The sequence below is a fragment of the Mustelus asterias genome, chromosome 14 (assembly GCF_964213995.1).
Source record: "Mustelus asterias chromosome 14, sMusAst1.hap1.1, whole genome shotgun sequence".
Classification (NCBI taxonomy): Eukaryota; Metazoa; Chordata; class Chondrichthyes; order Carcharhiniformes; family Triakidae; genus Mustelus; species Mustelus asterias.
Genome location: NC_135814.1, coordinates 5,279,365 through 5,423,543, shown reverse-complemented (window position 1 = coordinate 5,423,543; position 144,179 = coordinate 5,279,365). Strand labels below are relative to the sequence as shown.

General features: G+C 49.4%; 2 protein-coding genes across 4 annotated transcripts in view; both read right to left on the bottom strand.

The window, feature by feature from the left end:
- LOC144504113 (receptor-type tyrosine-protein phosphatase-like N) overlaps positions 1-21,034 on the bottom strand; it is a 270,541-nt gene extending 249,507 nt beyond the window's left edge. The window contains exon 1 of the mRNA XM_078229290.1: positions 20,789-21,034. Coding sequence (XP_078085416.1) covers positions 20,789-20,879 — 91 coding nt within the window. The 5' untranslated portion in view covers positions 20,880-21,034. The remainder of the gene's footprint in view (positions 1-20,788) is intronic.
- A 5,035-nt stretch (positions 21,035-26,069) lies between these two features.
- Positions 26,070-84,845, bottom strand: dnpep (aspartyl aminopeptidase). 3 transcript variants are annotated; one of them, XR_013499484.1, is made up of 16 exons: positions 84,767-84,815; positions 77,576-77,666; positions 69,049-69,137; positions 67,866-67,979; positions 63,504-63,629; positions 62,854-62,978; positions 60,570-60,654; positions 57,041-57,148; positions 53,806-53,883; positions 50,111-50,194; positions 47,949-48,109; positions 43,645-43,684; positions 37,824-37,925; positions 36,121-36,288; positions 31,374-32,107; positions 26,070-31,286 (listed from the first exon to the last, which is right to left on the bottom strand). XR_013499484.1 is itself a non-coding variant. In XM_078227811.1 (16 exons), exons 1-15 carry the CDS (start codon positions 84,770-84,772, stop codon positions 32,057-32,059), a joined length of 1,428 nt encoding a protein of 475 aa, XP_078083937.1. In that variant the 5' UTR covers positions 84,773-84,815; the 3' UTR covers positions 26,070-31,286; positions 32,034-32,056. The 3 variants fall into 3 exon arrangements, 2 of the variants coding, with proteins under 2 accessions (XP_078083937.1, XP_078083936.1); XM_078227811.1 differs by having other exon boundaries at positions 32,034-32,107; XM_078227810.1 differs by having other exon boundaries at positions 26,070-32,107; positions 84,767-84,845.
- Between the last annotated feature and the right edge of the window lie 59,334 nt (positions 84,846-144,179).

Genomic DNA, 144,179 nt, shown 5'->3' with positions numbered 1-144,179 from the left:
GAGAGAGGGCAAGAGGGCGAGAGGGTGAGAGTGAGAGCGAGAAAGTGAGATCGAGAGAGCGAGAGCGAGCGAGAGCGAGAGCGAGCGAGAGCGAGCGAGAGCGAGAGAGCGCGAGAGCGAGAGAGCGCGAGAGCGAGAGAGCGCGAGAGCGAGAGAGCGAGAGAGCGCGAGAGCGAGAGAGCGCGAGCGCGAGAGCAAGAGCGCGAGAGAGAGAGCGCGAGAGAGAGAGCGCGAGAGAGAGAGCGCGAGAGAGAGAGCGCGAGAGAGCGAGAGAGGGCGAGAGAGGGCGAGAGAGGGCGAGAGAGGGCGAGAGAGAGCGAGAGGGCGAGAGAGCGAGAGGGCGAGAGGGCGAGAGAGCGAGAGGGCGAGAGAGCGAGAGAGCGAGAGAGCGAGAGCACTAGAGAGCGAGAGAGCAAGAGAGCGAGAGAGGGAGAGAGGGAGAGAGGGAGAGAGGGAGAGATCGAGAGAGCGAGAGCGATAGAGCAAGAGAGAGAGAGAGAGCGAGCGAACGAGAGCGCTGGAGAGCGAGAGCGCTGGAGAGCGAGAGAGGGAGAGAGGGAGAGAGCAAGGGAGCGAGAGAGAGCGAGAGCACGAGAGAGAGAGCGAGAGCGCGAGAGAGGGAGCGAGAGCGCGAGAGAGGGAGCGAGAGCGCGAGAGAGGGAGCGAGAGCGCGAGAGAGGGAGCGAGAGAGGGAGCGAGAGCGCGAGAGAGGGAGCGAGAGCGCGAGAGGGGAGCGAGAGCGCGAGAGAGGGAGCGAGAGCGCGAGAGAGGGAGCGAGAGCGCGAGAGAGGGAGCGAGAGCGCGAGAGAGGGAGCGAGAGCGTGAGAGAGGGAGCGAGAGCGAGAGCGCCAGAGAGCGAGAGAGTGTGAGTGCGAGAGAGCGAGAGAAGGAGAGAGCGAGAGAGTGAGAGAGCGAGAGAGCGAGAGAGCGAGAGAGCGAGAGAGCACGAGAGCGCGAGAGAGAGAGAGAGAGTGTGAGCGCGAGAGAGTGTGAGTGCGAGAGAGCGAGAGCGTGAGAGCGAGAAAGAGAGTGCGAGAGAGCGAGAGCGAGAGAGCGAGAGAGCGCGAGAGCGAGAGAGCGAGAGAGCGAGAGCAAGAGAGCGAGAGCGAGAGCGAGAGAGCGAGAGAGCGAGAGCGAGAGAGCGAGAGAGCGAGAGAGCGAGAGTGTGAGCGCGAGAGAGTGTGAGTGCGAGAGAGCGAGAGCGTGAGAGCGAGAAAGAGAGTGCGAGAGAGCGAGAGCGAGAGAGCGCGAGAGCGAGAGAGCGAGAGAGCGAGAGAGCGAGAGCAAGAGAGCGAGAGCGAGAGAGCGAGAGAGCGAGAGAGCGAGAGCGAGAGAGCGAGAGCGAGAGAGCGAGAGAGCGAGAGTGTGAGAGTGTGAGAGTGTGAGAGAGCGAGAGCGCGAGAGCGAGAGCGCGAGAGCGCGAGAGCGAGAGCGAGAGAGCGAGAGAGCGAGCGCGAGAGAGCGAGCGCGAGAGAGCGAGCGCGAGAGAGCGAGAGCGCAAGAGAGAGAGCGTGAGAGAGAGAGCGTGAGAGAGAGAGCGCGAGAGAGAGAGCGCGAGAGAGAGAGCGCAAGAGAGAGAGAGCGAGAGACCGAGAGAGAGCGAGAGAGAGGGCGCGAGAGAGAGAGCGAGAGAGAGTGAGAGTGAGAGAGAGAGCAAGAGCGAGACAGCGAGAGAGTGAGAGCGAGAGAGCGAGAGAGCGAGAGAGCGAGAGAGCGAGAGAGAGCGAGAATGAGAGCGAGAATGAGAGCGAGAGAGAGAGCGAGAGAGCGAGAGCGAGAATGAGAGCGAGAGAGCGAGAGTGCGAGAGAGCGAGAGCGCGAGAGAGCGAGAGAGAGCGAGAATGAGAGCGAGAGAGAGAGCGAGAGAGCGAGAGAGAGCGAGAATGAGAGCGAGAGAGCGAGAATGAGAGCGAGAGAGCGAGAGTGCGAGAGAGCGAGAGCGCGAGAGAGCGAGAGAGTGAGAGCGCGAGAGAGAGTGCAAGAGAGAGAGTGCGAGAGAGAGAGCAAGAGCGAGAGAGAGAGAGAGAGTGCGAGAGAGAGAGCGAGAGAGAGAGCCAATCTGTCTGCAGTCCTCCAGAGGCCTGGGCCGCAGTCTGTGACTCATCTCCCCCGACCCAGAAGCTCAGTTCCTCGTCCCGCTCGTTACGATATTATTTCATTTTAAATTTCCAAAGTGAGAATTGGCGCAAAATTTTTGTAAAAAGATTTGTTGCCGTGACGTCGCCTTTGGTCAGGCAGAGCATTCTAAACAGCTGGAATTAAAATGACAAACTCTGCAGTGGTTAACTGGGTGAAGGCAGCCCAGTGAAATCTCGAGCAATGAGAATCAAACCTGTCCTGGTTATATTTGAGCTGATATTTTAATAATTGCCTATCAGCTTGCCCGACTCATCAGCTCCTAATGAATTCTCAGCCCACAGACTGAATTCTAAATGTTCGCATCGCATTAATTACCCTGAATCTCATTTCACACAAACAGCTTAACTGACCCATGCTCCACGCCAGCCTCCGCCCTCCCCATCTCCACCTGTACTGTCAACACAGTCTCCTCATTCAATCTGATTTGATTTATTATTGTCACATAAGTTTTACGTTCATTTATTAGTGTCACAAGTAGGCTTACATTAACACTGCAATGAAGTTACTGTGAAATACACACGTATTAACAAACAGTGAAAAATATTGTTTCTTGCGCGCTATACAGACAAAGCATACCATTCATAGAGTACATAGACCCCTCTGCGACTGGATCCTGAACTTCCTAACCCACAGAAAACAAACAGTAAGGATCGGCAACAACACCTCCTCCACAATCATCCTCAACACCGGTGTCCCACAAGGCTGTGTTCTCAGCCCCCTACTATATTCCTTATACACCTGTGACTGTGCGGCCAAATTCCCCTCCAATTCGATTTTCAAGTTTGTTGATGACACCAGCGTAGTGGCTCGGATCTCAAACAATGACGAGACAGAGTACAGGAATGAGATAGAGAATCTGGTGAACTGGTGCGGCAACAATAATCTCTCCCTCAATGTCAACAAAACGAAGGAGATTGTCATCGACTTCAGGAAGCGTAAAGGAGAACATGCCCCTGTCTACATCAACGGGGACAAAGTAGAAAGGGTCAGGAGCTTCAAGTTTTTAGGTGTCCAGATCACCAACAACCTGTCCTGGTCCCCCCATGCCGACACTATAGTTAAGAAAGCCCCACCAATGCCTCTACTTTCTCAGAAGACTCAGGAAATTTGGCATGTCAGCTACAACTCTCACCAACTTCTACAGATGCACCATCGAAAGCATTCTTTCTGGTTGATTCACAGCTTGGTATGGCTCCTGCTCTTCCCAAGACCGCAAGGATCTACAAAAGGCCGTGAATGTAGCCCAATCCATCACACAAACCAGCCTCCCATCCATTGACTCTGCCTACACTTCCCGCTGCCTCGGCAAAGCAGCCAGCATAATGAAGGACCCCGGACATTCTCTCTTCCACCTTCTTCCGTCGAGAAAAAGACACAAAAGTCTGAGGTCACGCACCGACCGACTCAAGAACAGCTTCTTCCCTGCTGCTGTCAGACGTTTGAATGGACCTACCTCGCATTAAGTTGATCTTTCTCTACACCCTGGCTATGACTGTAACACTACATTCTGCACTCTCTCCTTTCCTTCTCTATGAACGGTATGCTTTGTCTGTATAGCGCGCAGGAAACAATATTTTTCACAGTATGCTAATACATGTGACAATAATAAATCAAATCAATCATCAGGCTTCCCCTTCAGTGTATGGCCACTGTTAGCCTCACGTACCCCCCGTCATCGTGTCTTCCACATTCTCAGCATTCGCTGGATAAAGACATTGCTCCAAAATGCCTCACAGTGTGAGGCCATCAGCCCTTCTACCCTGCGCAAGCTCTCCGAGAGTTTTCCAGTTAACCACACTCTGCCCTTTTCCCCATCTCTTGCACATTCTCTCTCTCCCCCCAATCCTTGTCCACTTCTCTTTGAAAAGCTGTTGCATACTCCTTCCTTGCTCAGCCATTCCGTGTTGAGTCAAACCAAAACCATTCCCCTGCCCTCTGCCTTCACTCTCCCGCTGACTGATTTCAATCCATTCCCATTTATTACCGACCACTCATCAAACCACGATGGTTCTTTATTTCAACATTTAAAAAAAATTGCTTCAACTTCAACAGAGGGATAGAAACCACGTGTCGGCGCAGGCTTGGTGGGCCGAAGGGCCTGTTCCTGTGCTGTGTTGCTCTTTATTCTGTCTCACACTAAGAAACTTGCATTTATATAGCGCCTTTCCCAACCTCAATCTGTCTCAGAAGAATTTGACAGCCAATCAAGTACTTGTGAAGTTTAGTCACTGTCACAGTGTAACAGCCAATGGCACCAAACTCGCACAGAAAGCAAACACGCTAATGACCAGAAAACAGTCTTGCCAAGGTGGGCATGGAAAGGATGTTTCCTCGTGGGTGAGTCCAGAACTAGGGGGCACTGTTTAAAATTAGGGGTCACCCTTATAGGATAGAGATGAGGAGAATGTGTTTCTCTCAGAGGATGGTAGTGGAGGATTCATTTACCCTGCTAATCTCCCTGACACTAAGGGGCAATTTAGCATGGCCAATCCATCCAAACCGCACATTTTTCGGACTATGGGAGGAAACCGGAGCACCCGGAGGAAACCCACGCAGACACGGGGGAGAACGTGTAAACTCCACACAGACAGTGACCCAAGGCTGGAATTGAACCCTGCTCCCTGGTGCTGTGAGGCAGCAGTGCTAACCACTGTGCCACCGTGCCACACACAGTGTGTCAACACAGAGGGGACAGCATTCAAAGGGCTGAATGGTCTGTTCTCGCCCTTTATTTCTCAATTCTCGTTAGCTTCTATCCAGCTCTGTCGTAGCATAACACAAAATTATCAGCCACCAGGTGACACCAAGATTGGTGGCATAGTGGACAGTGAAGAAGGTTATCTCCAATTGCAGCAGGATCTTGATCAATTGGGCCAGTGGGCTGACGAATGGCAGATGGAGTTTAATTTAGATAAATGCGAGGTGATGCATTTTGATAGATTGAACCAGGGCAGGACTTACTCAGTTAATGGTAGGGCGTTGGGGAGAGTTACAGAACAAAGAGATCGAGGGGTACATGTTCATAGCGCATTGAAAGTGGAATCACAGGTGGACAGAGTGGTGAAGAAGGCATTCAGCATGCTTGGTTTCATCGGTAAGAACATTGAATACAGGAGTTGGGACGTCTTGTTGAAGTTGTACAAGACATTGGTAAGGCCACACTTGGAATACTGTGTACAGTTCTGGTCACCCTATTGTAGAAAGGATATTATTAAACTAGAAAGAGTGCAGAAAAGATTTACTAGGATGCTACCGGGACTTGATGGTTTGAGTTATAAAGAGAGGCTGGATAGACTGGGACTTTTTTCTCTGGAGCGTAGGAGGCTGAGGGGTGATCTTATAGAGGTCTATAAAATAATGAGAGGCACAGATCAGCTAGATAGTCAATATCTTTTCCCAAAGGTAGGGGAGTCTAAAACTGGAGGGCATAGGTTTAAGATGAGAGGGGAGTGATCCAAAAGTGTCCAGAGGGGCAATTTTTTCACGCAGAGGGTGGTGAGTGTCTGGAACAAGCTGCCAGAGGTAGTAGTAGAGGCGGGTACAATTTTGTCTTTTAAAAAGCATTTAGATAGTTACATGGGTACGATGGGTATAGAGGGATATGGGTCAAATGCGGGCAATTGGGACTAGCTTAGGGCTTTAAAAAAAGGGGCAGCATTGACAAGTTGGGCCGAAGGGCCTATTTCCATGCTGTAAACCTCTATGAGTCTATGACTCATGGCACTGGACAGCAGCCATTTTGTTAGTAATTGGCTTCAATTTAATTCGTCAGAAGATTGCAGATTTACATTTCTAAGTGCCCCTCTCTCTCTCGCTCTCATTAGCAGCTCACACTGACCCAAGAAGCCTTCAAATAGGACACTGATGTGAAATATATCACTCAGGTAGAAAGCTGCTTGGGCGAGATTGCAGACGACTTGTGCATTTCCCTTCTGCACTCTACCCTTTGACCCCTTGCCAGATCCATCCGACCTCCCAGCAAAGCGAGAGTCACTGCCCACCTCCGAATGGAACGCCATCTGCAACCTGGGTCCTGGTACCCATCACCAGGAGGGTCTCAATAGAGACTGAGCTGGTGACCCCTGAAGCAGATAGCTGCCAGACCTGGGCCTCGGGCAGGTAGTGAGGGACTGAGGGAACCAACAAGAGGGAAAAACCTATTGTCCTTGCTATAGAGGGACTGCAGCGAAGGTTTACCAGGCTGATTCCTGGGGTGGCAGGTCTGTCATATGAGGAGAGACGAAGTCAGTTAGGATTATGTTCACTGAAGTTTAGAAGAGTGAGGGGGGAACTCCTAGGAACATATAAAATTCTAACAGGGTTAGACAGGGTGGATTCAGAAAGAATGTTCCCAATGGTGGGGGAGCCCATAACTAGAGGTCATAGATTTTAAAGTTTAAAGTTTATTTATTAGTCACAAGTAGGCTTACATTAACACTTCAATGAGGTTAGAGGGAAAATCCTCTAGTCGCCACACTCCGGCGCCTGTTCGGGTACACTGAGGGAGAATTTAGCATGGCCAATGCGCTTAACCAGCACGTCTTTCAGACTATGGGAGGAAACCCACACAGACATGGGGAGAATGTGCAGACTCCACACAGACGGTGACCCAAGACGGTAATCGAACCCGGGTCTTTGGTGCTGTGAGGCAGCAGTGCTAACCACTGTGCCACCGTGCCGCCCCGGGTCCCTGGCACTGTGAGGCAGCAGTGCTAACCACTGTGCCACCGTGCCGCCCCGGGTCCCTGGCACTGTGAGGCAGCAGTGCTAACCACTGTGCCACCGTGCCGCCCCGGGTCCCTGGCACTGTGAGGCAGCAGTGCTAACCACTGTGCCACCGTGCCGCCCCGGGTCCCTGGCACTGTGAGGCAGCAGTGCTAACCACTGTGCCACCGTGCCGCCCCATGAGGATATGGAGTAAACCTTATCGGACTGAGGTGAAGTGAAATTTCTTCACCCAGAGAGTGGTAAATGTGTGGAATTCAGTAGTTGAGGCCAAAATGTTGTGTGATTTTAAGAAGGAATTAGATTTCGATCTTGGGGGTAAAGGGATCGAGGGATATGGGGGGTAAGGCAGGATCAGGCTATTGAATTTGATGATCAGCCACTTCATAATGAATGGCGGAGCAGCTCAAAGGGCCGAATGGCCTCCTCCTGCTTCTAGTTTCTATGTTTACTTGACCTTGTCTTCACCAACCTACCCATTGCAGATGTGTCTATCCAAGACAATATTTGTAGGAGTGACCACTACACAGTCGCTGCGAAGACAAAGTTCTATCTTCATGCTGGAATATCTTCCATCGGGTTAGGTCACACCACACTATTGCTCCTCTATCTTATGTTTGGTTTTAACCATCTATGTAAGAACATGTCATCGATCACATTGCTGTTTGTGGGAGCTTGCTGTGCACAAATCGGCTGCTAATTTTCCTACATTACAATGGAAAGTATTTCTTTAGACATAAAGCAACTTGGGGTATCACAAGGTCATGAAAGGTGTGATATAAAAGTTTTCCTGGTGTCTCGACATTCCCTGCAATAGCACGCAGATAAATGGTGTTTAGTTATCCTTTCATGGGATGTGGGCATCGCTGGCTAGGCCAGCATTTATTACCCATCCTTAATTGCCCCTTGAGAAGGTGGTGGTGAGCTGCCTTCCTGAGCCGCTGCAGTCCATGTGGTGTAGGTACACCCACAGTGCTGTTAGGGAGGGAGTTCCAGGATTTTGACCCAGCGACAGTGGAGGAACGGCCAATACATTTCCAAGCCAGGATGGTGAGTGGCTTGGAGGGGAACCTCCAGGTGGTGGTTTTCCCATGTATCTGCTGCCCTTGTCCTTGCGGATGGTCGAGGATGTGGATCTGGAAGGTGCTGTTAAAGGAGCCTTGGTGAATCGCTGCAGTGCATCTTGTAGATGATACACACAGCTGCCAATGTGGTGGAAGGAGTGAGTGTTGAAGATGGTAGATGAGGTGCCAATCAAGTTGTGGAATCTTCCTGTGTACATGACGGTGACTGTATTTGCCTACCCGGCAGTGCTGACTGCAGTGTCAGGGTGAATACATCGTGTGTGAGGTGATTGTAGTGAAACATTGGTTCCAATCCACGTCTTTCTCACCCCAATATGTGGGCTGAAAGGGTTAAATGATGAGTGTCATGGCCCTAGGCTTGTAATCGTTAAATGTGGAAGTCTGAGGGTTGATTTCATTGAGTTATTTAAGATGATTGACAGGGAAGTTGGATAAGAATCGCTTCCTTTGCTGGTGGGTAGATAACAAGGTAGAGAAGGAAACAGCACAGTAAAACGGGGAAATAAGAATGCTCGCCTGAACTGGCTTTTCCTTCTGGGGCAAAGCTTAAAATTAGAACCAGGGGTTTAGCAGTGATGTGAGAGTGGAAATCCGGAACTCTCCCGGGGGGCGGGGGGGGGGGGGGCAATTGGTTGGAGTTAAGATACAGCTATGATCTGCCTCGCAGTGCCAGGGACCCGGTTCGATTCCCGGTTTGGGTCACCGTCTGTGCGGAGTCTGCACGTTCTCCCCGTGTCTGACTGGGTTTCCTCCGGGTGCTCCGGTTTCCTTCCACAGTCTGAAAGACGTGCTGGTTAGGGCACATTGGCCGTGCTAAAATTCTCCCTCAGTGTTACCCGAACAGGTGCCAGAGTGTGGCGACGAAGGGATTTTGACAGTAACTTCATTGCAGTGTTAATGAAAAGCTGACCTGTGACTGATGAATAAAACTTCAACTATCTGGCTGAAAGGGTGGAACAGACCCGAGGGTTCGAATGGCCTCCTCCTGTCCTAAACTCTGCTCCAGCCAGCTGCGTGAAGCTGTGTTTTGCTGCCATTTCCCCCGCCAACCCCACACGAGACATTTTTAATTTGGATTTTTTGCCTGAAGCGAGATGGTATAAAATTAAATGACCTGTTTTTGGGGAAGGAAAGAATGGCTTTGTTACTGCAGGAAGAAAGACAAAATTCATGTCTACGGATCATTAAAACTTTGCAACTTGTCTCCAAATTATTAATGCGAAACATTCCAATCAGTTTCACTGTCGCGATTGGGATAGGTCAGATTCCCAAAAAACACACATGTGGAGTCGAAGACCCAGTCCCTCGAATATTGGTTTCAGGAAAGCAATGACACTAAAGATTGAGGCCAATGTTCAAACCTTGGAGCAACATTCGACTCCAGCAGATTGTTCCAATTTATTTACATAAAATTCACTTCCTCTTTCTTAAATCCTTCCACAACGTCATCAGTTGTTGATAATATTCAAGACGGATTGAATATTAATGGATTTTAATATGGATTTTATTCCCTTTTACTCTTCCACGGGATGTGGGTGTCGCTGGGCTGGGTCAGCATTTATTGCCCATCCCTAGTTGCCCCTGAACTGAGTGTCTCGCTCGGCCATTTCAGAGGGCAGTTAAGAGTCAACCACATTGCTGTGGCTCTGGAGTCTCATGTAGGCCAGACCGGGTAAGGACGGCGATTTCCGTCCCTAAAGGACATTAGTGAACCAGATGGGTTTTTTGAGGCTAGTTTTATAAAGATCAAAGAAAATTACAGCACAGGAACAGGCCCTTCGGCCCTCCAAGCCTGCACCGACCATGCTGCCCGACTTAACTAAAACCCCCTACCCTTCCGGGGACCATATCCCTCTATTCCCATCCTATTCATGTATTTGTCAAGACGCCCTTAAAACTCACTGTCATATCTGCTTCCACTACCTCCCCCGGCAGCGAGTTCCAGGCACCCACCACCCACTATGTAAAAAAACTTGCCTTGTACATCTCCTTTAAACCTTGCCCCTCGCACCTTAAACCTGTGCCCCCGAGTAATTGACTCTTCCACCCTGGGAAAAAGCTTCTGACTATCCACTCTGTCCATGCCTCTCATAATCTTGTAGACTTCTATCAGGTCGCCCCTCAAACTCTGTCATTCCACTGAGAACAAACCAAGTTTCTCCAACCTCTGCTCATAGCTGATGCCCTCCATACCAGGCAACATCCTGGTAAATCTTTTCTGTACCCTCTCCAAAGCCCCCACATCTTTCTGGTAGTGTGGCGACCAGAATTGAACACTATCTTCCAAGTGCAGCCTAACTATAAAGCTGCAACATGACTTGCCAATTTTTATACTCAATGCCCTGACCAATGAAGGCAAGCATGCCGTATGCCTTCTTGACTACCTTCCCCACCTGCGCTGCCACTTTCAGTGACCTGTGTACCTGTACACCCAGATCCCTCTGCCTATCAATACTCTTCAGGGTTCTGCCATTTACTGTATAGTGAATATATTCCAGATTTATTAATTACATTTAAATTGTACCAGCTGCCATAGTGGGATTTGAACCCATGTCCCCCGGGGCATTAGCCTAGGCCTCTGGATTGCTAGTCCAGTGACATTACCACTACATCACCATCTCCTTAAAGGGAACTGAAGGGCGAAAGACCCCAGAATAGATCAGAGGATGGGACAGATGGACACTGAGGCCAGAGGGCAAACAAAAAATAGATGAGGATGGATATTGAGCCAGGTCTGTGTCAATGAGGTGTTTTATTGAATGCTAACACTTAAAACACCAGCACATCCTTCGGTTGTAAGATTTAATTGAGTATTTCCCCCCAGTGTTAAATAATGCAGCTCTGAATCAAAGTCCCAACTGTAACTTGGTGGAAATTCTTATCGTATGGAATGTAGAAATCTCTAAACCACGCTTGGTTGTGGGTGAAGTTGATCCACTAAATCCAATCGTCCCAAAGTTTTGTCCCGTCCAATCATTCAGCTCCCATCATTCAGATAAATGATTTAACTTAATGGGCAGCACGGTGGCACAGTGGTTAGCACTGCTGCCTCACAGCCCCGGGGACCCAGATTTGATTCCCAGCTTGGGTCACTGTCTGTGCAGATTCTCCCCGTGTCTGCGTGGGTTTCCTCCGGGTGCTCCGGTTTCCTCCCACAGCCCAAAGATGTGCGGGTTAGGTGAATTGGCCGTGCTAAATTGCCCCTTAATAGGGAGATTAGCAGGGTAAATATATGGGGTTATGGAATGGGGGCTGGGTGGGGTTGTTGTCGGTGTGGACTTGATGGGCTGAATGGCCTCTTTCTGCACTGTTGGGATTCTATGGTTAACAATCTCAGGCCCTCCCACAGTGCAGCACTCCAGGAAGGCAATGGGGTTTCAGCCTGAATTCTGTGGAGATTGATACAGTGACGTTCTGACTCTTGGAGCAGTGTGTTACTCATCCATTCAGGCTCAGGAATCTCTGCAGTTTCCTATTTGGATTTCCTGCTACTTAGAGATCAGTATGTTTGACCTACTTTGGTTTCTGGACTAACAGAGCCCCAAATTTAAAATTCTTCTCTTCAAATCTGTGCATGACCTTACTTCCCCCCCCCCCAATCACCGTAACCTCCTCCAGAATCTCGGAGATCTTGGGGTTTCCCCAACTCCAGCCTGCAGTGTCCCCGATTTTTACCACACTGTCATGTGCCATGTTGCAGAGAGAAATACCCTCTTTAGCCTCTCTGCCTTTCTCACGCTCCTTAAAGATAATTTCTTTGACCCGATTACACTTCTGTGGAGCAACTTTGCAGATCACAGAATCCCTACAGTGCAGAAGGAGGCCATTCGGCCCATTGAACCTACACTGACAACAATCCCACCCAGCCCTCTACCCGTAACCCCACAGATTTACCCTGCTAATCCCTGATCCTGACACTAAGGGGCAATTTAGCACGGCCAACCCACCTAATCAGCCCGTCTTTCGGACTGTGGGAGGAAACTGGAGCACCCGGAGGAAACCCATGCAGACACGGGGAGAACGTGCAGACTCCACACAGTGACCCGAGCTGTAAATTGAACCTGGGTCCCTGGCGCTGTGAGGCAGCAGTGCTGACACTGCGCCACTGTGCCGCCCTTGGGATGCTTTACTACACTGAAGGTGCTATATGAATGCACATTGTTGCTATTTTATGTAAAATAAGATGAATATAAAGTGTGTCAGGTTGGAGTTGCACAGGATGGAATACACACTAACACAGCTCACACACCACCTATTCTCCCATCTCCACATCAAGCTGCATTTACCTGGCAACGGCCATTGTAACCAAGCAACCTCTGGAGATAAAGACACAGCAAGCACCAGGGATTAAAGAAAAAGCAAGGGTGGAGACTGTTTGTTAAATTGAGAAGCAAAGAGAAAGGACAGTGAATAAGGAGGGCATGAGGCCCAGAGTGGAGGATAGTGCCAGGCCGTGAGAGAGAGAGAGAGGGGCAGGGTCTTTTTTTAAAGTTTATTTTATTAGCGTCACAAGTAGGCTTACATTAACGCTGCAATGAAGTTACTGTGAAAATCCCCTCGTTGTCACACTCCGGCGCCTGTTCGGGTAACACTGAGGGAGCATTTAGCGTGGCCAATGCACCCTAACCAGCGCGTCTTTCAGGCTGTGGAAGGAAACTGGAGCACCCGGAGGAAATCCATGTAGTGGGCATCGGGCGGTGCCAAGGGGGTAGGGCCTTTTGGGACGGAGTCTATGGGGGGGGGTGATCGGTGGGTGGGAGGCCCCCCTCCCACACTGCACTTGGGATTAGTGGCAGAGGGAGGGAGCTGGCAATGACAGGTCGGCGCACGCGCAGTGGCGCACTCAGCGCTATGCTGCCGGCCTCTCCAGCGGAAATAGGCTCCACCCACAGATTTTCAGCGTGAATCTCCCTGAGGCACCCTGCAGTGCTCAGAGCGTGGGAGATTCATTCTGAAAATCCCACGGAAAAAAAACCAGCCGGAGTGACTCCCATTTTCACACGAATTTGGCACTTGGAATTTGTTTGGGAGAATCCCGGCCCTGGTGTTCTCAAGCTGATCCCCAGGCCGATGTACACCCAATCGAGGCTGACACACTCGCTGAGGGAATGCTGCACAGTCAGAGGTGTTGCACCTTGGGCGAGATGTTTACCTGGACTGTTTGGGCCACAGTTTAACGTAAAAGACACCCCCCCCGCGCCCCCCGCCCCCTCCCCAGCCCCCCTGCACCCCCTCCTCCCCAGCCCCGCCCCCCCCCTCCCCAGCCCAGCAACGAGGGTAGTTAGCATCACCCACATCCCGTGAGTGAACTTTGTCAGGCGAGTTCTCCTCTCCCCTCCCCTCCCTACCGCACTCCCCCTGCACACCCCCCCCCCCCCCCCCCGCCCCCACCCACACCAGCCCCTACCCCCAACCCTGGGGCCAACATTTATCCCTCAATCAACATCTATAAAACCAAACCAAAAGAGGAAAATCTCAGCCGGTCTGGCAGCATCTGCAAGGAGGGAAAAGAGCTGACGTTTCGAGTCCAGGTGACCCTTTGTCAAAGTTAAAATGGCCAGTTAACCTGTTTTTCTAAAAGCAATAATAGGTTAACTGGCCATGATCACATTGCTATTTGTGGGATCTTGCTGTGCGCACATTGGATGCCTTTTTTCCTACATTACAACAGTGAATTTCAAAGAGTAACTGACTGTCAGCACAGGCCCTCTTTCCCTAGGTTCACAACCAGGGTGGGGAGAGAGGTAACTGAGTACTGGACCTCTACCCAAATCCATCCAGCCAGTCTTCCCTCGGGAATTTAGTCAGTGGCCTCAAAGAGGGGAGGGGCGGCACAGGGTGGGGTGGGGGGTTGGTGCAGGCTGGGTGCCCCTGGATCGGCAGAAACCCCTGTGCCCTATCCCATCCTCACCAGACACAAACTTTATTTTCCCAGGGGAGTGATCACAGCAATTTCCAGGGGGCAATGTGAGGGAGCAGAGGACAAAGATCTCACAAACAGGGATGTTTGAATGAGCAGGCTGATTCCGGGGATGGCGGGACTGATGTACGAGGGGAGATTGACTCGGTTAGTATTGTTTTCGCTAGAGTTCAGACAAATGAGGGGGGGATCTCATAGAGACTTATAGAATTCTAGCAGGACTAGACAGGGTAGAGGCAGGGAGGATGTTCCCGATGGTGGCGGGAGTCCAGAACCAGGGGGCACAGTCTGAGGATTCTGGGGTAGACCATTTAGGACGGAGATGAGGAGACATTTCTTCAGCCAAACAGTGGTGAGCCTGTGGAATTCATCACCACAGGAAGTAGTTGATGCCAAAACATTGGATGTATTCAAGAGGTGGCTGGATACAGCACTTGTGACGAATCATAGAAATCATAGAAACCCTACAGTACAGAAAGAGGCCATTCGGCCCATCGAGTCTGCACCGACCACAATCCCACCCAGGCCCTACCCCCATATCCATACATATTTTACCCACTAATCCCTCTAATCTACGCATCCCAGGACACTAAGGGGCAATTTTAGCATGGCCAATCAACCTAACCCGCACATCTTTAGACTGTGGGAGGAAACCGGAGCACCCGGAGGAAACCCACGCAGACACGAGGAGAATGTGCAAACTCCACACAGTGACCCAAGCCGGGAATCGAACCCAGGTCCCTGGAGCTGTGAAGCAGCAGTGCTACCGTGCCGCCCAGTATGGATCCCAGAATGGGATCAAAGGTGATGGGGAGAAAGCAGGATGAGGCTATTGAGTTGGACGATCAGCCATGATGGTGATGAATGGCGGAGCAGGCTCGAAGGGCCGAATGGCCTCCTGCTGCTGCTATGTTTCTATGACCAGTTGTTGGTCGAGGGATAAACTTTGGCCAGGACATCATCTCCCACTGCACAAGGCAAAGGGAGGGGCCTCGGTTTAACATCTCATCTGAGAGGCACCACCATGCGACCGTGCAGCACTCCCTCAGTAATGCACTGGGCGTGTCGCCCGAGGCAACGGGCTCAGGGCTCAGGCAGAAGGCAAGACGTTACCAAGATACAGCCGGTGCAGATGCCCATATAAAAGCAGCTTCTACATTCATGAAGGGTTGTGTGACCATCACTGACATAATCACCCAGAAACACCGTCATCACATTCCGCTCAATCTATGACGAGATATTTTCTCTCTCCGCTGTGTGAGTCTTTTAAGAACCATTTTATTTTCTTCACATGACACATCCTTTTACAAAGCAACAGAATGTTTCTCAGATCCATTACCACGTTCTGTATTACCGTCAAGTCATTTCCCCAGACCAGACGAGACACGGTTCTCAAGGTCAGGCCGTCACTGAGGAGTAAACATGCTTTCTTTACAAAAATACGGTGCCTGATATTGGAAAGGAGGGAGATTGTAACTGACAGCGGGTTGGAGCTCAGTTATTTGCACAGGGCAATGAGACTCACACAGAAATAGGTCACAATTATTCTGCCCTTCTCAACACCCTCCTTTCTCCTCACACAGGCAGACAAATCCTGCTTCCCGATCAGTCATTCCTGCCACGTGTTCTCCCCCCCACACCCCCCCGCCATCCCCCCACCCCCCCATCCCCCCACCCCCCCGACCCCCACATCCCCCCATCCCCCCGACCCCCCCTATCCCCCCGACCCCCCCATCCCCCCGACCCCCCCATCCCCCCGATCCCCCCATCCCCCCGACCCCCACATCCCCCCATCCCCCCCATCCCCCCACCCCCCATCCCCCCCGCCCCCCATCCCCCCGACCCCCACATCCCCCCACCCCCCATCCCCCCGACCCCCACATCCCCCCATCCCCCCGACCCCCCCCATCCCCCCATCCCCCCGACCCCCCCCATCCCCCCGACCCCCGCCATCCCCCCACCCCCCCATCCCCCCACCCCCCCATCCCCCCGACCCCCCCATCCCCCCACCCCCCCATCCCCCCGACCCCCCCATCCCCCCACCCCCCCATCCCCCCGACCCCCACTCACACCAACATCCTGAAAAGTCTATTTTCCAAAAAACCCTCCATCACACAAATGTCAAAGTGAGGCTCCTCCCCCCCACCCCCCACCCCCCCCACCCCCCACCTCCCCCCCACTCTTGCTACATTCACCAGCACAGTCACTTAAACCACCATCCTCTAAACCCAGAGGTGCCTGTGATGACTTCAGCCAAGCTAATGAGGTTGGCTTGCTAGAGTATGAACTACTGATGAGTGGGTGGCACAGTGGTTAGCACTGCTGCCTCACAGCGCCAGGGTCCCGGGTTCGATTCCCGGCTTAGCTCACTGTCTTTGTGGAGTTTACACATTCTCCCTGTGTCTGCGTGGGTTTCCTCCGGGTGCTCCGGTTCCCTCCCACAGTCCAAAGATGCGCAGGTTAGGTGGATTGGCCGTGCTAAAATTGCCCCTTAGTGTCAGGGGGACTAGCTAGGGTAAATGCATGGGATTATGGGGATAGGAGCTGGGTGGGATTGTGATTGGTGCAGACTTGATGAGTTGAATGGCCTCCTTCTGCACTGTAGGATTCTAAGATCTTTACCTACACACAATTTAAAGGCACAAAAATAACTACCTGATGAGTCCTAATTGATGGTTAAATCAGGGCGCCTCATGCTCCCTATTTAAAGCAGGTGTGTCAGACTCCCAGCCTGCACTCAGCAGGGAGCAACTGGAGAGCTGGCTGTGTACAGATGTATGGTGTAAATAAAGTAACTTGGTGACGGGACTTTCACCTCCGTGGAGTTATTACGGTGCCACTTTTCCGAATGGATTTAGTGAGGACCAGATCACTGATACATCTTGAAGTGGCGAAATTGAATTTAACAAAGAGTCATCCAGACTCAAAACATTGGCTCTATTCTCTCGCCACAGATGCTGTCAGACCCGCTGAGATTATCTGCTTTTGTTTCAGATTCCAGCATCTGCAGACAATTCACTTCTTTGTTGTAATCGAATTTCTACTTGGTTTAATATTAAATTCTATTTTAATACAAACACTAACTCACCCTCCTCTTTCTGCCTGGCTAACTTCCCTCTGATGTGGAGATGCCGGCGCTGGACTGGGGTAAACACAGTAAGAAGTCTCACAACACCAGGTTAAAGTCCAACAGGTTTATTTGGTAGCACAAGCCACTAGCTTTCGAAGCACTCCGAAAGCTAGTGAAGGAGCAGCGCCCCGAAAGCTCGTGAAGGAGCGGCACCCCGAAAGCTAGTGAAGGAGCGGCGCTCCGAAAGCTGGTGAAGGAGCAGCGCTCCGAAAGCTGGTGAAGGAGCGGCGCCCCGAAAGCTCGTGCGGCACTCCGAAAGCTAGTGAAGGAGCAGCACTCCGAAAGCTCATGAAGGAGCGGCGCCCCGAAAGCTCGTGCGGCACCCCGAAAGCTGGTGAAGGAGCGGCGCTCCGAAAGCTAGTGAAGGAGCGGCACTCCGAAAGCTAGTGAAGGAGCGGCGCCCCGAAAGCTAGTGAAGGAGCGGCGCCCCGAAAGCTAGTGAAGGAGCGGCGCCCCGAAAGCTAGTGAAGGAGCGGCGCTCCGAAAGCTCGTGAAGGAGCGGCGCTCCGAAAGCTAGTGAAGGAGCAGCGCCCCGAAAGCTCGTGAAGGAGCGGCGCCCCGAAAGCTCGTGAAGGAGCGGCGCTCCGAAAGCTAGTGAAGGAGCGGCGCTCCGAAAGCTAGTGAAGGAGCGGCGCCCCGAAAGCTAGTGAAGGAGCGGCGCCCCGAAAGCTAGTGAAGGAGCGGCGCTCCGAAAGCTAGTGAAGGAGCAGCGCTCCGAAAGCTCGTGAAGGAGCGGCGCCCCGAAAGCTAGTGAAGGAGCGGCGCTCCGAAAGCTAGTGAAGGAGCGGCGCTCCGAAAGCTCGTGAAGGAGTGGCGCCCCGAAAGCTAGTGAAGGAGCGGCGCCCTGAAAGCTAGTGAAGGAGCAGCGCTCCGAAAGCTAGTGAAGGAGCGGCGCCCCGAAAGCTCGTGAAGGAGCGGCGCCCCGAAAGCTAGTGAAGGAGCGGCGCCCCGAAAGCTAGTGAAGGAGCGGCGCCCCGAAAGCTAGTGAAGGAGCGGCGCCCCGAAAGCTAGTGAAGGAGCGGCGCTCCGAAAGCTCGTGAAGGAGCGGCGCTCCGAAAGCTAGTGAAGGAGCAGCGCTCCGAAAGCTAGTGAAGGAGCAGCGCTCCGAAAGCTAGTGAAGGAGCGGCGCTCCGAAAGCTCGTGAAGGAGCGGCGCTCCGAAAGCTCGTGAAGGAGCGGCGCCCCGAAAGCTCGTGGCTTGTGCTACCAAATAAACCTGTTGGACTTTAACCTGGTGTTGTGAGGCTTCTTACTGTAGCTTCTATTTAAATGAACTTGTCCCATGGAGCGGGAGTTGTTTACTGAATACTGCGCCGGTCTCTAAACTGCAAAGGCATGCCCTGCTCCAGAACTGACTGACCCCAGGTGAAGCATTCACAGCACTCAAACATGGGTGCAAAATCCTTCCAACACTCCGCGCCACTCCCCAAGGATGAAGAGAGTACAGCAATGCACACAACATCATTATGTCTGCTCAATTATCCCCTCACCTCAGAATCTCTTTAAATGCAAACATTAGCCGCTCCTTTCTCTCTAGCTAGGCAGCGGAGAGTTAATGGTTCCATTTCTATCTCCTCTTGCCTTACACTTTCATCATTTAATCCCACTGCCATCCATTCCATTATAATCTGCTGTTTTTTCTCCCTTTCCTCACTAATGTGAGGGTAAATGGTTCTATTTAAATAGAATGGGAGCGTTGGAGATAACCAGTCAGAGGGAATGAAACACCAACTACTGGAGATGCTCACAGAACAGGCAGCTGTTCCTAATCCCGTCCCAGCTAACCCCCAATTCACAGAAAATCTAAGATGCAGAAAGAGGCCATTTGGCCCATTGAGTCTGTACCAACAATGATCCCACCCAAGCCCTATTCTCTGCAACCCCATATATTTACCCTGAATTCCTGCTACATCTTTAACATTTCCCAGATCCGATGAAAGATCATCGACCTGAACCATTAACTCTCTTCCTCTCTCCACAGATGCTGCCTGTCCTGTGAGCAGTTCCAGTTGTTGGTGTTTTATTCCCTCTGACTGGTTACCCCAACCCTCCCATTCTACTGAAATACAACCATTAATTCACCCCTTTGTCTTTGCCTGCCCATTCACCCTCTGACCATCCAATTCTATTGCAATCTAAACATTAACTAAGCTTTAAGGATTTGGACAAGACATACAGTAGGGGGAGGAGGGTGGGCGGTGTTGGTTGTGAGGAAGGTTTTGTGTTGGATACAGTGTAATAGCCTGGAACTCGCTGTCCATGCTGGTGGGGGAAGCAGCATCAGTCAACAGCAACTGGATTGGGTCCATGAGGGAAATGCACTGACAATGGGTACAGGCACAGCAGGACAATGAGACTGGCTGGGGAGAGCCAGCAGGCAACCAATGGGCCAAATAGTCTCTATGATCTCCTCACAGTTTGGCTGTACCCCCAATCCTGGCTCTACCTCCAATCCTGCCTAACCCCCAATTCACAGAATCACTACAGTGCAGAAGGAGGCCATTCAACCCATCGAATCTGCACTGATCCCACCCAGGCTCTATCCCTGTAGCCCCACATATTTACCCCACTAATCCCCCTGACACTAATGGGCAATTTCGCATGGCCAATCCACCTGACCCGCACATCTTTGGAGTGTGGGAAGAAACCGGAGCACCCGGAGGAAACCCACGCAGAGACGGGGAGAACGTGCAACTCCACACAGACAGTGACCCAAGCCGGGAACCGAACTCGGGTCCCTGGCGCTGTGAGACAGCAGTGCTAACCCACTGTGTCACCGTGCCACCCTAAATACAAAAAATACCTTAGCCCTCCTCACTGCCTGGTTATACCCCCATCCCGGCTATACCCCCAATCCTGTCTATACCCCCAATACCGGCTATACCCCCAATACCGGCTATAGCCCCAATCCCGGCTACACCCCCAATCCCGGATATACTCCCAATCCTGGCTCCAATCCTGGCTACACCCCAATCCCGGCTCCAATCCTGGCTACACCCCAATCCTGGCTATATCCCCCAATCCCGGCTATACTCCCAATCCCGGCTATAGCCCCAATCCCAGCTACACCCCCAATCCCGCTATACCCCAATCCCAGCTATACCCCCAATCCTGGCTCCAATCCCGGCTCTACCCCAATCCCGGCTATATCCCCCAATCCCAGTTATACCCCCCAATCCCAGTTATACCCCCCAATCCCGGCTATACCCCCAATCCCGGCTACACCCCCAATCCCGCTATACCCCCAATCCCCCTATACCCCAATACCGGCTATACCCCAATCCCAGATATACTCCCAATCCTGGCTCCAATCCTGGCTACACCCCAATCCCGGCTATATCCCCCAATCCCGGCTATACCCCCAATCCCGGCTATAGCCCCAATCCCAGCTACACCCCCAATCCCGCTATACCCCAATACCGGCTATACCCCAATCCCAGCTATACCCCCAATCCTGGCTCCAATCCCGGCTATACCCCAATCCTGGCTATAACCCCCAATCCTGGCTATACCCCCCAATCCCAGTTATACCCCCAATCCCGGCTATACCCCCCAATCCTGGCGATACCCCCCAATCCCGCTATACCCCCAATCCCGCTATACCCCAATACCGGCTATGCCCCCCAGTCCCGGCTATACCCCAATCCCGGCTATACCCCAATCCCAGCTGTACCCCCAATTCCCCCCATCCTATGTAAACACAGGCAGTAACCCAGCCCTGCTGAGTGTCTATCCCAATAGCTGCTGATGCCAGTGTGGAGCAGGCTGCAGCGGGGACACAGTTCCTTACCGTAGGTGTGGGGGCTGCAGCTTCCCTGTGGCAGCAGCAGCAGCAAGAGGTGGAGAGGCAGCGGGGAGCGGAGCTGCAGCGCCGGCTTCATCCTCGCAATCAGCCCCGGGCACAGTGGCAGGGAGGAGCTGGGTCACCTTGAGCCGCTTACATGGCCAGCGGGAGCCGGGTGGCGCTGAGCCGGAGCCGGGCAGCGCTGAGCCGGGCGGCGGGCGGGCGGACAGTTGCGCCGCTCACTGCGCCAACAGCTGATTCTGCCCAAGAAATGGATACATCGGGGCGCGTGCCCGCGGGGGCTGACGTCAACCGGGAGCGCGCATTACATCAAAGCCAAGATGTAGCTTGCAAACCCTCCCTAATGTTCATTCATTGCAAAGACTCACAGACAAGAAGTCCCTGCCAACACTACAGCCCAAACTGGCAGCGCATCCCTGTCTGCACACATCTCCAAAATACAAGAGACTTTGTGCATTTAAATGCTCTGTCCCATGTATGTTGTTATTGTGCAATGATATCTTTGATTTGATTTGATTTATTATTGTCACATGTATTAGTATACAGTAAAAAGTATTGTTTCTTGCGCACTATACAGACAAAGCATAGCGTAGAGAATGATGTGGAGATGCCGGCGTTGGACTGGGGTGGGCACAGTAAGGAATCCCACAACACCAGGTTAAATTCCAACAGGTTTATTTGGAATCACGAGCTTTCGGAGCGCTGCTCCTTCAATGGGTGAGTGGACCATAAAGTACATAGGATGGAAGGAGAGGGTGCAGAATGTAATGTTACAATCATAGCTAGGGTGTAGAGAAAGATCAACTTAATATAAGGTATCTACGGTGGCACAGTGGTTAGCCCTGCTGCTTCACAGTGCCAGGGACCCGGGTTTGATTCCGGCCTTGGGTGATTGTGCAGATTCTGCACATTCTCCCCTGTGTCTGTGTATGTTTCCTCCGGGTGCTCAGGTTTCGTCTCTCAGTCCAAAGGTGTGCAGGTTAGGTGGATTGGTCATGTTAAATTGCCCTTTAGTGTCAGGGGGACTTAGCAGGATAAATACATGGAGTTACGGGAATAGGGCCTGGGTGGGATTGTTGTTGGGCAGAGTTGATGGGCCGAATGGCCTCATTCTTCACTGTAGGGATTCTATGATGATTCCATTCTAAAGTCTGATGGCAGCAGGAAAGAAGCTGTTCTTGAGTCGGTTGGTATGTTGCTGGCTGCCTCGGAAAAGCAGCCAACATAATTAAGGACCCCAAAAACCCCGGACATTCTCTCTTCCCCCTTCTTCTGTCGGGAAAAAGATACAAAAGTTTGAGGTCACGTACCAACTGACTCAAGAACAGCTTCTTCCCTGCTGCCATCAGACTTTTGAGTGGACTTACCTTGCATTAAGTTGATCTTTCTCTACATCCTCGCTATGACTGTAACAATTTATTCTGCAATCGTTTCCTTCTCTATGAACGGTATGCTTTGTCTGTATAGCGCGCAAGAAACAATACTTTTCACTGTATAATACATGTGACAACAATAAATCAAATCAAATCAATGAAGTTACTGTGAAAATCCCCTATTCGCCACGTTCTGGCCTGTTTGGGTACACTGAGGGAGAATTTAGCATGGCCAAAGCACCCTAACCAGCATGTCTTTCAGACTGTGGGAGGAAACCGGAGCACCCGGAGGAAACCCACGCAGACATGGGGAGAACGTGCAGACTCCGCACAGACAGCGACCCAAGTCAGGAATCGAACCTGGGTCCCTGGTGCTGTGAGGCAGCAGTGCTGACCACTGTGCCACCATGCCACCCAACCTCCTGGTGTTCAACAAGTTGATGAAGGTTCACCCAGACTCCAAATGTTGGCTCTATTCTCTCTCCACAGATGCTGTCAGACTTGCTGAGATTTTCCAGCATTTTCTGTTTTTATTGTGGTTGAAAACATTTCAGAGTGTTGATACGAAGCAAAATGTCACCACAATATACATCGGAGGTCAGCTGCCGTAACCAATGTTAAAGGGGAAATGCAGACTTCGGAGGTAAATTAAAAGTTTGATGCTATTTTAATCGAGTGTGGGAATGGAGAGTTAAAGCAGTCAAGACAAAGAAATGTTGAAGGGGGAGTTGAAAACCTGGAGACTGGGTTAAGTGTTAAAAATGGAGTGGAAATTTTGTTTGAAAGAGTAATCTGAAAAACCTGGATTGGATTCATAATGCAACCATTGATGGAAAACATTGTTGTGAAAGGTTTTAAAGTCTGTTTTTTTTTTAAGGAGTGGGACTAGGTAGAATGTTCTTTCAGCAAGTCAGTACAGACTCAATGGGCCAAATGGCCTCCTTCCATTCTGGAAAGATCCTGTGATCCTGTAACCTGCCTTTGGGCAGATCCTCGATTGAACCTACTTAAAATAGGAGAAAGAGGTAGTGATGTATAGGGAAGGAATTCCAGAGCTTAGGACTCAGGCAGCTGAAGGCATGGCCATTAACAGAGGAACAATTAAAACTGGGGATGTACACAAGGTCAGAATTGGAGGAGCGCAGAGACCTTAGAGAATTGTGTGGCTTTATTATATTATAATTGTGTATTCAATGATATATTTATGGATTATAATTGTGTTTATATATTATAATTAATGCCACATAAATACATCATTTAACTACTCAACTTAAATAGAGCAAGGGAGAGAGAGAATACATTTTTAAAATTGCACACAGGAGAGTTGTAGAAATCAAATACAAATTGCATCCAAACCAAAATATTTACATTACTACATGAGTTAAGAGACTCAGCTGGTAACATTCTCAACACTAACTGAGAAGGTACCAAAAGAGAAAATGCTGGAAAATCTCAGCAGGTCCGGCAGCATCTGTAAGGAGAGGAAAGGGCTGATGTTTCGAGCCCAGATGACCCTTTGTCAAAGCTTTTCTTATACTAACTTAGAAGGTTCCTGGTTCAAATCCCACTCCAGTACTTGGAACATATAAGTCATAGCTGGGGCTCCAGTGGAGGACTGAGAGAATTCTGCACAGTTGGAGGCACAGTTTTCCAATCGAGGCCCATATTGGGAGAATGTGTAAAAACCCCTGGCCTCTATTCTGAAAAAGAGCACCCTCCCCACCTCCCGCAATTGTCCCAGACAAGACTTATCCTTCAATCCACGTCACAAAACGTGGCTTATCTGTCCGTTAGCACATTGCTGTTTGTGGGATCTTGCAGTGCACAAGTTGGTGATCACATTACCTACAATATAGTGGTGATTGCGCTTCACAAGTACCCCATTGGCTGTAAAGTGCTTTGGGATGTCTGGAGGTTGTGAAAGGTGCCATATCAATGCAAATCTTTCCTTTTTCTAAAGTTGATTCAGTCATTTTCATAATGTCCCCAATGTGACCATGGAAATAGTCATCCCTTTACAATAAGCAGAAAACAGGGGACAAAAAACTCAGCGGACCAGGTCACACTCATGCAGAGAATGCACAAGACATTTGGTTTTGGTTCATTTCCCAAAATAGAATCATAGAATCCCTACAGTGCAGAAAGAGGCCATTCGACTCATCGAGCCTGCACCAACCACAATCCCACCCAGGTCCGATCCCCATATATTTTACCCTAGTTAGTCCACCTGACACTAAGGGGTAATTTAGTTGGCCAATCCGCCTAACCTGCACATCTTTGGACTGTGGGAGAACATAAGAACATAAGAAATAGGAGCAGGAGTAGGCCATCTAGCCCCTCGAGCCTGCCCCGCCATTCAATAAGATCATGGCTGATCTGAAGTGAATCAGTTCCACTTACCCGCCTGCTCCCCATAACCCTTAATTCCCCTCCCGTTCAGGAATCCATCCATCCGTGACTTAAACATATTCAACGAGGTAGCCTCCACCACTTCAGTGGGCAGAGAATTCCAGAGATTCACCACCCTCTGAGAGAAGAAGTTCCTCCTCAACTCTGTCCTAAACTGGCCCCCCTTTATTTTGAGGCTGTGCCCTCTAGTTCTGGTTTCCTTTCAGAATCTCTCCACTTCTACCCTATCCAGCTCCTCCATTATCTTATATGCCTCTATAAGATCACCCCTCAGCCTTCTCAACTCCAACGAGTACAAACCTAATCTGCTCAATCTCTCCTCATAATCAACACCCCTCATCTCCGGTATCAACCTGGTGAACCTTCTCTGCACTCCCTCCAAGGTCAATATATCCTTTCGCAAGTAAGGGGACCAAAACTGCACACAGTATTCCAGCTGCGGCCTCACCAATGCCTTGTACAGATGCAGCAAGACTTCTCTGCTTTTATATTCTATCCCCCTCGCGATAAATGCCAACATCCCATTTGCCTTCTTGATCACCTGTTGTACTTGCAGACTGAGTTTTTGCGACTCATGCACAAGGACCCCCAGGTCCATTGCACAGTAGCATGTTGTAATTTTTTTCCATTTAAATAATAATCCAATTTGCTATTATTTCTTCCAAAGTGAATAACCTCGCATTTGCCAACATTAGACTCCATCTGCCAGATCCTCACCCACTCACTCAGCCTATTCAAATCTCTCTGCAGACCTTCCGCTTCCTCCACACAATTCACTTTCCCACTTATCTTTGTGTCGTCAGCAAACTTTGTTGTCAGCAAACTTTGGGAGGAAACCGGAGCACCCGGAAGAAACCCATGCAGACACAGGGAGAATGTACAAACTCCACACAGTGACCCAAGGCGGGAAACGAACCCGGGTCCCTGGCGCTGTGAGGCAGCAGTGCTATTACTGTGCCACCGTGCCGCCCCTGGGATCTGGGATACATTACGGAGGCACTGCATTTGAAAAGAGACAGAACTGGGGAGTGAGGAAAATATACACAAACACACAGGAAACAGCACGGGATGAGCTGAAAGGTGACTAGTCAGTCACTTCTCGACTAACATGTGAGTCCAAAGTTATCGGGGCTGGGTGGAACGTGACGTTGAGGTCACAATCAGATCAGCCATGATTTTACTGAATGACAGAGCAGACTCGAGGGGCTGTATATTTGCATGAGAAGTATTTACATGGAGATCAGGAGATGGTTATCTAACAAATAATATCACCAGGAAATAACAATGTAAAACATCAAGGCAATGTACCAGACAAGGAGTGTATGAACAGGTGAGTTAGGAATGCGGGAGTCAGGCGGTGTTAAGAACCCAACTGATGTTACCCGCGAGAGTGTCTCAAAGTCCTGAAGGATAACCTGAAACACTGGCTCTTAGTGCTGCAAATTTGCTTTGAATAAGTGAGGAACCAGTCCAGTCGTTGCCTAAACAATTTATAAAGAATATTTATTAAAGCAAAAGAAAAGGAAAACACACAAGAAAGACTAATATGCACCGTTCACACTTCAGGATATCAATAACAAAACACGTTATATCTGAAATTACTTCTTGTTTCCAAAATATACCCACATTCCCAGAACCCACCGAGACACCCCTTTTCCCAAACAGTGACACTTTAGTGACTTGATGAGTCAAATCCAGCTTATGGTTACCATCCAGTGCAGCGTAGATGACCAAGTCTGGGGAATGTCTTTTGCCTGTTCAGTGAAGGCACAAAACTGCGTCTTTCAGAGGAGAATATCTACAATCTGCCGTGACTCTAAATGTTAGATGGAAAAGGCCTCTCTCTGGCTGTTGATGGAAAACTAGCTCACTTCCCCAGTGAGGGTCTCAACAGCTATACTGTTCAGTTTCTTTGATCTTCCACCCTGTGGATTTGGCTGTCTGCATCTCTCAAATTCCTTGCCTTTCAGAGTTATCGTTTGTATCGGCCCATTGATCTCTGGTAAACAGTTTTTCTGAAATGGCAATTCGAACTTCAATTTATCTAGACACCTGCTAATCTTGTTACTGGGTAAATTCCAGTTTCAGGAGGTACATTAGTGTGGACATCTGCTTCAGTTCCCAGTAGAACAAAACGAGGTTCTTCTACTGGATTAACCGGTCATACTGAACCTCGCACGATTGGAGTAACGCTGGTGGTTGCTGCTGCATCATCCTGTTCTACATATATCATGTTAGTTTCATTTTTCCATATGGGGGATTCCTTACTTTTCTTCCTTGGAGGTCAACCAGATAGGACACGGGGCCTGTCTTTGTTATAATTTTCCCAGGGGTCCAGGCCATAAAGTTCTGGATGAATACAACATCATTCACTTCAAAGGAGCCATCACGTTTAACAGAATCGTGATGCTTTTTATGCACCGTTTCACCTCCACCTTCCCCACTAAATTGGGAAAGACGAGGTCAGGTCTCCTCCCGTGGCACCTTCCCACTATTAGCTCTGTGGAGGATGTTCCTGTAGGAATGTGTGCTGCTGTCCTGTGAGTGAGGAGGAATCCAGCAAGCTTCAACCGCACTGGCACGCCCAACTGTTTCCTCGTCACTGATTTAAATGTCTGGGCGGCAGTGGCAAGCACTGCTGCCTCAAAGCGCCAGGGACCCGGGTTCAATTCCAGCCTCGGGCGACTGTCTGTGTGGAGTTTGCATGTTCTCCCCGTGTCTGCATGGGTTTCCTCCCAAAGTCCAAAGATGTGCCATGATAAATTGACCCCAGTGTCGGGGATCAGCAGGGTAAATATGTGGGGTTATGGGAAAAGGGCCTGGGTGAGATTGTGGTCGGTGCAGACTCGATGGGCCGAATGGCCTCCTTCTGCACTGTAGGGATTCTATGATTCTTTCTGCTAAGCCACTCGAGGCTGGATGATCGGGGGCCGTACACACATTGTATTCTGTTATTTTGCACACAATGCTTCTGTAAAGGAAGTGCCACTATCAGATATCAAAATGTCTTGTCGTAGTTTCTTGCTCACTTGCGGAGGATGTTGTTCTCATTTCGTGAAAATCAAACCACTTGGATGGATATCAACATTAAAAACTTGGCACCCACAAAGGGACCAGCAAAATCCGTATGTAACCATGCCTGATGTTGGTCAGGTCAGTGCCATGGGCAGAAGTGAACCAAAGGAAGCAGTTTTGTGGTGATTGGCATTGATCACAACGCATGATGAGGTTTTCAATATCCTTATCAATGTCTGGCCACCAAACATAATCTGTTTCGAGCATCTTCATTGCGGTCAGCCCTGGGTGAGCATTGTGTAATTCCTGCAGCAGTGTCCCTCTTGCTGGGTCAGGGACCACGACTCTAGACTCCTCTCCCCTTGCAGTAACACTCTGTCCTCACAGCTCAGTGTGTTTTCCGTGGTGCGTTGTAAAATAGCACATGCTGCAGATACACCGAAAGGTAACAGCGTGTACCGAAAGTTCATAAAGTTTATTTATTAGTCACAAGTAGGCTTACATTAACACTGCAATGAAGTTACAGTGAAAGTCCCCCAGTCGCCACGATCCAGCGCCTGTTTAGGTCAATGCACCCCTAACCAGCACATCTTTCAGACTGAGAGAGGAAACCGGAGCACCCGGAGGAAACCCACGCAGACACGGGGAGAATGTGCAAACTCCACACAGTCACCCAAACTAGGAATCGAATCCAGGTCCCTGGCGCTGAGGCAGCTGTGCTAACCACTGTGTCACCTGAAAGAAGCCCTTGTGGTTGTTAATTGTTGCAAAATCTTCTTGAATCCTCATCCAACTCTGACTGTTGACAGGCGTGGCTCATGTCTAGTTTTGTATACACTCGGCCTCCCACTAGCTTTGCGTAAAGATCCTCAATTTCGAACTGAATACACGTCCAGCCTGGCTGCTTGATTGACAGCCAATTTGCAGTCCCCACAAACGCGCACGGCCCTGTCAGATTTCAGTACAGGTACAATGGGGGCAGCCCATTCAGGAAACTGGGAGAAGGTTTGTGACATCAAATTGGCAACTAAATTGGCAAGACATCTTCAGTATAACTGACAGCAGTTTACAAGAAGCTTTTAAAAAAAATACCCAAAGCCTTTCAGAGTCAATTAGGCAGAATTCAGGGTGCCAAGGCTAAAATCTACATCAATTTAGATGCGAACCCCAAATTTCATAGAGTTCGCCCAGTTCCACGTCCATCAAAAAGTTGAGGTATAACCTAAAACATTTCAAAAAATTAGAAGTCATAAGGCTTTTCTGAATGGACCGCCACATTGTACCTGTACTGAAATTGGACAGGGGTTATCATGACCCTGCATAATAATAAAGAAAATTAACACATGTAATAGTATAGAGTGAAAAGTATTGTTTCTTGCGCGCTATACAAAGCATACCATACATAGGGAAGGAAAGGAGTGCAGAATGCAGTGTTATAGTCATAGCTAGGGTGTAGAGAAAGATCAACTTAATGCGAGGTAGGTCCATTCGAAAGTCTGATGGCAGCAGGGGAGTTGTTCTTGAGTCGGTAGGTACGTAATCTCAGGCTTTTGTATCTTTTTCCCCGACAGAAGAAGGTGGGAGAGCGTATGTCTGGGGTCCGTGGGATCGTTGGTTATGCTGGCTGCTTTTCCGAGGCAGCGGGAAGTGTAGACAGTGTCAGCGGATGGGAGGCTGGTTTGCGCAATGGACTGGGCTTCATTCACGACCCTTTGTAGTTTCTTGCGGTCTTGGGCAGAGCAGGATCCATTACCAGAAATAATGCTTTCTGCTGTGCATCTGTAAAAGTTGACGAGAGTCGTAGTGGACAGGCCAAAGTAGAGGCGTTGGTGGGCTTTCTTAACTATAGCGTAACTTATCCATGTTACAAGCTGGTATCCAGAGCTTCTGGGGATGTTAAATTTCTAATAAGATTAAAAGTCTGGAGTCTGCTGTAAACAGAATTACCTTTTGCTTATCCTCTTCTGTAATCCCATCAGCGGTGAAGAAATTGCGAAGTTTTCAATATACTAAACCCAGTGTTTCAGCCTCTGGGTCAAAGGGATCGATTTTCCCTAAAAGCGGCATTTAAAAAAAAACTTATTGTTGCTGCAGAGATTTTTTTTTAAAAAACAAAAAAAGTTTGAAGGTAGACCTCCCCCCACCCCGATCCCAGGAGTTGGTGACTGTATCCTGATTTAGCTCGTCGCCAGTGTAATAATAGTCCTCCACTGCTACATGATCTCTGCCGTGCTACACCAGGGCCCAAAGCTTCGAGAACAACCCACTGCGCCACAAAACCTCCCTCATTAGGTGATGATCACTGATAAATCCAGGAGGGAATTCAGAAACTACCTCTTAAAGTTAATTTATTTATTAGTCACAAGTAGGCTTACATTAACACTGCAATGAAGTTACTGTGAAAATCCCCTAGTTGCCACACTCTGGTGCCTGTTCAGGTACACGGAGGGAGAATTTAGCACGGCCAATCCACCTAACCAGCACATCTTTCAGACTGTGGGAAACCAGTGCACCCGGAGGAAACCCACGCAGACATGGGGAGAACGCGCAGACTCCACACAGACAGTGACCCGAGCCGGGAATCGGAAATCAAAGCTGGGATCTTCTTAAGTTCTGGTCTGAAGGTTCCACACCAAAAGAATTTGTACCAAAAACAACACTGGCCTTTGAGGGGGAGGATGGGCCAGAGGGCCAGACTGTAAGAAACTGATTCGTATCATTGGAGGGAGAGGTTACTCAACATGAAAATTAGGGGTGAAATACTGCATTATAGGACAGGAATACTTTATTTACTCTTTGCTTCCTAACCGTCCTCTTGTCTCCGTGCTACCAACGTTCATTGCAGAATAGCCAAGTACTGAATGACTTCAGTCAAAACAGTTCTGGACAAATCCGCAATCAGGCCTCTGTATGTTGCTCCACGAAGACTGATCGCTCTTCCCTCCGAATCCAACTCCTGTCAGTCACTGCCGCTGACGGGAAATGGTGACAAGAGCCTCAGCACTGTTTTTACAACAACAACATGCATTTACACAGTGCCTTCAAGTCAGTAAAACATCCCACGGTGCTTTCAGGAGCATAGTGCATCACGGTGGGAATAAGGTCCACAGCCAACTTTCAATTCCAATGTTTGTTTATTTAAGAAGTGATCTATTTTAAAAGACATGCGTGAGGTTTCATAATTAGTAAAAGCGATTGGTTTCCCTCGCTCTGTCCCTGGGGTTGTCTTTGCATTTGAATAGAAACAGTGCGCAGGGGTTATGGGGAAAAAGGCAGGGCAATGGCATCAAGTCGTGACGCTCATTTGGAGAGCCGGTGCAGGCACGATGGGCTGAATGGCCTCCTTCTGCACTGTAACAATTCTGAGGTTTGGGCTCTTCCAACTGAAAAAAGTCTAGATATTTATTCCTGAGATTGAAGCCACAGAGTGGGAGGAGGCCACTTGGCCCATCGCTCCTGTACCCAGGGATAGCTCTTTATGTGCAACTAACTACCCCTATCCCATGCATCCTGCAGTAAACCCCTTGCCTTGCCCAGAGTCAGCGTTGAGAGTAACTTATTGATGTGCTGCTGTGCCCCTAATTCCCTTCACACCTCCAACCCTGCAGCTTCCTGCCATGATCTTCGAGAGTAAGTAGTCTCACAACACCAGGTTAAAGTCCATCAGGTTTATTTGGTAGCCCGAGCTTTCGGAGCGTCACTCCTTCATCAGGTGATGACGCACTCACCTGATGAAGGAATCACGCTCCGAAAGCTCGTGCTACCAAATAAACCTGTTGGACTTTAACCTGCTGTTGTGAGACTTCTTACTGTGCCCACCCCAGTCCAACGCCGGCAACTCCACATCATGATCCTGGAGATGTACCATGGCTGAGTTTTGAGAGATTAATGGAATCATTTTAACCACGCTGCTTGATCGGGAATCCTGTGGGGATCCGGAGGAACGCTGGCTTCATAACCGGCTGAATCTGCGCTCTGTTGGAAAGAGGTGCTGGTGGGTACAGGTCTGTCAACAAATGTGAGGCAGCAAATTAATTCTAACGCAGGAAGTACACTGCACGTCATGATGCGATATTCCTACAGTATCTGTTACCCACGAGCGAGGAAACCGCACTTCGCACAGCTTTCAAAGTAAGGGAGGGCCGAAGGGCCTGTTTCCTGTGCTGTACTGTTCTTTGTTCTTTATATGGAACTTGGATAAGACATGATTGCACTTCCCAGAATCCCAAGAACAAAAAAATCACCCAAATATTTCGCGTTGCGGAGCCTTAAGATATCATATTGTTGGAGGGAAATACTCAACAGCTTTGGTTAATCAAAAATTTGCATAATTAAAAACTGTCATCCTTCAGAGGTGGCTGTGGGGATTACGCCCAGTTGGGAGTCGAGTTGTCCAGTTCAGGGGCGTTGTCTGCTGCTGGACGTGGAGCCACTCGGAGCCATGAAGCTGCTGGTCTCAGTCAACAGTCACATTGCAGATCACGGATGGGAAGAGGTCGAAGAATCCCTACGAAAAAACAGAGATTAAATGGATCACTCCGGGGAAACGAGAGGTCACCCACCACCCCCCCCCCCCTCCACCAAATATCTGTTGCAAAGTACACCTGGGTTGACTATTGCTGGAAAGAGACATGTTGCTGAAGTTTTTCATCCTGCACCTATCAGGACAAATGCAAGTATGTCAAATTTCAAACAATGACAATTTATATTCCAGGGGAAAGAGTACTGATTGGCTGGCAAGCCGATTCAGATGGGCTGGCAAGCCGATTCTGATTGGTTGAGCTATTGCCATGGGGAACTATTGGCTCCCTAACATCCTAAAGGTGCAAGACTTGGACATATTCCTTTTGTTTGCCGAGAATGGGTATATTCAAATTTTTGAGATGCTTTGCTTTTCTAGATTAACTTGCTAATCAATCAGTTCCCTTTTATCCTGTAGTCTAAATTGTTGCAATCATTTGAAATTTGGCATTCATGTATTTGTCCTGAAGAGGTTTGAGGCAAGAAATGTCATCACTCCTTTCAGCAATGTTCAAGTTCTCTGCTACCAAACGGCTGCACTCATGGGCTGGTCCTGTTGAACACAAAGTGATTTCTTCTGAGATATTAGGGGGGAAGTGGGTGGAAACCATGGTGCCCTTAATCTGGGCTTCACTGTTGTTTAGTGACACCATTCCCACCACTGAGTCAGGAGGTCATGGGTTCAAGTCCCACTCTGGGCTGTGACTCCCTGCACAGTACTACGCAGCATTCCGAGAAGCTAAACCAAGTCTCCAGCTGCCCTGAGTGTGAACAATGCCATGGCTCTGTGTTGCAGCACACAGGAGAGCTCTCCCCAGTGTCCAGGCTAATAATTAACCTTCAACCAACACCACACAAATAACCGATATCTGGCCTTCACCACGTTGCTGTTTGTGGGATCTTGCTGTGCACAACCTGGCTGCTACATTTCCTGGATTACAACAGCGACTACGCTTCAAAAAAAGCACTTCATCGCCTTGTGAATAGCTGTGTTCAGATCTTGAAAGCTGCAATTTTGGGTGGCACGGTGGCTAGCACTGCTGCCTCACAGCGCCAGGGGCCCGGCTTGAGTCACTGTCTGTGTGGAGTCTGCACATTCTCCCCATGTCTGCGTGGGTTTCCTCCGGGTGCTCCGGTTTCCTCCCACAATCTGAAAGATGTGTAGGTTGGGTTGATTGGCCCGTGCTAAATTCTCCCTCAGTGTTACCCGAACAGGTGCCGGAGTCTGGCAACTAGGGGATTTTCACAGTAACTTCATTGCAGCGTTAATCTAAGCCTACTTGTGACACTGATAAATAAATAATCTCTTTTTTAGTTGTCCCCAATTTCTTGATCCCTCCCCCACCCCACCCCCCCACGCCCTCACCAGAGGAACTGTTCTCTCCAATATCTACCCCCTTAAACCATTTAATCGCCAGGTCACTGCTCTACCCACAGGGAAATGGGATGGGGGCCTGAGGGCACCCCTTGCTGGGGTAGCACTGCCCTGGGCACAGTGTGGAATGGGCTCCTTCTGTACTCTGAATGCAATGAATCTCAGAGAGTGTAAGATGGAGTGAGAGGGTGGGGCAGGAAGGGGTTGCCAACTGTGATTACATGTATTCCTGGAGGTTTCATCACATGACTCTCCCCAACCTCCAGCCATTAGTCGCCAACACGTCCATCCTTGTGACGAGCTGCCTTCCTAAAGCCAGTTGGATGATGCTCGACTGTCAAAGCCTTTCCACCCCCCAATTTTCTTTGAACCTTTCTCTTCATAAAAACAAAGAAAATGACAAAAAATCCCCTTGTTAACGTGCCGATGGGTTTTCTCCAGGGTCGCGCACAGCAGTGTCCTGGAGACTGGCCTTCAATCAATGGCTGGAGACTCCAGGCCAGTCCTGGAGGGTTGGTAATCTCTTTGAGGTCCACATCCCAGAGCAAATACCTCTCCAAACACAGCGCAGCAGTCTCCGCGGGTGACCCGGAGAGTGCCCACCATGTTTCAGTTTGCTGGCGGGGGGGGGGGGGGGTGTCGGGGAGACTGTTGTCTTGTCCTGAACCACAACCATCCTCTCAGTCAGAGGCTTTGTACTGACAATGGGAGAAAACACAATTCTCCTCAGCCTGAGCGATACTGCCACCACCTGGTGGGTCTCATGTTCGCACAATAAAACCAAAGATACAGCCCCACAGTCACAAAGAGCTCACTCAAGGCTGAGCAGAGCTAACGGAGCAAGGCCCTCGCACTCCTGAAATCGTTGCATCTACAATGCAGAAGGAGCCCATTCCACACTCAGTGCCTGAGGCAGTGCCACGCCATCAAGGGGTGCCCTCTGGCCCCCATCCCACTTCCCTGTATGCTGAGGAGTGACCTGACGGTTTTGTCTGTATTCTTTCATGGGACACGGGCGTCGCTGGCTGGGCCAGCGTTTATTGCCCATCCTTAGTTACTCGAGGGCAGTAGAGAGTCAACCACATTGCTGTGGCTCTGGAGTCACACGTAGGCCAGACCGGGTAAGGACGGCAGATTTCCTTCCCTAAAGGACATTCGTGAACCTGATGGGTTTTTCCATCAATCGACAATGGTTTCATGGTCATCAGTAGATTCTTAATTCCAGATATTTTAATTGAATTCAAATTCCACCATCTGCCGTGGTGGGATTCGATCCTGGGTCAGAACATTAGCTGAGTTTCTGGATTCATAGACGAGTGATAATACCACAAGGCCATTACCTCCCTCTAAATTAAATGGTTTGAGGAATAGACAATGGAGAGAACAGTTCCTCTGGTGGTCCGGGATTGGGGGGGGGGGGGGATTGAGAAAGTGGGGACCCTGGGGAGAACTCCCCTGTATCTTTTCAGAATTGTGCCATGGGATTTGATCCAGCTTGAGAGGGCAGATGGGATCTCTTGATTCGTCTGCAAGCAGCGCCTCTGACAAGGCAGCACTCTCTCAGCGCTCTCCTGCAGGCAGCAACCCGCAGGATTTGCTCAGATTTCCGGGGTGGCTTCAGTGACTCTGGAATCACAGATAACACCCAGAGGCATCTGGATGGGTCCATGAACAGGGAGGGAATAGAGGGATACAGACTGAGTAAGGCCAGAAGGTTTTCTTTAGTTCAGTTCGGGCATCATGATCAGCACAGGCCTGGAGGGCCGAAGGGTCTGTTCCTGTGCTGTACCTTTCTTTTTCTATCTAAATGAGTACAGGCACACCGTGTACCACTCTGTAACACAGATATAACAAATACCTGAGTTGTAATGGCGCAGACACCTCACGTACAACACTGGAACCCGGCTGTTAACATTGGGTTGGAAGGACGCGTCGTTGCCACGTGGCAACAAACAGAAGCTCATTGAATGCCGGGCAACGTGCCGTCGGAACTGGAGGTGAACATTCAGCCCCTCGAGCCAATTCCGCCATTCAATGAGATCACGGCCAACTCCATCTACTCACCTTGGATCCGTAAACCTTTACCAACTAAAATCCATCACTCTCAGATTTGACTATTTCAACTGACTCCCGGTCTCAACAGCTTTTTAGGAGAGAATGTTCCAGATTCCCAGTACTCTGTGGGAAGCTTTCCCGCGATCAGTCAATGGGCCCCCCCCCCCTGTTGATGGAGCCTCTGCATTTATTTGCTCACTGGGCCAAATAAGATCAGTGTGTCGGGGGAGACAAGGGCAGGTCTCACAGCAAGGCTGACAACAAACAGAGTCTACTTCAACAGAATCTCCACAAACTGCAGCAAACCCAAAGTCCACAGGTCTAAACTGAAACCGCACTGCATGAATGGAAGTCCTCCGATAAAAACTGGTGAATTCTACAGCAAAATGCAGAGTGGACAATAGTTAGAACATAAAACTTAGACCCCAAGTCAGTGCCAGTTGCTGCAACAAGTCTCCAGGTGGGACTGACGGAGAATTATCCAAACATCTCCCTACCGGCAGTGACCTGTCATTATCCACAGCCTAACTGAGGTGCCAAGGCGTGCCAGAGAGCGGCGTGTTATTTACCTTGAACAGTGTGACAGTCTGAAGGACACTTGAAGTACAACACATCTCACGGATGGAGTGCATGGCCAATTGCGGGGACCCAATGTCCAATACTTTCAGCCCGAGGCCAGAGGCGAGGATCGGGCCGATGGTAGTGCCACAGGGACTGTCGTTCCTCACCATGACATCCTGGAAAGAATTTGGTTTGGAAGTGTATTAGAATTCATTGAGATCACAGCGCATTGTATTGTGGAGAAGCTGGGAATGTTCGCCTTAAGATACGGAGAACAATCTCTGCAATTGAGTTGAATAGACATGTACAAGATTATGAAGGGGTTACATAGTAGATTTAAAAGAAAAACATATTTATTCATTCACAGGATGTGGGCGTCACTGGCTAGGCCAGCATTTATTACCCATTCTTAATTACCCTTGAGAAGGTGGTGGTGAGCTGCCTTCTTGAACTCACCTGCAGTCCATGTGGTGTAGGTACACCCACAGTGCTGTTAGGAAGAGAGTCCCAGGATTTTGACCCAGTGATAGTTACGGAATGGCCGATATATATCCAAGTCAGGATGATGAGTGACATGGAGGGAAACTTGCAGGTGGTGGCGCTCCCACGTGTCTATTTGGCCTTCTGGGCGCTAAAGGCTGCAGGTTTGGAAGATGCTGTTGAAGGAGTCTTGGCAAGTTGCTGCAGTGCATGTTGTAGGTGGTACACACGGCTGCCACTTTGCCTCGGTGGTGGAGGAAGTGGATGTGGAAGTTGGTGGATGGGGTGCCAATCAAGTGGGCTGCTGTGTCCTGGGTGCTGTCAAGCTTGAATGTTGTTGGAGCTGCATTCATCCAGGCAAGAGCAGAGCATTCCATCACACTCCTGACTTAACCATGCAGACGCTACGACAACGGATGAATGAACACCGCTCGTCAATCACCAGGCAAGACTGTTCTCTTCCTGTTGGGAACACTTCAGCGGTCATGGGCATTCAGCCTCTGATCTTCGGGTAAGCGTTCTCCAAGGCAGCCTTCACCACACACGACAGCGCAGAGTCGCTGAGCAGAAACTGATAGCCAAGTTCCGCACACATGAGGACGGCCTAAACCGGGATGTTGGGTTTATGTCACACTATCAGTAACCCCCACAGCTTGCCTCCTGGGCTTGCAGAATCTCACTGGCTGTCCTGTCTGGAGACAATACACATCTCTTTAACCTGTGCTTAATGCTCCCTCCACCCACATAGTCTGTATCTTTAAGACCTGGTTGGTTGTAGAGATTCGCATTCTAATCAGTATTCTGTAACTTGATTTTGTGTCTCTGTGCCCTGTTTGAGAGCAGATTTCCACTCCATCTGATGAAGGAGCAGCGCTCCGAAAGCTAATGGCATTTGCTACCAAATAAACCTGTTGGACTTTAACCTGGTGTTGTTAAAACTCTTACTTATGGGTGGGTGGACAGGCTTTGGGGAGTCAGGAGGTTAGTTATTGCTGCAGGACTCCTACCTTTGGCCTGCTCTTATAGCCAGTGTTTAAATGGCTGGTCCAGTTAAGGTTCTGGTCAGTGGTGATGTGCAGGATGTTGATTTGCTCCATCTCCTTTGACAGCCTTTACTAGATGAAAAATCCACTGTGCATCCATAGCCCTTTTGGACAGGGTCTAAATTTTCACTCCCCATCTCTAATGCTTTGCAACACCTCTTGTCTAAAATGGCAGGCCACAAGCTTACCTGGAGAGGGACCTGCACACGATTGGCAATCTCGCGGACAATGGCAGCAGTGACAGCATTTGAGGCGTATCGCTGATTACTGTTAAATTTAATCACCGGCCCCTGGATAGAAATAAGAAACAGCATCGTTAGCAAATTCTGCAGCAGCACAAGGCTGCAAGGTCAACCAGTGCTGTGTCCATAACCCAGAAACATTGCACATAATCACTTGACCAGATTCACTTCACTGTGGTCCATTGCTTTGCTTCCATTACTCGTGTCCTAACTTGCACCAAGTCCCGTTCACACATTATCCACTGTGCTCAGTGACCAACCTTGGCTCCCAGTCCGGCAACACCTCAAACATTTGCTTACGGGTTGTTAAATCTCCCCACGGCCTCCCTCGCTCCAACTCTCAGAGATCTGGCCTCTTGAGCATCCCCAAATTTTACCATTAAATTATTGGCGGCAGTTTTTCAGCTGTCAAGAGTCGAAGATTTACTCCCACTTGGGAATAAGTGGGCGTATTAGTGAGAGGCAACATGGATTTGTGAAGGGGAGGTCATGTCTCACTAACTTGATCGAGTTTTTCAAGGAAGTGACGAAGATGATTGATGAGGGTAGGGCAGTGAATGTTGTCTACATGGGCTTCAGTAAAGCCTTAGACAAGGTCCCTCATGGCAGACTGGTGCAGAAGGTGAAGTCGCATGGGATCAGAGGTGAGCTGGAAAGGTGGATACAAAACTGGCTCAGTCATAGAACAGTAAGAAGTTTAACAACACCAGGTTAAAGCCGGCATCTCCACATCAGTCATAGAAGACAGAGGGTAGCAGTGGAAGGGTGCGCTTCTAAATGGAGGGCTGTGACAAGTGGCATTCCTCAGGGATCAGTGCTGGGACCTTTGCTGTTCGTAATATATATTTGGAAGAAAATGTAACTGGATTGATTAGTAAGTTTGCGGATGACATAAAGGTTGGTGGATTTGCGGATAGTGATGAGGTCCATCAGAGGATACAGATCGGTTGGAGGCTTGGGCGGAGAGATGGCAGATGGAGTTTCATCCGGACAAACGCGAGGTAATGCATTTTGGAAGGTCTAATACAGATAGGAAATATACAGTAAATGGCAGAACCCTTAGGAGTATTGATAGGCAGAGGGATCTGGGTGCACAGGTACACAGGTCACTGAAAGTAGCAACGCAGATGGAGAAGGTAGTTTAGAAGGCATACAGCATGCTTGCCTTCATCGACCGGGGCATTGAGTTTAAAAATTGGCAAGTCATGTTGCAGCTTTATAGAACCTTAGTTGGGCCGCACTTGGAATATAGTGTTCAATCCTGATCGCCACACTACCAGAAGGATGTGGAGGCTTTGGAGAGGGTAAAGAAAAGATTTACCAGGATGTTGCCTGGCATGGAGGGCATTAGCTATGAGGAGAAGTTGGAGAAACTTGGTTTGTTCTCACTGGAATGACGGAGGTTGAGGGGCGACCTGATAGAAGTCTACAAGATTATGAGAGGCATGGACAGAGTGGATAGTCAGAAGCTTTTTCCCAGGGTGGAAGAGTCAATTACTAGGGGGCACAGGTTTAAGGTGCGAGGGGCAAGGTTTAAAGGAGATGTACGAGGCAGATTCTTTACACAGAGGGTGGTGGGTGCCTGGAACTTATTGCCGGGGGAGGGAGTGGAAGCGGATACGATAGTGAGTTTTAAGGGGCGTCTGGACAAATACATGAATAGGATAGGAATAGAGGGATACGGTCCCCGGAAGGGTAGGGGGTTTTAGTTCAGTCGGACAGCATGGTCGGTGCAGGCTTGGAGGGGCCGAAGGGCCTGTTCCTGTGCTGGAATTTTCTTTGTTCTCTGGAATTCTCTCCCTAAACCCCACCTCTCTGAGAGGCTCTTTAAATGCTCCATCTTTCACAAAGATTTTGCTTTTCTTCCCCAATATCTCCTCGTGTGGCTCAGGCATAGCTTTGTTGGTAAAAACATCGCTGTGAAGCCACCTCGAGGACATTTCATTTAAACATACCGCGTAAGTGAAAATTGTTGTTCGAGTAAACATCGCTGGATATATCTCCATGCATTTTACCAAAGTTTTGTGTTTAATACGCCAAGGGATGAAGTGGGAGGAGGGGCACTGAGTGGAATCGGAGGGGCAAAGTACTCTGATCCTGAAAGATCGGTGGTTAATGGGCTGGGGATGAGGAGTTTGACCCAGTGCATCTTTTCTGCTTTGGGCCCTATGAACAATGGGTAGCACGACTGCCTCACAGCACCAGGAACCTGGGTTCAATTCCCGGCTTGGGTCACTATCTGTATGGAGTCTGCACGTTCTCCCCATGTCCGCGTGGGTTTCCTCCGGGTGCTCTGGTGTCCTCCCGCAGTCCAAAGACATGTGGGTTAGCTTGATTGGCTGTGCTAAATTGACCCGAGTGCCAGGGGGATTATTAGTAGGATAAATGTGTGGGGTTACGAGAATAGGGCCTGGGTGGGATTGGGGTTGGTGCAGACCCGATGGGCCGAATGGCCTCCTTCTGCATTCTATGACTACAAACTCTCAATGCAGCTCTGAAGTCCCTCATAATGTGGAATTTTATTTATGTTGAGCCCAATGCAGACAGATTAATGCAACTGTTTAAAAACCAAACATCTTCACCCAGCCTGCAACGTGAAGCCCTGGGACTGAGTCCATCTGTTCAGTGGATGTTAAGGATCCCAAGGCACCACTTGGAGAAATGCGGAGCGTTCCCATGGTGTCCTGTCCAACACTGCTTCCTTGATGGTGGTTGCTGCAGCTAATGAACGCCCGTCCAAACCCCGCTGCCCGTCCAAACCCCGCCCCCCCGCTGCCCGTCCAAACCCCGCCCCCCGCTGCCCATCCAAACCCCGCCCCCCCGCTGCCTGTCCAAACCCCGCCCCCCCGCTGCCCGTCCAAACCCCGCCCCCCGCTGCCCGTCCAAACCCCGCCCCCCCGCTGCCCGTCCAAACCCCGCCCCCCGCCCAAACCCCGCCCCCCGCTGCCCGTCCAAACCCCGCCCCCCCGCTGCCTGTCCAAACCCCGCCACCTCGCTGCCCGTCCAAACCCCGCCCCCCCGCTGCCCGTCCAAACCCCGCCCCCCGCTGCCCGTCCAAACCCCGCCACCCGCTGCCCATCCAAACCCCGCCCCCGCTTCCCGTCCAAACCCCGCCCCCCGCTGCCCGTCCAAACCCCGCCCCCCGCTGCCCATCCAAACCCCGCCCCCGCTTCCCGTCCAAACCCCGCCCCTGCTGCCCGTCCAAACCCCGCCCCCCCGCTGCCCGTCCAAACCCCGCCCCCCGCTGCCCGTCCAAACAACGCCCCCCCGCTGCCCGTCCAAACCCCGCCCCCCCGCTGCCCGTCCAAACCCCGCCCCCCGCTGCCCGTCCAAACCCCGCCCCCCGCTGCCCGTCCAAACCCCGCCCCCCCGCTGCCCGTCCAAACCCCGCCCCCCGCTGCCCGTCCAAACCCCGCCCCCCGCTGCCCGTCCAAACCCCGCCCCCCCGCTGCCCGTCCAAACCCCGCCCCCCGCTGCCCGTCCAAACCCCGCCCCCCCGCTGCCCGTCCAAACCCCGCCCCCCGCTGCCCGTCCAAACCCCGCCCCCCGCTGCCCGTCCAAACCCCGCCCCCTCGCTGCCCGTCCAAACCCCGCCCCCTCGCTGCCCGTCCAAACCCCGCCCCCCCGCTGCCTGTCCAAACCCCGCTGCCCGTCCAAACCCCGCCCCCCGCTTCCCGTCCAAACCCCGCTGCCCGTCCAAACCTCGCCCCCCCCGCTGCCTGTCCAAACCCCGCCCCCCGCTTCCCGTCCAAACCCCGCTGCCCGTCCAAACCCCGCTGCCCGTCCAAACCCCGCTGCCCGTCCAAACCCCGCTGCCCGTCCAAACCCCGCCCCCTGCTGCCTGTCCAAACCCCGCTGCCCGTCCAAACCCCGCCCCCTGCTGCCTGTCCAAACCCCGCCCCCTGCTGCCTGTCCAAACCCCACCCCCTGCTGCCTGTCCAAACCCCACCCCCTGCTGCCTGTCCAAACCCCGCCCCCTGCTGCCTGTCCAAACCCCACCCCCTGCTGCCTGTCCAAACCCCGCCCCCTGCTGCCTGTCCAAACCCCGCCCCCTGCTGCCTGTCCAAACCCCGCCCCCTGCTGCCTGTTCATTCCAATTGGTTTGAAAGGACCCAGAAGCAAAGAATAATCACAAAACATGGGGCCCATCTCCACAGACACTGACCCACTGAATCCAACTCCAGGAGCTTTGGGATACCACAGTGTGGACAGGCAGCAGGGGGCTTGTGTGGCTTTTGCTACCAAATAAACCTGTTGGACTTTAACCTGGTGTTGTTAAACCTCTTACTATGTATACCACAGTACTACGGTTACATCATTGTTCCAGTAATTTAAAATCCGGAGAATGAGAGTTTAAATCCCACCGCTGTGAAATCAATTTAAAAAGATAAGTAAATAAACCTGGAAATAGCAAAGTGCAGTCAGTCAGAGTGAGAGAAACACAACTGGTTCACAGTTAGTGCTGAGACAAGGGGCTGGTCGGGAGGAAGCTGTAACACTGTTCCTGACGCTGTGTTTGGTCTGGTACAAACTCCCAGACCATCTGAAAGAACCAGGAGGTGATCGGGGGAAAAAGCAAATCACTGCAGACGCTGGAATCTGAAACCAAATGAGAAAATGCTGGAAAACCTCAGCAGGTCTGGCAGCATCTGTAAGGAGAGAAAAGGGCTGACGTTTCGAGTCCAGATGACCCTTTGTCACAGAGTCACCTGGACTCGAAACGTCAGCTCTTTTCTCTCCTTACAGATGCTGCCAGACCGGCTGAGATTTTCCAGCATTTCCTCTTTTGGAGATAGAGGGAAGATCTTTAAAGACAGCGATAGATAGGTTCTTGATCAATGAGGGGATCAAGTGTTACGGAGAGAAGGCAGGAGAATGGGGATGAGAATCATATCAGCCATGATTGAATAGCAGAGCAGACCTGATGGGCCGAATGGCCTAATTCTGCTCCTATATGATAATCAAATCCCTACAGTGCAGAAGGAGACCCATCGGGCCTGCAGCGACAACAATCCCACCCAGGCCCTATCCCCGTAACCCCGAGTATTTACCTTGCCAGTCCCCCTGACACTAAGGGTCAATCTCACACGGCCAATCCACCTAATGTACACATCTTTGGACTGTGGGAGGAAACCGGAGCACCCAGAAAAAACCCACGCAGACTTGGGGAGAACGTGCAAACTCCACACAGACAGACAGTCACCCGGAGCTGGAACTGAACCCTGGTCCCTGGAGCTGTGAGGCAGCAGTGCTAACCACCGTGCCACCTCTATATCTTATGGTCTAAGATAAAACCACACAATGCATTATGACCTGGAAGGGGTTGACTAAAGGGGTGGTGGCTGTCTTAAATGTGCACAATAACTTTCTGAAGGCAATTGGATAGACTTTTGCAGTGCTTGAGGGAATGAGCAAGGAAGTGGGGCTCATTGGTTATGACTTTTAAAGAGCCAACACAGGCACGATGGACAGAATGGCCTCCTGTGCTGTATCATTCTATGACTCTGTTTCATTACAGCTTTGTTTAAAGAGTAAATATTGGTCAGGCCCTGGACAGGAAGCCCTGGGATCCATGAATGCTGGTACAAGACTCGCTGGAACAGGGGAACAGGCAGAGGGAGACTTGTTTCACACACTGGGCAGCTTCAAGTGCATCAGGCAGCAGAAAGCAATACATTTTATTTTTAAAGAGGTGCAGTTTTGCAAAATGATTCGTGAGTCTCGTCCCAAAGCTTTGGAGAATTTAATAGACATGCATTAACCTCACCTTGTGCAGAGCCGGCCTGTGATTTTCTTCATGTTTATCTCTGCAAGAGTTGAAATTAGAGAGTAAATTTCACTGAGCTCTGGGATAATACCTCTCGCTTAAAGCAGGGGGTTCAAACCCTTTCTGCTTCTGAAATCCCCCCCCCCCCCCTCCTGGGTATAAATATTCCACAAATCCCGTGTCACGCAACATAGTTTTTAATGTTTAAAAACCAATAGTGAATTCACACACAGCAAGATCCCATAACCATATGGATCACCATTGCCAAGTTCCAGTTTCTTTTCCCACATAAAAATGGTCTCTCTTCATATGCCTGTCTGCACCTCAGGTGAGCGACGTCTCTGGGATTTGGCAAGTTCCTGGTGGCAGTGAGGATGCAACTGGAAGACAAGTTACACAGTTCCACTCAACTGAATGGTGAAACAAGTTAGAAATCATAGTATTAATCGAAACTCTACAGTGCAGAAGGAGGCCACTCAGCCCATCGAGTCTGCACTGACAACAATCCCTCCTAGGCCTTATCCCCGTAACCCCACATATTTATCCTGCTAATCCCTCTAACCTACACATCCCGGGACACTAAGGGGCAATTTAGCACGGCCAATGCACCTAACCCGCACATCTTTGGACTGAGGGAGGAAACTGGAGGAAACCCACGCAGACACGGGGAGAACATGCAAACTCCACACAGACAGTGACCCAAGCCGGGAATCAAACCCAGGTCCCTGGTGTTGTGAGGCAGCAGTGCTAGGCACTGTGATTGGAGGAAGGAGGCTGAAACAGGCGGTGCAAATGGAATCAAGGGCTGATGAGTTTCTGTAGAGAGCGGCAATTGAGGGATAGGTTGAAACGGTGGGCTAACTGGCAGGTTTTTAAAATTTCTTTCATGGGATGTGGGCATCATTGGCTAGTCCAGCATTTGTTGTTCTTGTTTCTCTTCCCGCGCCTATTGCTACACAAGGCGGACTGTTCCCACAGCGAGATTTCAAGATGGCACCGCAGCGTGGTGATTTCTTGCAAGCTGTGCCCAGCGTACCCTCAATTTCTATCTTTTACCCACATTCTATGCTTTTAAAACTCTTTCTATCTCTTTCACTACATTCGACACCCTCTCCTTTCATTCTCTATGAACAGTATGCTTTGTCTGTATAGCACGCAAGAAACAATACTTTTCACTGTATCCCAATACATGAGAGAATAATACATCAAATCAAAGTGAAGGTTTTTCCCGGAATAAGTCGCTAGTCTATCGCCAGAGGCTTACAGCTTGGGGGTGCCACACCGTATCGACTGTGGCTGACCAGGAGTCTCTCCCATTCTTACCACCTTCCACTGGTGTGTACTGGAAGGATTTTACAGGTTGACACTCAGTCTGTTTGACCACGGTATGAATGCACCTTCCTTGCCCATCAAGTCCTGGGGACTCAAACCCAGAGATTCTGGCTGAGGCAGGGATTCTATCCACTGTCCCACATGTATTGTCCATCCCTAATTGCCCTGAGAAGGTAGCGGCGAGCCACCTTTTTGAACCACTGCAGAACATGTGGTATAGGTACATCCACAGTGCTGTTAGGAAGGGAGTTCCAGGATTTTGATCCAATGATAGTGAAGGAACAGCAACATATTTCCAAGTCAGGATGGCGAGTGCCTTGGAGGGGAACTTCCAGGTGGTGGTGTTCCCACTCATCCGCTGCCCTTGTCTTTCAAGGTGGTAGAGGTCTAGGTTTGGAAGGTGAGTTCCTACAGTGCATCTTGTAGACAGTACAAGTAGTGGAGGGAGTAAATGTTTAAGTTGGTGAATGGGGTGCCAGTCAAGCGGGGTTGCTTTGTCCTGGATGATGTTGAGTTTCTTGAGTGCTGTTGGCGCTGCACTCATCCAGGCAAGTGGAGACTATTCCATCACACTCCTGACTTGTGCCGTGTGGATGGTGGACAGGCTTTGGGGAGTCAGGAGGGAAGTTACTTGCTGCAGAATTCTGAACCTCTGAGCTGCTCTTGTAGCCACAGTATTTCTCTCGCCGGTCATGTTCAGTTTCTGGCAATGATAACCCCCAGGATATTGAATGTGGGGGTTCGCGATAGTAATGTCACTGAACGTCAAGGGGAGATGGTTAGCTTCTCTCTCTTGCTGAGGATGGTCATGGCCCGGCACTTGTGTTGCGTGAATGTTATTTGCCAATTCAGACCAAGTCTGAATGATAGCCAGTTCTTGCTGCCATGCGATCATCAGCAAACATCTACATTTATCTTGGAGGGAAGATCATTCATGAAACAGCTGAAGACGGTTGAGCCGAGGACGTGACACTTGAGGAACTCCTGCTGCGATGACCTGAGACTGAGATGATTGACCTTCAACAAACATTTTCTTTTGTGCTAGGTGTGACTCCAAACAGTGGAAAGTAATTCCCCCCATATTCCCATCAACTCCAGATTTGATTTATTATTGTCACATGTATTAACATAGTGAAAAGTATTGTTTCTTGCGCGCTATACAAAGCATACCATTCATAGAGAAGGAAAGGAGAGAGTGCAGAATGTAGTGTTACAGTCATAGCTAGGGTGTAGAGAAAGATCAACTTAATGCAAGGTAAGACCATTCAAAAGTCTGACAGCAGCAGGGAAGAAGCTGTCCTTGAGTCGGTTGGTACGTGACCCACTTCTGTATCTTTTTCCTGGCAGAAGAAGGTGGAAGAGAGAATGTCTGGGGTGCGTGGGGTCCTTGATCATGCTGGCTGCTTTGCCGAGGCAGCGGGAAGTGTAGACAGAATCAATGGATGGGAGGCTGGTTTGTGTGATGGATTGGGCTACACTCACGACCTTTTGTAGATCTTTTTGTTAGGGCTCCTTGATGCCACACTTGGTCAAATGCTCCCTTGATGTCAAGGGCTGTCATTCTCCCCTCACCTCCGGACTTCAGCTCCTTTGTTCATGCCAATGTTGATATATATAAAGAAGGTTCAGACTTTTTTTATATTACAAGGAGCTTTATACCTTTCGTATTGTTAATTTTTTTTGATGAGGGCATCACTGGTAAGACCAATGTTTATGGGCCATTCCTAATTTTGTTTGAGAAGGTGGTGGTCATCCGCCTTCTTGAGCCGTTGCAGTCTACACTGTGACTCACATTGTTGTTAGAGAGGTATTTCAGGTTTTGGATTCAGGGTGAGGGTACCATCGCGGTAATATTACCAGATTAATAATCCAGAGATTTAGACCACGATCTGAAGGCATGAGTTCAAGCCTCACCACGGCAGCTGGGCATTTTAAATTCAATTAACAACACTGAAATAAGATGCTAATCTCATTAATAACGATCATGAAACTATCGGATTGACGTAGAAGGCAATCTGGATCACCCCATGTCCTGCGGGGAAGGAAATCTGCCATTCTTACTCAGTTTGGCCAAACTTATTCTTTTTGATCAATTCATAAAGATTAATGGTCAGTAGTTCAAATGACATGCAAATACAGATGCAAATTGTGAAGCTTTCCAGCATGCTAATGACATTCATGTCATTATCTGTCTTACTTTCCAGTGCTCCAGAGTCACAGATCCACCACAGTGTGGGTGACACCCAAATGCCCTCTGAAATGACCTAAAAAGGCCACTCAGTTACTTTGAACTCACAACACCAGGTTAAAGTCCAACAGGTTTATTTGGAATCACGAGCTTTCGGAGTGCTGCTTCTTCAGAGCCTTATTTTATTACTTATTTATTAGTCACAAGTAAGGATTACATTAACACTGCAATGAAGTTACTGTGAAATTCCCCTAGTTGCCACACTCCGGCACCTACCCAGCACGTCTTTTTCAGAATGTGGGAGGAAACCGGAGCACCCAGAGGTGCTGGACTTTAATAACCTGGTGTTGTGAGACCCAGGGCATTTTAAATTCAATTAATAACACTGAAATAAGATGCTAATCTCATTAATAACGATCATGAGACTATCGGATTGACGTAGAAGCCAATCTGGATCACCCCATGTCCTGCGGGGAAGGAAATCTGCCATTCTTACTCAGTTTGGCCAAACTTATTCTTTTTGATCAATTCACCCCAGTCCAACGCCGGCATCTCCACATCATTACTTTAAACTGCTACAGGAAAGTTATACTTGTTGGATAACACATGGCATTTAATTTTCAAAGACAGTAGTAACAGAGCCCAGTGAGCCCCTGCCTTGTAATCCAGCATTGCTTCTTGAGTAATTGTTAATCCAACAACATTACTATTCTAGACGATAGGGGAGGAATAATCTGGGCAGCAAGGGATGTCATCCTGTAAAAGTGAAACTTGAAACACTTACACGTAGTTGGGGTGGACGGCATGTGCCATATCTGAGCTGATCATGAACGACTTGGGAATGGCTTCCTCAAACGCTGTCAGGTTTTGGCTACTGGAAGACAGGCGCCGTAAAACTAACTCTGTTAGGGAGGACCCTGCGCCATGAGCACTCTCACTGCCAACCTTAAGAGCCGGGGGTGAAGGAGGGAGGAAAAAGAACAAGATTAGAACTTTGATGCAAAACACAATTGTACTGGAAGGATTCCAGCTTCTTAGGAACACGGGGACAGGAGCAGGCCAGTGTGTCCCACGGTTCAATGAAAGACTGGCTTAAGGTGCATTTTAAAGACCCAAAGACCTTGTTGCTTCTGGGAAGAGCAGAGAGATTTGGAACCTTTAGGACTCTGATGAGAGAAGGTGATTTTATAATTGACACGAAGTTCTGCTAGTCCAAAGCTAGTCCTCCCACAGTCCAAAGATGTGCAGGTTAGATGGACTGGCCATGTAAATTGCCCCTTAGTGTCAGGGGGACTAGCTAGGGAGGTAGAACCTGGGTGTGATTATGTTCAGTGCAGACCTAATGGGCCCAATGGCCTCCTTCTGCACTGTAGGGATTCTATGATTCTAGTCTGAAAGCTCCAGCTGGATGGTGGGTGTCCTGCAAATTCCGCCAGCAGTGAGAATCCCAGGATTGTCTGAAACTGCTGGGCCCTCTGACAAGGGTCAACCCCGGTTCAAGGGGTAGTTGCAGTGATCGCAGTCATGGATTCAACCCCCAGCCTGGAGACTTGAGCACAAAGTCTTGTCTGACACTTCCACTGTAATACTGAGGGTGTGCTGCACTGTCAGAGGTGCCATCTTTCAGATGAGGTGTCAAACTGATGTCCTTCCCGTCCTCTCAGGACTCAAAGAGCAGGTTGATTTTTCCTGGTATCCTGACTAAATAATTATTCCTCAACAAACATCACAATGACAGATTCTCTGGGCATTTATTTTGTTGCTAGTTTTGGGATCCTGTTGTTTGCAAACTGGCTGTTGCACTTGAGAAAGGTGTTATAAGTTTGCACATTCTCCTCGTGTCTGCGTGGGTTTCCTCCGGGTGCTCCGGTTTCCTCCCACAGTCCAAAGATGTGCGGGTTAGGTTGATTGGCCAGGTTAAAAATTGTCCCTGAGATGTGTAGTTAGAGGGATTAGCGGGTAAATATGTGGGGGTAGGGCCTGGGTGGGATTGTGGTCGGTGCAGACTCGATGGGCCGAATGGCCTCCTTCTGCACTGTAGGGTTTCTATGTTTCTATGTTCTGAGTTCATCCTTCTTTACTCAGGGCAGGCAAGGTGACGGCTAGGTGATCTGGTGTTGGTTGAGAAATAAATATTGGTCGGAACATTGGGGAGAACTCCCTTGTTTTGCTTCAAAAAGAGTACCATGGGATCTTTTAAATCCACCTTGGACAGCAGATAGCACCTTGCTATAAAGTTTCATCCTGAAAAAGGCACCTCGGGCAGTGCAGCACTCCCTAAGTACTGCATACCTAAGTTGAGCCCAGATTGTGGGATTTGAACCCACAACTTTCTAACTCAGAGGCGAGAGTGCTACTCACTGAACCACAGCTGACATCACTAGTACGTGGCACAGAATGATCCCATCAGCATGGGTTCAATCCCAGTATTGGCTGTAGTAGTTCATGGAGGTTTGTCTCCTCACCTTGCCCCAAGCTTGATTCCCCTCAAGCTACACAATTCAATGTCTCTCTCTAATGGAAAGAGATGTCTGCGGTGTTTCATGGACTATGGCTAACTACCTTAGCACAAGTGACCTCTGTGGGTCTTTGAAATTTATTAATTTTACATGGTCGCTACACACAGAAACAGGACAATCAGTCCGAATGCTCCATGCTGCTGTTACGCTCTATGCAAACCTTCTACCACCCCCTCTTCATCTCCGCCTATCCTTCTATTTCTTCTAGCCTCACGTGTTTATCTAGTGTCCCCTCAACTGTATCTCTGTAATTCACCTCAACCATTCTGTGTTGGTGAATCCACCTTCTCACCACTCTCCAGGTAAAGACATTCTTCCTGAATTCCTCATTGGGCTTATTAGTGACAATCCTGTATCGATGGCCACTGGTTCCAGCCTTACCCACAAGTTGGAACATCTCAATGCCTACTCTATGAAATCTTCTTACCTCCTCATTGTCAAACAGCGTAACCACTCGGATATTGAGGTCTTCTGCCAACGTCCCTTCGTCCTTGCATGATTCGATCAGACCCTGCGGAGGATACAGAAAGGGGTCTGACACTAAAGTCGGTGGAGTTGTGGACAGTGCGGAGGGAAGTGGCAGGTTACAGAGGGACATAGATAAGCTGCAGAGCTGGGCTGAGAGGTGGCAAATGGAGTTTAATGTGGAAAAGTGTGAAGTGATTCACTTTGGAAGGAGTAACAGGAATACAGAGTACTGGGCTAATGGTAAGATACTTGGTAGTGTGGATGAACAGAGGGATCTGGGTGTCCATGTGCATAGATCCCTGAAAGTTGGCACCCAGGTTGATAGGGTTGTTAAGAAGGCGTATGGTGTGTTAGCTTTTATTGGTAGAGGGATTGAGTTTCGGAGCCAGGAGGTCATGTTGCAACTGTACAAAACTCTGGTGCGGCCGCACTTGGGAGTATTGCGTACAGTTCTGGTCGCCGCATTACAGGAAAGATGTGGAAGTGTTGGAAAGGATGCAGAGGAGATTTACCAGGATGTTGCCTGGTATGGTGGGAAAATCGTATGAGGAAAGACTGAGGGGCTTGAGGTTGTTTTCGTTAGAGAGAAGAAGGTTAAGAGGTGACTTAATAGAGGCATACAAGATGATCAGAGGATTAGATAGGGTGGATAGTGAGAGCCTTTTTCCTCGGATGGTGATGGCTAGCACGAGGGGACATAGCTTTAAATTGAGGGGTGATAGATATAGGACAGATGTTAGAGATAGGTTCTTTACTCAGAGAGTAGTAAGGGCGTGGAATGCCCTGCCTGCAGCAGTGGTGGACTCGTCAACATTAAGAGCATTTAAATGGTCATTGGATAAACATATGGATGATATTGGAATAGTGTAGGTTAGATGGGCTTAAGATTGGTTTCACTGGTCGGCGCAACATCGAGGGCCGAAGGGCCTGTACTGCGCTGTAATGTTCTATGGGTCTGACTGTTAAAGGCAATAAAACAGAGTGGGAATGTCACGTGCCACTTTTCTTCAGCGGGTTGCCGGCTCCGGGTCAGGCGACTGTGGGTCGGGCGACTGTGGGTCGGGCGACTGTGGGTCGGGCGACTGTGGGTCGGGCGACTGTGGGTCGGGCGACTGTGGGTCGGGCGACTGTGGGTCGGGCGACTGTGGGTCGGGCGACTGTGGGTCGGGCGACTGTGGGTCGGGCGACTGTGGGTCGGGCGACTGTGGGTCGGGCGACTGTGGGTCGGGCGACTGTGGGTCAGGCGACTGTGGGTCAGGCGACTGTGGGTCAGGCGACTGTGGGTCAGGCGACTGTGGGTCAGCGTCTCAGTCCTTTCACTCACGTCTCTGTCATGTCAGCAGTGGCTCAGTGGTAGCGCCTGAATCCACAACCTTCTGACTGAGAAGCGGGAGCACTGCCCACTCAGCCATGGCTGGGGATTGAGTCAGTTTAATGTCAGGCAGATGGGAAAACTACTGGAGACCATTAAGATAAAAGCAAAATACTGCGGATTCTGGAATCTGAAACAAAAACAGAAAATGCTGGAAAATCTCAGCAGGTCTGACGGCATCTGTGGGGAGAGAATAGGGCCAACGTTTCGAGTCTGGATGGCCCTTGATCAAAGGTCTGACGAAAGGTCATCCAGACTCGAAACGTTGGCTCAATTCTCTCTCCACAGATGCTGTCAGACCTGCTGAGATTATCCAGCATTTTCTGTTTTTGTACTGGAGACCATTGTCAAGGACAAAATTAATTCTCACTTATATAGCGCCTTTGAATAATAAATTCACAGGAACATTTTGAAACAAAATTTGGCACCAAGCAGGTACGAAGACAGATGACCAAAAATTTGGTCAAAGAGGTGGGTTTGAAGGGGGAACTTAAATGAGGGGAGAGAGGCTGAGAAATGTAAGGAGGGAATTTCAGAGCTCAGGATCCAGGCAACTGAAGGCCACCAACGGCGAGGTGATGGCAGTGGATAAGGTGCAAGAGACCAGAGTTAAAAAAATAGTTTATTTATTAGTCACAAGTCGGCTTACATTAACACTGCAATGAAGTTACTGTGAAAATCCCCTAGTTGCCTCACTCCTGCGCCTGTTTGGGTACACTGAGGGAGAATTTAGCATGGCCCATGCACCTAACCAGCACATCTTTCAGACTGTGGGAGACAACCGGAGCACCCGGAGGAAACCCACGCAGACACAGGGAGAACGTGCAGACTCCACACAGACAGTGACCCAAGCCAGGAATCGAAGCTGGGCCCTTGATGCTGTGAGGCAGCAGTGCCAATCACTGCGCCGTGAGTTGGAGAAACGCAGAGATTTGGAGGGGATTACAGTCATAGGGGAGAGACCGCAGAGGGATTTAAAAGCAAGGATGAGAATTTTAAAATCGAGGTGTTGCCAGACTGGGAGTCAGTGTAAGTCAGCAAGCACAAGGTTGATGGGTGAATATAGTTCATGGTGAGAGTCAGGTTATAAAGATTGTAGTCAAAGTAAAAGTAACGTGGAGGGGCAGTGTGCAAGCAGCCTAAACAGAGACTGAAAAGAACACTAAATCAACAGAAACACCATGTCTGGATATACATTACTAATGACTATTATTGGATATTTGCAACGATTAGAATGCACTTGACATTGATCGACAACAACTTACACAGTGTTTTTAACACGGTAAAATGTCTGTGTTGTAGCATTACTTACATTTCACCATTTAAATGGTGAAAAATTACAACATGCTACTGTGCAGAGGGACCTGGGGGTCCTTGTGCATGAATCGCAAAAACTCAGTCTGCAGGTGCAGCAGGTGACCAAGAAGGCGAATGGAATGTTGGCCTTTATCGCGAGAGGGATGGGAGTATAAAAGCAGGGAGGTCTTGCTGCAACTGTACAGGGTACTGGTGAGGCCGCACCTGGAGTAGTGTGTACAATTTTGGTCCCCTTATTTAAGAAAGGATATATTAGCTTTGGAGGGGGTACAGAGAAGGTTCACCAGGTTGATTCCGGAGATGAGGGGGTTAGCTTATGAGGAGAGATTGAGTAGACTGGGCCTGTACTCATTGGAGTTTAGAAGGTTGAGGGGAGATCTTATGGAGACATATAAGATAATGAAGGGGCTAGACAGGGTAGAAGCAGCGAGGTTATTTCCACTTACAATGGAAACAAGAACTAGGGGGCATAGCCTCAAAATATGGGGGAGTCAATTTAGAACAGAGTTGAGGAGGAACGTCTTCTCCCAGAGGGTAGTGAATCTTTGGAATTCTCTGCCCAGTGAAGCAGTAGAGGCTACCTCGTTAAATGTGTTTAAGTCACAGACAGATAGATTTTTAACCATTAAGGGTATTAAGGGTTATGGGAAGCGGGCGGGTAAGTGGAACTGAACCCACTATCAGATCAGCCATGATTTTATTGAATGGCGGAGCAGGCTTGAGGGGCTAGATGGCCTACTCCTGCTCATAGTTCTTATGTTCTTGTGTTATGTTCAAACTACAAGAGGAGATAGCAAGACAAATGACCAAAAGCTTGATCAAAGAAATTATTGCCTTAAAGGAGGGGAGCGATAGCGTGCAGAGGGTTTTGGGGGTGAATTCTGGAACTGCGTCCCGCTTCCTCAGTGCTTGCTATCGGCATCAAATGGAGTTGTGGAGAGCTGACGGTGGTTAAGGGACATTACCTGCAGAGCACAGTAGCAGCTGTGTAGATTATCCAAACGTGGGGCAAATATGAATTCCTTGAAAGCGCCGCCCAGAGCCTACACAAAGGAGAGCAGGGAACCGAATGAAGCACAATAAAAACAGCAGGATCAACGCCACATCCAACATCTCAAAAGGCAAAGCGCCTGTCCTTGCATCGCAAGCAACACAACACACCAACCAATCCAGTCCAGTCACTAAAAAATAATCAAAGCAACATTTCCTTGCTTTGCAATGTATTGTGGAGTAAAAAGTGGAGTTAATACTTCACCTTGATGATGTTTTCAAAGGAACGAAACATTGACGCTTTCGCTCTCACCACAGTTATTTCTGTTATTCATTCACAGGCATGTAGGCGTCAGTGGCAAGGCCAACATTTATTAGCCAACCCCTTAAGAAGGCGATGGTGAATAAATCGGAGGCAATTTCAGAGAGCGGTTAAGAATTGCTGTGGGACTGGATGGGGCAAGGATGGCAGATTGCCTTCCCCCCCCCAAGGACACCAGTGAAGCAGATGGGTTTTTAATGACAATTTGGCAGTTTCATGGTCACCATTACGAGACAAGCTTTTTTTCATCCCAGATTTATTCAAGTAATGGAATTTAATTTCTCCAGCTGCTGTGGCGGGATGTGAACTCATGTCTCTGGACACCCAGCCCCGGCTTCTGAATACTGGTCTGGTAACATGAACAGGTACTCCTATAAACAGCCGCTCAATGGTTTTATTTCAGATTTCGGGTATCTGAGACATTTTGGCCTCGTCTCAATCTCTGACCCACACCCACACACACACACCCACACACACACCCACACCCACACACACGCACACAAACCCTGAGACCATAAACCGATTCCCAAACCACAGCCCACACACTACCTGAACTGATCGAAAGGGGGGAGAGGTTTGAAACTCTCCTCTGCAGTGATAACTGATGCTAGATCAACGCTTGTTATTAAATATGTGATCATGCGATTTTGTCACCCATTGGGGTATTACGGGACAATGGCAGCTACGCGGAGTTCGGTCTCAGGTGAATAATGATTTCCAGATCCAGTGGAACGGACTTGAGGATCCGAATGGCCTCCTGTTCCTATCAATTGACATCTGTTAAACAAGATCAGATCTTATGGATAGGTTATAGGCATGATAGAACTTTCATTTATATAGCACCTTTCCCGATCTCAGGATGCCCCATAGTTCTTTACAAACTGTAAAATGTCCATTACTCATGTCATGAAGTAAACTCAGCAGCCAATGTACACACAGTGAGCACTCAAACACAGGAAGCTGACGACTAGTTCATCTGTGTATTTTTTAGGTGTTGGGCAGGAGAGCAGCGAGAACTCCGTCTGCAATTCTATGATTTTAAATTCAGGGCCACTGGTTACTGACCCACTTGCCATAGAACCATAGAATCCTTACAGTGCAGAAGAGGCCCACCGGGTCTGCACCGACCCTCCGAAAGAGCACCCTACCGATGCCCAAACCTCCCACCCGAAACCTGTAGCCCTGGGTATTGATCATGGCCAGTCCACCCAACCTCCACATCTTTGGACACTAAGGGGCAATTTAGCATGGCCAATCCACCTAACCTACACATCTTTGGACTGTGGGAGGAAACCGGAGCACCCGGAGAAAACCCACACCGACAGAGGGAGAACATGCACACCCCGCACAGACAGTCACCTGAGGCCGGAATTGAACCCGGGCCCCTGGCGCTGTAAGGCAGCAGTATGAACCACTGTGCCCCCTTGTTGCCCTGGTAGAAAAGACACTTTGCATAAAACAGCAACAAGAACACACACTGGCGTATACCCATATGTACACACAAGCAAGTTAGAAACACAAAGAAGCCATTCATCCACACTTTTGTTTGCTGCTATTTTAGACATTTAACATTTCAACTGCACATCAGGCCGACAACAACCCCTTTCCTCTGCCCCATTTCCTGAATATGCTGCCTCCTGCTGGAGTACAGTTCTGATGTGGAGATGCCGGCGTTGGACTGGGGTAAACACAGTAAGAGTTTTAACAACACCAGGTTAAAGTCCAACAGGTTTATTTGGTAGCAAATGCCATTAGCTTTCGGAGCGCTGCTCCTTCGTCAGATGGAGTGGATATCTTGACTTAACTTTGCGTGACTGGCAAGTACCCAAGCAGATATTGGCCTTTATGTCAAGATATCCACTCCATCTGACGAAGGAGCAGCGCTCCGAAAGCTAATGGCATTTGCTACCAAATAAACCTGTTGGACTTTAACCTGGTGTTGTTAAAACTCTTACTGGGAGTACAGTTCCACAGGACAATGCCTGTTCCTTGGCACCAGCCAAGTCACCCTTCCACATGTAAGGATAAGCAGTGAGGCCACTGGAGCCTGGATGGCATCACAGCGGAGCCTAATCACCTTCTTGGCCAATATCACAAGTTACCACACAGCAACCAGGAGCGGGAACACTGGTACTGCAGGTGAGGCACTAAACCCAGGCCCATCCAGCTCTGAGCGGTTGTAAAAGATTCCATTATTCCTCAACTAACATCATGAACACATGATGTGGAGTTGCCGGCGTTAGATTGGGGTGGGCACAGTAAGTAGTCTCACAACACCAGGTTAAAGTCCAACAGGTTTATTTGGTAGCACGAGCTTTCGGGGCACTGCCCCTTCATCAGGTGAGTGATGAAGGAGCAGTGCTCTGAAAGCTCGTGCTACCAAATAAACCTGATGTTGTGAGACTAGTTATCATGAACACAGATTATCTGGGTCAATACTGTCAGTGGGAGCTTGCTGTGTGTAAATCTGCTGCTGTGTTTCCCACATTGTAACAGTGACTACACTTCAAAAGCACTTCACCAAATGCTTTGGGTCCTGAAGTGATGAAAGGTGCTACATAAACAGACCTTTGAATGGACCTACCCTGCACTAAGTTGATCTTTCTCTACACCCTAGCTATGACTGTAACACTACATTCCGCACTCTTTCATTTCCTTCTCTAAGAACGGTATGCTTTGTCTGTATAGCGCGCAAGAAACAATACTTTTCACTGCATACTGATACATGTGACAATGATAAATCAAATCAAAACCAAATCTTGATTGGAATGGCACTGGTTCCACATTTGGGACTGGACTTACCAACCGAATCACACTTAACTATGGCCTCCAATTGGTACACTCCTTGGAGCCACTTCACAGAGAGAGAGAAAGAGAAAGAGACTTACTGCGGGCTGAGTGTCGGCCAGACACAGCTCAAAGTCTACAATGTTGTCCACATTCACCCCGAGCTGCGTACAAAGCAGGTTCAACAGGACAGTGTGATGTTTTTCTGACTGTGGATGAAAGCAAATCAATAAAAACTCAGTAAGAGCTAGAGGGGAAAAAAAATAAAAGTACCTTTCATCATCGTAAAAGACAAGGAAAACATTTTAGTTTTGAAGGAACACCTGCAAGGGGTGGTTGATGGCAGCAAGGGAAAAGAATTTCACCCCAACAATCTGGTCGGGACCTGAGTCATCTCACAACGGGTGGATTCAACTAAGCCCTTATCTAAATGCAGTCAGTACAGACAGCCATTCAGCCCTTCGGATCTATGCTGGCTCACTGTGGAGCAATTTGGTCACTCCCATTCTTCTACTCTGGCCCCACGAGTTTATTTCCCTCACCGGCCCATTCGATTTCCTTTCAAAATCACCACCATTGCGGACATCCAGCTCCTGATCACTCACTGTGTAAAAAAATAGTTTCTTTTAGCAAAAACTTTATATCTATGTCTCCTGATACATGTACCGTGTGCCAATGGAAACTGTTTTTCTTTGTCTTCTTCAGGCAAACTGCTCAGAATCTTGTACAATTGGCTTATCAAATCTCCCCTCAATAACAACCCGCTTCTCCAATTTAATCTTGCAGCCAAAACCTCTCAACCTTGGAACCATTCTGGTAAATCTCCACTGCACCCTCTCAAGGACCCTCACATCCTTCCTATAAATTGTGGCGACCAGAACCGGATACAATACTCTAGTTGTGGCCTCACCGGGGCTTTGTAAATGTAAAATGAGATGTTAACAAGCAGGGAAACTGTTGAATGAATCTCTGTGCTAAATCAATCTTTCACCTTTGGGACGCGGCCTTGAAACAGACATTAAAGGTTCAATATGGTCCTCCAGATACACAACCAAATGGAGTACACAGACACCAACATTTCCATGTCCTTTTCTGTTAAAATTATTAAAAGAAATCAACCTTTTTGTATTTCAAGGCTGAAAAATGATATGAAAAGCTATTTGCAGTCAGACATAGAAACATAGAAGATAGGAGCAGGAGGAGGCCATTCAGCCCTTCGAGCCTGTTCCATCATTCATCACAATCATGGCTGATCGTCCAACTCAGTAGCCTAATCCTCCTTTCTCCCCATAACCTTTGATCCCATTCGCCCCAAGTGCTGTATCCAGCCGCCTCTTGAATACATTCAATGTTTTGGCATCAACTACATCCTGTGGTAATGAATTCCACAGGCTCACCACTCTTTGGGTGAAGAAATGTCTCCTCATCTCCGTCCTAAATGATCTACCCCAGATCCTCAGACTGTGACCTCTGGTTCTGGACTCCCCCACCATCAGGAACATCCTTCCTGCATCTATCCTGTCTAGTCCTGTTAGATATTTCTAAGTCTCTATGAGGTCGTCCCTTATTCATCTGAACTCCAGTGAAAACAACCCTAACCTAGTCAATCTCTTCGCATACACAAGTCCTGCCATCCCCAGAATCAGCCTGGTAAACCTTTGCTGCACTCCCTCGAGAGCAAGAACATCCTTCCTCAGAAAAGGAGACCAAAACTGCACACAATATTCTAGGTGTGGCCTCACCAAGGCCTTGTATAATTCCAACAACACATCCCTGCTCCTGTACTCGAAACCTCGCGCAATGAAGGCCAACATACCATTTTCCTTCTTTATCGCCTGCTGCACCTGCGTGCTTACCTTCAGCAACTGGTGTACAAGGACACCCAAGTTCCGCTGCACACCCCCCTCTCCCATATTACCAAAGCATCCATATTATCAACAGAATTCAGTAAAGACTGTAGCAGTCCCTGAGACAAAGGTTTGTCTGGAAGGTGACCTTCCTCGCAGCTCTAATCTCTCTTGCCAATGCTTATTCAATCAACAGTCTTCCTCGCATTCTTCTGAATATTCTGTTCTGTACATTCTTTTCCCCGTTGTCTCTGAATATTTTATTCTGTACACTCTTCCTCTCTTGTTTGTGAATATTCTGTCCACACATTCTTCCTAAGAACTCAGGAACATTGCAAATAGGACTAGGCCATTCGGCCCCTCATGGCTGATCTGCTACCTCAATGCCATTTTCCAGCACTAGCCCCATATCGTTTGATGTTTAAGATCTAGGGATTTAACGATCTCCTCCTTTGTCTTGCTCCCTCCTCCTGGAGGGAGTCAGTAGTCACGTCAGTGTTTCCTGCACGATTGTCCCCTCGGCTTCATCTGCCTCATTTCTCCACTCCTTTTACAATCTATTTCCTTTCCCAACTTCTCCGGATCTCTTCTGGCAAAAACCACAGGCTTGATCAATACACAGCGAATGGCACCAGGTTGCAGGAACAGAGGGACCCTGAACCTTCATGGGCACAGATCTTTGAAGGTGGCAGGATATCTTGAGAGTAGTTAGCAAAGCATTTGGGATCTTGGGCTTCGTAAGTATATTGAGGTACTGAGTATAAAAGCAGGGAAGTTATGCTGAACCTAATACAGCTTTGCTCGTGCCACAGTTAGAGGTTTGTGTTCAGTTCTTGGCATCACAATTCAGCAATAATGCGAGAGTTAAAGTCAAGTGTATTTTATTAGTCACAAGTAAGGCTCACATTAACACTGCAATGAAGTTACTGTGAAATTCCCCACACTCCAGTCGCCTGTTCGGGTACACTGAGGGAGAATTTAGCACGGCCAATGCACCTAACCAGCACGTCTTTCAGACTGTGGGAGGAAACTGGAGCACCCGGAGGAAGCCCACGCAGACACGGGGAGAATGTCTGTGCGGAGTCTGCGCAGTCACCCAAGTCGGGAATCGAACCTGGGTCCCTGGCACTGTGAGGCAGCGGTGCTAACCACAGTGCTGCCCATGCCATGCAGAGGAGGTTTACCAGAATGATTCTGGGGATGAGCAATTTTAGCTGCAAGGATAAGGTGGAGAAGCTGGGGTTGCAGCAAAGGAGATTTAGGGGAGAGTTGATAGCAGTATGTAAGATTGTGACAGAGTTAAATATGTCAGACAAAGAAAAGCTGTTCCCATTCGCTGATGGCACAAGGACTGGGGGACATAGATTTAGAGATACAGGGGAAATACGAGGAAAAACATTGATACTCAGCGAGTGATAACGATCTGGAACCTGCAGCTTACGACGGTGGTGGAAGAGAAGATGATGAATAGTTTCATAAGGGAATTGGATGGAAATTGAAGGAAATAAACTGGCAGGACTATGGGGATAGAGTGAGGGAATGGGAGTGACGGGATTATTCTACAGAGACAGTTGTGCATTTCAAGAATGTTCTATTTCAAACTTCCGACACACGCAGTTTCTCTTCTCTCATCTAACCACTGCTTCTTGGTTACGTGTTATTCTGCACGATTTTTCATGGCCCTTCAACGATAAACCTATTTCACAATGAAAGTGCAACATTATTACACTGGTGCCCAAGGGGCGAATTTGCTTTTGAAACAATAGCAGACAGGTTGATTTACCATCTGACTCGCGTCGCAGGCATTTCCAGTCGATTTCACTCCCAGTTCTAGTTGATCCTGCACAGCTGTAGCTATGATCGGAATCCTTGAAAGATACGTACAGTTAGCATTCAGCATAGCCACCAATGGGATTTCAGAAAAATTCCAAAACACAGACTTGCAGACTGCGGGTGTAATTGGCAAACAAAGTTTGATATAGATATCTGCCGGATAATAGATTTTCAGAGAAAGAATGAGGAGGTCACATAGACCTTGGAAAGTAAGTGTCTAAATGGGGTAGAGGAATTGGCAGTGGGGGGAGGGAGCGGGGTGGGGGGGAGGGGGATACGGTACAGATGCACAAGTTATTACAGGTGGTGATGCAGGTTAATAATGTCATTTACAAGCAAAGCACTAGGATCCATATCTAGAGGTGGAGAATTGAAATGCAGAGAAGTTACGCTAAACTCATGTCTAACCTTGGTTAAAACACACTTGAATTTGTGTGCCCAGTTCTGGTCCTCTTATTAAAAAAAAAGATAGAAAGGCATCCTACCGAAGGTGCCAAGAAAAATGGCAGCAATGATAGCGGAACTGAGAAGTTTTGTCTAACGGGAAAGGTTGAACAGGTTTGAGCTCTCGCTCTGGAAAAGAGACGACTGAAGGGTGGCCTGATAGAGGTATTTAAAATGATGAAAAGGGTTTGATAAGAATATTGTTTCCACTTGCGAGGAAAAGTCCAAAACGAGGGACCATGTACATTAAGTCAAGAAGTAATTCAGGAGAAGCATCTTCACTCAGAGAGAATGGTAAGAATGTGGAACTCCCTGCCACAGGGACTAATTGAGGTGAATAGTGTAGAAACGTTTAAGGGGAAGCTAGGAGGGAGGAAGGAATAGGATGCACTGATCAGATGATTAAATGAAGAGACATGCACGGGTGTAGATGGACTTGCACAGACCTATGAATTGTGTCTGTGATGCAACAACAGCGTTGTCAAGTCTGGTGTAGAAGAGAGAGCGAGAGAGCGTGAGGGGGACCCCAACAGCAATGACCAGGTAAAAATAGAAAACGCTGGAAATGCTCAGCAGATCAGGCAGCGTCGGTGGTCAGAGAAGCAGGGTCAGTGTTTCAGATTGGTGACAATTCAGGAGGTATTTGCTGAAAGTTCTGATGAAAGGATATCAACCCGAGATATGAACTCTGTTTCTCCCTCCACAGACGCTGCCTGACTTGCTGAGTGCTCCTATCAGTATTTCTCTTTTCTTAGTGATACAGGTTGAGGGATAAACATTGGCCAGGATACCGGGAGAACTCCACTGCCCTTCTTTGAAATAGCTGGAAGAGCATAATAGAAGCAGGGGTAGGCCATTCAGCCCCTCGAACCTGCCCCGACAGTCAACAAGATCAGGGCCGATCTGACTGCGCCCTTCACTCCACTTTACTGCCCGCCTCCCATAACCCTCGACTCCCTTCTCAATCAAAAATCCTTCCAACTCAGCCTTGAACAAATTCAACACCCAACCTCCACTGATCTCTGCGGAAGAGAATTTCAAGCACTTAATGACCCTCTGAGAGAAGAAATTCCTCCCCATCTTAAATGGGGCTGCTGGTTCTAGATTCCAACCAGCCAGCGTCATCCTCCACCCACCCCTCCTCCGAGGGTAAACACCCTCTCAGCACCGACTCTGACCCCTCGCCTGCAGTGACTGTGGGAGTTATTACTTCCCCATACATGAGCACAAGGGAGCCAACCTTTTCATCTGAAAGTTTAGTGGGTGTATAGAATAGAAGCAGCGAGCCCTCGGCGCTGCAGTGAAGCCTTGGCTCAGGTTGAACGTCCAAGTCTCCAAAGTGCAACTTGTACCAGCGGTTCCCAGTAGGAATGTAACTTTTATTATTCTTTCACGGGATGTGGGCGACGCTGGCTGGGCCAGCATTTGTTGCCCATCCCATTTGAGAGTCAACCACATTGCTGTGGCTCTGGAGTCACATATAGGCCAGAACAGGTAAGGATGGCAGATTCCCTTCCCTAAAAGGACATTAGTGAACCAGATGGGTTTTCCCGACAATCGGCAATGGTTTCATGGTCATCAGTAGATTCTTAATTCCAGATTTTAACAGAATTCAAATTTCACCATCTGCTGTGGTGGGATTGGAACCCAGGTCCCCAAAGCATTACCCTGGGTGTCTGGATCGCTAATCCAGCGACAATGCTACTGCGCCACTATGCCACTGTCAGTTGAGGCGAGGGGAGGAAGAGTCACTCAGCGCATTACAAAGGCCGCCAACCGCGCCAGCGTACAGGTGAGTCTCCTTGTTGGGTCCAAAGTTGTCGTTCATCTCTCTCTGCAGGTGGATGGCCAGGTGAGGGATACGAAGGACTGGGTCAACCACGTTGATCAGACGATGCTCTAGTTTGTCTCCGTTCTAGAAGCAGAAGAGAAGCAGAGATCTAAATTGCCAGAGTAAAAATTGCCGCATCAAATTGTACGCACCTGAATGACATTGCAATGGCTGCACTGAAGATAGAGAAGGAACTGGAAGAACAACAACCTGCATTCACATCACGTCTTTAACCTACTGAAGTGGCATAAGGTGCTTCACAGAGTTTGACTCCTTGCCAACAGAAGGAGGTAGTGGGACAAGTGACCAAAAGGTTGGTCAATGGGGTGGGTTTTAAGGAGTATGAGGTGGAGGGGTTTAGGATGGGAATTCCGGACTTTAGGGCCTTGGCAGTAGAAGATATATCCACCACTGATGGAGCAATGGAAAGTGGGAATGTGTAAGATGCCAGAAGTGGAGGAGTACAGAGATCCTGGAGGGTTGTAGGGCCGGAGGATTTTACTTAGAGGGGGAGAAAGGTTATGGATGTTTTTGAAAACAAGGATGAGAATTTGAAAGTTGTGATGTTGCCGGAACTAGGAGCCAGTGCAGCCAACGAACCGAACTTACCTTTACCAGAACCCTGCCAGCCACTGTGAGGTCACGGTCGAACCAGGTGTTCCAGATTCCACCACCGTAACACTCCACCCCAACCTGCAGGTAACCCACCTGCGTCTTCTTTGACCTGAGCTTCACCTGGTAACAGAAAGAAATTCAACACAATAATAATACAAAGAATGAATGAATCATAGAACGCCTACAGTGCAGAAGGAGGCCATTCAGCCCATTCGAGTCTGCACCAACCACAATCCCACCCAGGCCCTATTCACGTAAGCCCACGTATTTACCCTGCTAATCCCCTGCATTAGGGGCAATTTAGCATGGCCAATCAACCTAACCAGCACATCTTTGGACTGTGGGAGGAAACCGGAGCACCCGGAGGAAACCCACGCAGACACGGGGAGAACGTGCAGACTCTGCACAGACAGTGACACGAGGCTAGAATTGAACCCGGGTCCCTGGCGCTGTGAGGCAGCAATGCTAACTACTGTGCCACCGTGCCGCCCCAATGCTCCCAAACCCATCCACCAGTGCACCGGGTAGACTGCAGCGGTTCAGGAATGCAGCCCACCACCACCTCCTCAAGGGCAATTAGGGATGGGCTTGCCAGTAAAGCCCACATCCTGTGAACAAACATAAAAGTAAATACCCACGCACGTACACTGGGCAGAAATTAGAATCAAATGTGACACCAAGTTTACAATCATCTTGGCTTAATCTCTGAAAGAGCCATATGGACTCAAAACTTTAACCCTGTTTCTCTCTCTCCAGATGCTGCCAGACTTGCTGAGTTTTCTACCATCTTTTGTTTATGATTTCAGTTTTCCAGCATCTACAGGATTTTACTTTTATAAAATTGGTTACGAAGAGATCAGCCATGATCTCATAAAATGACAGAGCAAGTTGGAGGGGCTGAATGGCCAACTCTTAGCTGTTTGTTTGAATGTCCCCATGCCTGTTGTCAGGGAGAGGGATTAAGGTAGGGAATGGAATTTGGAGCAGGGATTGAAAAGGGTGGCTTCAGTCTTTCCAATATTTAACTGGAGGAAATGTCTGCTCATCCAGTACTGAGTGTCGGACGAGTAGTCTGATAATTCAGCACCAGTGAAGGAGCCCAGAGAGGTGATGGTGAACTGGGTGTTGCCAGTGTGCAGTCTACCCGGTGTGTAAACCAACGCTGTGGCTCATGTGGCCAAGAGAAAGCCTGTAAAAATAGGAGGGGGGGGGGCAAGGATAGATCCTTGGAGAACACTAAAGGAAAAAAAGCCATTGTAAGTGATTCTCTGGTTGTGATGGAATACTTAAGAATGGAAGCAATGCAAGTGGTGTTAAAATCTGTTGGTTTTAAGGGATCAGACCTCTAAGGTTGGGGTAAGTTTGCATCTCGCAGGCGGCATTCAGGAAACCTTCCACACTATCCAAGCCTCATCACACCTGACCCAGGAGTAGTCAACACCAACACTGGTTGCAAAAAGTGGAATGAATTATTCCATTCCCATCACTGATATCCCCCACTGTGATAAACTCAAAACCACAAGAGGGGAAAGGAAAATGTAGAAAGAGGAAACAGAGTGAAGGGGAAAACGAAGAGAAAGAAGGAAATTAAAGAAACCTTTGCTTCCAACAATTATAGAATAGTGCAGCGAAGAGAAGGCCATTTGACCCATGCAGACTCTTTGAAAGAGCTAGCCACGTTCCTGTTCCTTCCACATTCGGTGTGTGAATTTTTTCCTAAACAAATCGCTCAGTGGTACAGAACTGGAATAATAACTGGAAACACAAATCTTTTCATCTATAACTCATCATCACAAACACAAGAATACCAAATTTCAAACAAAAGCAACAATTTCTACTACAGGAGAAAAGGCTGACTGGTTGGTAGGTTGACTCTGATTGGACAAGGAGCTGCCATGGAGAAAGAATTACAGGCTCCCCAAACTCCCAGGTAAGCTGCAAGCTTTAAAAACTCGAGCGCGTCGGGTGGCTCATTTACACTTACATTTGTAGGCAACAACCCATCCTCTGCAAACAAAAGGAATGTGTTCAGGCCTTCTTCTTGGAAGTTAGCATCCTTTTCTCCAGTAGTATAAACTGTTGGGTTTGTTTGAAATTTGACACTGGTCCTGATGAGTGCAAGGCCAAGTGAAGCTGAGACCACAGTCAGATCAGTTATTATCAGACTACTTATCCAACACATCCTTCCTTAGATCCTGTTGAATGGCAGGGCAAGCTCGAAGGGCTAAATGGTCTACTCCTGCTTTCAAGTCCGATTTTCAGCAACTTTTTTTTTCCTTTCAATTCCCTTTCTTACCCCCAATTGTGTGAGACTGATGTGTTAGGGAGTACTCAAAACATAAGACCATAAGACATAGGAGCAGAATTAGGCCACTCGGTCCATCGAGTCTGCTCCGCTATTCAATCATGGCTGTTTGTTTTCTCATTCCCATTCTCCTGCCTTTTCCCCATAACCCCTGATCCCCTTATTAATCAAGAACCTATCTATCTCTGTCTTAAAGACACTCAATGACCTGGCCTCCACAGCCTTCTGTGGCAGAGTTCCACAGATTCACACACTCTCTGGCTGAAGAAATTCCTCATCTCTGTTTTAAAGGATCATCCCTTTAGCCGGAGGTTGTGCCCTCTGGATCTAGTTTTTCCTACTAGTGGAAACATCCTCTCCATGTCCATTCTATCCAGGCCTCGTATCCTGTAAGTTTCAATAAGATCCCCCCTCATACTTCTAAACTCCAACGAGTATAGACCCAGAGTCCTCAACCGTTCCTCATATGACAAGCTCTTCATTCCAGGGATCATTCTTGTGAACCTCCTCTGGACCTTTTCCAAGGCCAGCACATCTTTCTGTAGATATGGGGCTCAAAACTGCTCACAATACTCCAAATGGGGTCTGACCTGAGCCTTAAACAGCCTCAGAGATACATCCCTGCTCTTGTATTCTGGCCCTCTCACCATGAATGCTAACATTGCATTTGCCTTCCTAACTGCCGACTGAACCTGCACATTAACCTTAAGAGAATCTTGAACAATGACTCCCAAGTTCCTTTGTGCTTCTGATTTCCTAAGCATTTTCCCCATTTAGAAAATAGTCTATGTCTCCATTCCTCCTTCCAAAGTGCATAACCTCACACTTTTCCACATTGTATTCCATCTGCCACTTCTTTGCCCACTCTCCTAACCTGTCCAAGTCCTTCTGCAGCCCTCCTGCTTCCTCAATACTACCTGTCCCTCTACATATCTTTGTATCATCTGCAAACTTAGCAACAGTGCCTTCAGTTCCTTCTTCCAAATCGTTAATGTATATTGTGAAAAGTTGTGGTCCCAGCACCGACCCCTGAGGCACACCACTAGTCACCGGCTGCCATCCTGAGAAAGACCCCTTTATCCCCACTCTCTGCCTTCTGCCAGTCAACCAATCCTCTATCCATGCCAGGATCTTACCCTTAACACCATGGGCACTTATTTAACAGTCTCCTGTGTGGCACCTTGTCGAAGGCCTTCTGGAAATCTCAATAAATCACATCCACTGGCTCTCCTTGATCTAACTTCCTTGTTACCTCCTCAAAGAACTCTAACAGATTTGTCAGACTTGACCTCCCCTTGACGAAGCCGTGCTGACTCAGTCCTATTTTATCATGCACTTCCAAGGACTCCGCAATCTCATCTTTAATAATGGACTCTAAAATCTTGCCAACATGAAACAACAACCAGCTCGCTTCTGATTGTGGAATCTCAGCACCCATTCTCCAGCTACACCCTTGCCCCAAATTGTCAGATGTGAGAAAATGCCTTGTATGAGATGTCGCCTTGTTACAGCGCCCATTGGCACCAATCTCTCCCTGTCAGAGATCAGCAGAGTTCACGGAACAGGGTGAATGAAATTTGCTGTTGATTTGATTTATTATTGTTGCATGTATTAGTATACAGTGAAGAGTATTGTTTCTCTCGCTATACAAAGCATACTGTTCATAGAGAAGGAAAGGAGAGTGCAGAATGTAGTGTTACAGTTATAGCTAGGGTATAGAGAAAGATCAACTTAATATGAGGTAGGTCCATTCAAACGTTTGACGGCAGCAGGGAAGAAGCTGTTCTTGAGTCGGTTGTACTCAACCTCTTTCTTGTCCCTATGGTATTCACCTACCCTCCATAGAACCATAGAACATTACAGCACAGAAACATGCCTTTTGGCCCTTCTTGCCTGTGCCGAACCATTTTTGTGCCTCGTCCCATTGACCTGCACCTGGACCATATCCCTCCACACCCTCTCATCCATGTACCTGCCCAAGTTTTTCTTAAATGTTAAAAGTGAGCCCTCCTGGCAGAACCGGACCACAGTGGTTGATATTCCAGACTCACCCGCAGGCAGGGACTGTCCGTATGAGCTCCAATCATGCTGAATCCATTCCCTGGTTTGTACTTGCCTCCCACTGCAAAGGCAATTATTGTGGAGTAGTTCCTGGTCATGTAATACTGTTGAAAGCAAAGGGAATTACACATGGCTCAGTCAACAATCAGCAGATTGTGCCCGACACACATTCTTTGATTTGACTACTCTGCGTAGGCCTCAGCTGGAGCATTGTGCCCAATTCTGGGCATGGCACTTTAGGAAGGATATCAAGGTCATGGTTAGGATAAGGGGAGATTGACTATGGGCGGCACGGTGGCACAGTGGTTAGCACTGCTGCTTCACAGCGCCAGGGACCCGGGTTCAAATCCTGGCTTGGGTCACTGTCTGTGTGGAGTTTGCACGTTCTCCTCGTGTCTGCGTGGGTTTCCTCCGGGTGTTCCGGTTTCCTCCCACATTCTGAAAGATGTGCTGGTTAGGGTGCATTGACCCGAACAGGCGCCGGAGTGTGGCGACTAGGGGAATTTCACAGTAACTTCATTGCAGTGTTACTTGTGACTAATAAGTAAACTTTACTTTACTTTCAGTTATGTGAAGAGACTGGAGAAATTGGGATTATTCTCCTTCGGCAGCACGGTGACAGTGGTTAGCGCTGCTGCCTCACAGCAGCCAGGGACCAGAGTTCGATTCCCGGCTTGAGTCACTGTCTGTGCGGAGTTTGCACATTCTCCCCGTGTCTGTGTGGGTTTCCTCCGGGTGCTCCGGTTTCCTCCCACAGTCTGAAAGACGTGCTGGTTAGGGTGCAGTGGCCATGCTAAATTCTCCCTCAGTGTACCCGAACAGGCGCTGGAGTGTGGCGACAAGGGGATTTTCACATTGCAATGTTTATGTAAACCTGCTTGTGACACTAATAATGAACTTAAAAAGGTTCTGGGAGAATTAAGAGAGGGTGTACGAAATCATGAATGCTGGATGGTGTCGAGCTTCCGGGGTGTTGTTCGAGCTGCATTATCCAGACAAGTGGCGTGTATACTATCACACTCCTGTGTGGCCTCATAGTGCCAGAGAACTTTAATTGTGAAAGCACTGTGATCTCCAAGTTGTAAGACTAATATTCTAACTGTTTTTAGTGGAAACCTCCGAGCGAATGACTACCTCTGCTTCTCAGTCCATGCTCCCCCCACTGCCCCTCACCTTGCTGGCGGGTTTCAGGTCCCAGTGGTCGATCTCCTTCAGTTCCTGGAAGCCGGCGCAACAAAGTCGCCTTTTGCACTCTTCAACAACTGCAACAAGAAAGTGCAAACTGGTTACCCACCAATAATCAGGTTGTTTCATAAAAATAAACACTACCCAGTGATGAAGGGTCACCCAGACTCGAAACGTTGGCTCTATTCTCTCTCCACGATGCTGTCAGACCTGCTGAGTTTCTCCAGCATTTTCTGCTTTTGTTTCAGATTCCTGCGTCTGCAGTATTTTGCCTTTATCTATCCAGTGTGATATGTACTTAATCATTCAGACCAGCAAGATCTCCGATCCAGAAACGCTGGGACATTAGAAACAAAAGGAGGCCATCTGGCCCCTCAAGGTTCTCTCATTCAGTGAGATGATGGTTAATCTGCACCTCAGACCCATCTACTCTTCTTTAAACCACATTGCTTCAAGAATCAATTGTCCCCAGCACCCATGGCGTTTTTGGGTGAGAGTTAAAGACATCCACTCCTAATTATCTGACACAGTCTTTCCTCGCCTCACTACTGAATGGCCTGGCTCTGATTTTACGATTATAGAAGCTTTTTCTTAATTCCCCCACCAGGGCAAGCAGTTTCTCCATGTATATTTCATATGGTGGCGCAGTGGTTAGCACTGCTGCCTCACAGCGCCAGGGAGCCGGGTTCAATTCCCAGCTTGGGTCACTGTATGGAATATCCACGTTCTCCCCGTGTCTGCGTGGGTTTCCTCCGGGTGCTCCGGTTTCCTCCCACAGTCTGAAAGACATGATGTGGAGTTGCCGGCGTTGGACTGGGGTGGGCACAATAAGTAGTCTCGCAACACCAGGTTAAAGTCCAACAGGTTTATTTGGTAGCATAAGCTTTTGGAACGTTTGGGGCAATGCTCCGAAAACTCATGCTACCAAATAAACCTGTTGGGACTTTAACCTGGTGTTGTGAGACTGCTTACCGAGTCTGAAAGACGTGCTGGTTAGGTGCATTGGCCGTGCTAAATTCTCTCAGTCTACCTGAACAGGTGCCAGAATGTGCCGACTCGGGGATTTTTCAGAGTAACTTCATTGCCGTGTAAAGGTAAGCCTATTTCTGACACTAATGAATACATTTTAAACTAGAAAGGTATTGCTGGAATTCACATTTCACTCTTTGTACTCATGAAACACTTGCTTCTCGCCTAGCAACATTTTGGTTTAAAAATTCTCACCCTCTGTCAAACGCTCAGATCTTTTCCACGAGCCTTGGACAGCGTTGGTAAGAGTCATTGCCCACCTCTACGTGAGCCGAGGGCAACAAGAGTGAGCCGTGTAATCATGGACGTGGAAGCGCATGCAAATGTCAGATCCACCGTTCAGGACACGAGTTGATATTAGTGTTTTTTCCCCCCCCCCCGCAGTGAGTGCTGTCTGGTCCCAAGCAGGATGTCAGCGGATTTATTGAATTTTAAATTCATCATTTGCCATGGTGAGATTTTTTAACTCCCTGTCTCAGGGTTCCTAATCCAGTACCACAATCACCTGTTTTGTTTTATTCTTTAAAGAGATGTGGGCATCACTGGCTGGGCCAGCATTTATTGCCCATCCCTAACTGCCCTTGAGAAGGTGGTGGTGAGCTGCCTTCCTGAACCGCTGCAGTCCACGTGGGGTAGGTACAAGGATATGAAGCAAAGATGAGAATTTTAAAACTGGAGGCGTTATCTGATTGAATCGTAGAATCCTATAGTGCAGAAGGAGGCCACTTGGCCCATCGATTCTGCACTGACCACAATCCCACCCAGGCTCTATTCCCACAAACCCACATATTTACCCTGCTAATCCCCCAACACTAAAGTCAATTTAGCATGGCCAATCAACCTAACCCGCACATGTTCGGACTGTGGGAGGAAACCGGAGCACCCGGAGGAGACCCACACAGACAGGAGGGGGGGGGGGGGGTTAACAAGCACTGAGACGATGGGTGAAGGGAGTTTGGTGTGAGCTAGGATGCTGGCAGAGTTACAGTCAGAATGGTACAGCCCTGAAGGAGGTTATTCAGCCCCGAGTCTGTGCTTGCCCTTTTGAAGAGCAAACCAGAGTCCCGCTTCACTGTTCTTTCCTCGTGTTCTGCAATTATTTTTCCTTCAAGTATTTATCCAATTACCTTTTAAAAGTTACTCCTGAGTCTGTATCCACCGCCCTATCTGGCAGTGCGTTCCAAATCCTAACCGCAAGTCATGTAAAAATAGATTTCCCGCATGCCGCCTCTGGGTGCTTTGTTTGATCACCTCAGGGATGAAGGTGGGAGGTGTGGGATGGGAGACGTGCTGGATAAACGAGGCCAACACAGGATTCTCGGCTCTGGGAAAGCTGCAGCACCACATGGAAATTATGCTGAATGTAACTCAAGAGTTTTGTGCTGAGCACTGTGCAAATCAACTGTTATCACAGGATTCAACCTTGTAGGGTGTACTTTATACCTCTCATTTTATGGTTACAGTCATAAATTAGATGGCCTTAGCACGGTGTCAGAAGGCTGTGCGTTCAGGTCTCAATGCTGAGCCTTGAGCATTCGCTGTAAACCGATGTTCCCAATGACAGGACTGGGGGTGATGCGCAGTTTGACAAGGGCAGCAGATCACAGAATCTTTACTGTGCAGAAGGAGGCCATTCGGTCCAACGAGTCTGGCTCTTCCAAAGGGCGTTCGACCAAGTCCCACTCCCCTGCCTCAGCCCCGTTACCTCTTTTCTGATAGCAATCCAATTCTCATACAAACACCTCGATCGAACCTGTCCCCAACATCCTCTCAGGGAAGTTCGTTCCAGACTCCAACCGCCCTCTGAATGAAGATATTTCCTCGCATCACTTCTACTCCTTTTGCCCATTATTTTGATTCTGTGCTCCCTAGTTCTTGATATACGACTGAGTGGGAACAGTTTCTCAGTATTTACCCTGTCCACACCCCTCGGGATCTTGAAGGGGCAGAACGGTGGCACCGTGGTTAGCACTGCTGCATCTCAGTGCCAGGAACCCGGGTTCAACTCCCGGCTTGGGTCTGTGTGGAGTTTGCACATTCTCCCATTTGCGTGGGTTTCCTGCCACAGTCCGAAAGACGTGCTGTTTAGGTACATTGGCTAATCTAAAGCCTACTTGTGACACTAATAAATAAACTTTAGGTGCACTGCTCATTTGGATCGCCAGCACAGACACAATGGGTCAAATGGCCTCCTGCGCTGTAAGATTTCAGCAATTTGGCCTGTAAAATGTACAGAGTGGATGAGGAACATGATCCTCTTTCTAAAACTGAATCACCCACTGATACGGCACAGCTTCCCATGCAATGGGGCGGCACAGTAGCATAGTGGTTAGCACAGCTGCTTCACAGCTCCAGGGACCTGGGTTCGATTCCCGGCTTGGGTCACTGTCTGTGTGGAGTTTGCACATTCTCCTCATGTCTGCGTGGGTTTCCTCCGGGTGCTCCGGTTTCCTCCCACAGTCCAAAGATGTGCGGGTTAGGTTGATTGGCCATGCTAAAATTGCCCCTTAGTGTCCTGGGATGCGTAGATTAGAGGGATTAGCGGGTAAATATGTAGGGATATGGGGGTAGGGCCTGGGTGGGATTGTGGTCGGTGCAGACTCGATGGGCCGAATGGCCTCTTTCTGTACTGTAGGGTTTCTAGGGGAGAGATTCTGCACCTTCAGAAGGTTGAAAAACAGAGGGCGGACTAAGACCTAAATCTGAATGGTCCATAAACACGCCCTGATGTCCTTGCAGCGTTTAGTAAGGTTCAGAGTCCTGAGAGACTGCAGCCAAGCCTGTAAAGGATTGCTACATAATCTGGACTCGGCAAGAGACAGCTTCAAAATACTCTGTAATAATCAGCGATTTGAAAGGAGCAGCATCTAGTGGAGCAATCGGTCATAAAACAAGCTCAATTAAGTTGCTTCCGCAGAAGCCTTAGCTTTAATGGGATGTACAGTCCTTTGAAGAGCTCTCGACATGTTGCATTTTCCAGCAGCTGGATACAATTTTAAGGAACCGGCCATCAACATGGAAAGCGTGTGTCTGGCCGCAGTTCCGTCAGGGAATAGAGAGGAGGTGCAGACTGCCGCTGTCATTACTGTGAATGAACGGGGCAATCTTGTTGCACTGGTGTGCTTTGTGCCACAGAGCAAGAAAAGCAGCTGAGCTCATTTCAAGATGCTGCTGCTTCCGATCCAATAAAAGGCATTCGCCATTTTCTCCCCTTGTCTCTCTGGAAGGTGCTAACACCCCACCAGAGGTACAATTCCATGGGTACAGCTCACCATCATTTCGTCACGACAAGTGACAATTCTTCCTGTGAGATTACACAGTGGCAACTCGTGGAGAGGTGCAAAAAAATCAAAGTACTTATGGAGTATCGGCTTCTGGAATGCAGAAGGGTGCAAGCAAGGTAATGCTCTGGTTCGAGCACAGCCACTGAATCAAAATAGAAATCATAGAAACCCTACATCCTGGAACTCCCTCCCTAACAGCACTGTGGGTGTACCTACACAGTAAGTAGTCTCACAACACCAGGTTAAAGTCCAACAGGTTTATTTGGTAGCACAAGCCACAAGCTTTCGGAGTGCCGCCCCCTTCATCGAGTGAGTCGTGTGTGTGTACCTACACCACATGGGCTGCAGCGGTTCAAGAAAGCAGCTCACCACCACCCCCTGATCAAGGGCAATTAGGGATGGGCAATAAACGCCCATGTGAACCGAGTCAGTGACACCCACATCCCATGAATGAATAAGGGAATGTACTGGGCATATCCCAGGAAGGATGTAGTGACCTTTGAGGGGGTGCAACGTAAGAGGGTGCACCAAATGGTATTGGGGTTAAAAGGATTACATTATCAGCACACGAATGAGGACCCGGGTATTTGGCCTCTCGAGTCTGCTCTGCCATTCAGGCTGATCCGGTTGTGGCCTCAATTCCACGTTCCGGCCTTAAAAATTCAGACTTGAATAGAATCAATGATGCTGCTGCACAGAATTCCAAACACTAACCACCCTCAGAGGAGAAATTCCTCATCTGTCTTCAATGGAAGACCTCTTATTTGTAAAACGTGGCCCATAGTTCCAGATAGGCGTGCGAGATTTAGTCAAGATATTTAACTCTGTCAATAGGATCTAGCTTCTCTATAACCATTCAGTGGTTGGAAGTGTCTGGAACAAGGAGACAAAACCTTAAAACTAGAGCTGGAAGTTTACAAAAGATTAAAGAAAATTACAGCACAGGAACACGCCCTTTGGCCCTCCAAGCCTGCACTGACCATGCTGCCCGTCTGAATTAAAACTCCCTACCCTTCCAGGGACCGTATCCCTCCATTCCCATCCTATTCATGTATTTGTCCAGACGCCTCTTAAAAGTCACTATCGTAACTAGAGGTGGTGTCAGAAAGTACTTCTTCCCAGAAAGGGGAGTGGAAATCTCCCCTCCCTCCCCAAAAGGAAGTGTTGAAACTGAAGATCAGGTGAAAACCTCAACCCTGAGATTATGTTCTGCTGGGTAAGGGTATTAAGGGTTACAGAACCAAGGTGGATAGACGGAATGGAGATACAGAGCAGCCGTGATTTATATGAATGGTGCCAGGGAAGGCTCAATGACCTTCTCCTGTTCAAATATGGAGGGAAAGCTGAATCAGATTGTGTTCTCACCCCTGCATTATCCAGCAGGGCGAGTGGTCAGTAATCAGAATAGTGAGCCTCGATTTAATTCACTCCAGCTGAAGGACACAGAGACCAAATGTCTTCCCCGCTGGTCTAGTCACTATCTACCAACCCACACCGAGTTAGCAATCGAACACAGGATCTGAATGGTTTAGTTTGATATTATAACGTCCGATGTTAGGGGTTGTGAATTTTAACAAAAAAATATACTTTGCACACGTAGATTAACAAGATTTATTGAAAGATGTTCTCTGCACAGAATACAAATTGCAAGTGAAATAGCAGCCTCTGCAGCACCCTAATAACATCACCATCAAATCATGTGATAAGCTCTTCAAGCTACCCGCAACCCTTTTAAATATATAACAGATACTGTGTGACAGAAGCAGAGAGACAAACCTATCCATTAACTTGTCCACATTTATAATGGGAGCCGCTGTTGTGATATTAACAGCCTGTAATAGTCTCCCACCAGTGGGGACACTGCAGGACCCTCGTCAGGACAGCAGAATCCATAATAATATTAAGCAGGTTTTGTCTGTTTAAGGGTATAAGTTTGTTTATTTGGACAGCAGTGCCTGGGTGTATTCAGTAGCCAAACGTTACTTGAAAATATTTTATTCTTTCATGGGGTGTGCCCAGCATCTGTTGCCCCACCCTAATTGCCCTCGAGAAGATGGTGGTATATAATTAATCAAGTGTCACCCGGTAGGTACAGAACATCATCACGAAACATAAAGCTCTTTCCAAGGGAGGTGGGTGGAGGAGGGGAAAGGAATGGGAGAGAATTCATACAGTGCAGGAGGAGGCCATTCGGCCCGCTGAGTCTGCACCGACCACAATCGCACACAGACCTTATCCCTGTAACCCCACAGACACTAAGGGGCAATTTAGCACGGCCAATGCACCTAACCTGCACATCTTTGGACTGTGGGAGGAAACCCACACAGACATGGGGAGAACCTGCAAACTCCACACAGACAGTGACCCGAGGCCGCAATTGAACCCGGGTCCCTGGCCCTGTGAGTGCTAACCACTGTGCCACCCACACGAAGGGGAATGGGAGGTGGCGGCAGAGGGAAAGACAACAGATGGAGGGCGGGAGAATGGCTTGGGAGGGATGGAATGGCATAAGAAAGGGTGGGATATAGGATGGGAATGATATAAAAGGAATGGCATGAAAGGGATGGACTAGGAAGGATGGGGATTTAGACAAATACTTCAGTAATAAGGATACTAATTACATCACCAATGTCCACAAGCCAAAACTTGATTTTGAAAGAGAACCTGCAAAATGAAAGGTTAAAGGGATATACAGTAAATCAAACTGAAAAGGAGGAAAGGTTAGATACGGGGAACATTAATCACTTTGGGAGAAACGATTAATGTTTGGAGCGTAACCTGGCATCAGAAAGAGAAAGCTTAGTTTAGAAGATACTTCCACACCACAGTGACCTATGGGAACAATGAGGGTGGAATGTCAGTCGGGATCCAGAGGGAACACCCTGTATTTACTCAGCAACCGCTATGGGAGCTTTCATTTTCACCTATACAGGTCGATGATCCATGGGTTAACACTCGGTACAACATTCTGAGCATCAGCCTAAATCACACACCTAGAGTTTGAATCCATGAGCTCCTGACTCTGAGAAGGAGGGAGGGCTACCGACTGAGCCTTTTTCTGCATTAATATTCAGCAAGCAATTTGTAAAGGTTTCTGTACAATTGCACACAAAATTCACACTGGAGGATAAAGGTGGGATGCAATGATCTAAAAAAAAATGGGTGAGTACGGTTGTGTGGGGCAGGACTGCTGGTTTTAATTGCTATTCGGTCAGCTCTGAAGTTGTTGACTTATACAAGCACAGCTGCCTAGACAAGGCAGCATTCATTGAATGATTACAATACAGGAGGCTGTTTGGCCCATCGTCTCTATGTCAGCTCTCTGCAAGAACAAATCAGCCAGGCCCACGTCCCAGGCCTCTCCCTCCAGCCCTGCAAATTTTGTCTCTACAGATGTTTAGTCGGCTCCCTCTCGAAAGCTGTCCTGTGTGAACCAGGATATTGTCAGTTCAATTGGGCGACAGTGGTTGGCACTGCTGCCTCACAGCGCCAGGGACCCAGGTTTGATTCCGGCCTTGGGTGACTGGGTGGAGTTTGCACGTTCTCCCTTTGTCTGCATGGGTTTCCTCTGGGTGCTCCGGTTTCCTCCCACAGTCCAAAGGTGGATTGGCCATGGTAAATGTGTGGATAGGGCCAGAGTTAAATACTCTGTCAGAGTCTGTGCAGACTTGATGGGTCAAATGGCCTCTTCTGTACAGCTGGGATTCTATGATTCAACTACAGACTGCATCACAATCAAGCATGATCCTATCTTCAGATAATCTCCACACACTGGATCTTTCCAGCAGTCAGTGCTGGGTATGAATGAATGAAACTGGAAGTCAGGCTGTAAATCACAAGCAGGAAATGGAAATCTCAGAATCCCTACAGTGCAGAAGGAGGCCATTTGGCCCATCAAGTCTGCACCAAAACCAAACCTACCCAGGCCCTATCCCTGTAACCCCACGTATTTACCCCGCTAATCCCCCTGACACAAAGGGACAACTTACCACGGCTAGCCCACTTAACCTGCACATTTTTGGACTATGGGAGGAAACCCACGCAGACATGGGGAGAATGTGCAAACTCTACACACAGTCACCCGAGGCTGGAATGGAATCCAGGTCCTTGGCGCTGAGGCAGCAGTGCCAACCACTGCCACCCCAATATCCTTCACAACGTTTGCACATTCTACAAGTATCAGAATTAAATGGTCAGCTTACCGTGATAGGGAGACACCCCCTTATCCACAAACGCCAGGAACTCCTTAGCAGCATTCTGCACTGCATCTTTCAAACCTTTCGTTCCCATAGCCTGAGTGGCAAAGAAGTAAATTTAAAATATTAGATGAGAAAACAAGCAGCAAACTTAATATCGACCCCAGGGTCGATTTCAGAAACAAGTGGCTAAAATAGCAATGTGGCTTTGTAGACAGGACTTGTATTCTTGCCCTCTTGGTATAAAGGCCAATAGTCCAGAATTCCTGATCACTCTCAACCTCATCTTTTCTGGAGAAAAGAGCCACAGCCTATTTTTAGTTAAGTATATCTTGGTTTTATCATCCTTTGTATATTACACAGTACACTCAATGTGGTCTCAGTGACTCGATGGGCGAAAGGGCCTTTTCTGCACTGTACGATTCTAATATAATTTTGCTGCTTTACATTCCAACGCTCTAGAAATGAAACCCTTTACTTGGTTGGCCTTGTTAAACTCTTGTCCTACTTTTTGATTTGTCTTCTGAATCAATGAATCATTTTGCTCCTCTAGCCTATTCAGACTCTGGGAGTACTGTATTGTCCTCGGAGGAGAGATTGAGGAGACAGGGTCTGTAATCTGTACAGTTTGGATGAATGAGAGGTTTTGATTTATTATTGCCGCATGTATTCGCACAGTGAAAAAAATTGTTTCTTGCGCACTATATAGACAAAGCGTACCATATATAGAGATGATGTGGAGATGCCGGCTTTGGACTGGGGTGGGCACAGTAAGAAGTCTCACAACACCAGGTTAAAGTCCAACAGGTTTATTTGGTAGCACGAGCTTTCAGAGCGCTGCCCCTTCACCAGATGAGTTGGGTTCAGAAACAGGGCATATATAGACAAACACAATTACAAGATAATGGTTGGAATGCGAGTTTAACAGGTAATCAAGTCTTTACAGGTGCAGACAATGCTAGTGGAGAGAGGGTTAAGCACAGGTTAAAGAGGTGTGAATTGTCTCAAACCAGGACAGTTAGAGAGATTTTGCAAGCCCAGGAAAGTCGTGGGGGTTACAGATTGTGTGACATGAACCCAAGATATCGGTTGAGACCGTCCTCATGTGTGCGGAACTTGGCTATCGGTTTCTGCTCAGCGATTCCGCGTTGTCGTAAAGGCCACCTTGGAGAATGCTTACCCGAAGGTCAGAGGCTGAATGCTGTTGACTGCTGAAGTGTTCCCCGACTGGAAGGGAAGACTCCTGCCCGAGGATTGTCGAGCGGGGTCCATTCATCCGTTGTCATAGCGTCTGCATGGTCTCGCCAATGTACCATGCCTCAGGACATCCTTTCCTGCAGCGTATCAGGTAGACAATGTTGGTCTACGTATACACAGGATCTGCTCAGATGAGGAGGATCGCAACAGACACCTACAGACGCTGAAAGACGCCCTCGCAAGAACAGGATACGGCACTCGACTCATCGATTGAGAGTTCCGATGCGTCCCAGCGAAAAACCGACCTCCTCAGAAGACAAACAGGGGACACGGCGGACAGAGTACCCTTCGTCGTCCAGTACTTCCCCGGAGTGGAGAAGCTACAACATCTTCTCCAGAGCCTTCGACATGTCATTGATGAAGACGAACATCTCACCAAGGCCATCCCCACACCTCCACTACTTGCCTTCAAACAACCGCGCAACCTCAAACAGACCATTGTACACAGCAAACTACCCAGCCTTCAGGAGAACAGTGACCACGACACCACACAACTCTGCCACAGCAACCTCTGCAAGACGTGCCGATCATCGACACAGATGCCATCATCTCACGTGAGGAAACCATCCACCAGGTACACGGTACATACTCTTGCGACTCGGCCAATGTTGTCTACCTGATACGCCGCAAGAAAGGATGTCTCGAGGCATGGTACATTGGTGAGACCATGCAGATACTACGACAACGGATGATTGGACTCCGCTCAACAATCACCAGGCAGGAGTGTTCCCTTCCTGTCAACAAACACTTCAGCGGTCACGGGCATTCGGCCGCTGATCTTCGGGTAAGCGTTCTCAAAGGCGGCCTTCAAGACACACGACAACGCAGAATCGCTGAACAGAAACTGATAGCCAAGTTCCGCACACATGAGGACAGCCTCAACCGGGATCTTGGATTCATGTCACACTCTCTGTAACTTCCACGACTTGCCTGGGCTTGCAAAATCTCACTAACTGTCCTGGCTTGAGACAATTCACATCTCTTTAACCTGTGCTTAACCCTCTCCCCGCTCGCATTGTCTGCACCTGTAAAGACTTGATTACCTGTTAAGACTCGCATTCAAACCATTATCTTGTAACTGAGTTTGTGTCTATATATGCCCTGTTTGTGAACCCAACTCTTCACTCACCTAATGAAGGGGCAGTGCTTCAAAAGCTCGTGTTACCAAATAAACCAGTTGGACTTTAACCTGGTGTTGTGAGACATCTTACTGTGCTTACCTAGAGAAGGAGAGTGCAAAATGTTACAGTCATAGCTAGGGCGTAGAGAAAGATCAACTTAAAGCGAGGGCGATCCATTCAAAGGTCTGACGGCAGCAGGGAAGAAGCTATTCTTGAGTTGTTTGGTACGTGATCTCAGACTTTTGTAGCTTTTATCCCGGTGGAAGAGAGAATGTCCGGAGTGTATGGAGTCTTTGATTATGCTGGCTGTCTTTCCGAGTCAGCGGGAAGTGTAGACAGTGTCAATAGGTGGGAGGCTGGTTTGAGTGATGGACTGGGCTTTGTAGTTTTTTGCTGTCTTGGTCAGAGCTGGAGCCAGACCAAGCTGTGATACAACGAGAAAGAACGCTTTCTATGGTGCATCTGTAGAAGTTGGAGAGAGTTGTAGCGGACATGCCAAATTTCCTTAGTCTCCTGAGAAAGTAGAGGTGTTAGTGGACTTCTTAAGTATAGTGTCAGTGTGAAGGGACCAGGACAGGTTGTTGGTGGTCTGGACACCTAAAAACCTGAAGCTCTGGACTATTTCTACTTTGTCCACACTGATGTAGACAGGGGCAAGCCTCCACTCTGCTTCCTGAAGCCGATGACTATCTCCTTCGTTTTGTTGACATTGAGGGAGATCATCATCATCGCATCAGTTCACCAGATTCTCTACCTCTCCTGTACTCTGTTTCGTTATTGTTTGCGATCCAATCCACAACGTGTTGTCATCAGCAAACTTGAAAATTGAGTTGGAGGGGAATTTGGCCACAGTCATAGGTGTATAAGGAGTATAGTAGGCGGCTGAGAACACAGCCTTGCGGAGCACCGGTGTTGAGGATGAGAGGTGATCCCATACAACATTCTTACAAGGCAGATGCAGGAAACATGTGTGCGCACACATGCTTAGAATGGAGGGGACACAGTCTGAGAATAAAGGGTAGGCCATGATGATGAATTTTTTCCACTGTGGTGAATCTTTGGAATTCTGTACCCGAGGCCTTTGGAAGTTCAGTCAAGCATGTTCAAGACAGAAGTTGACACACTGTCGGAGGCGCATTATTTTGGATGGGACATTAAACCAAGGTTCTATCTGCCCGCTCAAATAGACATAAAAAGATCCCATTGCATTATTTTGAAGAGCATGGGAGTTCTCCCTGGTGTCTTGGCCAATAGTTTTCCCCTGATCAACATTACAATTATAGTTTATCTTGTCTTTGTCGTATTGCTGTTTGTAGATGCTGGCTATGTGCAAATTAGCCATGTTATCACAATGACTATACTTCAAGGGAGTGCTTCACTGGCTGTGAAGTGCTCATGAAAGGCACTATATAAATGCAGCCTTTCATTTTCTTGGGCATGGTTAAGCTCTTCCTTTACCCAAGAGGAGGCACAGCACAGACTATCCACCCTGACTGCACCCACAAGCTTTGCTTACAGTCTACAAACAGACACAGCCTGAAATGAAAATAAACACCAAACTGCTTGATAAGCTGGAAAAACAGCTCCAGTGTTATTTTTGGATAAAACCTTTCACCCCCACTCTCTCTGGATGGATTGCTGCTTCAGTTTCACTTTTGAAAAGAGCGGAATGAGAAAATTGGATTTACGTAGCGCCTTTTGTCAGCTCAGAATGCTCTTTTGGAGAATTGGTGCAGACTAGATGGGCTGAATGGCCTCTTTCCGCACTGTAACGATTCTATGGCAAATGGGTCAGTAGCCAGTGGCCCTGGATTTAAAATCACAGTATTACAGAAGGAGGCCCATCATGTCTGCAACAGCTATCGAAACGAGCAGCATGACATTTCCTTGTTCCCCTGCACATGGTTGCGATTTAAATGACCATCTAATGTCCTCTGGAATGCCTCGATTGAACCTGCCTCCACCACACCCCCGGGCAGAGCATTCCAGACCCCAACCACTCGCTGGGTGAAAAAGGTGTTTGCTCACATCACATTTGCTTCTTTTGCAAATCACTTTAAATCTGTGCCCGCTCATTCTTGCTGCTTTTACGAGCGGGAACAGTTTCTCTCTTTCTGCTCTGTCCACCCTCCTCATGATTTTGAATATCTATCAGCTCTCCTCTTAGCCTCCTTCTCTCCAAGGAGAACAGTCCCAACTTCTCCAATCTATCCTCATGAGTTTCTCATCCCTGGAACCTTCTTCCGTACCCTCTCCAATGGGTTCACATCCTTCCTTTAGCAGTATAATATAAGCAGTAGTGGCAGGAGTGGTCCCTACAGCTTACAACACAGATGTTGGTGGAGCTAAATATTGGCCCAAGGCAAGACATATGGCAAATCTCCTTTGCCCTTCCTCCGAAACAGTGCCGCGGGATCTTTTATGTCGTTGTTTTAAACACCATCTACAAGGCACAAGTTAGGAGTGTGATGGAATACTCCCCACTTGCCTGGATGGGTGCAGCTCCAACAACACTCGAGAAGCTCAACACCACCCAGGACAAAGCAGCCCACTTGATTGGCACCCCATCCACAAACATTCACTCCCTCCACCACCGATGCACAGTAGCAGCAGTGTGTACTATCTACAAGATGCACTGCAGCAATTCACCAAAGATCCGTAGACAGCACCTTCCAAACCCACAACCACTTCCATCTAGAAGGACAAGGGCAGCAGATAAATGGGAATACCACACCTGAAGTTCCAATCTAAGCTACTCACCATCCCGACTTGGAAAAATATCGCAATCACTAGGTCAAAATCCTGGAATTCCCTTCCTAACGGCATTGTGGGTCAACACACAGAACATGGACTGCAACAATTCAAGAAGGCAGCTCACCACCAGCTTCTCAAGGGCAACTAGGCATGGGCAATAAATGCTGGCCAGCCAGCAATGCCCATGTCCCACAAGTGAATAAAAAAAACTCAATTGTCTTGAACATGTTCAAGGCTGGGTCACTGACAGGAGAGGCGGAAGTGGGAATAGTGCTTTCCTGATCACTTCCTGTAACCTCCGCGGACAAGTCCACAATCGGCTGCCAACTGTCCCTCAGATCCATAGCGTGCCCTTCACAACACAAAGCTACACATGATGGACGCTGCTGCTACCTGTAAAACCCGATGCCCAATCTTACAGATGGAAGTTTCAGAAAAAGAGGAGAAATTTGATCGGGGAGGGAGGGGAAAAAAGGATACTCCACATACCAACTGTATCATATTTCCACTGGACACTTTCTATATTCAGACAGGAGTCGGATTTATTATTGTCACATGTATTGAGATACAGTGAAAAGTACTGTTTCTTGCACGCTGTACATACAAAAAACATAGCCTGGTGGCACGGTGGTTAGCACTGCTGCCTCAAAGCGCCAGGGACCATGTTCAATTCCAGCCTCGGGTCACTGGCTGTGTGGAGTCTGCACATTCTCTCTGTGTCTGCGTGGGTTTCCTCCGGGTGCTCCGGTTTCCTCCCATAGTCCAAAGATGTGCAGCTTAGGTTGATTGGCTATGCCAAATTGACCCTAGTGTCAGGGGGTTTAGCAGGGTAAATGAGGGTTATGGGAATAGGGCCTGGGTGGGATTGTGGTTGGTAGATTCGATGGGCCGAATGGCCTCCTTCTGTACTATTGGGATTCTAGATGTCTTGATGGATGACAGCAAAATCCTTACTGAAGGACCCCACACATACTCTCTTCCACCTTCTTCCGTTGGGAAAAAGATACACAAGTCTGAGATCACATATCTACTGACTCAAGAACAGCTTCTTTAAAAAGTTTAAAGATAAAGTTTATTCATTAATCACAAGTAGGCTGCAAAGAAGTTACTGTGAAAATCCCCGAGTGGCCACATTCCAGCACTGTAAGAAGTCTGACAAAACCAGGTTAAAGCCCACCTGATGAAGGAGCAGCACTCCGAAAGCTCACGATTTCCAAATAAACCGGTTGGACTTTAACCTGGCGTTGAGATACTTTTTACTGCGCCCACCCCAGTCCAACGCTGGCATCTTCACATCACGGGTACAATGAGGGAGAATTTAGCACGACCAACGCACCCAACCAACACACCTTTCGGACTGTGGGAGGAAACTGGAACACCCGGAGGAAACCCAGGCAGACACGGGGAGAACGTGCAGACTCCGCACAGACAGTGACCCAAGCCGGGAATCGAACCCCGAGTCCCTGGCGCTGTGAGGCAGCAGTGCTAACCCGTATGCCACCGTCAGACTTTGGACTGGACCTACCTTGCATTAAGTTGATCTTTCTCAACACCCGAGCAATGACTGTAACACTACATTCTGCAGCCTCTCCTTTCCTTCTCTATGAACGGTATGTTTTGTCTGTATAGTGTGCAATACTTTTCACTGTATACTAACACATGCAACAATAATAAATCAAATCTATGTACTCTATGAACGGTATGCTTTGTCTGTACAGCGCACAAGAAACAATACTTTTCACTGTATGTTAATACATGTGACAATAATAAATCAAATCAAAATTAAACACTGGATTGGAGATTGTGCTGTAAAGTGAAGGTGAATGTTCCAGGACAATGGCCCAGCTCCAACAGCAGGGATGCTGCAGGCCCGGCCTGGAGCCTGAGGCTGTCCAGTGGAGCTGGAGCGGGGGGAATGGAGACCCCGAGGGAGGGTCAGGGTCAGTGTCAGCACTGCCGCCCGGAGCGGCACCCGGACCCACCCCGGGGCCTGGAGCACCCCGGGAGGGGGCTTCACCCCGGGACCTGGATTACCCCCCGCGAACCCCTCCTCCCGGCCACCCACCTGCATGGCTCCGCTCTCCCCCCGGGGTCCTCCAGCTGCAGCGCCACCCGCAGCCCGGGAGGAGGGACTGCAGGCCCGCTCAGCCCCGCCCAGCCACGCCCCACCTGTCAATCACCCCAATGGGGGCGGGGGCAGCTGGGAGAGGGATGCTCAGTTGGAAATTGGAATTCTGTATAAAAGTTCTCTTTTCTGTCTCCCCGCTTTTGTTTTCAGCTGGAAGTTCTCTCTACTGTCCTAAAGTTATTTGATTCAACAGGACCTTGGTCCCAGCCCAGATTAAGTGAAGTTAAAGGCAAATTATTGGGGGATGCTGGAATCTGAAACCAGAACAGAGAATGCTGGAAAATCTCAGCAGGTCTGACAACCTCTGAGGAGAGGGAATAGAGCCAATGTTGCGAGTCTGGATGACCCTTCATCAGGATCTTTCGTTATCTGGGCTCGACTGTGTCCAGATCACCAACAACCTGTCCTGGAGCCTCCACACTGACGCTATAGTTAAGAAAGACCACCACTACTTTCTCAGAAGGCTAAGGAAATTTGACATGTCAGCCAAGACTCTTCAACACTGGGTGGCACAGTGGCAAGCACTGCTGCCTCACAGCTCCAGGGACCTGGGTTCGATCCCGAGCTTGGGTCACTGTGTGTGGAGTTTGCACATTCTCCCCGTGTCTGCGTGGGTTTTCTCCCGTTTCCTTCCACAGTCCAAAGATGTGTAGGTTAGGTTGATTGACCATGTTATATTGCCCCTTAGTATCCCAGGTTGTGTAGGTTAGAGGAATTTGAGGGAAAATGTGGGGTTTTGGGGATAGGGCCTGGGCAGGAAAGTTGTCGGTGCAGACTCGATGGGCCGAATGGCCTCCCTCTGCACTGTAGAGTTTCTATGATTTTACAGATGCACCATAGAAAACATTCTTTCTGGTTGTATCACAGCTTGGTATGGTTCCTGCTCTGCCCAAGGCCACAAGAAACTACAAAGGGTTGTGAACGAAGCCCAGTCCATCACACAAACCAGCCTCCCACCCATTGACTCTGTCTACACTTCCCGCTGCCTCGGAAAAGCAGCCAGCATAATTAAGGACCCCACGCACATACTGTCATCCACTTTCTTCCGTCAGTAAAAAGATACAAAAGTCTGAGGGCACGTACCAACTGACTCAAGAATAGCTTCTTCCCTGCTGCCATCAGACTTTGAATGGACCTACCTTGCTTTAAGTTGATCTTTTTCTACTCCCTATATTCTGCACCCTCTCCTTTTCTCTTTTGTCTCTATAGCACATAAGACACAATATTTTTCACTGTATGCTAATATATGCGACAATAATAAATCAAATCAAAATGTTGGCTTTATTTCTCTCTCTACAGATGCTGTCAGACCTGAGAGATTTTCCAGCATTTCTATTTTAATTCCAGATTAACTGAAGTATTTTCCAATCGAAGCAACTCTCTCTCCTCCCCAGATTTAATGCCAGTGTCTTGAATCAAAGTCCCTGGCTCCCACTCTTCAAGTCAACTCTTGGATCGGTTTGACCCAACTCCAATTTGCAAATTACAATCTGGAGTTTATTATCCTGGATGTTCTGTTTATTAACTTGGACTCCAGCTCCCCAAACAAACATTCTCAGCAAAACCTCATTTCTTATTCTACCGTTGGTTCCTATGAGGACTACAGCAACTGGATCCACCCCCGTCTTCTCCAGCACGAGCAGATATCTTCACCCTTGGCACTGGGCAGGCAACATAAAACTTTCAAAACTCGTAGTCACGGCTGAAGAGCAGAGAACAGTATCTATTCCCCTTTTCCGTGCCATTAGCGGGATAACTGGTTGGGGCTATGGGGATAGGATGTGGAGTGGGCCTGGGTAGGATGCTCAGTGGGAGAGTCAATGCAGACTTGATAGGCTGAATGGCCTCATTCTACACTCACCAGCTTTTACAGATGTACCATAGGAAGCATTCTTTCTGGATGTATCACAGCTTGGTATGGCTCCTGCTCTGCCCAAGACCCCAATAAACTACAAAGGGTCGTGAATGAAGCCCAGTCCATTATGGAAACCAGCTTCCCATCCATTGACACTGTTTACACTTCTCGCTGCCTCAGAAAAGCAAGGACCCCCACGCATCCTGATATTCTCTCTTCCACCTTCTTCCGTCGGGAAAAAGATACAAAAGTCTGTGGTCACTTACCAACCAAATCAAATTTCATCTTTCCTGCTGCCGTCACACTTTTGAATGGACCTACCTTGCATTAAGTTGGATCTTTCTCTACACCCTAGTTATGACTGTAACACTACACTCTGCACTCTCTCCTTTCCTTCTCTATGAACGGTATACTTTGTCTGCATAGCACGCAAGAAATAACACTTTTCACTGTAGAAACATAGAAAAACTACAGCACAATACAGGCCCTTCAGCCCACAAAGTTGTGCCGAACATGTCCCTACCTTAGCGATTACTAGGCTTACCTATAACCCTCTATCTTACTAAGTTCCATGTACTTATCTAAAAGTCTCTTAAAAGACCCTATCGAATATGCCTCCACCACCGTTGCTGGCAGCCCATTCCACGCACCCACCACCCTCTGAGTGAAAAACTTACCCCTGACATCTCCTCTGTACCTACTCCCCAGCACCTTAAACCTGGGTCCTCTTGTGACAACCATTTCAGCTCTGGGAAAAAGCGTCTGACTATCCACTCGATCAATACCTCTCAACATCTTATACACCTCTATCAGCTCACCCCTCATCTCTCCAAGGAGAAAAGGCTGAGCTCACTCAACTTATCCTCATAAGGCATGCTCCCCAACCCAGGCAACATCCTTGTAAATCTCCTCTGCACCCTTTTTATGGCTTCCACATCCTTCCTGTAATGAGGCGACCAGAACTGAGCACAGTACTCCAAGCGTGGTCTGACCAGGGTCTTATATAGCTGCAATACAGCTGTCTGTTAATACATGTCCCAATAATAATCAAAATCAATGGGGAATCTATGATTCTATGTCCAACCCTGGAATCTGAAACCAAAAGAGAAAATGCTGGAAAATCTCAGCAGGTCTGGCAGCATCTGTAAGGAGAGAAAAGAGCTGACTGAGTCCAGATGACCCTTTGTCAAAGCTATCTTTGACAAAGAGTCATCCTGACTCCAAACATCAGCTCTTTTCTCTCCTTACAGATGCTGCCAGACCTGCTGAGATTTTCCAGCATTTTCTCTTTTGGTTTCAGATTCCAGCATCCACAGAAATTTGCTTTTATCCTATGATTCTATGTCGCTGCCACATTCCTTTTCACTCCTCCGCCTGCCCCCGAATGGCTTCCTCTACCCTGGTGCTGGGGTTTGTTTATAGATCCCTTACAGGTAGCAAGAACCTTGAACTTTTATCCAACCTGCTGGATAAAAGGCTGTACTTGGGATGTCCTTATCTCAAACACAGCCTGCCGTCCCCAATCACGAACCTCTCCTGTACCGCTTCCTAACCCAGGAGGTGTGACTGTCTGCTGGGTCAAAGTGTCCAGTAATTCTCAGCAACCCTCGCAATGCCTACACCTCAGACTCCAACTCAACAATTCTGAGCTGGAGGGAGCAGTCACTGCAAAGGAGGTTGACTGGGATCACAATGCTTTCCACAAACTCCCACATGCTGCAGGTGGGTCACCCCTGCCCATATAACACTGCTTAGTGTATTTAATTAATTCAACTCTATATATTTACTCAACCTATTTTATAGTTTAGAGCCTTTTAACTAATTACTCAATCTTAATTTAAGTTACAAGTAGACTAATTATTTACCTGCAAGACAAACTAATCCAAATATCAAAGGTAGAAAAAGTACCTCCTTACCCGTCTGCGCCAAATTCCCAACTCCTCCAATCTGAGCGATCTCCTCGAGTTTATGAACACTGTATCAGCGGGTGCTGTTTACTTTTATCACATCCTAATAAACCACACCCGAACTAAAGTGCTCACTCAGTCTCTGGCTCACAGTAATTCAGGCAATCACTTCCAGCTGATTGATTCCCATTTACAGGCAGTTTCCAGTAAATGTTGACTAAAAGCGGCATCTCGGCCTTTTGGCTAAGATGCAAATGAGCCCAAGTCTTGGAGGAGGAACCTCCCCCTTCTCCAATCAGCTTGGCTCATGTAGATCAGGCCCAGGACAGGGTGGTTTGGTCGCTCACCCTGTCTTGTCAGCCTGGATCGGAAATGTCTCGACTTGTTGAGACTCTGAATTGGATTTGATTTGATTGAATTGGAAAAGTATTTTTAAAAATGTTGACTAACCTACAGCTTCCTCTCCAGGTTTTGAAGATCTACAAAAAGTTAAACAAAATTTCAGTTGGAGACGATTCACCCAGTGTTGCTTAACTGAGAGCTCCGCGTTTAGCAAATTCTCTACTTTTATTGATCCCATTTATAGGTACATTGACCCGAACAGGCGCCGGAGTGTGGCGACTAGGGGAATTTCACAGTAACTTGGTTGCAGTGTTAATGTCAGCCTTACTTGTGAGTAATAAATAAAAAACTTTAAACTTTAACTTTAAAAATTTTTAAACTTTGAACTTAAAAAAACCTTTATACTTGCTCTGCTCTGCGTGGGCACAAGTTTGACCTCCCACTCAGAGAGTGACTGTAAGGCTGGTCGGAACTCGGCCAGGGCAGGAGGCTCCCGGGAGGACAGTGGAAACTCTTTAGGGATGTCCTCAAAGCATTTCCCCTGAAGAGATCAATCGTCCTCGCCCAATATTAGAAACATAGAAAACTACAGCACAAAACAGGCCCTTCGGCCCCACAAGTTGTGCCGAACATATCCCTACCTTTTAGGCCTACCTATAACCCTCCATCCTATTAAGTCCCATGCACTCATCCAGGAGTCTCTTAAAAGACCCTATTGAGTTTGCCTCCACCACCACTGACGGCAGCCGATTCCACTTGCCCACCACCCTCTGTGTGAAAAACTTCCCCCTAACATTTCCCCTGTACCTACCCCCCAGCACCTTAAACCTGTGTCCTCTCGTAGCAGCCATTTCCACCCTGGGAAAAAGCCTCAGAGAGTCCACCCGACCTATGCCTCAACATCTTATACACCTCTATTATAGAAACATAGAAAACTACAATAGGAGACCCTGGGAGACCCATGGGAGACCCTGTCTTATGAAAGAGCGAAATAGAGCAGGTTCATGCGGGAAAGCACTGAACGCATCAGTGGACTTTGTCAGGAACCCGCAGAGGCAAAATCAAGGTGTCGGAGAGAGCTCAGAAACTATCTCCCCAATCCTGCAGCTGCCCCACAAGCGGCAGAGTTTGCAGATCACACATTGGAGTTTTCAACCATCTCCAAACCCACCCAAGCATCGATTCTGAGGGACTGCCGAAGAAGAAGTAATGGTTTTTATAGGAAATACTAGGTATATTTGGCGAGTACAGCACAGTGGCACAGTGGTTAGCACTGCTGCCTCACAGCGTCAGGGACCCAGGTTCGATTCCCGGCTTGGGTCACTGTCTGTGTGGAATTTGCACATTCCCCCCGTGTTTGTGTGGCTTTCCTCTGGGTGCTCTGATTTCCTCCCACACTCCAAGAATGTGTGGGTTAGGTGGATTGGCCATGCTAAATTGTCCCTTAGTGTCAGGGGAACTAGCAGGGTAAATACACGGGGTTACGGAGATAGGAGCTGAGTGGGATTGTTGTTGGTGCAAGCTTGATGGGCTGAATGGCCTCCTTCTGCGCTGTAGGGATTCTATGATTCTATGAATAACTCACCCCATGACTCCCCAAAGCCTGTCCACCATCTACAGGGCACAGTCAGGATTGTGATGGAATACCCTCCACTTGCTTGGATGAGTCAACAACACTCAAGAACCTTGATACCATCCAGGAAAAAACAGCCCCGCTTGATTAGCACCACATCTACAAACATCCACTCCCTCCACCACCGACGCTCAGTAGCAGCAGTGTGTACCATCTACAAGATGCACTGCAGCAACTCACCAAAGATCCTGAGACAGCACCTTCCAAACCCACAACCACTTGCATCGAGAAGGACAAGGGCAGCAGATACATGGGAACACCACCGCCTGCAAGTTCCCCTCCAAGCCACTCACCGTCCTAACTTGGAAATCTGTCACCGTTCCTTCGCAGTCGCTGGATCAAAATCCTGGAACTCCCTCCTTAACAGCATTGTGCGCCAACCCACAGCACGTGGACGAGAAGGCAGCTCGCCACCCACCTCCTCAAGGGCAACTCAGGATGGGCAATAAATGCTGGCCAGCCAGCAACGCCCATGTTCCCACGAATACATTTTTAAACATAATTTTGTTGCGTATTTGTTCTGTTTTGGGAAAGATCATTTGTTGATAGTGCTGCACCTTGCAATACAGACTGCAGGCAAGATATGGAGATGGCGGACATTGACACTGACCGCTGGGAGACAGTCTCTGACCCCTGTGACCTCTGGAGGCTGACTGGAAGGGCAGAAACAAGAAGCTCAGCTGGTTCCGGGTCCGGAGAAAGCAGAGAGCAGTCAATTTTCTCTTTCTCAGTCCGCTGACTCCCGCTGTAACAAGCGTGGTCGAGACAGACACTGCCAGAGTCAGACTCCTGAACCACACCGAGCGACACAACACAAAACTGACCGCCCCGACGCAAACCATCATCACATGAGACAGACGCTACCACAGAGCCATGTTTGAACGGACCTCTCTTCTCAGACTTGCAGATTAGTCAGTGAAACTTAAGAGCAACATTGATGGGTGACCATTGTCTGTTCGAGATTGATAAGGTAAGAAATGTAAGAGCAAGTGAATCAGACTAAAGCAGGAGACAAGAAGAGAATCTCTACCCTGGGAGGACAGAGATAACTGGACATGTGGAGCCAGATAAGCTTCAACTCAGTACGGTCAAAGGTGGCCGAATGTCTGGAGTCAGGTGACCAGCGCTGTGAGGTGTAAAAGAAGAAGAGTTGTGATTTGTCCATGGCAGGAATAGACAAAATGGTGAGGTCTTTGGACTGGTGCGTGTGGATGTAGATACAGACTGGAGATTAACACTTGTCAAAGGAGACATTGCTTCAATTCTGTCCAGTGACTGAGTAATAACTGATCAGAGTTCTACACCACCCCCATGATGCTATAGTGATCTCAGCATTGTGTCCAGTGGAAGCCTTCTTCCACCAATTGGAATCAGATTGAATGTTCAGTAAAAATTATCCATGATGCTTCATTCACTGGGAGAGTGTGGTGAACCATCGTTGGTTCCCACTGTGGGATTGTTCTAATGTTGTTGTTGGGCTAGGGTGGGATTGATACACCTGTGGTTGTTACTGTTGTGGCACATCCCAGTCGGGCTCCGCCTCCTGGGAGAGGTATAAGACCCCCTGCTCGGGAGGGACCCCTTCAGTCTGGGATAGTGTGTTAAAGTTCTGATAGTTCCATTGTTAGTTAATAAAAGCCTTCTTTTACCGAAGCTTTGTGCCTCGTGTCCAATTGATGCGCATCAGAGAGTAATGGTCATTCACTCAGAGAGTGATGGTCATTCACTGGGAGAGAGATGGTCATTCACTCAGAGAGTGATGGTCATTCACTGGGAGAGTGATGGTCATTCACTGAGAGAGTGATGGTCATTCACTGGGAGAGTGATGGTCATTCACTGGGAGAGTAATGGTCATTCACTCAGAGAGTGATGGTCATTCACTGGGAGAGTGATGGTCATTCACTGGGAGAGTAATGGTCATTCACTGGGAGAGTGATGGTCATTCACTGGGAGAGTAATGGTCATTCACTCAGAGAGTGATGGTCATTCACTGGGAGAGTGATGGTCATTCACTGAGAGAGTGATGGTCATTCACTGGGAGAGTAATGGTCATTCACTCAGAGAGTGATGGTCATTCACTGGGAGAGTGATGGTCATTCACTCAGAGAGTGATGGTCATTCACTCAGAGAGTGATGGTCATTCACTGGGAGAGTGATGGTCATTCACTGAGAGAGTGATGGTCATTTATTGGGGGAGTAATGGTCATTCACTCAGAGAGTGATGGTCATTCACTGGGAGAGTGATGGTCATTCACTGGGAGAGTGATGGTCATTCACTGAGAGAGTGATGGTCATTTATTGGGGGAGTAATGGTCATTCACTCAGAGAGTGATGGTCATTTATTGGGAGAGTGATGGTCATTCACTGGGAGAGTGATGGTCATTCACTGAGAGAGTGATGGTCATTTATTGGGGGAGTAATGGTCATTCACTCAGAGAGTGATGGTCATTTATTGGGGGAGTGATGGTCATTTGCTTGGGACAATGTTGGTTATTTGTTCATTCAGAGAGTGATGGTCTTTCACTCGTTGAGGAGAGGCTGTGATTCTTCGAGAGATTGATGGTCATTTATTGGGAGACTGATGGGAGATTGAAAAGTTAATGACCATTCTTTTGGAAAGAATCATTTCTATTGTACCTTTCATGACCTCAGCAGGTTTCAAAGTGCTTTCCAACAACTAAGCACTTCTGAAGTGTAGCCCCTTTTAGTTATACAAGAGGTGTGGCAGTCAGTTTTCACACAGCAAGCTTCAACAAGCAATAATGTGCTAATGACCAGATAATATGATTTTGATTTGATTTATTATTGTCACATGTATTAACAGAGAGTGAAAAATATTGTTTCTTGCGTGCTATCCAGACAAAGCATACCGTTCATAGAGAAGGAAAGGAGAGAGTGCAGAATGTAGTGTTACAGTCATAGCTAGGGTGTAGAGAAAGATCAACTTAATGTGAGGTAGGTCCATTCAAAAGTCTGACAGCAGCAGGGAAGAAGCTGTTCTTGAGTCGGTTGGTACGTGACCTCAGACTTTTGTATCTTTTCCCGAAGAAAGAAGGTGGAAGAGAGAATGTCCGGGGTGCGTGGGGTCCTTAATTATGCTGGCTGCTTTGCTGAGGCAGCGGGACGTGTAGACAGAGTCAATGGATGGGAGGCTGGTTTGTGTGATGGATTGGGCTACATTCACGACCTTTTGTAGCTCCTTGCGGTCTTGGGCAGAGCAGGAGCCATACCAAGCTGTGATACAACCAGAAAGAATGCTTTCTATGGAGCATCTGTAAAAGTTGGTGAGAGTCATAGCTGACATGCCAAATTTCCTTCGTCTTCTGAGAAAGTAGAGGCGTTGGTGGGCTTTCTTAACCCTAGTGTCAGCATGGGGGGCACCAGGACAGGTTGTTGGTGATCTGGACACCTAAAAACCTGAAGCTCTTGACCCTTTCTACTTCAGGGATGTGGTTTGAGGGATACATATGGAAATAACCATGGGGGAGAATTTAGATGTTCTTCAAAAAGTACAGTGGTTTCTTTCACATCCACCTATGAGTGTACACAAGCCTCGTTTTAACCTCTGACGGTGCGACCCTCCCTCAGGACTGTACTGGGGGTCTCAGCCCAAATCATGTGCTTCAAATCCCTAGGGAACATAATTAAACCAACAACCTTCTGACACAGCGGCGAGAGTGCGGCCAACTGAGCCAGTGCTGACACCAGCCTAGTTTCACTGTGTGCATATAATTGAACTCCTCTTATCTTGTATTGAGCCTACTGAGTAAGCTGATGTGTGTCAAATATCAATCATGATGTGGAGATGCTGACGTTGGACTGGGGTAAACACAGTAAGAAGTTTAACAACACCAGGTTAAAGTCCAACAGGTTTATTTGGTAGCAAAAGCCACACAAGCTTTCGGAGCTCCAAGCCCCTTCTTCAGGTATCAATCAGCCATGGCCTTGTTAGCTCAGAGCAAATCCTATTCACCCATCACCTCTGCGCTCACTGATTCAAAGCACCTCCCAGCCAGGCAATGCCTCAATTTTATAAGTTGTATCTTTGTGTTCCAATCTCTCCAAGGCTTCCCCACTCCCTACATGTGTAATCTTCTCCAGCTCCACAACTCTCTGAGAGAACTGCACCCCCCCAGTTCTGGCCTGTTGTGCATTCCCGATTCTAATGCCTCCAGTCTTTCTGCTGCCTGGGCCCAAGCTCTGGCATTCCCTCCCTAAAACTCTCCGCCTCTCTCTCTTGCTTTCAATTGCTTCTTAAAACCTACCTCTTCGCTCAGATTTTTGGACACTTGCCCCTAATACCTTCCCATGTGATTTGGTGTCAAGTTTTATCCAATGAAGCAGAGATGGTCATGTCATGGTAACGACACTGGGCGTGTAATCCAGAGGCCCAGGCTGATGCCCCGTGGACAAAGGTTCCACCATGGCATCTGGTGAAATTTAAATCCAATTAATAAATCTAGAATGTAGAGCTCATCTCAGTAATGGTGGCCATTAAACCCATCTGGTTCACTAATATCCTTTAGGGAAGGAAATCTGCTGTCCTTACTGGCGGCGCGGTGGCACAGTGGTTAGCACTGCTTCTTCACAGCGCCAGGGACCCGGGTTCGATTCCCGGCTCGGGTCACTGCCTGTGTGGAGTTTGCACGTTCTCCCCGTATCTACGTGGGTTTCTTCCAGGTGCTCCGGTTTCCTCCCACAGTCCAAAGATGTGTGGGTTAGGTGGATACGGCATGCTAAATTGCCCCTTAGTGTCAGGGGGGCTAGCTGGGGTAAGTGCATGGGGTTATGGGGATAGGGCCTGGGTGGGATTGTGGTCAGTGCAGACTTGATGGGCCGAATGGCCTCCTTCTGCGCTGTAGGATTCTATGATACCCGGTCTGGCCTACATGTGACTCCAGACTCACAGCAATGTGAGAGACTCTTAACTGCCCTCTGAAATGGCCGAGTGAGACACTCAGTTCAAGGGCAACTAGGGATGGGCAATAAATGTTTGCCTTGCCAGTGATGCCCACAACCCGTCAAAGAATGAGCACCTTGGGAAGTTTAACTTGCTTAAAGGCACCATATAGACGAATATTCTTATACTCGGGGGCGATTTTGCCATTTTCATGAATCTGGGCGTAATTCAGATCCGATTTGGAAACCCGTTCTCCGGCGCCCCCAGACGCACCCAGCCTGAAAAAAAAAGTCGTGAACCTAAACCGCGCTGTGGGCGGGACTTATTGCGCCCGAAACGCTGCTGCTCCAATCGGAGCCTTCAACAGCGCAGGCACAGTAAAAAAAAAGAAAAACGCGCCCGTTACATTGCTCCCGGGCCGCAAAAAGCGGATAAAGTGATCTGGGAGCGATGACCCCACAGATATCGCCCCACCCCCACAACATAACTGTCTCCCTTATCTACTCACCCCCACCCGCTACCCAGACCGATCGTGACCCCCTGCCCAATTTCCACCAATCGCCTGCAGAGTGGCAGCAGACCCGCCCATGATCCTGCCCATCCCGCCTCCCCAACCAGAGAGCGATCTGGCCCTCCCTCCTCCCCCTCACCAGAGAATGATCGGGCCCTTCTTCCTCACCTACCCCCCCACCCAACCTCACCAAAGAGAGATTTGGCCCTCCTCCCCGCCCCCCCCCCTCCCCCCCCCCCCCCCGCCAACAGAGAATGATCTGGCCCTTCTCCTCCCTCCCCCCTCCCACCAGAGAATGATCTGGCCCTTCTCCTCCTCCCCCCTCCCACCAGAGAATGATCTAGCTCGCCTCCCCCCCCCCCCCCCCCCCCACCCCGCCACCCCCAGCCTCTTCACCCACCACCGATCTGAGTCAGGGAGCTGCCGGAAGCTCTGAACTTACCTCTTCAGAAGCTGGAGTGCCCGAAACAGACCTTTGCCGAGCAGGTCTGTTTCGCGCCGAATCTGGACGGGTGAAAGCGGTGGTAAAGGGGGAACTGCCGGTAAGATTGGGTGTCCAGCTCATTAAGTCAATTTAAATGTATGCAAATGCATTTAAATTGACGTTGCGCCCATTTCGGCCACAGTTCGGATCGCGGCCATTTTCGGATCTTGGTAAAGTGGGCATCTGTGCGGACGCGGGCATGGATCGCACTATTCGCCTCACGTCCGACTTTACCAAGTTTTCGTGCCCGTTTTCGCAATGGTAAAATCGGGCCCTCAGTGCGGTGATGCAGAAAGTTTTGATTTTATATTAATCCGTTTGCTTTCACTGATTTCTTTCTGGTTGTATCACAGCTTGGTATGGCTCCTGCTCTGTCCAAGACCGCAAGAAACTACAAAGGGTCGTGAATGTTGCCCAATCCATCACGCAAACCAGCCTCCCACCCACTGATTCTGTCTACACTTCCCACTGCCTCGGCAAAGCAGCCAGCATAATTAAGGACCCCACGCACCCCGGACATTCTCTCTTCCACCTTCTTCCATTGGAAAAAGATACAAAAGTCTGAGGTCACGTACCAACCGACTCAAGAACTGCTTCTTCCCTGCTGCCGTCAGACTTTTAGAACATAGAACATAGAATAAATACAGCACAAACAGGCCCTTCGGCCCACAAGTTGCACCGGTCATGTCCCTACCTACCCAGGCTTATATATAGGCTTACCTATAACCCTCAATCCTATTAAGTCCCATGTACTCATCCAGAAGTCTCTTAAAAGACCCTATCGAGTTTGCCTCCACCACCACTGACGGCAGCCGATTCCACTCACCCACCACCCTCTGAGTGAAAAACCTATCCCTGACATCTCCTCTGTACCTACTCCCCAGCACCCTAAACCTGTGACCTCTCGTAGCAGCCATTTCAGCCCTGGGAAAAAGCCTCCGAGAATCCACCCGATCTATACCTCTCAACATCTTGTACACCTCTATCAGGTCACCTCTCATCCTTCGCCTCTCCAAGGAGAAAAGACCGAGCTCCCTCAGCCTATCCTCATAAGGCATGCCAACCAATCCAGGCAACATCCTTGTGAATCTTCTCTGCACCCTTTCAATCATTTCCACATCCCTCCTATAATGAGGCGACCAGAACTGTGCACAGTACTCCAAGTGGGGTCTGACGAGGGTCTTATAAAGCTGCATCATTATCTCCCGACTCCTAAACTCAATCCCTCAATTGATGAAGGCCAGCACACCATACGCCTTCTTAACCACCTCCTCTACCTGCGAGGCCGATTTAAGAGTCCTATGGACCCGGACCCCGAGGTCCTTCTGATCCTCTACACTGCTCAGAGTCTTACCCTTGATATTATACTCCTTCATCCCATTTGACCTACCAAAATGGACCGCTACACATTTATCCGGGTTGACGTCCATCTGCCACTTCTCCGCCCAGTCTTGCATCCTATCTATGTCACGCTGCAGCTTCTGACATCCCTCCAACCTACCCACAACACCACCAACCTTCGTGTCGACGGCAAACTTACCAACCCATCCCTCCACTTCCTCATCCAGGTCATTTATGAAAATGACAAACAGCAAGGGTCCCAGAACAGATCCCTGGGGCACTCCACTGGTGACCGACCTCCATTCAGAAAAAGACCCGTCTACAACCACTCTCTGCCTTCTGCAGGCAAGCCAGTTCTGAATCCACAAGGCAACAGCCCCATGGATCCCATGCCCTCTCACTTTCTCGAGAAGTCTTGCGTGGGGGACCTGATCGAACACCTTGCTGAAGTCCATGTAAACCACATCTACCGCTTTTCCTTCGTCAATGTGTTTAGTCACATTTTCAAAGAACTCCACCAGGCTCGTAAGGCACTTGAATCGACTTACCTGGCATTAAGTTGATCTTTCTTTACACCCTCGCTATGATTGTAACACTACATTCTGCACTCTCTCCTTTCCTTCTCTATGAACAGTATGCTTTGTCTGTATAGCGCGCAAGAAACAATACTTTTCACTGTATGTTAATACGCGACAATAATAAATCAAATCCAACTAAATCACAGTGGATAAGCAGCTGCCACACGCGTCATGCAGAGAGGAAGATGATAAGAGAGGGAAGGGATTTATGAAGCTGCAGTGAGACCCTATTGACCATGAGAGAGCTGTCACACCCGCAGGGTGGAGCCAGATCCCTGTGCCGCCACTGATACCACATGCTGCAGTGGGAATTCAGCAATAGAAGCAGGAAGAATTGGTCTACAAAGAACAAAGAACAGTACAGCACAGGAAACAGGCCCTTCGGCCCTCCAAGCCTGTGCCACTCATTGGTCCAACTAGACCAATCATTTGTATCCCTCCATTCCCAGACTGCTCATGTGACTATCCAGATAAGTCTTAAACGATGTCAGCGTGCCTGCCTCCACCACCCTACTTGGCAGCGCATTCCAGGCCCTCACCACTCTCTGTGTAAAAAACGTCCCTCTGATATCTGAGTTATACCTCGCCACTCTCACCTTGAGCCCGTGACCCCTCGTGTTCGTCGCCTCCGACCTGGGAAAAAGCTTTCCACTGTTCACCCTATCTATACCCTTCATAATTTTGTACACCTCTATTAGATCTCCCCTCATTCTCCGTCTTTCCAGGGAGAACAAGCCCAGTTTGCCCAATCTCTCCTCATAGCTAAGACCCTCCATACCAGGCAACATCCTGGTAAAGCTTCTCTGCACTCTCTCTAATGCCTCCATGTCCTTCTGGTAGTGCGGCGACCAGAACTGGACGCAGTACTCCAAATGTGGCCTAACCAGCGTTCTATACAGCCGCAACATCAGACTCCAGCTTTTATACTCTATACCCCGTCCTATAAAGGCAAGCATACCATATGCCTTCTTCACCACCTTCTCCAACTGTGCTGCCACCTTCAAGGATTTGTGGACTTGCACACCTAGGTCCCTCTGTGTTTCTATACTCCTGATGACTCTGCCATTTATTGTATAACTCCTCCCTACATTAGTTCTTCCAAAATGCATCACTTCACATTTATCTGGATTAAATTCCATCTGCCATTTCTCCACCCAATTTTCCAGTCCATCTATATCCTGCTGTATTGTCCGACAATGTTCATCGCTATCCGCAAGTCCAGCCATCTTCGTGTCATCTGCAAACTTGCTGATAACACCAGTTACACCTTCTTCCAAATCATTTATATATATCACAAATAGCAGAGGTCCCAGTACAGAGCCCTGCGGAACACCACTGGTCACAGACCTCCAGCTGGAAAAAGACCCTTCAACTGTTACCCTCTGTCTCCTGTGGCCAAGCCAGTTTTCTACCCATCTAGCCACCTCATAGAATCATAGAATCATAGAAACCCTACAGTACAGAAAGAGGCCATTCGGCCCATCGAGTCTGCATCGACAACAATCCCACCCAGGCCCTACCCCCATATATTTACCCACTAATCCCTCTAACCTACACATCTCAGGACACTAAGGGCAATTTTTAGCATGGCCAATCAACCTAACCTGCACATCTTTGGACTGTGGGAGGAAACCGGAGCACCCGGAGGAAACCCACGCAGACACGAGGAGAATGTGCAAACTCCACACAGACAGTGACCCAAGCCGGGAATCGAACCCAGGTCCCTGGAGCTGTGAAGCAGCAGTGCTAACCACTGTGCTACCGTGCCGCCCCTCTCCACATCTAGCCACTTCTCCTTGTATCCCATGAGCCTTAACCTTCTTAACCAACCTGCCATGAGGGACTTTGTCAAATGCCTTACTGAAATCCATATAGACGACATCCACGGCCCTTCCTTCGTCAACCGTTTTTGTCACTTCCTCAAAAAACTCCACCAAATTTGTAAGGCACGACCTCCCTCTTACAAAACCATGCTGTCTGTCACTAATGAGATTGTTCTGTTCTAAATGCGCATACATCCTGTCTCTAAGAATCCTCTCCAACAACTTCCCCACCACGGACGTCAAGCTCACCGGCCTATAAATATCCCAGTTATCCCTGCTACCCTTCTTAAATAACGGGACCACATTCGCTATCCTCCAATCCTCAGGGACCTCACCTGTGTCCAAAGAAGCCGCAAAGATTTCCGTCAGAGGCCCAGCAATTACATCTCTTGTCTCCCTGAGCATAAGAATAGAATCGATGAATGGTCACAGCACTAAATGAGACTATTCGGCCCATTGTGACTGTGCTGGCCTTTTAAAGGAGTGATTCACCTCCCCTGCTATCCCCCCCGGGCCTGCAATTTCTGCCTTTCCAGATAATGCTCCAATTCTTTTGTGAGTGAACCACCGCAATCTCAGGCAGTGCGTTCCAGATTATAATCACTCACTGCGTGATGAGGTCCCTCATCCTGTCGACATTACTTCCTCGTTACGGTCCCGTTAAGGATCATTGACATTTAAGGAAGAAATCTGAACTCCCAGCAATTAGCTGACAGAACGCTGCCACATCATGTTTTTAAACAAAGACAGATTTTATTGCACATCAAAAGGAAGCGTTATTAACTTAACACGACAGTTTATCATTTAGCCTGTTATAGCCCCCCCCCCCCCCAACCCCAACCCCACCGCGTCCCCTTCTCTGACAAAATCTTGAAAGTTCATTCATTATCCTGGGATGAACCCTGAAGGTCTGTCAGGGTGTAAAGCACACTCTGTCCACCAGAGGGAGAGGAGGACCAGCACCTCTTTCAATTTGGTCTCTTGCACTCGCAGCTCCCAATGTGGTCTCCTCTATACCGGAGAGACCAAGCGTAGACTGGGTGATCGCTTTGCTGAGCACCTTCGGTCTGTGTGCAATCAGGACCCTGACCTTCCGGCTGCTCGCCATTTTAACACACGATCCTGCTCCCATGCCCACATATCTTCCCCTTGGCCTGCTGCAATGTAAGAAGTCTAACAACACCAGGTTAAAGTCCAACAGGTTTATTTGGGAGCAAAAGCCACTAGCTTTCGGAGTGCTGCTCCTTCGTCACTCCACCTGACGAAGGAGCAGCACTCCGAAAGCTTGTGTGGCGTTTGCTACCAAATAAACCTGTTGGACTTTAACCTGGTGTTGTTAGACTTCTTACTGCTGCAATGTTCCAGTGAAGCTCAACGCAAACTGGAGGAACAGCATCTCATCCCCCGGCTCGGCACTTTACAGCCTTCCGGTCTCAACATCGAATTCAATAACTTCAGATGATTAACTCTACCCCACCTCCACCCCTTTGTTTTCATTCTATTTTATTTAATTTTTTACTGTTCTCCACTTTTTATTTCTTTATTGTCTTTCTTCATTTTTCTTTCCCCCCCCTCCACTCTTTCCCCCTATTTTATCCCCCTGTCCTTACCTTTTCTCCCCCTTTTCTTCCCCTTTACCCCCTTTTTTAAATTTTACCTCTCTCCCACCCAAGATCTCCCCCCCTCTCCCCACATCTCCATCTGTCACAGTTTACCCTCTGATTTCAGCTTCTCTGCCGTTTCATCATTCACACCTTCTATTCTCTCTATGGGCTGCCATTAGCAGCCTTTCCCCTGGTTTCTGTAGCTCTGACTCATCTTTCATTCCCTCCCCCTGCGGTATAAATATCTCCCACTTTCTCTGCCTTTTAGCTTTGACAAAGGGACATTTGGACTCGAAACGTCAGCTCTTTTCTCTCCTTACAGATGCTGCCAGACCGGCTGAGATTTTCCAGCATTCTCTCTTTTGGGACCAGTCGGAAAGCCTGGCACAGCGGCCAGCAGTCAGTAAGAGCTTCTCCTCTGGGGCATCACCAGAATCCTTGCGGATAAGGGCGGTGTGTCCCGCAAGACGCCCAAGTAATCGCTGACCAAAGTCACCAAGAAGTGAGGGTAATTCTGCAACCGGAACTACTCTGCCCACACATACCGGGTGCTGACCCCCCCCCGCCCCCGACTCCCCCCCCCCCCCGGCCACACAGCCACCCGGGTCTCATCCAAGGCCATGACCATCATCAAATCTTTCGTGGTCAATATTTTCGAGCACTTCGCCGCCGCGGCCTTGCTCCTGGCAGTGCCTCCCACTCCCTTAGCACTTACCCTGGCACTGTTCCCCCGGCACTGTCCCCCCAGCACAGTCCCCCGGCACTGTCCCCCGGCACTGTCCCCCCAGCACTGTCCCCTAGCACTGTCCCCCAGGCACTGTCCCCCGGCACTGTCCACCCGGCACTGTCCCCCCGGCACTGTCCCCCAGGTACTGTCCCCCGGCACTGTCCCCCCGGCACTGTCCACCCGGCACTGTCCCCCAGGTACTGTCCCCCGGCACTGTCCACCCGGCACTGTTCCCCCAGCACTGTCCCCCAGGTACTGTCCCCCGGCACTGTCCACCCGGCACTGTCCCCCGGCACTGTCCACCCGGCACTGTCCCCCTGGCACTGTCCCCCGGCACTGTCCACCCGGCACTGTCCCCCTGGCACTGTCCCCCCGGCACTGTCCACCCGGCACTGTCCCCCTGGCACTGTCCCCTAGCACTGTCCCCCTGGCACTGTCCCCTAGCACTGTTCCCCCAGCACTGTCCCCCAGGTACTGTCCACCCGGCACTGTCCACCCGGCACTGTCCCCCAGGTACTGTCCCCCGGCACTGTCCCCCGGCACTGTCCACCCGGCACTGTTCCCCCAGCACTGTCCCCCAGGTACTGTCCCCCGGCACTGTCCACCCGGCACTGTCCCCCGGCACTGTCCACCCGGCACTGTCCCCCTGGCACTGTCCCCCGGCACTGTCCACCCGGCACTGTCCCCCTGGCACTGTCCCCCCGGCACTGTCCACCCGGCACTGTCCCCCTGGCACTGTCCCCTAGCACTGTCCCCCTGGCACTGTCCCCTAGCACTGTTCCCCCAGCACTGTCCCCCAGGTACTGTCCCCCGGCACTGTCCACCCGGCACTGTCCCCCTGGCACTGTCCCCCTGGCACTGTCCCCCGGCACTGTTCCCCCGGCACTGTTCCCCTGGCACTGTCCCCTAGCACTGTCCCCCTGGCACAGTCCCCTAGCACTGTCCCCCCGGCACTGTCCCCCCGGCACTGTCCCCTGGCACTGTCCCCCCGGCACTGTCCCCCCGGCACTGTCCCCCGGCACTGTTCCCTGGCACTGTCCCCTGGCACTGTCCCCGAGCACTGTCCCCTTGGCACTGTCCCCCCAGCACTGTCCCCCGATACTGTCCACCCGGCACTGTCCCGCCTGCACTGTCCCCCCAGCACTGTCCCCCCGGCACTGTCCCCCCAGCACTGTCCACCCGGCACTGTCCCCCCAGCACTGTCCACCCGGCACTGTCCCGCCTGCACTGTCCCCCCAGCACTGTCCCCCCGGCACTGTCCCCCCAGCACTGTCCACCCGGCACTGTCCCGCCTGCACTGTCCCCCCAGCACTGTCCCCCCGGCACTGTCCCCCTGGCACTGTCCCCCCGGCACTGTCCCCCCGGCACTGTCCCACCGGCACTGTCCCCTGGCACTGTCCCCGAGCACTGTCCCGCCTGCACTGTCCCCCTGGCACTGTCCCCCGGCACTGTCCCCCCGGCACTGTCCCCCCGGCACTGTCCCCCCGGCACTGTCCCCTGGCACTGTCCCCGAGCACTGTCCCGCCTGCACTGTCCCCCTGACACTGTCCCCCGGTACTGTCCCCCAGCACTGTCCCCCCGGCACTGTCCCCTGGCACTGTCCCCCCTGCACTGCCCCCCGGCACTGTCCCCCTGACACTGTCCCCCGGTACTGTCCCCTGGCACGGTCCCGCCTGCACTGTCCCCTGACACTGTCCCCCGGTACTGTCCCCCTGCACTGTCCCCCTGGCACTGTCCCCCGGCACTGTTCCCCCGGCACTGTTCCCCCAGCACTGTCCCCCCGGTACAGTCCCCCGGCACTGTCCACCCGGCACTGTCCCCCTGGCACTGTCCCCCCGGCACTGTCCCCCCGGCACTGTCCACCCGGCACTGTCCCCCTGGCACTGTCCCCTAGCACTGTCCCCCTGGCACTGTCCCCTAGCACTGTCCCCCCGGCACTGTCCCCTGGCACTGTCCCCCGGCACTGTCCCCCCGGCACTGTCCCCCTGGCACTGTCCCCCCGGCACTGTCCCCTGGCACTGTCCCCCCGGCACTGTCCCCCTGGCACTGTCCCCCGGCACTGTCCCCCCGGCACTGTCCCCCTGGCACTGTCCCCCCGGCACTGTCCCCTGGCACTGTCCCCCCGGCACTGTCCCCCTGGCACTGTCCCCCGGCACTGTTCCCTGGCACTGTCCCCTGGCACTGTCCCCGAGCACTGTCCCCCTGGCACTGTCCCCCCAGCACTGTCCCCCGATACTGTCCACCCGGCACTGTCCCGCCTGCACTGTCCCCCCAGCACTGTCCCCCCGGCACTGTCCCCCCAGCACTGTCCACCCGGCACTGTCCCGCCTGCACTGTCCCCCCAGCACTGTCCCCCCGGCACTGTCCCCCTGGCACTGTCCCCCCGGCACTGTCCCCCCGGCACTGTCCCCCCGGCACTGTCCTCTGGCACTGTCCCCGAGCACTGTCCCGCCTGCACTGTCCCCCTGGCACTGTCCCCCGGCACTGTCCCCCCGGCACTGTCCCCCCTGCACTGTCCCCCCGGCACTGTCCCCCCGGCACTGTCCCCTGGCACTGTCCCCGAGCACTGTCCCGCCTGCACTGTCCCCCTGACACTGTCCCCCGGTACTGTCCCCCAGCACTGTGCCGCCGGCACTGTCCCCTGGCACTGTCCCCCCAGCACTGTCCCCCCAGCACTGTCCCGCCTGCACTGTCCCCCTGGCACTGTCTCCCGGTACTGTCCCCCAGCACTGTCCCCCAGCACTGTCCCCCCAGCACTGTCCCCCAGCACTGTCCCCCAGCACTGTCCCCCGATACTATCCCCCCGGCACTGTGCCGCCGGCACTGTCCCCCCAGCACTGTCCCCTGGCACTGTCCCCGAGCACTGTCCCCCCTGCATTGTCTCCTGGCACTGTCCCCCAGCACTGTCCCCCCGGCAGTGTCCCCCTGGCACTGTTGCCCTGCACTGTCCCTCCGGCACTGTCCCCCCTGCACTGTCTCCTGGCACTGTCCCCCAGCACTGTCCCCCCGGCAGTGTCCCCCTGGCACTGTTGCCCTGCACTGTCCCCCCAGCACTGTCCCCCAGCATCACCCCCCGGCACTGTCCCCTGCACTGTCCCCCCAGCACTGTCCACCAGCATCACCCCCCGGCACTGTCCCCTGCACTGTCCCCCCAGCACTGTCCACCAGCATCACCCCCCGGCACTGTCCCCTGCACTGTCCACCCCCCTGCTCCCCCCTGCACTGGAATCCCAGCACTGTACCCCCAGCACTGTCCCCCAGCACTGTCCCCTTGCAACACCCCCCGGCACTGTCCCCCAGCACTGCCCCCCCGCACTTTCTCCCCAGCACTGTCCCCCCAGCACTGTCCCCCCAGCACTGTCCCCCCAGCACTGTCCCCCCGGCACTGTCCCTCCAGCACTGTTGCCCTGCACTGTCCCCCCGGCACTGTCCCCCCTGCACTGTCCCCCCTGGCACTGTCCCCCCTGCACTGTCTCCTGGCACTGACCCCCCAGCACTGTCCCCTGGCACTGTCCCCCCCTGCACTGTGCCCCCCTGCACTGTCCCCCCAGCACTGTCCCCTGGCAATGTCCCCCCAGCAACACCCCCCGGCACTGTCCCCTGCACTGTCCACCCCCCCTGCACTATAATCCCAGCACTGTACCCCCAGCACTATCCCCAGCACTATCCCCAGCAACACTCCCCGGCACTGTCCTCTGGCACTGTCCCCCACTCAGTACTGGTCTCTGGAATTGGATTGAAAGGCAGAATTGGAGCTGAGGGAAGGTTTGATGTGCAGGGACAGGGTGAGAGGGTAGGGTGTGTCGCTGGCCATATACACGGGGAGATACTGGCTCTCATTCACAGCTGTTGAGCCAAAGGGGCTGCTTGTAATGAAAGGCCATCTGTGAGAGACATTCCTTCTGTTTCTGCTTTCCTATTTAAAGGGGTTTTGTTGCCCAATCAAGAAGATGTTTAAAGCTGACTCGAGACAGCCAAGAATAGACATTTCTGACCCTCCAGAACCAACACCTGCCCCACCAGACAACGCAGCTGTGTGTCACAGCGACAACTTTATTTTCGGACTTTTTATGCTGTGTCAGAGCGGCCATTCTCATCTTTCCACAGGAGCTCTGTCGACTCAACTCCCAACGACAGAGACCTGAACACAAAATTTAAGTTGACACTCCCAGTGCTGTACTGAGGGAGTGCCGCACTGTCAGAGAGTCAGTGCTGAGGGAGTGCCGCACTGTCAGAGGGTCAGTGCTGAGGGAGTGCCGCACTGTCAGAGGGTCAGTGCTGAGGGAGTGCCGCCCTGTCAGAGGGTCAGTGCTGAGGGAGTGCTGCACTGTCAGAGGGTCAGTACTGAGGGAGTGCCGCACTGTCAGAGGGTCAGTACTGAGGGAGTGCCGCACTGTCAGAGGGTCAGTACTGAGGGAGTGCCGCACTGTCAGAGGGTCAGTACTGAGGGAGTGCAGCACTGTCAGAGAGTCAGTGCTGAGGGAGTGCCGCACTGTCAGAGGGTCAGTATTGAGGGAGTGCCGCACTGTCAGAGGGTCAGTACTGAGGGAGTGCCGCACTGTCAGAGAGTCAGTGCTGAGGGAGTGCCGCACTGTCAGAGAGTCAGTGCTGAGGGAGTGCTGCACTGTCAGAGGGTCAGTGCTGAGGGAGTGCCGCACTGTCAGAGGGTCAGTACTGAGGGAGTGCAGCACTGTCAGAGAGTCAGTGCTGAGGGAGTGCTGCACTGTCAGAGGGTCAGCACTGAGGGAGTGCCGCACTGTCAGAGGGTCAGTACTGAGGGAGTGCCGCACTGTCAGAGGGTCAGTACTGAGGGAGTGCTGCACTGTCAGAGGGTCAGTACTGAGGGAGTGCCATACTGTCAGAGGGTCAGTACTGAGGGAGTGCCGCACTGTCAGAGGGTCAGTACTGAGGGAGTGCCATACTGTCAGAGGGTCAGTACTGAGGGAGTGCCGCACTGTCAGAGGGTCAGTACTGAGGGAGTGTCGCACTGTCAGAGGGTCAGTACTGAGGGAGTGTTGCACTGTCAGAGGGTCAGTTCTGAGGGAGTGCCGCACTCTCAGAGGGTCAGTACTGAGGGAGAGCTGCACTGTCAGAGGGTCAGTACTGAGGGAGTGCCGCATTGTCAGAGGGTCAGTGCTGAGGGAGTGCCGCACTGTCAGAGGGTCAGTACTGAGAGAGTGCTGCACTGTCAGAGGGTCAGTGCTGAGGGAGTGTCGCACTGTCAGAGGGTCAGTACTGAGGGAGTGCAGCACTGTCAGAGGGTCAGTACTGAGGGAGTGCCGCACTGTCAGAGGGTCAGTACTGAGGGAGTGCCGCACTGTCAGAGGGTCAGTACTGAGGGAGTGCCATACTGTCAGAGGGTCAGTACTGAGGGCGTGTCGCACTGTCAGAGGGTCAGTACTGAGGGAGTGCCGCACTGTCAGACGGTCAGTACTGAGGGAGTGTCGCACTGTCAGAGGGTCAGTACTGAGGGAGTGCCGCACTGTCAGAGGGTCAGTACTGAGGGAGTGTTGCACTGTCAGAGGGTCAGTTCTGAGGGAGTGCCGCACTCTCAGAGGGTCAGTACTGAGGGAGAGCTGCACTGTCAGAGGGTCAGTACTGAGGGAGTGCCGCATTGTCAGAGGGTCAGTGCTGAGGGAGTGCCGCACTGTCAGAGGGTCAGTACTGAGAGAGTGTCGCACTGTCAGAGGGTCAGTACTGAGGGAGTGCGGCACTGTCAGAGGGTCAGTACTGAGGGAGTGTCGCACTGTCAGAGGGTCAGTACTGAGGGAGTGCCGCATTGTCAGAGGGTCAGTGCTGAGGGAGTGCCGCACTGTCAGAGGGTCAGTACTGAGAGAGTGTCGCACTGTCAGAGGGTCAGTACTGAGGGAGTGCTGCACTGTCAGAGGGTCAGTACTGAGGGAGTGTCGCACTGTCAGAGGGTCAGTGCTGAGGGAGTGTCGCACTGTCAGAGGGTCAGTACTGAGGGAGTGTTGCACTGTCAGAGGGTCAGTGCTGAGGGAGAGCCGCACTGTCAGAGGGTCAGTGCTGAGGGAGTGCTGCACTGTCAGAGGGTCAGTGCTGAGGGAGTGTTGCACTGTCAGAGGGTCAGTGCTGAGGGAGTGTCGCACTGTCAGAGGGTCAGTACTGAGGGAGTGCAGCACTGTCAGAGGGTCAGTACTGAGGGAGTGTTGCACTGTCAGAGGGTCAGTGCTGAGGGAGTGTCGCACTGTCAGAGGGTCAGTACTGAGGGAGTGCAGCACTGTCAGAGGGTCAGTACTGAGGGAGTGTTGCACTGTCAGAGGGTCAGTGCTGAGGGAGAGCCACACTGTCAGAGGGTCAGTACTGAGGAAGTGCCGCACTGTCAGAGGGTCAGTACTAAGGGAGTGCCGCACTGTCAGAGGGTCAGTACTGAGGGAGTGTTGCACTGTCAGAGGGTCAGTACTAAGGGAATGCCGCACTGTCAGAGGGTCAGTGCTGAGGGAGTGCCGCACTGTCAGAGGGTCAGTACTAAGGGAGTGCCGCACTGTCAGAGGGTCAGTACTGAGGGAGTGCCGCACTGTCAGAGGGTCAGTACTGAGGGAGTGCCGCACTGTCAGAGGGTCAGTACTGAGGGAGTGCCGCACTGTCAGAGGCTCAGTGTTGAGGGAGTGCAGTACTGTCAGAGGGTCAGTACTGAGGGAGTGCCGCACTGCCAGAGGGTCAGTACTGAGGGAGTGCCGCACTGTCAGAGGGTCAGTACTGAGGGAGTGCCGCACTGCCAGAGGGTCAGTACTGAGGGAGTGCCGCCCTGTCAGAGGGTCAGTACTGAGGGAGTGCTGCACTGTCAGAGGGTCAGTACTGAGGGAGTGCCGCACTGTCAGAGGGTCAGTACTGAGGGAGTGCCGCACTGTCAGAGGGTCAGTACTGAGGGAGTGCCGCACTGTCAGAGGGTCAGTACTGAGGGAGTGCCGCACTGTCAGAGGGCCTTCTGCATCCCAAATTCGAATTGCTCAGTTATTGGCGGCTGTGCTTGAAGCTGCCTGGGCCCAAGCTCCGGGCTTCCCTCCATGAACCTCTTCACCTCTCTCTCCTTTTGGACGCTCCTTAAAAGTCCGTTTGAGATGGACACCAAATAAAACATGTTCCATTGGTTAAATGTCAGCATTAAGGAGGAGCTTTCGAGCCAATCGGAACTCTGCATTCTGGGTGTGTCGCTTCTGTTGGATAAAGCCCAGAACAATCACAATCTAAAGGAACGAGACTCCGGCCGGTCAGGAGTGTTGTTGGAAAGCATTTCCTCACACAAAGGGGAGCAGAAATCTGGAACGTTCTCACCAAAGAGCGGGCGGCTGTTGGGGTGGCATGGTGGCACAGTGGTTAGCGCTGCTGCCTCACAGTGCCAGGGACCCGGGTTCGATTCCCGGCTTGGGTCACTGAGTGGAGTCTGCATGTTTTCTCCATGTCTGCGTGGGTTTCCTCCGGGTGCTCCGGTTTCCACCCACAGTCCAAAGATGTGTGGGTTAGATGGATTGGCCGTGCTAAATTGCCCCTTAGTGTCAGGGGGATTAGCAGGGTAAATATGTGGGATTTCAGGGATAGGGCCTGGTGGGATTGTTGTCGGTGCAGACTTGATGGACCAAACAGCCTCCTTCTGCACTGTAGGGATTCACTGATTCAAAGAAGCTTTAGATACTGGGGCACAATGAAAATTTGCAAGGTGGATAGGGGTGACCTTATAGGGGTCTATAAAATAATGAGGGGCATAGACAAGGTAGATAGTCAATATCTTTTCCCAAAGGTAGGGGAGTCTAAAACTAGAGGGCATAGGTTTAAGGTGAGAGGGGAGAGATACAAAAGGGTCCGGAGGGGCAATTTTTTCACACAGAGGGTGGTGAGTGTCTGGAACAAGCTGCCAGAGGTAGTAGTGGAGGTGGGTACAATTTTGTCTTTTAAAAAGCATTTAGACAGTTACATGGGTAAGATGGGTGTGGAGGGATATGGGCCAAATGCGGGCAATTGGGACTAGCTTAGGGGTAAAAACTGGGCAGCATGGACAAGTTGGGCCGAAGGGCCTGTTTCCATGCTGTAAACCTCTATGACTCTATGACTGGAATTTTACCGCCTCACCCGCCCTGTGGCTTGTAAGACCCCGCCCCGGCCAACGGACAATGCTGTCCTGCGAGCCGGGCCAGGGCCAGGGCCGATTCCGGGCCAGGTGTGCCGATAAAACTCCGCCATATGACTCTGGATGAATAACTTGTGGTTGGTGAGGATATTGAAGGTCGTGGAGCCAAGTTAGGTCGAGGTGTTGATAACCACGATTGATCTAAAGGCAGTACATATTAGAGGGACTGAATGACCTCCTTCCTCTCTTGGGCTGTCTGATGGTGCATGAAGGGTGCTATATAAATGCAAGTCTTTCTTTTATATGGTAGATGTAGGGAGTACACTTTCTTTTCACGTTGCCTTTGATCATTTTCCCCCCCCAGGTTTTGCTTCCAGCCGCGCGTTGGAGATTAATCTTCAATCCCTAGAAATTCGAGGCCAGCTCTGGAAGGTTGCTATCCTCATTTCCCTGTGTTCCTAGGAGATGACATTCTCTCAACCTAAACAAAGATGAACGCATTGCCTCGAGCCTATCGTACGGTGGCTTGTGCAGCATTCAGGGAGCAGGATAACATCAGCAAGTGTGCCAAAGACATTCATCAACCAGTGGAAGCCTTGTCAAAACAATCCATCTCACCCCGGCCCCAAGAAGGGAGATGTGACTGGAAAACGGGATAAAGTAATGACAAGAGTTTCCTAAAATGGACCTGATCTGAGAAGCCTTGGCAGCCTGTTCGTGGATCAAGAACAGACTCCAACACACTGCTGTCTGTTATCAGCTGCATGTAACACATTAAAAATCTCTGCAGTCACTGCGGCATTGGCCAACATCTCACTCACACACTTTCCCAGGAACAATAAAATGGTGCATCTTTTATCTGTCCCACCCCTGTCCAGTTTTCTCCCCGCCTTCTCTGCTGCATTGCCCTGCTGGGGGTCGAGTTCCAAAGTGACTCTCTCCCCCCGCTTCCCCTCAACATTCTACCTCGACATAGAATAGAGCACAGTTCAGAAACTGACCATTCGGCCCCATGGGTATGTACTTCTTTAAAATTCTTTCACAGGATGTAGTCCTTGCTGACTGGGCCAGCATTTCTTACCGTCCCCTAATTGCCTTTGAGAAGGTTGGAATATGCCTTTGAGGGATTACAGCATGGTATCACTTGAAAGGAAGTTTGTTATGCGATCCAGTTTTAGTCCCACTTTTGCTTTCAGCAGAGCACACACTCACAGCTCTGCAGCTCTGATGTCTTCAATCTCTACATCCATGCATATTTATTCACATGTGCCGAGTCTTTATAAGTGAACCCACAACGGGTTTACCCGACTCTTCATGAGCGATTTGTGCCTTTATATCATTGTAACACACATGAGAATGGTGAACCACCTTCTTGAACCGCTGCAGTGCCTGAGGTGTAGGCACACCCACACTGCTGACCAGGAGGGAGTTCCAGGGTTTTGACCCAGCGCCAGTGAAGGAACAATGATATATTTCCAAGTCAGGATGGTGTGTGCCTCAGAGGCAAAATTGCAGGTGGTGGTGTTCCCATGTGTCTGCTGCTCTTGTCCTTCTAGGTGGTACAGGTTGGCGATTTGGAAGGTGCTGCCCAAGGAGCCTTGGTGAGTTCCTGCAGTGCATCTTGTAGATGGTTCACAGGGCTGTCATTGTGTGTCGGTGGTGGATGGGGTGCCAATCAAGCGGGGCTGCTTTGTCCTGGATGGTGTCGAGCTTCTTGAGTGTTGTTGGAGCCGCACCCATCCAGGCAAGCGGGGAGTGTTCCATCACACTCCTGACTTGTGCCTCACGGATGGTGGGCAGGCTTTGGGGAGTCAGGAGGTGAGCCATCCGCCGCAGGATTCCCAGCCTCTGACCTGCCACAGTGTTTATATGGCTGGTCCAGTTCAGTGTCTGGTCAATGGTGACCCCCAGGATGTTGATAGTGAGAGATTCAGCGATGGTAATGCCATTGAATGTCAAGGGGTGATTGTCCATATGGACCTCCCCGTAACCTATTTATTCCACCTCACTAGCTCCCCGCCACAATCCCTCTCCTCTGTAAACACTTGTTGGCAGTTGACTCCCAGCTGATGAAGGTGCTGCCTTTTGGATAAGGCATTAAATGAAGAATCTGGGCAGGACTTGACGGCCTCATTAGACCCGCGACCGGAAAATCCCGCCCGAGGTCAACGGACATTTCCATTATCCGCCCCTCACCCGCTCCGATTCCGTGACGGGCAGGGCGGTAGAGTTCCAGTGTCTGTCTCCCCATTCAAGTGTCCATAAACGATCCCAAGCCTTTGAAGAGGTACAGGTTCATTCTCCTCTGAGTTTTGATTTATCCCTCGATCAGACACGGCTAAAAGGTCAGGTGAACCGGTCAATATCACATTGCACTTTGTGGGATCTTGCTGTGTGGAAATGGGCTGCCATGTTTCCCACATTACAACAGTAGCTTCAGTTCAAAAAGTGCTCCTTTATCTGTGAAGCACATTGATGAGTCCTGAGGTTGGGAAAGGTGCTATATGAATGCAACTCCATTCCTTCCTTCTTCAATGAAAGCAACTAACAATATAAAAAAATTGTTTACTAAAACCCTCCGAGGGAAAGAAATTTGCTCCCGACCCCAACCTACTCCTCATGTGGCCTCCAGTCTCTCACTACCGAGTTGACCCTAACAGTTTGTAACTGTGACCTGACCAAGAGTGTCCGAAGCTAAACAAATAAATATTTAATTCAAAAGTAAAGCAAGTTACACTAATGTGTGCTGACAATTCCAGAACAAAATGACGCTCAGAACACTTCCTGACAAATTGTTAATAGTTTGCGATAATCCTTTGCAAATCATAGAGTTCTTACAGAATCACAGGAACTGTTCCAGCACAGAAGGAGACCATTCAGCCCATCAGGTCTGCACTGGCTCTGCAAATGAGTAATGCACCCAGTGCCATTCTCCCTCCTTCTCCCCGCAGCCCTGTACAATCTTCCTTCTCAGGTAATAATCCAATTCCCTTTTGAAAGGCTGGATTGAACCTGTCTCCACCGCACTCTCAGACAGTACAGTCCAGATCCTAACCACTCACTGTGTGAATCTGTCTCCACCACACTCTCAGACAGTACATTCCAGATCCTAACCACTCACTGTGTGAATCTGTCTCCACCACATTCTCAGACAGTGCATTCCAGATCCTAACCACTCACTGTGTGAATCTGTCTCCACCACACTCTCAGACAGTACATTCCAGATCCTAACCACTCACTGTGTGAATCTGTCTCCACCACACTCTCAGACAGTGCATTCCAGATCCTAACCACTCACTGTGTGAATCTGTCTCCACCACATTCTCAGACAGTGCATTCCAGATCCTAACCACTCACTGTGTGAATCTGTCTCCACCACACTCTCAGACAGTGCATTCCAGATCCTAACCACTCACTGTGTGAATCTGTCTCCACCACACTCTCAGACAGTGCATTCCAGATCCTAACTACTCACTGTGTGAATCTGTCTCCACCACACTCTCAGACAGTGCATTCCAGATCCTAACCACTCACTGTGTGAATCTGTCTCCACCACACTCTCAGACAGTGCATTCCAGATCCTAACCACTCGCTGTGTGAATCTGTCCCCACCACACTCTCAGACAGTACATTCCAGATCCTAACCACTCGCTGTGTGAATCTGTCTCCACCACACTCTCAGACAGTGCATTCCAGATCCTAACCACTCACTGTGTGAATCTGTCTCCACCACACTCTCAGACAGTGCATTCCAGATCCTAACCACTCACTGTGTGAATCTGTCCCCACCACACTCTCAGACAGTACATTCCAGATCCTAACCACTCGCTGTGTGAATCTGTCTCCACCACACTCTCAGACAGTGCATTCCAGATCCTAACCACTCACTGTGTGAATCTGTCCCCACCACACTCTCAGACAGTACATTCCAGATCCTAACCACTCGCTGTGTGAATCTGTCCCCACCACACTCTCAGACAGTGCATTCCAGATCCTAACCACTCACTGTGTGAATCTGTCCCCACCACACTCTCAGACAGTGCATTCCAGATCCTAACCACTCACTGTGTGAATCTGTCCCCACCACACTCTCAGACAGTGCATCCCAGATCCTAACCACTCACTGGGTGAAGAAGCTTTTTCACAAGCCACAATTGCTTCTTTTGCCAATCATTTAAACCTCTGGTTCTCAACCTTTCCACCAATGGGAACAGTTTCTCCCTGTCTACTCCATCCAGGCCCCTCATGATTTTGAACACCTCGATCAAATCTTCTCTCGACCATCTTGCCTCCAAGAAAAGAATCCCAACTTCTCCAATCAGTCTACGACACTGAAATCCGTCGTCCCCGGGACCGTTCTGGTGAATCTTTTCTTCACCTCTTTCCTAAAGAACACCTCCCAGAACTGGGCACAATACTCCGGTCGAGTCTAAACTATAGGCTAATCATCGAATGACTGTTAGAGTCATCACAGCACAGCAAGAGGCCATTCGGCCCAGCGCGTCTCTGCTCAAAGGGACAGAATGCAAGAGTAGCAACGTTACATGAAGATATGTATCTGGGAAGGGTCTGTCTCAATGGGTTCACGAGGTTGCAGTGGACTGCGTTTGGTTTGATTTGATTTATTATTGACACATGTATTAACATACAGTGAAAAGTATTGTTTCTTGCATGCTATACAGACAAAGCATACCGTTCATAGAGAAGGAAAGGAGAGAGTGCAGAATGTAGTGTTACAGTCATAGCTAGGGTGTAGAGAAAGGTCAACTTAATGCAAGGTAGGTCCATTCAAATGTCTGAGAAGCTGTTCTAAGCTGTTCTTGAGTTGGTATTGAGTCAGAATTTTGTATCTTTTTCCCAAAGGAAGAAGGTGGAAGAGAGAATGTTCGGGGTGCGTGGGGGGGTCCTTAATTATGCTGGCTGCTTTGCTGAGGCAGCGGGAAGTGTAGACAGAGTCAATGGATGGGAGGCTGGTTTGAGTGATGGATTGGGCTACATTCACGACATTTTGTAGTTTCTTGTGGTCTTGGGCAGAGCAGGAGCCATACCAAGCTGTGATACACCCAGAAAGAATGCTTTCTATGGTGCATCTGTGAAAGTTGGTGAGAGTCGTAGCTGACATGCCAAATTTCCTTAGACTTCTGAGAAAGTAGAGGCGTTGGTGGGGCTTTCTTAACTATAGTGTCGGCATGGGGGGGACCAGGACAGGTTGTTGGTGATCTGGAGACCTAAAAACCTGAAGCTCTCGACCCTTTCTACTTCATCCCTGTTGATGTAGACAGGGTAAGAAGTTTGACAACACCAGGTTAAAGTCCAACAGGTTTATTTGGTAGCAAAAGCCACACAAGCTTTCGGAGCTCTAAGCCCCTTCTTCAGGTGAGTGGGAATTCTGTTCACAAACAGAGCTTATAAAGACACAGACTCAATTTACATGAATAATGGTTGGAATGCGAATACTTACAACTAATCAAGTCTTTAAGAAACGTAAGTATTCGCATTCCAACCATTATTCATGTAAATTGAGTCTGTGTCTTTATAAGCTCTGTTTGTGAACAGAATTCCCACTCACCTGAAGAAGGGGCTTGCAGCTCCGAAAGCTTGTGTGGCTTTTGCTACCAAATAAACCTGTTGGACTTTAACCTGGTGTTGTTAAACTTCTTACTGTGTTTACCCCAGTCCAACGCCGGCATCTCCACACGATGTAGACAGGGGCATGTTCTCCTTTACGCTTCCTGAAGTTTCAATAACCACACGGTTGTACCGATAACGATTCCAGGTTAGCTAACGATCTCAGAGTGAGAAACATTCCACAGACCAGAGTGAGCAATCCGGAATTGTTTTCCAGCGTGGGTGAAAGAGAGAAACAGGACTCCTGCTTCTATTTGAGAATCGAACACTCGAGCACAAATCACTCTGACAGTTTCCACAGCTGTGTCTAAATAAACACACGGAGCAAAGCTTTGCCAAATGATTTATTTCAGGCTGTTTGCAAAGCTCAGAATTGACGAATCATTTCCCGACAGAGCTGTCATTCCGATTAATGGGAACTTTGATTAGGGATAGGCTGCCTGCCTGAACTGCAGCCCCGGATCAGCCGAAACCTCCTCCAATTAAAGTCTTTCGCCATTATTTTCAGTCTCTGCTGAAGCATCAATTATATCTCACTCGGTCGGTCGCACACATGTCTCTCAGTTCGAAGATCGAGCCTCAGGCCCTGAACATAGAGACGTCAGGCTGACACTCCCAGTGCAGCACCGGGGGAGTGCTGCACTGTCAGAGGTGCTATTTTACGTATAAGGTGTTAAACTGAGGCCCTGTTTGCTGTCTCCGAGGGATATAAAATGTCCCATTGCCCTATCTTCAAGAAGTACAGGGGAGTTATCCTCAACTTCAAAGAACAAAGAACAAAGAACAATACAGCACAGGAACAGGCCCTTCGGCCCTCCAAGCCCGCGCCGCTCCCCGGTCCAGGATTGAATCCTGAATCCAGGATCCCCGCCCAATTTTCCAGCCTATCTACATACCAATTTCCTATCCACCGAGCTGTCCCTCACAGCTACGATGCTTTGTTCATTACAACCTATTAACTTACCCCCACCCCCCCATTCCAGACCATGTGATCTCCAGGGAGAGGCGAAAACCCAGAGTGAAAAACCCCAGGGCCAATATGGGGAAAAAAAATCTGGGAAATTCCTCTCCGACCCCCTGAGGCGATCGAAACGAGTCCAGGAGATCACTATGGCCCCGATCGGAAAATGCTTCCCAACCCTAGTCATTTCCACTTCCACGAACACCATATGAATTCCCTGCCCCCGAGACAGGTTCCCAACTATCCGCAGTCTCACTCTGTACTGGCACCAGCAAGATGATCAACTTCCTGGCAAGTATTTATTTCATCAGCCCATCACTCAAACCAGCCTCCCATCCATTGACTCTGTCTACACTTCCCGCTGCCTCGGCAAAGCAGCCAGCATAATTAAAGACCCCACGCACCCCGGACATTCTCTCTTCCACCTTCTTTCATCGGGAAAAAGATACGAAAGTCTGAGGTCACGTACCAACCGACTCAAGAAAAGCTTCTTCCCTGCTGCCATCAGACTTTTGAATGGACCTACCTGGCATTAAGTTGATCTTTCTCTACACCCTAGCTATGACTGTAACACTACATTTTGCACTCTCTCCTTTCCTTCTCTATGAACGGTATGCTTTGTCTGGATAGCGCGCAAGAAACAATACTTTTCACTGTGTACTAACTAATACATGTGACAATAATAAATCAAACCAGTGTATACACTTCAGAAAGTGCTTCAGGCTGTCCTGTGATTGTGAAAGGTGCTATAGAAATGCACATCTTTTTTTTCTCTCTGTTTCTGCAACCAATTCCATCGCTCACACTTTGGTCGCTGTCTGAGGCTGAAGCAAAGAATTCACGACTTCGGCATGCGATTTGATTCTGAGCTGATCTACCAATCTTCTGTCTGCTCCAACACCTCAACCCACCGACTCCCACCACGATCCCTGCCTCAATTCACCAGCTGCTGAAACACTCATTTCAGGCCTTTTGTTATTGACCAGAACGGTGCTGGGGAGGAGGGATTTCTAGCGACAAGGTTAGCTTGGAGAAGCTGGGGTTGTTCTCTCGGGAGCACATGAAGGCATCAAAGGTTACTATGCAAACCGTAGGCTCATGGTGTAGGGGGTAGAATATTAGCCGGGATAGAGGATTGGTTAGCTAACAGGAAACACAGAGTAGGTAAACACAGAGCTCCCATCAGACTTTTGAATGGATTTACTTCGCATTAAGTTGATCTTTCTCTACACCCTCTATGACCGTAACACTACATTCTGCACTCTCTCCTTTCCTTCTCTATGAACGGTATGCTTTGTCTGTATAGCGCGCAAGAAACAATACTTTTCACTGTATGCTAATACATGTGACAATAATAAATCAAATCAAATCAATATAATCGGGTCAATTTTTGGCAAGATGTAACTCGCGGAGTTCCACAGCAGTCAGTGCTGAGGCCTCGACCATTCACCATATCAATAACTTGGGTGAAGGCCCTAAACATCAGGTAGCCACACGTGCCGATGATACCAAATACGGCAGGAAAGTAATCGTGATGAGGACGTGAGGGATGGCTGCACAGGTGTAAGGATGGGTTAAGTGAGTGGGAAACAACTGGCAGATGGAGTATCACGGTGGCACCGTGGTTGGCACTGCTGCTTCACCAGGGACCTGGGTTCGATTCCCGGCTTGGGTCACTGTCTTTGATTTGATTTATTATTGTCACATGCATTAGCATACAGTGAAAAGTATTGTTTCTTGCGCACTATACAGACAAAGCATACCGTTCATAAAGAAGGAAATGAGAGAGTGCAGAATGTAGTGTCACTGTTACAGTCTGTGTGGAGTTTCCACGTTCTCCCCGTGTCTGCATGGGTTTCCTCCGGGTCCTCCGGTTTCCTCCCACAGTCTGAAAGACGTGCTGGTTAGGTGCATTGGCCATGCTAAATTCTCCCTCAGTGTACCTGAACAGGCACCGGAGTGTGGCCACTAGGGGATTTTCACAGTAACTTCATTGCAGTGTTAATGTAAGCCTTACTTGTGACCAATAAATAAACTTTAACTTTATAATGTGGGAAAATGTAAACTTGTCCATTATTACTTATTATATTTTATATTGTATTATATCACTGTTATATTTTTAGGTGTTTAGATTACCAACAACCTGTCCTGGTCCCCCCATGCCGACACTATAGTTAAGAAAGCCCCACCAACGCCTCTACTTTCTCAGAAGACTAAGGAAATTTGGCATGTCAGCTACGACTCTCACCAACTTTCACAGATGCACCATAGAAAGCATTCTTTCTGGTTGTATCACAGCTTGGGATGGCTCCTGCTCTGCCCAAGACTGCAAGAAACTACAAAAGGTCATGAATGAAGCCCAATCCATCACACAAACCAGCCTCCCATCCATTGATTCTGTCTACATTTCCCGCTGCCTCGGCAAAGCAGCCAGCATAATTAAGGACCCCACGCACCCCGGACATTCTCTCTTCCACCTTCTTCCGTCGGGAAAAAGATACAAAAGTCTGAGGTCACGTACCAACTGACTCAAGAACAGCTTCTTCCCTGCTGCTGCCAGACTTTTGAATGGACCTACCTTGCATTAAGTTGATCTTTCTCCACACCCTAGCTATGACTGTAACTCTACATTCTGCACTCTCTCCTTTCCTTCTCTATGAATGGTATGCTTTGTCTGCATAGCGCAGAACAACAATACTTTTCACTGCATGTTAATGCATGTGACAATAATAAATCAAATCAAACCAAATCAAATGGAGAGAGATTGCAGATCTCTGAGGTACAGAGGAATCTGGGTGTCCTGCTTTATGAATCACAAAATACTAGTATGCAGATGCAGCAATTGATTAGGAAGGCAAAAGCAATGTTGTCAATTATTGCAAGGGGAATGGAACATAAAAATTTGCTTTAGTTGTACAGAGGCTCCTTTACCACGAGGTTATTGATTAATCCTGTCTGATTGCTCATTGCTAGGCCCAGAATAGCCTGCCCGCTGCTTGGTTCTAGAACGTACTGCTCTAAGAACTTGTTTTGCATAAACTCAGAATGAATTCTCCTTTGCCAACCTGATTCATCCAATCTACACGTAAGTCACCTATGATTATAGCAGTACCCTTCTTACAGGCTGCATTTATTTGTTTCAATGTACCCTCTCCTGCAGCGTAACGATTGTACGGGGGCCCATAAACTCCTCCCAGAAGTGACATTTGGCCTATCCTATCTCTTACCTCTAGAGTCATAGAGAGTCACAGAGTCGTACAGCGCAGAAAAGGCTCTTCGCCTCATTGAGTCTGCACCAAATAAAACTAACACTAAAGGCGCACTAATCCCATTTTCCAGCACTTGTCCCATATCCTGGAAAGTTATGGTGTTTCAAGTGCTCATCCAAATACTTTTTAAAGGTTGTAAGGTTTCCGGCCTTCACTACCTTTCCAGATACTGCATTCCAGATTCCCACCACCCTCTGAGTGAAAAGGCTTTTTCTCAAACCCCCTCTGAATCTCCTACCCTCAACCCTAAAACTATGCCCCCTCGTGATCTCTATCCAAACTGATTCTCTTTCAAGCTAAGATCATCTCTCACCGCCGTAATAATGACATCCTCAATTAACAGAGCTACCCCACCACCTTCTCCGAACTTCCAATCTTTTTGAAATGTTAAATACCCTTCGATATTCGTGCCCCAGCCTTGGTCACCCTGCAGCCATGTCTCTGTGATGAACATCAGGTCACAAATATTTATTTCTACCTGTGCTAACAATTCATCCATCTTTGTACAAACATTGTGTGCGTTCCGAGACAGACTCATTAACTCCGTCTTTTTACTGTTGTTGCAATCTCTGGTCTTATCTCATTAGGGATTAAGGGGGCAATCTGTGTTTGAACCCACAGGGCATTGGAAGGAAGGTACCTCCACCGCTCTCTGGAGAAGAGATTCCACAGTCCAATGATCCTCTGAGAGAAAATAAATTCTCCTCATCTCCATCTGAAAAGGAAAATCCCTCATTCTTACACAATGCCGCCTGGACCCAGGCCGGAATTCTTCTCACTCCCAATGTCAAACTGCTCAAGATTCTCACAGTCCCTTTTCTTGAATTCTGTACCTATGTCCTCGTTCTCTTGAGTGAAGACCAATGAGAAGGGTGTCACAGCGGGTTAGCACTGCTGCCTCACGGCAAGAAGTCTCACAACACCAGGTTAAAGTCCAACAGGTTTATTTGGTAGCAAATACCATAAGCTTTCGGAGCACTGCTCCTTCATCAGATGGAGTGGAAATGTGCTCTCAAACAGTGCAAACAGACAAAATCAAGTTGCAGAATACAGATTAGAATGCAAATCCTACAGCCAGCCAGGTCTTAAAGGTACAGACAATGTGGGTGGAGGGAACATTAAACACAGGTTAAAGAGATGTGTATTGTCTCCAGACAGAACAGCTAGTGAAATTCTGCAAGCCCAGGAGGCAAGCCGTGGGGGTTACTGATAATGTGACATAAATCCAACATCCCGGTTTAGGCCATCCTCGTGTGTGCGGAACTTGGCTATCAGTTTCTGCTCAGCGACTCTGCGCTGTCGTGTGTCGTGAAGGCCGCCTTGGAGAACGCTTACCTGAAGATCCAAGGCTGAATGCCTGTGACCGCTGAAGTGCTCCCCCACAGGAAGAGAACAGTCTTGCCTGGTGATTGTCGAGCGGTGTTCATTCATCCGTTGTCGTAGCGTCTGCATGGCTTCCCCAATGTACCATGCCTCGGGACATCCTTTCCTGCAGCGTAACAGGTAGACAACGTTGGCCGAGTTGCAAGAGTAGGTACCATGTACCTGGTAGATGGTGTTCTTACGTGAGATGATGGCATCCGTGTCGGTGATCCGGCACGTCTTGCAGAGGTTGCTGTGGCAGGGTTGTGTGGTGTCGTCACCAGGGACCTGGGTTCGATTCCCAGCTTGGGTCACTGTCTGTGCGGAGTTTGCACGTTCTCCCCGTGTCTGCATGGGTTTCCTCCGGGTGCTCCGGTTTCCTCCCACCGTCTGAAAGGTGTAGTGGTTAGGGTGCATTGACCATGCTAAATTCTCCCTCAGTGTACCCGAACAGGCGCCGGAGTGTGGCGACTAAGGGATTTTCACAGTAACTTCATTGCAGTGTTAATGTAAGCCTACTTGTGATTAATAAATTTAACTTTAAACTTTAAGTGCAGGCTGGGTCATTGAATTTATTCAGGGCTGAGTTAGACAGATTGTTGATTAGCTATGGGGGTCAAGGGTTATCAGAGGCAGACAGGAAAATGGAACTGAGGCACAACCAGAGCAGCCATGATCTTACTGAATGGCAGAACAGGCTCGGAGGGCTGAATGGCCTACATCTGCTCCTAAGTCCTAAGTTCCCATATTCCTACATATGACCCAGAGGTCAGCATGTCCCTCACTGAGTGTCGTGGATATCAAAGATCCCTTGGCTTTCTTTCAAAGAAAAGGAGGAGGATTTCCCCTTGATCTTCTGGGTCCACATTTATCCTTCGAACAAATCCTTAGAAAGCAGATGACCGGGTTAATTATCACGTCGCTCTTTGTGGGAGCTTTCTGTGCACAAATTGGTTGCAGTGTTTCCTACATTGGAATAGTGACTGCATAGAAGCCTGTAGAATTCTAACAAGGTTAGACAGTGTAGATTCAGAAAGAATGTCCCCAATGATGAGGGAGTCCAGAACTGGGGGTCATAGTTTGAGGATAAGGGGTAAACCTTTTAGAACTGAGGTGAGGGGAAACTTCTTCACCCAGAGAGTGGTGAATGAGAGGGGTGGCTCAGTGGCACCCCTCTCATGACTCTCTTTTTAAAAAGTATTTAGATAGTTACATGGGTACGATGGGTATAGAGGGATATGGGCCAAATGCGGGCAATTGGGATTAGCTTAGGGGTTTTAAAAAAAAAGGCGGCATGAACAAGTTGGGCCGAAGGGCCTGTTTCCATGCTGTAAACCTCTATGGCACAGTGGTTAGCACTGCTGCTAACCCGGGTTGGATTCCCGGCTTGGGTCACTGTCTGTGTCGAGTCTGCACGTTCTCCCCATATCTGCGTGGGTTTCCTCCGGGTGCTCCGGTTTCCTCCCACAATCCTAAAAATGTGCTGGTTAGGTGGATTGGCCAAGCTAAATTCTCCCTCAGTGTACTCGAACGGTGTCGGAGTGTGGCGACTAGGGGATTTTCGCAGTAACTTCATTGCAGTGTTAATGTAAGCCTACTTGTGACTAATAAATAAACTTTATGTGTAGAATTCACTACCACAGGGTGTGGTTGAGGCCAAAATGTCTGATTTAAAGAAGAAATCAGATAAAGCTCTTGGGGTAAAAGCGATCAAAAGATACAGGAGGAAGGGGGAACGGGATATTGAATTCGATGATCAGCCATGATCATAATGAATGGCGGAGCAGGCTCGAAGGGCCGAATGGCCTCCTCCTGCTTCGAGTTTCTAGTTTCTATTTCATTTGCAGAAAGTGTTGCACTTTTCAGTGGGATGGGCCAGTCTGCCGGCTGCTTCTGGATGTTGCATTCTGAACCGTCAAACCTGCTGACACACCAACAACCTTCCTGATTCAGTGAATGAACCCACACAGCTCAGGGAAAGCTCTCTAACCATTTGACACTCTGTGGAATAAATGAAACGTTAATGCAGTGAACAACACGTTCCACTCCACACTGATTCCTTGCCCATGGCCAAGGCAGTGACTTTCACACTGACATTCCCCGCTTAGAGACACTTTAATTGGCTGCGGTTGGGGGCAACAATGGTTTCTCTTCATGTCTCTGGGCCCTGATTGGGAGCTCTGGTGCAGCTGTTAGACTCGGGTCGCTGTCGAGTGTCCCAGTGTCTCATTCCTATTCTTAGCTCCGCGAGTAGTCAGTGCGAGCTGATTGCTCGAACGAAAACCAGATATTCTCAGCGTGACTCAGACGCATTTTCTGTTCCACCAATGGTGGGTAACTAAAATTTAAGGTTATGGCTTCAAGTTGTAAAATTTATTTATTAGTGTCACAAGTTAGGCTTATATTCACACTGCAATGAAGTTACTGTGAAAATCCCCTAGTCGCCACTCTCCAGCGCCTGTTCGGGTACACTGAGGGAGAATTTAGCACGGCCAATTCACTTAACCAGCACGTCATTCAAACTAAGAGCGCCATGCTGGCAATGAAGCCAAACACAAGCTATGTCTCAGTGATTAGTGATCTCACCTGTACTGGGAGGTTCGTGTTTGAGCGCCCCTCCCTCCACCCCCTCCCTCCCCCCCGCCCCCCCAGCCCCCCCTCCCTCCGCCCCCCCCCCCCCCCCCCCCCCCCGGCCCCCCCCCCCCAACCCCCCCCCCCAACTTGAGAGCACTAGTCGATATTTCTGGCTGTTCCCGCCAGTGGGATTTTCTGGTCCCACTGCTGCTGAACTCGCCACTACGGGTATTGCTATAAAATTATAGAATCCCTACAGTGCAGAAAGGAGGCCATTCGGCCCATCGAGACAACAATCCCACTGAAGCCCTGTCCTCCATGTATTTATCTTAGCTAATCCCCCTGACACTAAGGGGAAATTTAGCATGGCCAATCCACCTGACCCGCACATCTGTGGAGTGTGGGAAGAAACCGGAGCACCCGGAGAAAACCCACGTAGACACAGGGAGAACGCGCAAGCTCCACACAGACAGTGACCCAAGGCCAGAATTGAATCCGGCTGTGAGGCAGCAGTGCTAACCACTGTGCCACGTGCCGCCCAGGGAGATCGTCTGTATTGACCAGTATTTCCCCTTCGAACAACCTTACCAAATTCAGATCTGGCCATGATCTCATTTCTGTTTGTGGGAGCTTGCTGTGCACTAATTAGCTGCCGTGTTTCCCCACCTTGCTGCAGTGACTACACTTCAAACAAGCTGCATTGGCTGTTAAAGTGAATCTGGGATGTGCTGAGGGTTAGAAGTCTTTCTTTCGTTGATGAAGGACTGCAGTTACACGAAGGGATTGGAGAAGCTGGGATTGTTCTCTTTAGCCATGATGCGGAGATGCCGGCGTTGGACTGGGGTGGGCACAGGAAGAAGTCTCACAACACCTGGTTAAAGTCCAACAGGTTTGTTTGGTAGCATGAGCTTTCGGAGCACTCATCAGGTGAGTGGAGAGGTGGGTTCACAAACACAGCATATATAGGCAAAGACACAATTGCAAGATAATAATTGGAATGCGAGTCTTTACAGGTCATCAAGTCTTTACAGGTACAGACAATGTGAGTGGAGAGAAGAGTGTCTGTACCTGTAAAGACTTGGTGACCTGTAAAGACTCACATTCCAACCAGTCACTGAGTATGTTTAAGGTAGGGGCTGATAGACTTTTGATTAACAATAACATGAAGGGTTATGGGGAGAGTGTGGGTAAAAGGCATTGATGGCCAGCATTTACCGCAAGCCCACGGATAACCTCAAGATGCTCCACTTCTCCAGCTTCCACCCTAAACACGTTAAAGAAGCCATCCCCTACGGACAAGCCCTCCGAATACACAGGATCTGCTCAGATGAGGAGGATCGCAACAGACACCTCCAGACGCTGAAAGATGCCCTCACAAGAACAGGATATGGCGCTCGACTCATCGATCGACAGTTCCAACGTGCCACAGCGAAAAACCGCACCGACCTCCTCAGAAGACAAACACGGGACACGGTGGACAGAGTACCCTTCGTCGTCCAGTACTTCCCCGGAGCGGAGAAGCTACGGCATCTCCTCCGGAGCCTTCAACATGTCATCGATGAAGACGAACATCTCGCCAAGGCCATCCCCACACCCCCACTTCTTGCCTTCAAACAACCGCACAACCTCAAACAAACCATTGTCCGCAGCAAACTACCCAGCCTTCAGGAGAACAGTGACCACGACACCACACAACCCTGCCTCTGCAAGACGTGCCAGATCATCGACACGGATGCCATCATCTCACGGGAGAACACCATCCACCAGGTACACGGTACATACTCTTGCAACTCGGCCAACGTTGTCTACCTGATACGCTGCAGGAAAGGATGTCCCGAGGCATGGTACATTGGGGAGACCATGCAGACGCTACAACAACGAATGAATGAACACCGCTCGACAACCACTAGGCAGGAGTGTTCCCTTCCAATCGGGGAACACTTCAGCAGTCACGGGCATTCAGCCTCTGATCTTCAGGTAAGCGTTCTCCAAGGCGGCCTTCATGACACACGACAGCGCAGAATCGCTGAGCAGAGACTGATAGCCAAGTTCCGCACACATGAGGATGGCCTCAAACGGGATCTTGGGTTCATGTCACACCATCTGTAACCCCCACGACTTGCCTGGGCTTGCAAAATCTCACTAACTGTCCTGTCTGGAGACAATACACATCTCTTTAACCTGTGCTTAACCCTCTCTCCACTCACATTGTCTGAAACTTTAAGACTTGATTACCTGTAAAGACTCGCATTCCACCCATTATCTTGTAAATTGAGTTTGTGTCTTTATATGCCCTGTTTGTCAACACAAGTCCTCACTCACCTGAAGAAGGGGCAATGGGGCTCCGAAAACTAGTGCTGCCAAATAAACCTGTTGGACTTTAACCTGGTGTTGTGAGACTTCTTACTGCATTTATTTCCCATCCCTTGGAGGGCAGTTAAGAGACAACCACATTGCTGTGGCTCTGGAGTCACATGTAGGCCAGACCGGGTAAGGACGGCAGATTTCCTTCCCTAAAGAGCACTAGTGAACCAGATGGGTTTTTCCGACAATCGACAATGGTTTCACGGTCTTAATTCTGGATATGTTTTATCAAATTCAAATTCCACCATCTATCGTGGTGGGATTATGAACCCAGGTCCCTAGAACTTGAGCTGAGTTTCTGGATTAATCGTCGAGTGATAATACCACTAGGCCATTGCCTCCCCATTCATAGATTCATACAGTGCAGAAGGCGGCCATTTGGCCCATCGAGTCTGCACTGACCACAATCCCACCCAGGCCCTATCCCCATAACCCCATGCATTTACCCTAGCTAGTCCCCCTCACATTAAAGGGGTAATTTAGCATGGCCAATCCACCTAACCCGCACATCTTTGGACTGTGGGAGGAAACCGGAGCACCCGGAGGAAACCCACACAGACAAGGGGGGGACGTGAAAACTCCGCACAGACAGTGACCCGAGCCAGGAATCGAACCCGGGTCCCTGGCGCTGTGAGGCAGCTGTGCTAACCACTGTGCTACCGTGCCATCCCTCAGCCATGATCATATTGAAATGGCCTCCTGCTGTTCCTATGTTCCCAAATTGTTCCTAAACAATGTGGTAATGACCAGATTATCTGTTGTAGTGATGTTGGTTGAAGGATAAACCAGGCGCCGGGGAGAGCTGCCCTGCTCTTCAGCTCAAGGTCAAATGAGTGAAAAAAAGTCTGGCCACTAACACCCACATTGAAAATAAAAATTCAATATAAATTGAAACTAGCTTGTGTGAACAAAGGACGTTTTATGTGCTGCTGCTCTGCCATGAGCTGATCTCTCGCTGAAGGCAGCCAGGGACTGAGTAACACTATCGCTTCAGACTATCTGACAGGTGACAGGTCACTGAACACAAGTGGACGGAGAGAATAACTGGAGATTGCAAAACTTCCCGGAGAGTCTTCCAGCCAAGGAGAGCTGTGTCTGGATTCAGCCCAGTTGGGTGCCCTACACAAGGTCAGGGAGAGGAAGGTGGAGCTAATGATTGAATGTCCAGCCTATTTATGATATGGAGATGCCGGCGTTGGACTGGGGTGAACACAGTAAGAAGTTTAACAACACCAGCTTAAAGTCCAACAGGTTTATTTGGTAGCAAAAGCCACACAAGCTTTCGGAGCGCCTGTTTGTGAACAGAATTCCCACTCACCTGACGAAGGGGCAGCGCTCCGAAAGCTTGTGTGGCTTTTGCTACCAAATATACCTGTTGGACTTTAACCTGGTGTTGTTAAACTTCTTACAGCCTATTTATACCAAGGCTCCCTCAGCAGCCCGGGTCCTTAGCCCTGGAATTCCCTTTTTAAACCTCTCCACCTCTCTAACACTCTCCTTCAAAGACTCCTTAAAGTGTACCTCTTTGACTAAGCACTGGGTCATCTGTCCCAATGCCTCCTTCTTTGACTCAATGACAATTCTCTGATTCTCATGTATCTTGGGCCTAACTTCTCTGCTGTTTATAGGAACGAGAAATGATTGAACTTGACAGGTGTGCTCCATGTGCCTTGGATAGGCACATGGAGCACACCAGGGTGATAGGGAGTGGGATAGCTTGATCTTGGTTTCAGATAAAGCTCGGCACAACATCGTGGGCCGAAGGGCCTGTTCTGTGCTGTACTGTTCTATCTATCTATCTTGAACATGCACAATTTTGAATGCGCTGGACAGGTTGGACGCTGAGAGATTGTTTCCCCAGGTCGGGGAGTCTAAACCACGGGGGCACAGCCTCAGGATAATGGGGCTGATCATTTAGGAGGGATTGCTTCATTCAAAAGTTTGTGAACCTTTGGAATTCTCTACCCCAGAGGATTGGGGCTGTTCCGTTGTTCAATACATTTACGGTTGGATAGACAGATATCTGGTGTCAGTAATTATGGGATATGGGGAGCATATATTTCCTATTTCTTATGCTCTTGTGTTCATTTCACTGCAGTAAAAAAGAAAGAATTTGCATTTATATAGTGCCTTTCACAATCCCAGGACATCCCAAAATGCTTTGCAGTGAATTGACGATTGTAATGCAGGAAACCCATTTGTACATAGCAAGCTCCCTCCAACTGCAATGTGACCAATGATCAGATAATCTGCTTGTTATTGATGACATTTGTCCATCAAGACTTAAGACCCCTTTTTATCCTTTCACAACCTCTGGAAGCCCCGACACACTTTACAGCCACTGAGGTACTTTTGAAGTATAGTCACTTGTACCAGGCACCATAGAAAGCATCCTTTCCGGATGTATCACAGCTTGGTATGGCTCCTGCTCTGCCCAAGACCGCAAGGAACTACAAAGGGCTGTGAATGAGGCCCAATCCATCACTCAAACCAGCCTCCCATCCATTGACTCTGTCTACACTTCCTGCTGCCTTGGAAGAGCAACCAGCATAATCAAGGACCCCACGCACCCCGGACATTCTCTCTTCCACCTTCTTCCTTCGGGAAAAAGATACAAAAGTCTGAGGTCACGTACCAACCGACTCAAGAACAGCTTCTTCCCTGCTGCCATCAGACTTTTGAATGGACCTACCTTATATTAAGTTGATCTTTCTCTACACCCTAGCTATGACTGTAACACTACATTCTGCACCCTCTCCTTTCCTTCTCTATGAACGTTATGCTTCGTCTGTATAGCGCGCAGGAAACAATACTTTTCACTGTATACTAATACATGTGACAATAATAAATCAAATCAAAAGTAATGTGGGAAACATGGCATTCTGTGCACAGCAAGCTCCCACAAACAGCAATGTGGTAACGCCCAGATCATCTGTTTCCGTGATGTTGGTTGAGGGATAATTTATGGCCCAGGACACCTGAGAAAACTCCCCCAGCTCTTCTTCATCATAATGTCCACGTAGTCTTTCACATCCACCTGAGAGGGATTCTGGTTTAAAGTCTTCTGTGAAAGATGACACCGCTGACTGTGCAGCATTCCCCCAGTGCAGCATTAAGACATGTCAGCCTGGATTATAGGCCTCAAGACTATGGAGTTAGACTTAAACTGCCTCACTCCACCCCGCTCCCCGCCCCACCTCTCCAATCTCCCAATCCTGCACTGAGAGTCACGGTTGCATTGACTGAGAAAAGATGTCAGTGTTTTATTTTGATGGAGCTGTTGCCTGAAGGGGGTATGTTGCCTAGGTGATCTCGCTGTTCTTTCCCAAGTAGAGCCATGGGATCATCGTTCTGGTATTTGTGTGGGTGGGAGCAGGGTAATGGGATCTTTGCTGGTACTGCCTCCAATTGACAGAGAGTCCATTCCCGTTGAGTGACAGGGTGTCTTGGTTGTACAGTGGACACATGCACAATGGAGAACTTTCAACGGGCTTGCATCAGATCACAAGTGACGGTCTGCTTCATGGGCTGACTCCTTTAATTGGCATTGGCAGCTGGCGACATAATACCTCACTTTAATTTGGGAACAAGTGATACATTGAATGAAGACAACAGCTGCCCCAGCATCGGAGTGAGTGACTACAGGAGCGTCTGCAAGCACAGGAAGCCATGTGTTTTACTATTTACCTGGATACATTTCTGTTTGGTGCCCAAATCCATGGCTACCAGAGCATCAAGCACCCTCCAACAATCCGACTAGCCACAAGGTCATTGCATATGATATTCCTGAACTGTGCCAAGGGGTCAGTGCCAGAGTGCTGCCCAAACATGCCTCTCTCCCCTCTCCCCGAGGGCTATACTTACCTTGTCGCCCCTGGTGGGACCCCCTCCACTGCTTCACAGTCTTAGATAGCTGCGTCGGCAAGGTATGAATATGAAGGGAGGGGAGGACATATGGCGAGGAAGCTCTTTAATCAAAGTTAAACTATCGGGAAACTATCAAAGTGAGTTTCCCGCCCGATTATGTTACTGATGAGGGGTGGGGAAAAGCGGGAAACGCGATCTCGAGTCCTGCCTCGTGATATCTTGTGCCCATGTTGCCCCTCTCACTGATGGCAAATGCAAAATCACCCCGAGGGTCTTTCAGGATAAAACGTTAAACTTGGGTCCTGATTCTTCAGGTGAATGTAACAGATCCCTTGGCATAGTCTCCTAAATGTGCAAGGAAATTCTCCCTCGTGTCCTGGGTCAATATTTATCCTTCAACGGCCAGTACCACTCAGACAGATTCTCTGCTCATTATCACATTGCTGTTTGTTGGATGTGTGCTAATTGGTTGTTGTGTGAAAATGCTTTGCATAAATGGATTTCTTTGGCTGTAAAACACTTTGGGACGTCCTGAAGTCGTGAAAAGTGCGACTGAAATTCAAGCCCTCATTTCTTTCACTTTTACTACTTCCGTCTCCCCGCCTCCAAAAGCCCCTCGAAACTTAACTCTTGAAATCACCCACCCCACCCACCACCCCACACCCCATTGGGCACCGTTGATCTCACAGTTTGGCATCAGCTGGAATAGCACAACCAAACAATGATGGGCCAAATGGCCTATGGGGAAGGTTTTGGGACCTCCTGAGGTGCTATATAAATACAAGTTTTTTTTTCTTTAGGGCAATCTCGGGTCAATCTTTGTCATTGTGTGGTTTTTGTTATCAAGACTCCTCAATGCCCTGGGGCTCAGTAAGTGTTTGTCAAGAGACCTATATAAATCAAACCACGGCCAGATACTGAACTCAAGGTTCCTAATTGACTGTGAAGTGTTTTCTGTCTGGGCTGGCCTTGTTTAGGGACATTTATCTACGCTACGATAATCCTGCAAGAACCGACTGTGACGTCAAGCACCAAGAATCCAGCCCTGACATGATATTCACCAGAACATTCCCTGTTATCTTGCTTCTCCGAGACTTACAGGCCCTGCACTGCCTCCAGATTCCAACGCACGCAGGATGTGGCAAGGTTGTGACAGCAGCTTAGCCGCTTATTAGTACAAGAATGCTCGAGGGGAAATGAATATTGTGAAGATGTGAAAAAGCAAGGATGCTTGTTATTTCTCCACTCAGTGAGAGGGAGGAAAGCATTAGCACTGGGGGGGGTTTAGAGATGAGAAATACATGGGGGGGGGGCCTCGAAGGGAATCCCTGTGCAACGGACATGTCCCACTGGGAGGAGGGGATCTGCTGATCGATAGAGATAATTGATGGAGACTCCCAACATTTTGTTCTCAGGATGGAGACAAGCAAAGATAAACATACACAAGGATAGGACAAGGCCATTCAGCCTTCAGGGTTAGGTTGATTGGCCGTGCTAAATTGACACTAATGTCAGGGGATTAGCAGGGTAAATGTGTGGAGTTACGGGAATAGGGCCTGGGTGAGATTGTGGTCGGTGCAGACTCGATGGGCCAAATGGCCCCCTTCTGCACTGTAGGGATTCTATGGTTCTATGATGACAAGGCCATTGGGGCGGCACGGTGGCACAGTGGCTAGCGCTGCTGCCTCACAGCGCTAGGGTTCAATACCAGCCTCGGGTCACTGTCTGTGTGGAGTTTGCACGTTCTCCCTGTGTCTGCGTGGGTTTCCTCCGGGTGCTCCAGTTTCCTCCCACAGTCTAAAGATGTGCAGGTTGGGTGGATTGGCCATGCTAAACTGACCGTAGTGTCAGGGGGTTAGCAGGGTAAATGTGTGGGGTTGCAGGAATAGGGCCTGAGTGGGATTGTGGTCGATACAGACTCGATGGGCCGAATGGCCTCCTTTTGTACTGTAGGGATTCTATGATTCTATGAGGACGAGACTATTCAGCCCCTCGAGTCTGCTTGTTGGACTATTCAATTACGGGGAGACGGTGGCACAGTGGTGCTGTGATGGGGTGACAAATCCAAAGGTCCAGGTTAATGCTCTGGGGACACGGGTTCAAATCCCATCATGGCTGCTGGTGGAATTTAAATTCAGTTAAAAAAATCTGGAATATAAAACTAGTCTCAGTAATGGTCACCAAGAAAGTATCATCACGGCACAGTGGTTAGCATTGCTGCCTCACAGCGCCAGGGACCCCGGGTTCGATTCCCGGCTCGGGTCACTGTCTGTGTGGAGTTTATACGAAGGAGCGGCGCTCCGAAAGCTAGTGGCTTTTGCTACCAAATAAACCTGTTGGACTTTAACCTGGTGATGTGAGACATCTTACTGTGTGGAGTTTGCACATTCTCCCCGTGTCTGCTTGGGTTTCCCCCAGGTGCTCCGGTTTCCTTTCACTGTGCAAAAATATGCAGGTTAGGTGGATTGACCATGTTAAATTGTCCCTTACTGCCCAAGAATGTGTAGGTTTAGATGGATGCCATTTAATTAGATCATGGCTGATCATCCGCCTCATTGCCACTTTCCCACTCTAGCACCATCTCCCTGGTGTGGGGAGTGAAGGGGAAACAGAGGGCGGGATTGTTCAGCCTGCGACATGTTCCGTGGTGGCGGAGGAGCTCACCGTTGGCTGGTGGACACCTCAACTCCCACCCCCCACCCCAAAGCCAAACATCTCCTTCCTGAGGGCCAGCACCAGAACTGAATGCACTTTAGGAAGGATTGGAAGAGAGAATGCAGAAAACACTCATGGGAATGGTTTAAAGTTTATTTATTAGTGTCACAAGTAGGCTTACATTAACGCTGCAATGAGGTTACTGTGAAAATTCCCTAGTCGCCACACTCCGGCACCTGTTTGGGTACACTGAGGGAGAATTTAGCATGGTCAATGCACCTAACCAGCACGTCTTTCAGACTGTGGGAGGAAACCGGAGCACCCGGAGGAAACCCACCCAGGCAGACATGGGGAGAACATGCAGACTCCGCACAGACAGTGACCCAAGCCGGGAATCGACCCCGGGTCCCTGGCGCTGTGAGGCAGCAGTGCTAGCCACTGTGCCACCGTGTTGCCCCAGGGATGAGGAACATGAGTTACATAGTCTGGACAAGTTGGAACTGTTTCCCTTGGAGACGAGAAGGCTGAGAGAGAAAGTTGAGAGGAGATTTGATAGAGATATTCCAAATCATGAGGGGTCTGGACTGAGAGACACCGTTCCCATTGGTGGAAGGATCGAGAAGCAGAGAGCACAGATTTATGATAAATGGGAAAAGCAATAGTGACATGAGTGGTCGCCACGAGTGGTGGCGATCTGGAATGTGTTGCCTGAGAGTGTGCTGGAGGCAGATTCAATCAAGTAGGAATTGGATTATTACGGAAAAGGAAGAGTGCGTAGGGTTATGGGCAGAAGGTGGGAGCGGGGCGCTGGGCGAATTGCTGGTGCAGACAAGGTGGGCAGAATGGTTTCCTTCTGTGCTGTAACTACTTAATGATTCTCTACTCTGAACAGGATCTAACCAGAGCTATTTTACATCTGGAGCACAACTCCCATACCTTTGAAATTGCAGATTCGCAGGGATATTGGCAATAGCTTTTGTCCAGGCGATGGTCTCCAATGATGGTGAAATGACTCAACGACCCACTAAAATAAAGAAACCTGTAAAAGCGTTGCTCTCATAAACATTCCTGGTTCCTCGATGTTCAATAACTCACTTCAGGAATCTCCCAGGAGAAATCCTTTGCCTTTTACAATTGAGTAATTCAGTAACAGCAGCAATGCGTGAGAGAAACCTGTAACTGGTGTGATTTGTAGTTTCCAATAGCATAGTGCTGAGGTCGGGGACTGGTGAGGGGAAGTAAAGATTCAGTTCAGGTGCGGCCATTAACCCTACACTGCTACACAGTGATTCCAGTCATCAATGTGTTAAGTCACAATAAATGATCAAGGATGTATTTATAGACCACTGACGGCAAGACATTATTCTTTGCTTGTACTGTATTTATCCTTCAATGACCATCTTGAAAAGCAGATCATTTGGTCATTATTACAGTGCTGTTTGTGGGATCTTGCTCTGTGCAAATTGGCATCTCGATTCCCACAGTGACTTTTTTTTATTCATTCGTGGGACACGGGTGTCACTGGCTGGGCCAGCATTTATTGCCCATCCCTAGTTGCCCTTGAAGGGCAGTTGAGAGTCAACCACATTGCTGTGGCTCTGGAGTCGCATGTAGGCCAGACCAGGTAAGGACGGCAGATTTCCTTCCCTAAAGGACATTAGCGAACCAGGTGAGTTTTTCCGACAATGGTTTCATGGTCATCAGTAGATTCCTAATTCCAGATATTTTGTATTGAATTCAAATTCCACCATCTGCTGTGGTGGGACTCGAACCCAGGTCCCCCAGAACATTAGCTGACTTTCTGGATTAATAGCCGAGCAACTATACCACTAGGCGATCGCCTAGATGTCCACAGCTCAGAAGTAGCTCAGTAGAGAAAAAAAGGGAGTATGGAAAAGTAAGAAACCATATTTAAAAATGTCAAGTTATTTTTAAAACTCTCTAAGAACTATTTGCTACCTGTTTGAATGAGCCTCCACAGTTTCAGTTGTTCCCTTGCAGGGCTGGAGAGGCGGAGTGGTATAACAGGGACAGAAATCTGGGGCAATTGATGTGAAAACGTAGTAACTTGCACACACTCATGAGGAGGTTGAGGGAGAGCTGCTGTTTTTTCGAGGCTTACGTTGGAATAAATCATCCAGCAGCCAGTTGTGATTCACAACTCACAGGGAATCTCTCCCTCACCCTAAATCTGTTGGATGATTTGCATATTAATATCGACAAGCACCATTAAACAGACCCTCATGTTGGCAGCAAACTCTGAACTGTCTCAGGATATTAAACCAGTAAGAAGTCTCACAACATCAGGTTAACGCCCAACAGGGTTATTTGGAATCACGAGCTTGTAGAGCGCTGCTCCTTCCTCAGGTGAGTGTTCTTCACTCTTTCTAGTTTAATATCGTGGTGTCGAGATGCTGGCGTTGGACTGGGGTGGGCACACCTGACTCACCTGATGAAGGAGCAGCACTCCGAAAGCTCGTGATTCCAAATAAACCTGTTGGACCTTAACCTGGTGTTGTGAGACTTCTTACTGTGCCCACCCCAGTCCAATGCTGGCATCTCCACATCACGGTATTAAACTAGAAAGAGTGAAGGAAAGATTTACTAGGATGCTACCGGGACTTGATGGTTGGACTTAAAAGGAGAGGCTGGATAGACAGGGACTGTTTTCCCTGGAGCGTAGGAGGTTTAGGGGTGATCTTATAGAGGTCTATGAAATAATGAGGGGCATAGATAAGGTAGATAGTCAACGTCTTTTCCCAAAGGTAAGGGAGTCTAAAACTAGGGAGTATAGGTTTAAGGTGAGAGGAGAGAGATACAAAAGGGTCCAGAGGGGCAATTTTTTCACACAGAGGGTGGTGAGTGTCTGGAACAAGCTGCCAGAGGTAGTAGTAGAAGCGGGTACAATTTTTTCTTTTAAAAAGCATATGGACAGTTACATGGGTAAGATGGCTATAGAGGGATATGGGCCAAATGCGGGCAATTGGGACTAGCTTAGGGGGTTTAAGAAAAAGGGCGGCATGGACAAGTTTGGCCAAAGGACCTGTTTTCATGCTGTAAACTTTGATGACTCCATATGGGAGAAGGCAATCAGAGTGGGAATGGTCAGCATAGGTCCAAGTGGTAAAACCTACCAGGAAATTCTACCACACTTATCAATGACGTGGAACCAGTGATGGTTGGTATGGATCACTCAGGGTATCCATGTTACTGTGGCAACATGCACTTTTTCCAGATGTGTTGTAGTCTGGGGATAAAGATGGTAATGGCAGAGACTTCAACATTATTTCCATCACATGGCCAACCTTCTAGTCTCTCTCACTCTTACCGCATGCCATTGATGTGTGTTGGAAGGATTGACACTCAATCTGTTTGGCATTTTCTTCGCATATCTTCACACACACGTGCTTTGGGGAAGAGAGAGAGAGTGAGATTAATGGGATAGCTCTGTCTAAAGTACAGTACATGTGTGGTGGACTGCCTTCTGTGCTGTATCATTCTATGACTTTAAGTAGGAACATATAACATGAGGCAAATAATAAAAGTGATTAACCACTTTGACACTGGGGAAGTGGTGGAAGGATTCCTGAGCTGATTGTCAGCCTGTTGACCCTTGTTAAGAACACTCCTTCTATCAGCAACAGGTCCTGGCGTTGGACTTGAACCCAGAGTTTCTAGTCCAGAGGTAGAGACTCTCTTGCTGTGCCATGAGATCACATTGGCACATCATGAATGGAACTTCCTTGGCCATCAAACCTTGGGGTGGGACTGGAAACCAGACTGCTGGCTCAGAGGCAGGGGGGCTACCCACAGCACCACATGACATCCTGTGATGGATTTTGGTGCCTAGGGCTTCATTTCAAAGTTTGCAGATGACAGAAAGCAAGGAAATGCAGTAAGCAGTGTGGAAAATAGTAACAAATATCAAGAGGTCACAGGGAGACCGATGGAATGGGTGGACATGTGGCAGATTAAATTTAATACAGAAAAGTGGCAGAAGGAGAGACAGTGGCATAATGGTTAGCACTGCTGCCTCACAGCGCCAGGGACTCAGGTTCGATTCCCGGCTTTGGGTCACTGTCTGTGTGGAGTTTGCACGTTCTCCCCGTGTCTGCAGGGGTTTCCTCCGGGTGCTCCGGTTTCCTCCCACAGTCCAAAGATGTGCTGGTTAGGTGGGTTGGCCATGCTAAATTGTCCCTTAGTGTCAGGGGGACAAGTTAGGGGAAATGCATGGGGTTATGGGGATAGGACTTGGATGGGATTGTGGTTGGTGCAGACTCGATGGACCCAAGCCAGGAATCAAACCTGGGTCCCTGGCACTGTGAGGCAGCAGTGCTAACCACTGTGCCACCGTGTCACATTCAACAGAAGCTTTCAGAAAGGAATTGGATAAATATTTCTTAGAAATCATCGAATCCCTACGGTGCAAAAGCAGGCCATTCGGCCCATCGAGTCTGCACCGACAACAATCCCACCCAGGCCCTCTCCCCGTCACCCCCCATATATACCCTGCTAATCCCTTTAACCTACACATCCTAGGACACTATGGGGCAATTTAGCACGGCCAATCAACATAATCCACACATCTTTGGACTGTGGAAGGAAACCGGAGCACCCGGAGGAAACCCACGCAGACACGGGGAGAACGTGCAGACTCCACACAGACAGTGACCCAAGCCAGGATTCGAACCCAGGTCCCTAGAGCTTTGAGGCAGCAGTGCTAACCACTACAAAGAGCAAAGAACAAAGAAAATTACAGCACAGGAACAGGCCCTTTGGCCCTCCAAGCCTGCACCGACCATGCTGCCTGTCTGAATTAAAACCCCCTACCCTTCCGGGGACCATATCCCTCTATTCCCATCCTATTCATGTATTTGTCCAGACGCCCCTTAAAAGTCACTACCGTATCTGCTTCCAGTACCTCCCCTGGCAGCGAGTTCCAGGCACCCACCACCCTCTGTGTAAAAAACTTGCCTTGTATTGTTTGAAGGGGAAATAGTAAGTAGTCTCACAACAGCAGGTTAAAGTCCAACAGGTTTATTTGGTAGCACGAGCTTTCGGAGCGTTGCCCCTTCAGCAGGTGAGTCATGCAACGCTCCGAAAGCTCGTGCTGCCAAATAAACCTGTTGGACTTTAACCTGGTGTTGTGAGACTTCTTACTGTGTTTACCCCAGTCCAACGCCGGCATCTCCACATCATGAAGGGGAAATATTTACAGGGCTGTGGGGGGGAGTGAGAGGGAGCTGGAACAATGGGATAACCCGTTCGAAGGAGCGGTATGTACGAGGGACTGAATCTCTCCTTTCTGTGCTGAATCATTCTATGACTTTAAGTAGGAACATATTACATGAGGCAAAAATAATGAAGTGAATAAGCACTTTGACACTGGGAGCTATCGGCTTATTAGGAATATCTGCTTGGGCTGATGACTGACCTCAATGTTAAACATACAAAAACATCTTCATGTTTAGTTGATACGGGGGAAATATTTACCTTATTCGGTATTGGTTTAAACTAAACTCCGTCAAGTGGCGGTGCAGAATGTAAAAAACAATTTATTTTTTAAATTCCCAAGCACACTGCAGGCGATGAATTTACTGCACAGAGATTTATATTTACTCAAGACATTGTGTGCGATTGGGCTGCCAGGCGCCACTGAAGTGATGTAATATACCATCACCAGTCAGCTCTCTGACGGACGGACTCGCTCCATTGCTCCCGTGAAAGGCTGAGGGGCCGTAAACAATAAGGAGAGAACGGGGACTCCAGGCTGCTGCCTGGGCAGGGAATGATGGAGTCACAGGAGGGAAAGCTCTAATTACACTGGACGCTTGGCCACTGCCGTGATATAGCCAAGAGCGTCGGGCAGTCTGTGCACAGCAGGATCCCGCAGGCAGCAGAGCATCTGTTTGAGTGGTTTTGTGGTTGAGGGGAGGTGTTGTCCAGGACACTGGTAGAATTCCATTCCCTCCTTGAACGGTGCTACGGGATCCTCCACCTCCCCCTTGAGCAGGTCTCACTGGAGCCTTGTATCAGAAAGCTGACAAGGCAAGATTGATTTGAACCATTCCCCTGGAGTGGTTCCAACCGAGGAAAGGGGAGTTCCTGCTGGTGTGGCGGGTATTTAATCCTCTCGCGATATGATTAAAACAGAGGATCTGATGATTGAGGTCTCTGCTGTTTGTGGGGGGGTGGGGGGGTGGGGGGGGGGGGTGGATTTTTCTATGGATGAATCAGCTGTCATTCTTCCTGCATTACAACCACTTCCGATGTAGTTCGTTGGCTGTGAAGGACTTTGGGACATCAGGAAAGATGCTACAGAAATGCACATCCATTTACCCCTTTCTTTACAGCTGCACTTGCCAGTAGGTCTGCTAGAATTGCAGTCTGGAGCAGGAATTGGAGCTGATTTCTGTGTCCCTCCCCTCCCCCCACCCCCCCACAGGTGTGCCCCACACCCTCCTCCTCCCATCCCACCCCCTCCCACCCCTGCACCTTACCCCCCCCCCCCCTCACTTCCCCATAAGACCATAAGACATAGGAGCAGAATTAGGCCACTCGGCCCATCGAGTCTGCTCCGCCATTCAATCATGGCTGATATTTTTCTCATCCCCATTCTCCTGCCTTAACCCCTGATCCCCTTATTAATCAAGAACCTATCTATCTCTATCTTAAAGACACTCAATGACCCGGCCTCCACAGCCTTCTGCGGCAAAGAGTTCCACAGATTCACCACTCTCTGGCTGAAGAAATTCCTCCTCATCTCTGTTTTAAAGGATCGTCCCTTCAGCCTGAGGTTGTGCCCTCTGGTTCTAGTTTTTCCTACTGGTGAAAACATCGTCCACTCTATCCAGGCCTCGCAGTATCCTGTAAGTTTCAATAAGATCCCCCCATAGAATACATTGAACCATAAAATCCATACAGGGCAGAAAGACGCCATTCGGCCCATCAAGTCTACATCAATTCTCTGAAAGAGCAACCCACCCAGGCCTACCCCACCACCACTAGCACCCCCCCCCCCCCCCCACTCCCCCACACCCCGCCGTATCCCTGTAACTCCACCCATTTGCAATGGCCAATCCACCTAACCTGCACATCTTTGGACTGTGAGTGGAAACCGGAGCACCCGGAGGAAACCCATGCAGACATGGGGAGAATGTGCAAACTCTACACTCTACACTCAAAGGCTATTTCCTCGGGTGGATGGAGCTATTACAAGGGGGCATAACTATAGGGTTCGTGGTGGGAGATACAGGAAGGATATCAGAGGTAGGTTCTTTACGCAGAGAGTGGTTGGGGCGTGGAATGGACTGCCTGCAGTGATAGTGGAGTCAGACACTTTAAGAACATTTAAGCGGTTATTGGATAGGCACATGGAGCACACCAGGATGATAGGGAGTGGGATAGCTTGATCTTGGTTTCAGATAAAGCTCGGCACAACATCGTGGGCCGAAGGGCCTGTTCTGTGCTGTACTGTTCTATGTTCTATGTTCTAACCACCCTCCCAAAACTTTATTTTACTGACCATCCATGGTGGGGGAGAGGTGGGGAAGCAGCCAGGGAGATGTGTAAATTAGGGCCCTGTGTCATCCAGTCTGCCCACCCCTGTGCCCACCATAATGTTCTGGGTATCAGGTGGGCCACCCCACTCTTTGACAAAGGATCAGCTGAGCTCGAAACGTCAGCTCTTTTCTCTCGTTACAGAGATGCTGCCAGACCTGCTGAGATTTTCCAGCATTTTCTCTTTTAGGCCACCCCCCTCCCTCCCGCTGCCAATCCAATTGAATCGGCAATTAAAGGGAGGCGATGGCCTCGTGGTATTATCGCTAGACTATTAACCCAGAAACTCAGCTAATGTTCTGGGGACCCGGGTTCAAATCCCATCCACGGCAGTTGGTAGAATTTGAATTCAATAAAGAAAATCTGGAATTGAGAATCTACTGATGACAATGAAACCATTGCCGATTGTCGGAAAAACCCATCTGGTTCACTAATGTCCTTTAGGGAAGGAAATCTGCCGTCCTGACCCGGTCTGGCCTACATGTGACTCCAGACCCACAGCAACGTGGTTGGGACTCTCAACCGCCCTCCAAGGGCAACTAGGGATGGACAATAAATGTTGGCCCAGCCAGCGACGCCCATGTCCATGAATGAATAAAAGAAAAATAGGAGAGGCTTGTATCCAAGGTGCAGCCAGTGGGTTTAACCATGCAGGGTGCTACTTACTGAAGGCAGGAGGGGCAGAGTATGGTGTCTCCAAACACCTCGTCCCAATCTGAAGCTCCTCCTGAGGTTTTGACACTCCACATCCACTCTCTCTGCTCTGCCGAACAGGCCTCCTGCCCTCTGGGACCTGCATCTTTAAGCTCAAACGGGTCTTGAATCCACAAACTTCAAATTCCAAGCCCTGAGTGCCACCACCGGAGCCATGGCAGACACCGAGACACGATTAACGCACGAGGAAGATAAGAAGGGAAGGATTTGTGATGACAAGAGTGTGGGCTGAAGCTTGTGTGAAGCATAAGCATCGACACAGAAAAGATAAAGTCATATAGGTTTACAGCATGGAAACAGGCCCTTCGGCCCAACTTGTCCATGCCGCCCTTTTTGTACCACTAAGCTAGTCCCAATTGCCCATGTTTGGCCCATATCCCTCTTTTCCCATCTTACCTATGTAACTTTTTAAAAGACAAAATTGTACCCGCCTCTACTACTACCTCTGGCAGCTCGTTCCAGACACTCACCACCCTCTGAATGAAAAAATTGTCCCTCTGGACACTTTTGTATCTCTCCCCTCTCACAAACCTATGCCCTCTAGTTTTAGACTCCCCTACCTTTGGGAAAAAATATTGACTATCTAGCTGATCCATGCCCCTCATTATCGAAAAGTTCACCCCTCAGCCTCCTACACTCCAGTGAAAAAAGTCCCAGTCCCAGCCTCTCCTCGTAACTCAAACCATCAAGTCTGGACTGAACTTATTTCTGTGTAACCCTCTGTAGCTTAGCATGGACTTGGGTATGAATCGTAGACCAATGAAGCATTTCATCTTAAAACAGAGATGAGGAGGAATTTCTTCAGCCAGAGAGTGGTGAATCTGTGAAACTCTTTGCCGCAGAAGGTTGTGGAGGTCAGGACATTGAGTGTCTTTAAGACAGAGATAGATGGGTTCTTGATTAATAAGGGGATCAGGGGTTATGGGGAAAAGGCAGGAGAATGGGGATGAGAAAAATATCAGCCATGATTGAATGGCGGAGCAGACTCGATGGGCCGAGTGGCCTAATTCTTATGGTCTTATGGGAGCCAAGAGGGGATCTATTAGCAATGTTCAAGTGTTTTTTTGAATGCAGTCTCTGACTGAAGGAGACAGACGTGGGGGAGGGGTTTGGTGGGGGGGGGGGGGTGGGGGGGGGGGGGGTGTGGGGGTGGGGAAGCTATTTTGTTTTCACCTTTCTCAGCAGTGATGAATCAACACTCAATCCAGTTTTATTTTAATGTCTCCTTGACGCATTGGAACCTGACCCTTGGGTGGGGCCCACCCACTCCAGTGAAGATATGTTTAGAGCCTGGTTAGACTCAGTTATATATAAATATATACATCGGGGCTGAGCGTAATATCCTGATACAGGAGGGGGTGGGGGCTGGGGAAGGGCGCATCAACAGCTGCTGACATGGACTGCCTTGAAATAGATGCCTGAGAGAAGATTCCAGAGACTGCCCTTGCCTCAGACGCTAAGTTGGGAAGCTTTATTTTGGATATGTGGGGGTGGTGGAATGTCCTGACTGTTCATTACACACTGGGTCAGGTGTGCTGGGAGAGCGGGGGGTGGGGTGCGGGGGCAGCGAGGAGAGAGATAGGGTTCCACAGCCATATTCAGGGTCCTAATGCCCCTCTCATGACTCCATCATGGGTGTTTCTGTGGTCTAAGCGTCCTCCTTTTGTCTCTTGATTCAGTAGCATCTGAGAATGAATTGGCACTGAAGGAGGCGGTTTGGGGCGGCACGGTGGCACAGTGGTCAGCACCACTGCTTCACAGCGCCAGGGACCCGGGTTCGATTCCAGCCTTGGGTCACTGTCTGTGCGGAGTTTGCACGTTCTCCCCGTGTCTGCGTGGGTTTCCTCCGATTGCTCCGGTTTCCTCCCACAGTCCGAAAGACGCGCAGGTTAGGTGGATTAGCCATGGTAAATGTGTGGGGTTACGGGGATAAAGTAAAAGTTTATTTATTAGTCAGAAGTAAGGCTTACATTAACACTGCAATGAAGTTATTGTGAAATTCCAGGGCCTGGGTAAGATACTCTGTCAGAAAATCGGTGGGGACTCGATGGGCCGAGTGGCCTCCTTCTGCACTCTCGGCATTTTCTGATTATAGGGACAGGAGGCCATTCAGCCCATCGGGCCTGCTCTGCCATGGCTGATTGGCCACGACAATGCCTTTTCCACCCATTATCCCTATAATCCTTGACATCATTGTCAATCAGTAATCCATCTATCTCTGCTTTAAACAAACTCAATCGCCGGAATTCTACCGCCACGCCCGCCACGGAACCGGAGTGGGCGGGGGGTGGATAACGGAAATGTCCGTTGACCTCGGGCGGGAATTTCCAGTCTCGCCCAAGCAAGGCCGTAAAATCCCGCGCGGCCACTGAGAACATCCCAGCTTCTCCAGTCTCTGTAACGGAAGTTCCTCATCCCCAGTACCTTCCAGTAAATCTCCTTCACATTGCCAAGGCCTCAGCATCCTTCCTAAAGTGCGACACCCAGAATTGAACACACTGCTCCAGCTGAGGCCTATCCAGAGTTTTATTGAACATAAATTCCTGCCTTTGTATTCGATTCCTCGATTAATAAAGACAAGGTTCCCACAGACTCAACATGTCCT

Coding starts and splice junctions, on each gene's coding strand:
- dnpep (XM_078227810.1), bottom strand. Junction 60,655..62,853: donor CCCAACAAGGAGACTCACCT/GTACGCTGGCGC, acceptor GTATCTTTCAAG/GATTCCGATCATAGCTACAG. Junction 32,108..36,120: donor AGACTGTCACACTGTTCAAG/GTAAATAACACG, acceptor GTTTTTTCGTAG/GGATTCTTCGACCTCTTCCC.